This window comes from Engystomops pustulosus, unplaced genomic scaffold (assembly GCF_040894005.1).
Source record: "Engystomops pustulosus unplaced genomic scaffold, aEngPut4.maternal MAT_SCAFFOLD_127, whole genome shotgun sequence".
Taxonomy (NCBI): Eukaryota; Metazoa; Chordata; class Amphibia; order Anura; family Leptodactylidae; genus Engystomops; species Engystomops pustulosus.
Window position 1 is genome coordinate 203502 of NW_027285008.1, and position 127259 is coordinate 330760.

At 47.8% G+C, this 127259-nt stretch overlaps 2 protein-coding genes and 1 long non-coding RNA gene across 4 annotated transcripts in view; 2 read left to right on the forward strand and 1 right to left on the reverse strand.

Annotated features, from left to right (window-relative positions):
* LOC140108405 (uncharacterized) overlaps positions 1–13312 on the forward strand; it is a 22589-nt gene extending 9277 nt beyond the window's left edge. The window contains exons 1-7 of one of the 2 annotated variants that reach the window (XM_072131716.1): positions 5957–6127; positions 6291–6623; positions 6837–7118; positions 10657–10736; positions 10846–10987; positions 11944–11992; positions 12159–13312. In XM_072131716.1, the coding sequence (XP_071987817.1) occupies positions 6302–6623; positions 6837–7118; positions 10657–10736; positions 10846–10987; positions 11944–11992; positions 12159–12267 (984 nt within the window). In that variant the 5' untranslated portion in view covers positions 5957–6127; positions 6291–6301 and the 3' untranslated portion in view covers positions 12268–13312. Of the gene's footprint in view, positions 1–5956; positions 6128–6290; positions 6624–6836; positions 7119–10656; positions 10737–10845; positions 10988–11943; positions 11993–12158 lie in introns of those variants that run through there. The other variant, XM_072131715.1, reaches the window with a different exon arrangement.
* Positions 13313–54060: 40748 nt separating this feature from the next.
* Positions 54061–54637, reverse strand: LOC140108411 (uncharacterized). The gene is made up of 2 exons (XR_011851059.1): positions 54583–54637; positions 54061–54294 (listed from the first exon to the last, which is right to left on the reverse strand). It is a non-coding gene; the product is annotated as an uncharacterized lncRNA (long non-coding RNA).
* A 310-nt stretch (positions 54638–54947) lies between these two features.
* LOC140108409 (uncharacterized) lies at positions 54948–120561 on the forward strand. The gene is made up of 3 exons (XM_072131719.1): positions 54948–55096; positions 117701–118033; positions 120217–120561. Exons 1-3 carry the CDS (start codon positions 55081–55083, stop codon positions 120549–120551), a joined length of 684 nt encoding a protein of 227 aa, XP_071987820.1. The 5' UTR covers positions 54948–55080; the 3' UTR covers positions 120552–120561.
* The last annotated feature ends 6698 nt before the right edge of the window (positions 120562–127259 follow it).

Genomic DNA, 127259 nt, shown 5'->3' on the forward strand with positions numbered 1-127259 from the left:
TACGCCCTCAACTCCTCTCTGGATGCTGTCAATTGGGATTGGTAAATTCCTTTATAGTACTCATAAAATCTATTAGCTATGTCAATGTCTGAAGTCAGAGCAGTACCATCTCCACCTTTCAGTCCCGCTATGTGAGATGTACCCTGTTGGGACCGTATAATCGTTGCCAGTAAATGGCCTGCACTTTCCCCTTCCACAAAATATTTTTGTTTGGGAGAAAAAACGTTTATTTTCTGCCATCAGCCTGACATGCTCTGTATAATGCTCTTGAGCATCAATCCACCTTTTTTCATTATCTGTAGTCGGATCTGCTACATATGTTGACTAGTACTACTGCTAGTACTACTGCTCGAGATAGGGATTTAGTGAGAGCGGCACTAGCCGTCTTATGTGCGCATACCTTATGGAAGTAGTGGTCTCGCAACATCCCCTTTAAACATTCCCACACCGCTTCTTGCGATGCCGAAGTATTATTAAGACTTATAAACTCTTCTATAATTTTTGCCGTGCCCGCAGTTCCCTCCACTAGTTGTAACCAAAAGGGATTCAACCGCCATAGTAGATTGTGCCTTGTCTCCCTCTCTCCCATTTGTAGGCTCACCTTTAATGGACTATGGTCAGATACACTACGTGGGAGGTACTCCACCGTTCCCTGAACATTAAACAGATGATCAGATCCAACTGCCAAATCTATTCTTGACAACGATCTATAGGATCTCGAATAACACGAGTATTGCTTTGTTGAGGGATTGCGAATCCTCCAAATATCACTAAGACCACAATCTCGCTAACATTGTGGGAGGAGCATCTGACGGTATTGACCCTGTATGATGTTTATCCAAATAAGGATTTAAGTAATTATTAAAATCCCCCAGTATTAGAACCGGAAGATCAGGAGACGCTGCCATAAAAGATAGTACCCTCTTCAAGATAACACTAGAGAAAGGAGGAGGGATGTATATTGCAGTTAGGAACATCAGTGTCCCGTACAGCTTACACTTAAGACACACAAAGCGTCCTTCTGAGTCAATCAATTTATCCAAGCAAGTAAATGGAATGGAGCGATGTATCAATATACTGACCCCTCGAGAGTGCGTGGTATATGTAGAATGAAATTCGTGAGACATCCACGCTTTATGAACAGTGGACACATTGGGGCACATTTACTAAGGGTCCGCAGCCGCGAATCCGTCGGGTTTTTCCCGAATATTTCCGCTGTGCGCTGTATTTCACGGGATTGTGGCGCACGCGATCGATTTTTGGTGCAATCGCGCCGACAGAAATCGGGGGGCGTGGCCACCGGACAACCCGAAGGATTCGGAAAAACTGCGGAATTTAAAAAGCCATTTGTGTCGCAAGATCAAGCACTCACATACACCAGAAAAAAGCAGGTGAACTCCGGCGGACCTCGGCGCAGCAGCGACACCTGGTGAATATCGGCGCACGGACCTTAGTGAATCCCGGCAGAACCCGAATCAGCGTCGGAGAACCCGCTGCTGGATCACGACTGGACCGGGTAAGTAAATGTGCCCCATTATCCTTAACTAAATGGGTCTCAGCTAAACACCAAATTGCAGGTTGGTATCATTGCAGTGTGGAAAATACTGCACATCTCTTAGCAGCGTCTCCTAGTCCCTGTACATTCCAAAATAACACATTAAGTACATTCGTCATTTTCCCACATGTAAAGATAACATTGAAGCATCCCATTTTTTATCACAAGTAAACAGTTGATCCATAGGCATATAGATCTTGTACATACTTCTAGTCTCTCTGCCTGCCTTAAACATTGCCCCCCCTTTAACTAAACTTGTAATAAAAAACATAAAAAAAGAATTACACATACACATTCTAGACATTTCCCCCTGTAAGAGGGAATGGGGTATTGATTGTGCCCAGAAACCTGAAGCCGAATCTCAGCTCCGCAACCAAAATCGAGGGGTCTCCAATTGACACTTCCACAAGTAATTTCTTCTCCAGAACATATCGTAGCCCCCGGGTATTCAACAGCAGGTCCCGTAATGAACAAAGAACTGTAAGTCAACTTGTTCCAACATCCTCTTGATCTTTTCCTTTATTTTCTGTAGCAACGAGATAAAAGGAGGATTATATCCGTATTGTCCAGCAGGGGTCACCAAAGTCCTTACTCAGGATCTCTATGCCTCAATCTGTTCTCATTATTATCCAGCCAATTCAGCGCATCCTCTGGTGTAGTAAACACATGCGTTTCTCCCAAAGCCACAACCCTCAGACGTGCCGGGTATAACATAGCATAGGGTAGTTGTAACCCTCTCATCCGCTTCTTGATATCCAAATACTGTGCCCTCTTCTTCTGGACCTCCGCTGAGAAATCCGGAAATATTGACACACGACGCCCATCAATTTTTAGATCAGTATTATCTCTAGCTGCCCGCAAAATTATATCTCTATCCCGATAATGGAGGAGCCGGAGAATAAGCGGCCGCGGAGGGGCGCCAGCAGGAGGTGCACGGGTCGGGACCCTATGAGCTCTTTCAATGGCGAATAGAGGGGTCAGGGTATCTTTGCCAAACTGGGTAACAAATCACTCCTCTAAGAACTCAGCCGGCCGCTGCCCCTCCACTTTTTCAGGTATTCCAATCAGACGCAGATTATTTCTCCATAAACGATTTTTCAAATCATCTGCTTTGGACTGTAAATTAGCAAGCTTATTCACCACTCTGCTCATATCACGATGCATTGGCGGTATCTTATCCTCCAGGACTCCCACACGGTCCTCCACCTCACGCACTCTTTCATTAACTTTCCGTAAATCATGCCTAATATGGCCCACATCTTCAGATAGTCCACCAATCTGGGTGACCAAGGCACTTATAGCAGCCCCACTCTGTGTGACTACCTCAAATATGTCCTGCAATGAGGGACCCTCAGGCAAGATGGCGGCTGCTGCAGCTTCTCTCCCCTTCATACCTGCTCCTGCAGTGCTGGTTGTGGAGGATGTTCCTGCTCCTGCCGCTCTGGTGGTCATCTGCGGCTGAGCTCCAGCAGGGGGGTCCAAGGACGTGCTAAGTGTATTATGCACAGTCCTGGCATATTTTTCAAGGCGCGCTGCCACCGCGTGTAGCTGGTCCGCGGCGGCGCCATGTTTTTTAGCTGGTGTGGCCGGCGCGCTATCCCTCTCCTCACCTCCCTTATTCTTTTGCCGGCTCGGCATGATAGTGGACGCCTGCCTGCCGGTCCTAGGATGTTCCTCCGACTCTCCGGTACCTTCGGGGCTGCAGTAAATAACCAGGGCAGGATAATATTAGGATGGTGAGTCGGGAGCGTTCTTACATGCGGCCGCTCACATCACGCGTCAGGCCACGCCCCCCGACTGTATCACATTTATTACTGACTGCACCACATTTATTACTGACTGCTCCACATTTATTACTGACTGCATCACATTTATTACTGACTGCATCACATTTATTACTGACTGCATCACATTTATTACTGACTGCATCACATTTATTACTGACTGCTCCACATTTATTACTGACTACATCACATTTATTACTGACTACATCACATTTATTACTGACCGCTCCACATTTATTACTGACTGCACCACATTTATTACTGACTGTATCACATTTATTACTGACTGCTCCACATTTATTACTGACTGCTCCACATTTACTACTGACTGCATCATATTTATTACTGACTGTATCACATTTATTACTGACTGCATCACATTTATTACTGACTACTCCACATTTATTACTGACTGTATCACATTTATTACTGACTACATCACATTTATTACTGACTGCTCCACATTTATTACTGACTGCACCACATTTATTACTGACTGCTCCACATTTATTACTGACTGCATCACATTTATTACTGACTGCATCACATTTATTACTGACTACATCACATTTATTACTGACTGCATCACATTTATTACTGACTGCACCACATTTATTACTGACTGCTCCACATTTATTACTGACTGCTCCACATTTATTACTGACTGTATCACATTTATTACTGACTGTATCACATTTATTACTGACTACATCACATTTATTACTGACTGCATCACATTTATTACTGACTGCATCACATTTATTACTGACTACATCACATTTATTACTGACTGCTCCACATTTATTACTGACTGCATCACATTTATTACTGACTACATCATATTTATTACTGACTGCATCACATATATTACTGACTGCATAACATTTATTACTGACTGCTCCACATTTATTACTGACTGCACCACATTTATTACTGACTGCATCACATTTATCACTGACTGTATCACATTTATTACTGACTGTATCACATTTATTACTGACTGTATCACATTTATCACTGACTGTATCACATTTATTACTGACTGTATCACATTTATTACTGACTGCATCACATTTATTACTGACTGTATCACATTTATTACTGACTGCATCATATTTATTACTGACTGTATCACATTTATTACTGACTGCTCCACATTTATTACTGACTGCACCACATTTATTACTGACTGCATCACATTTATTACTGACTGCACCACATTTATTACTGACTGCTCCACATTTATTACTGACTGTATCACATTTATTACTGACTGCATCACATTTATTACTGACTGCTCCACATTTATTACTGACTGCTCCACATTTATTACTGACTGTATCACATTTATTACTGACTGTATCACATTTATTACTGACTGCATCATATTTATTACTGACTGTATCACATTTATTACTGACTGCTCCACATTTATTACTGACTGCATCACATTTATTACTGACTGCATCACATTTATTACTGACTGCTCCACATTTATTACTGACTGCATCACATTTATTACTGACTGCTCCACATTTATTACTGACTGCATCACATTTATTACTGACTGCTCCACATTTATTACTGACTGCTCCACATTTATTACTGACTGCATCACATTTATTACTGACTGTATCACATTTATTACTGACTGCTCCACATTTATTACTGACTGCTCCACATTTATTACTGACTGCTCCACATTTATTACTGACTGCATCACATTTATTACTGACTGCATCATATTTATTACTGACTGTATCACATTTATTACTGACTGTATCACATTTATTACTGACAGCTCCACATTTATTACTGACTGTATCACATTTATTACTGACTGTATCACATTTATTACTGACTACATCACATTTATTACTGACTACATCACATTTATTACTGACTACATCAGATTTATTACTGACTGTATCACATTTATTACTGACTACATCAGATTTATTACTGACTGCATCATATTTATTACTGACTGCTCCACATTTATTACTGACTGTATCACATTTATTACTGACTGTATCACATTTATTACTGACTATATCACATTTATTACTGACTGTATCACATTTATTACTGACTACATCAGATTTATTACTGACTGCATCACATTTATTACTGACTGCTCCACATTTATTACTGACTGTATCACATTTATTACTGACTGTATCACATTTATTACTGACTATATCACATTTATTACTGACTGTATCACATTTATTACTGACTGCATCATATTTATTACTGACTGCACCACATTTATTACTGACTGCATCACATTTATTACTGACTGTATCACATTTATTACTGACTGTATCACATTTATTACTGACTGCTCCACATTTATTACTGACTGCATCACATTTATTACTGACTGCTCCACATTTTATTACTGACTGTATCACATTTATTATATTCTCCTTGTTCCTGATGGGAGATGCCAGGTTAGTTATAGAGTCAATTATGTATAGATTAGGCAGAGCTTGGTGGATTCACTTGCAGGAATCTCAGTATTTGCTGAGTTACTTCTGAATTACTTCTCACTGCAGTAACTTTATGATTGAACATAAAGCATCATGGGAAGTGAGGGCATCTTATAACTGAATCAGCTTCAGGGTGATGACAGGAAGAGTTTATTCTCCGCCCACTTCACTGCTGCTGAGGAGGATTTCTGACAAGTAGCTTAGAACAGAAAATACCTTAACTCTGGAAAGAAGGACACAATACGGACATTATTCTTTTTGTTTGGAAAAGCCGAATTGCATTCAACATTTTGGTAAAAATCTTTATGAAATTGTAGTTGCACATATATATATATATGTTTTTTTTTTAAACAACAGATATTAGATGTTCAGTAATTCCCAAACTTCTTTAAGGCATGACCAACGTTGGACCAGACTTCAGTTTTCGGTTGACAGCTCTCTCCCCTCTCTCCACAGCTTTCCTCACCATGCTGGCTGGACTATCACTCTCATCAGGCAGAGACTATGTGCGGAGAGGATCAGACATCACTGACTGCAGCCTGAAGTGTCAGGACACGGATTTGGTCCTGGAGCTGTACAGAGAATGTGGAGATGATGAGAGTCGCCTCCTGGAGCTGTGGTGTGATAGTATGTGGCACAGTAGTTACACCTCCAGACTCCACCTGGACCCGAGCAGCGGGTGCTGGACCCTGACAGACGCCAGGACGGACGACTCCTGCGTGTATAATGTGGTGTATCATTATAGCACAGGAGGAAGTAGACGGAAAAGCTGGTCCATCCTTGTACTAGGTAAGATCTCCTGGATCACACAGAACCAGACATTTCTCTGACTCCTCTCCTCATGTAATCGAGGTAACACAGGGTCAGGGGGTGCAGGTCACATGACTAGTGGTCAGTATAGGGGGCAAGTACTGCAGAGCTAGCACTCTATAGCCAGGACCTAGACTAGAGAAGGTGATGTCACATGACTGATAGTGACCGACCTTCTCCTTATTCTTATAGATCCAGTCCTCATCTCCAACATAACCAGTAACTCCAGCAGAACCAGAACCTCCATCCTTCTGGGTCAGGACATTGCTGTGAGTGTCCAGTTCACTGGAGAGGAGGCGGCGGTGACCTGGGATGTGGTCGGGGGTCGTCTCCCGGACCGGTACCGGCTGATAGATGACAATAGGACAATGATTATCCCGAGCGCCCAGAGAGACGATACCGGGAGGAGACTCCGTGTCCGGATCACAAACCCAATCAGTGAGGAGACCCGGGAATACCGGCTGGAGATTACAGGTAAGAGGGGTATTACTGGGTATTATACCCCATGTACTGGAGATTACAGGTAAGAGGGGTATTACTGGGTATTATATACCCCATGTACTGGAGATTACAGGTAAGAGGGGTATTACTGGGTATTATACCCCATGTACTGGAGATTACAGGTAAGAGGGGTATTACTGGGTATTATATACCCCATGTACTGGAGATTACAGGTAAGAGGGGTATTACTGGGTATTATATACCCCATGTACTGGAGATTACAGGTAAGAGGGGTATTACTGGGTATTATACCCCATGTAGTGGAGATTACAGGTAAGAGGGGTATTACTGGGTATTATACCCCATGTAGTGGAGATTACAGGTAAGAGGGGTATTACTGGGTATTATACTGCATGTACTGGAGATTACAGGTAAGAGGGGTATTACTGGGTATTATACCCCATGTAGTGGAGATTACAGGTAAGAGGGGTATTACTGGGTATTATACCCCATGTACTGGAGATTACAGGTAAGAGGGGTATTACTGGGTGTTATACCCCATGTACTGGAGATTACAGGTAAGAGGGGTATTACTGGGTGTTATACCCCATGTACTGGAGATTACAGGTTAGAGGGGTATTACTGGGTGTTATACCCCATGTACTGGAGATTACAGGTAAGAGGGGTATTACTGGGTGTTATACCCCATGTACTGGAGATTACAGGTAAGAGGGGTATTACTGGGTATTATACACCATGTACTGGAGATTACAGGTAAGAGGGGTATTACTGGGTATTATACCCCATGTAGTGGAGATTATAGGTAAGAGGGGTATTACTGGGTATTATACCCCATGTACTGGAGATTACAGGTAAGAGGGGTATTACTGGGTGTTATACCCCATGTACTGGAGATTACAGGTAAGAGGGGTATTACTGGGTGTTATACCCCATGTACTGGAGATTACAGGTAAGAGGGGTATTACTGGGTGTTATACCCCATGTAGTGGAGATTACAGGTAAGAGGGGTATTACTGGGTATTATACTGCATGTACTGGAGATTACAGGTAAGAGGGGTATTACTGGGTATTATACCCCATGTAGTGGAGATTACAGGTAAGAGGGGTATTACTGGGTATTATACCCCATGTACTGGAGATTACAGGTAAGAGGGGTATTACTGGGTGTTATACCCCATGTACTGGAGATTACAGGTAAGAGGGGTATTACTGGGTGTTATACCCCATGTACTGGAGATTACAGGTTAGAGGGGTATTACTGGGTGTTCTACCCCATGTACTGGAGATTACAGGTAAGAGGGGTATTACTGGGTGTTATACCCCATGTAGTGGAGATTACAGGTAAGAGGGGTATTACTTGGTGTTATACCCCATGTAGTGGAGATTACAGGTAAGAGGGGTATTACTGGGTGTTATACCCCATGTAATGGAGATTACAGGTAAGAGGGGTATTACTGGGTATTATACCCCATGTACTGGAGATTACAGGTAAGAGGGGTATTACTGGGTATTATACCCCATGTAGTGGAGATTACAGGTAAGAGGGGTATTACTGGGTATTATACCCCATGTACTGGAGATTACAGGTAAGAGGGGTATTACTGGGTGTTATACCACATGTACTGGAGATTACAGGTAAGAGGGGTATTACTGGGTATTATACCCCATGTAGTGGAGATTACAGGTAAGAGGGGTATTACTGGGTGTTATACCCCATGTAGTGGAGATTACAGGTAAGAGGGGTATTACTGGGTGTTATACCCCATGTACTGGAGATTACAGGTAAGAGGGGTATTACTGGGTATTATACCCCATGTACTGGAGATTACAGGTAAGGGAGGTATTACTGGGTATTATACACCATGTAGAGGAGATTACAGGTAAGAGGGGTATTACTGGGTGTTATACCCCATGTACTGGAGATTACAGGTAAGAGGGGTATTACTGGGTGTTATACCCCATGTAGTGGAGATTACAGGTAAGAGGGGTATTACTGGGTATTATACCCCATGTACTGGAGATTACAGGTAAGAGGGGTATTACTGGGTGTTATACCCCATGTACTGGAGATTACAGGTAAGAGGGGTATTACTGGGTGTTATACCCCATGTAGTGGAGATTACAGGTAAGAGGGGTATTACTGGGTGTTATACCCCATGTAGTGGAGATTACAGGTAAGAGGGGTATTACTGGGTGTTATACCCCATGTACTGGAGATTACAGGTAAGAGGGATATTACTGGGTATTATACCCCATGTAGTGGTGATTACAGGTAAGAGGGGTATTACTGGGTATTATACCCCATGTACTGGAGATTACAGGTAAGAGGGGTATTACTGGGTATTATACCCCATGTACTGGTGATTACAGGTAAGAGGGTTATTACTGGGTGTTATACCCCATGTACTGGAGATTACAGGTAAGAGGGGTATTACTGGGTGTTATACCCCATGTAATGGAGATTACAGGTAAGAGGGGTATTACTGGGTGTTATACCCCATGTAATGGAGATTACAGGTAAGAGGGGTATTACTGGGTGTTATACCCCATGTAGTGGAGATTACAGGTAAGAGGGGTATTACTGGGTGTTATACCCCATGTAGTGGAGATTACAGGTAAGAGGGGTATTACTGGGTATTATACCCCATGTACTGGAGATTACAGGTAAGAGGGGTATTACTGGGTATTATACCCCATGTACTGGAGATTACAGGTAAGAGGGGTATTACTGGGTATTATACCCCATGTACTGGATATTACAGGTAAGAGGGGTATTACTGGGTGTTATACCCCATGAAGTGGAGATTACAGGTAAGAGGGGTATTACTGGGTATTATACCCCATGAAGTGGAGATTACAGGTAAGAGGGGTATTACTGGGTGTTATACCCCATGTACTGGAGATTACAGGTAAGAGGGGTATTACTGGGTGTTATACCCCATGTACTGGAGATTACAGGTAAGAGGGGTATTACTGGGTGTTATACCCCATGTACTGGAGATTACAGGTAAGAGGGGTATTACTGGGTATTATACCCCATGTAGTGGAGATTACAGGTAAGAGGGGTATTACTGGGTATTATACCCCATGTAGTGGAGATTACAGGTAAGAGGGGTATTACTGGGTATTATACCCCATGTACTGGAGATTACAGGTAAGAGGGGTATTACTGGGTGTTATACCCCATGTACTGGAGATTACAGGTAAGAGGGGTATTACTGGGTGTTATACCCCATGTACTGGAGATTACAGGTAAGAGGGGTATTACTGGGTGTTATACCCCATGTACTGGAGATTACAGGTAAGAGGGGTATTACTGGGTATTATACCCCATGTACTGGAGATTACAGGTAAGAGGGGTATTACTGGGTATTATATCCCATGTACTGGAGATTACAGGTAAGAGGGGTATTACTGGGTGTTATACCCCATGTAGTGGAGATTACAGGTAAGAGGGGTATTACTGGGTATTATACCCCATGTACTGGAGATTACAGGTAAGAGGGGTATTACTGAGTATTATATATCTCTGTCCTTTATCTCCTGACAGATCCGCACAGATCGTGGCTTCCTTTCGCAGCTTCTGTATCTGTGGCTGTATTTCTGGTTCTGGGTGTCGGGGTTTTGCTGGTGAGTTGGTTTTGGGAGAATTTTAATATTTTGTGTAGGAAATAATAAATGATAGAAAACTGCGAGGAGACGAGTCATCTACACGATCTGTCATCTGCTCTGTTATTAGAGGAGGAGAAAGAATAAGACACGGTCCTTAGATGAGGAGAAGAACAGTTATTATCACCACCCAGAATACAGTCATTCAGGAGAAGATGGCGACCCCCAGGAGCTTCTCCACGGCCGCCCACCCCCAGGAGCCGCTCCCTCAGGTGGGTTATATTCTTTATATGACACAGAGTTATTGTACAGTAGATCTTGGCTATGTGCAGACGGGCGGCAGTGGTCACGCGCAGGCAGGGGGCGGCAGTGGTCACGCGCGGGCAGGGGGGCGGCGGCAGTGGTCACGCGCGGGCAGGGGGGCGGCGGCAGTGGTCACGCGCGGGCAGAGGGGCGGCGGCGGCAGTGGTCACGCGCGGGCAGAGGGGCGGCGGCAGTGGTCACGCGCGGGCAGGGGGGCGGCGGCGGCGGCAGTGGTCACGCGCGGGCAGGGGGGCGGCGGCGGCAGTGGTCACGCGCGGGCAGGGGGGCGGCGGCGGCAGTGGTCACGCGCGGGCAGGGGGGCGGCGGCGGCGGCAGTGGTCACGCGCGGGCAGGGGGGCGGCGGCGGCGGCAGTGGTCACGCGCGGGCAGGGGGGCGGCGGCGGCGGCAGTGGTCACGCGCGGGCAGGGGGGCGGCGGCGGCAGTGGTCACGCACGGGCAGGGGGGCGGCGGCGGCAGTGGCAGTGGTCACGCGCGGGCAGGGGGGTGGCAGTTTGTACAGTCTGTATAAGTCACTTCTATGGGGATGAGCGAAGTTTCTCCATAGAAGTGAATGAAGCAGAGATAAACCTGCGATTGCTGAGGTCCCAGATTTCCAACACCTTATAATGCGATGTTTTCTGAACCAACCCCTTTAAATCAGGTAGAAAACAGGAACATATCGGGGCAGATCTGGATTTACATATTTCGATGGTGTTGGGGAAACACATTGGGAGATTTATGTCAATTTTCTTTTTTACGTGAAAAAAAGCAAAACTGTTTTTAGCTATAAAGGAGCACGGGGTCTCCACCCCCTGACTCCAGGGGTCCTCATAGACACATATAGTGGGGGCTCCATACTGTACATTGTGACGTCCTGTGATACTGTCTGACATCACACTGATGACATCACTCTGTCTCCTCTAGATCCTCCGGATGTGACCTCAGGACTGCTGGATCCCGGGAAACCTCCAGTGTGAGCGACCCCGCCCCCCCCCCTCCCCCCTCCGGGCCTCCGATGATGGATTTTCTGTATAGATTTATATATTTATATTGTGTGTATGAGAGAGAGCGAGATATTCTGCTGCCAGTAACAATTGGACTTTTTGAATTTTTATTTCAACTTAACTTTAATTTTATAGAATAATTCCGATTCCACAAATGTGTCACCTACATCCATCCCCTAAGCCAGGAGAACCAGGTGTGCACGAGGCCGGAGCAACATTCACCATCTCCCTGCATCATCTCTAACCATCCACAAGAGGGAGACACCATTACTCGATTTCAGAGGGCAGATTTTAGGTGCCGTGTGATATTTTCAAAGCCAACTTCACAGGCTGTTATACTGTCTTCCCCTGCTCCTTCAATACCTCCCCCTCCCTCTGCCTGATGTAATCTTACACATTAGGAGAAGGGAAAGTGTTCCTGCACAGTGTAACAGCCTGTGAAGCTGCAGCATGCAAGGGCTCTTGTAACACCCCCACTTTAGAAGGAACAATTTTTAGAGGGTAACACTGCGCTCCATGGGAGTGAGAAAGAAGGAGGTGGTAGTAGTAGAGAACGTGGTATAAGTTCTTCCGGGGTAGAAGTGAGTGGGGTTCCCAGAAGAAAGATGTATCTCAAGCTGCTGTGTCCTCTGGTTAACAGGAAAAAAGATATTTCCTGATAAAAGGAAATTGATGCGTAAACGGATGCTTTTTTTAACGATGTGAAAACGCACTACCTAAAAACGGCCCAAAAACGTCATGTGTGGCATCGCCCTCAGGCTACAATGATCAGCTGTAACAGTTATCACCGGCGTCTGTAATGAAGATTTAGGCCCCTTCCACACTAGCGAGTGTGATGCGATGAACTCGCATCACACTCGCAACGCAAGCTGCCGGGAACGCACGGCCCGAACGTTGCACCGCGGGAGTGAACTGACATGCTGAATTCACTCCCGCATCACACTTGCTAGTGTGGAAGGGGCCTTAGTGTTACTCCTGATTCCTATGACAACCCAACATTTTTAAAATCCAATTGTCACAGAGACAAAAAAAAAGTTCTGTCTGGATCTACAGTGATAAAATATACAGTTCCGACTTACATGCAAACTCAACTTAAGAACAAACCTACAGAATATATCTTGTACGTAACCCGGGGACGGTCTGTAATTGATTCTAAATAAAATCTCACTTTTGTGGAGCTTTAGTATAAAGTGTTAAGACCTCATTGTTATAAAAATTAACTGACCTTTGTATGCTTATGGAGTACGTATGACCCATCATTACATCACTACTGACAATAGATGGTGTCACAGCTTATCTCCTCCCCCTCCCTGTACAATGACCTCTATATAGATAACACTGACCCATCATTACATCACTACTGACAATAGATGGTGTCACAGCTTATCTCCTCCCCCTCCCTGTACAATGACCTCTATATAGATAACACTGACCCATCATTACATCACTACTGACAATAGATGATGTCACAGCTTATCTCCTCCCCCTCCCTGTACAATGACCTCTATATAGATAACACTGACCCATCATTACATCACTACTGACAATAGATGATGTCACAGCTTATCTCCTCCCCCTCCCTGTACAATGACCTCTATATAGATAACACTGACCCATCATTACATCACTACTGACAATAGATGATGTCACAGCTTATCTCCTCCTCCCTCCCTGTACAATGACCTCTATATAGATAACACTGACCCATCATTACATCACTACTGACAATAGATGGTGTCACAGCTTATCTCCTCCCCCTCCTGTACAATGACCTCTATATAGATAACACTGACCCATCATTACATCACTACTGACAATAGATGGTGTCACAGCTTATCTCCTCCTCCCTGTACAATGACCTCTATATAGATAACACTGACCCATCATTACATCACTACTGACAATAGATGATGTCACAGCTTATCTCCTCCCGCTCCCTGTACAATGACCTCTATATAGATAACACTGACCCATCATTACATCACTACTGACAATAGATGTCACAGCTTATCTCCTCCCCCTCCCTGTATAATGACCTCTATATAGATAACACTGACCCATCATTACATCACTACTGACAATAGATGATGTCACAGCTTATCTCCTCCTCCTCCCTGTACAATGACCTCTATATAGATAACACTAACCCATCATTACATCACTACTGACAATAGATGATGTCACAGCTTATCTCCTCCTCCCTCCCTGTACAATGACCTCTATATAGATAACACTGACCCATCATTACATCACTACTAACAATAGATGATGTCACAGCTTATCTCCTCCCGCTCCCTGTACAATGACCTCTATATAGATAACACTGACCCATCATTACATCACTACTGACAATAGATGATGTCACAGCTTATCTCCTCCTCCCTCCCTGTACAATGACCTCTATATAGATAACACTGACCCATCATTACATCACTACTGACAATAGATGATGTCACAGCTTATCTCCTCCCCCTCCCTGTACAATGACCTCTATATAGATAACACTGACCCATCATTACATCACTACTGACAATAGATGATGTCACAGCTTATCTCCTCCCCCTCCCTGTACAATGACCTCTATATAGATAACTGACCCATCATTACATCACTACTGACAATAGATGATGTCACAGCTTATCTCCTCCCGCTCCCTGTACAATGACCTCTATATAGATAACACTGACCCATCATTACATCACTACTGACAATAGATGATGTCACAGCTTATCTCCTCCTCCCTCCCTGTACAATGACCTCTATATAGATAACACTGACCCATCATTACATCACTACTGACAATAGATGATGTCACAGCTTATCTCCTCCCGCTCCCTGTACAATGACCTCTATATAGATAACACTGACCCATCATTACATCACTACTGACAATAGATGATGTCACAGCTTATCTCCTCCTCCCTCCCTGTACAATGACCTCTATATAGATAACACTGACCCATCATTACATCACTACTGACAATAGATGATGTCACAGCTTATCTCCTCCCCCTCCCTGTACAATGACCTCTATATAGATAACACTGACCCATCATTACATCACTACTGACAATAGATGATGTCACAGCTTATCTCCTCCCCCTCCCTGTACAATGACCTCTATATAGATAACACTGACCCATCATTACATCACTACTGACAATAGATGATGTCACAGCTTATCTCCTCCCCCTCCCTGTACAATGACCTCTATATAGATAACACTGACCCATCATTACATCACTACTGACAATAGATGATGTCACAGCTTATCTCCTCCCCCTCCCTGTACAATGACCTCTATATAGATAACACTGACCCATCATTACATCACTACTGACAATAGATGATGTCACAGCTTATCTCCTCCCCCTCCCTGTACAATGACCTCTATATAGATAACACTGACCCATCATTACATCACTACTGACAATAGATGATGTCACAGCTTATCTCCTCCCCCTCCCTGTACAATGAGTGTTCTATATAGATAACACTGACCCATCATTACATCACTACTGACAATAGATGATGTCACAGCTCATCTCCTCCCCCTCCCTGTACAATGACCTCTATATAGATAACACTGACCCATCATTACATCACTACTGACAATAGATGATGTCACAGCTTATCCCCTCCCCCTCCTGTACAATGACCTCTACATAGATAACACTGACCCATCATTACATCACTACTGACAATAGATGATGTCACAGCGTATCTCCTCCTCCTCCCTGTACAATGACCTCTACATAGATAACACTGACCCATCATTACATCACTACTGACAATAGATGATGTCACAGCTTATCTCCTCCTCCTCCCTGTACAATGACCTCTATATAGATAACACTGACCCATCATTACATCACTAATGACAATAGATGATGTCACAGCTTATCTCCTCCCCCACCCTGTACAATGTCCTCTATATAGATAACACTGACCCATCATTACATCACTACTAACAATAGATGATGTCACAGCTTATCTCCTCCCCCCTCCCTGTACAATGACCTCTATATAGATAACACTGACCCATCATTACATCACTACTGACAATAGATGATGTCACAGCTTATCTCCTCCTCCTCCCAGTACAATGACCTCTATATAGATAACACTGACCCATCATTACATCACTACTGACAATAGATGATGTCACAGCTTATCTCCTCCCCCTCCCTGTACAATGACCTCTATATAGATAGCACTGACCCATCATTACATCACTACTGACAATAGATGATGTCACAGCTTATCTCCTCCCCCTCCCTGTACAATGACCTCTATATAGATAACACTGACCCATCATTACATCACTACTGACAATAGATGATGTCACAGCTTATCTCCTCCCCCTCCCTGTACAATGACCTCTATATAGATAACACTGACCCATCATTACATCACTACTGACAATAGATGATGTCACAGCTTATCTCCTCCCCCTCCCTGTACAATGACCTCTATATAGATAACACTGACCCATCATTACATCACTACTGACAATAGATGATGTCACAGCTTATCTCCTCCCCCTCCCTGTACAATGACCTCTATATAGATAACACTGACCCATCATTACATCACTACTGACAATAGATGATGTCACAGCTTATCTCCTCCCCCTCCCTGTACAATGAGTGTTCTATATAGATAACACTGACCCATCATTACATCACTACTGACAATAGATGATGTCACAGCTCATCTCCTCCCCCTCCCTGTACAATGACCTCTATATAGATAACACTGACCCATCATTACATCACTACTGACAATAGATGATGTCACAGCTTATCTCCTCCCCCTCCTGTACAATGACCTCTATATAGATAACACTGACACATCATTACATCACTACTGACAATAGATGATGTCACAGCTTATCTCCTCCCCCTCCCTGTACAATGACCTCTATATAGATAACACTGACACATCATTACATCACTACTGACAATAGATGATGTCACAGCTTATCTCCTCCCCCTCACTGTACAATGACCTCTATATAGATAACACTGACCCATCATTACATCACTACTGACAATAGATGATGTCACAGCTTATCTCCTCCCCCTCACTGTACAATGACCTCTATATAGATAACACTGACCCATCATTACATCACTACTGACAATAGATGATGTCACAGCTTATCTCCTCCCCCCTCCCTGTACAATGATCTCTATATAGATAACACTGACCCATCATTACATCACTACTGACAATAGATGATGTCACAGCTTATCTCCTCCCCTCCCTGTACAATGACCTCTATATAGATAACACTGACCCATCATTACATCACTACTGACAATAGATGATGTCACAGCTTATCTCCTCCCCCTCCTGTACAATGACCTCTATATAGATAACACTGACCCATCATTACATCACTACTGACAATAGATGATGTCACAGCTTATCTCCTCCTCCTCCCTGTACAATGACCTCTATATAGATAACACTGACCCATCATTACATCACTATTGACAATAGATGATGTCACAGCTTATCTCCTCCTCCTCCCTGTACAATGACCTCTATATAGATAACACTGACCCATCATTACATCACTACTGACAATAGATGATGTCACAGATTATCTCCTCCCCCTCCCTGTACAATGACCTCTATATAGATAACACTGACCCATCATTACATCACTACTGACAATAGATGATGTCACAGCTTATCTCCTCCCTCTCCTGTACAATGACCTCTATATAGATAACACTGACCCATCATTACATCACTTCTGACAATAGATGATGTCACAGCTTATCTCCTCCTCCTCCCTGTACAATGACCTCTATATAGATAACACTGACCCATCATTACATCACTACTGACAATAGATGATGTCACAGATTATCTCCTCCCCCTCCCTGTACAATGACCTCTATATAGATAACACTGACCCATCATTACATCACTACTGACAATAGATGATGTCACAGCTTATCTCCTCCCCCTCCTGTACAATGACCTCTATATAGATAACACTGACCCATCATTACATCACTACTGACAATAGATGATGTCACAGCTTATCTCCTCCCCCTCCCTGTACAATGACCTCTATATAGATAACACTGACCCATCATTACATCACTACTGACAATAGATGATGTCACAGCTTATCTCCTCCCCTCCCTGTACAATGACCTCTATATAGATAACACTGACCCATCATTACATCAGTACTGACAATAGATGATGTCACAGCTTATCTCCTCCCCCTCCTGTACAATGACCTCTATATAGATAACACTGACCCATCATTACATCACTACTGACAATAGATGATGTCACAGCTTATCTCCTCCCCCTCCTGTACAATGACCTCTATATAGATAACACTGACCCATCATTACATCACTACTGACAATAGATGATGTCACAGATTATCTCCTCCCCCTCCCTGTACAATGACCTCTATATAGATAACACTGACCCATCATTACATCACTACTGACAATAGATGATGTCAATGCTTATCTCCTCCCCCTCCCTGTACAATGACCTCTATATAGATAACACTGACCCATCATTACATCACTACTCACAATAGATGATGTCACAGCTTATCCCCTCCCCCTCCCTGTACAATGACCCCTATATAGATAACACTGACCCATCATTACATCACTACTGACAATAGATGATGTCACAGCTTATCCCCTCCCCCTCCCTGTACAATGTCCTGTATATAGATAACACTGACCCATCATTACATCACTACTGACAATAGATGATGTCACAGCTTATCTCCTCCCCCACCCTGTACAATGTCCTCTATATAGATAACACTGACCCATCATTACATCACTACTGACAATAGATGATGTCACAGCTTATCTCCTCCCCCTCCCTGTACAATGACCTCTATATAGATAACACTGACCCATCATTACATCACTACTGACAATAGATGATGTCACAGCTTATCTTCTCCCCCTCCCTGTACAATGACCTCTATATAGATAACACTGACCCATCATTACATCACTACTGACAATAGATGATGTCACAGCTTATCTCCTCCCCCTCCCTGTACAATGACCTCTATATAGATAACACTGACCCATCATTACATCACTACTGACAATAGATGATGTCACAGCTTATCCCCTCCCCCTCCCTGTACAATGACCTCTATATAGATAACACTGACCCATCATTACATCACTACTGACAATAGATGATGTCACAGCTTATCTCCTCCCCCTCCTGTACAATGACCTCTATATAGATATCACTGACCCATCATTACATCAATACTGACAATACATGATGTCACAGCTTATCTCCTCCCCCACCCTGTACAATGTCCTCTATATAGATAACACTGACCCATCATTACATCACTACTGACAATAGATGATGTCACAGCTTATCTCCTCCCCCTCCTAACGAAGTGTGTCAAGATAATTCTCATAGACTTCAATGAGTTTGCTTTATTCTCCTGCAATCTTTGGTTAGTTGTGTTTTTAAATGCTGTTAGCAGTTCTAAGTAAAATCTCCAATAATACGCATAAAATTAAATTACTTGGTCAGAAAATAAATATACATTGAATTAAACACAAAATATGTTTTGTGATGTAGATTTAGAGGTTTATCCCCTTGTATTGTATTTAGGGCACATCCAGAAGATACATTATAAATACCCTATTGCATGTGGGGTCCCAGCTGTAGATGGAGACAGAGTAGAGAAACCCAGGTGGTCTAGGACGCAGGAATCTCCAATTTCCCTTGAAGTAACGCTACGAACAGTGTCCAACAAACTGACCACAAAAGGTCGATATATAAACTTTCTTTTCCTTTAGGCGTTCTCCATACACAGCTCCAGTATTAGTACAAATATAGTCACACTTTCTGTAGTAATATTCCCGTGGTATCGCTTGTAATTCTCTGGACCTTAGGCAGCGTATATTCTGTATACAAGAGTCCATTGATTCATGGCCAGTACAGGTGTAATACCCAGGTAGGGATCACTCACAAGTCTTGATATTAAGCAGAGACTCTTAGGCTACATTCAGACGAATGTATGGGGGTCATATATACGGCCGATATACATCCCCATCCATAGAAAGATGCGTCATATATTCCTATGGAGAGGGGTGGGGGTGAGCGGCGCTCAGTTCCCCCTCCTCCTCTCCCCGCGCGCCGCTGTTTGCCCGCCGTGCTACGGTACAGCAGGCAACGGGCGTCTGAATGTAGCCTTACTCCTTCAGCAGTGTGAACTACATGCTGTTGTGACGTTTTGGGGGACACGACCCCTTCATCAGACATGCCCTGCACACATTTGCACTATATCGGAAATATCCTACATACATAAAATGCTAAATATAAATCCAATATAGCAGCAGAATCCAGCGAGCTGCACACCATGCCATAGTCTCAGTACAGTTATAAGACAAACTTATATATCATTGATGTCTCTTATCGGTACATATTCACATTACACTTCTGATAAAGCTCTTGGTTTTGTACCGACTTATGACACCCAAAAATTGGATTTTACGTTAGATTTTTAACGATTTTGTAGAAATCTGAGGCAGAGTATGTTTTTTTTTAAGGATAAGAAATGTTCTAGTGAGGAGAAATCCTCTATACACTGTACCCATGAAAATTAGGGAATGTAGCACTTTTGACCCAGATGTATCCACCTCCAAGTTTGAGAGTTTCCAACAAATCGTCATACGTGAAGTTTGTGATAAATGGCAGCAGTGTGTCGAAAGTGAAGAAACCTAATCTGTATAAAGCAGTTAATAATCTTATAGGTGACGATGACATTGTTAGTAAAAGAGCGGACGTGGGGGGGGGGCTACAGTTATCTGGGACAATACAGTGCATATACATCTGAAGCTTTACATCAATTGGCAGACACTAATGTACCGTTTTCCTCGGACTACAAGGCGCACTGGATTATAAGGCGCACCATCAATAAAATGTCTAGGTTCATATATAAGGTGCACCGGATTATAAGGATGAGAGACCAGCAGGTGGCAGACCTGTGCACAGTACAAGGCAGCTGTTGTCTGTAAGTACGGTTCATATATAAGGCGCACTGGACTATACACTCACCGGCCACTTTATTAGGTACACCTGTCCAACTGCTCGTTAACACTTAAAGAGAACCCGTCATGCAAAATAACCCTCTAAACTAAATATATTTTCATAAACTGCCATTAGAGAGCATTGCCTCTATCCCTTCATTGTCCCTCTACATGGCTGTAATCCTAAGCAATGAGGTCCTAAAGCTGTATGCAAATGACCTGTGAAATGTCCAATGAAGCATTAGCATATTCAAGCTGTCCACTCTATTCATGAGTGGGAGGCACAGCCACACCCCCAGTGCATGACTGACAGCCTGTATAATGATGTGAGGCTGTATAATGATGTGCTTCCTGGTGCTGGCGCCCCCTGCAGCCTGTGTGTGTATAGGATAGATACAGCAGCTCCAGGCAGCCATGTTATAGCAGAACATGTCAGATTCATGTGTAGCTGATGTCTGTGTCTCTCACCTGTATATTAGGAGGATGCAGCATGTCAGCAGATGCAGCACACACACTAGCAATGCTTTACTATACACTACACACAGACATGAGCAGGGGGAGGAGAGGTGAGGGGTAACAGGGGTGACATCACTGCCTCTGACCATGTGACCAGCTTAATTTACATAATAAAGAAAAGATGATTTTATAATGATGAATGTATGAAATAACTAGATAAAGGCTGTGATGGGAACCTTGTGATCTGCTCCAACAGGTAGAGGTGACAGGACTAGTGACACAGACCTGATGACAGGTGTCCTTTAATTTCTAATCAGCCAATCACATGGCGGCAACTCAGTGCATTTAGGCATGTAGACATGGTCAAGACAATCTCCTGCAGTTCTCCCGAGCATCAGTATGGGGAAGAAAGGTGATTTGTGGCCTTTGAACGTGGCATGGTTGTTGGTGCCAGAAGGGCTGGTCTGAGTATTTCAGAAACTGCTGATCTACTGATAATTTCACGCATAACCATCTCTAGGGTTTACAGAGAATGGTCCGAAAAAGAAAAAACATCCAGTGAGCGGCAGTTCTGTGGGCGGAAATGCCTTGTTGATGCCAGAGGTCAGAGGAGAATGGGCAGACTGGTTCGAGCTGATAGAAAGGCAACAGTGACTCAAATCGCCACCCGTTACAACCAAGGTAGGCAGAAGAGCATCTCTGAACGCACAGTACGTCCAACTTTGAGGCAGATGGGCTACAGCAGCAGAAGACCACACCGGGTGCCACTCCTTTCAGCTAAGAACAAGAAACTGAGGCTACAATTTGCACAAGCTCATCGAAATTGGACAGTAGAAGATTGGAAAAACGTTGCCTGGTCTGATGAGTCTCAATTTCTGCTGCGACATTCGGATGGTAGGGTCAGAATTTGGCGTCATGGATCCATCCTGCCTTGTATCAGCGGCTCAGGCTGGTGGTGGTGGTGTCATGGATCCATCCTGCCTTGTATCAGCGGCTCAGGCTGGTGGTGGTGGTGTCATGGATCCATCCTGCCTTGTATCAGCGGCTCAGGCTGGTGCTGGTGGTGTCATGGATCCATCCTGCCTTGTATCAGCGGGTCAGGCTGGTGGTGGTGGCGTCATGGATCCATCCTGCCTTGTATCAGCGGCTCAGGCTGGTGGTGGTGGTGTCATGGATCCATCCTGCCTTGTATCAGCGGCTCAGGCTGGTGGTGGTGGTGTCATGGATCCATCCTGCCTTGTATCAGCGGGTCAGGCTGGTGGTGGGGGTGTCATGGATCCATCCTGCCTTGTATCAGCGGCTCAGGCTGGTGGTGCTGGTGTCATGGATCCATCCTGCCTTGTATCAGCGGGTCAGGCTGGTGGTGGTGGTGTCATGGATCCATCCTGCCTTGTATCAGCGGCTCAGGCTGGTGGTGGTGGCGTCATGGATCCATCCTGCCTTGTATCAGCGGCTCAGGCTGGTGGTGGTGGTGTCATGGATCCATCCTGCCTTGTATCAGCGGGTCAGGCTGGTGGTGGTGGTGTCATGGATCCATCCTGCCTTGTATCAGCGGGTCAGGCTGGTGGTGGTGGTGTCATGGATCCATCCTGCCTTGTATCAGCGGTTCAGGCTGGTGGTGGTGGTGTCATGGATCCATCCTGCCTTGTATCAGCGGCTCAGGCTGGTGGTGGTGGTGTCATGGATCCATCCTGCCTTGTATCAGCGGCTCAGGCTGGTGGTGGTGGTGTCATGGATCCATCCTGCCTTGTATCAGCGGGTCAGGCTGGTGGTGGTGGTGTCATGGATCCATCCTGCCTTGTATCAGCGGGTCAGGCTGGTGGTGGTGGTGTCATGGATCCATCCTGCCTTGTATCAGCGGGTCAGGCTGGTGGTGGTGGTGTCATGGATCCATCCTGCCTTGTATCAGCGGCTCAGGCTGGTGGTAGTGGTGTCATGGATCCATCCTGCCTTGTATCAGCGGGTCAGGCTGGTGGTGGTGGTGTCATGGATCCATCCTGCCTTGTATCAGCGGGTCAGGCTGGTGGTGGTGGTGTCATGGATCCATCCTGCCTTGTATCAGCGGGTCAGGCTGGTGGTGGTGGTGTCATGGATCCATCCTGCCTTGTATCAGCGGGTCAGGCTGGTGGTGGTGGTGTCATGGATCCATCCTGCCTTGTATCAGCGGGTCAGGCTGGTGGTGGTGGTGTCATGGATCCATCCTGCCTTGTATCAGCGGGTCAGGCTGGTGGTGGTGGTGTCATGGATCCATCCTGCCTTGTATCAGCGGCTCAGGCTGGTGGTGGTGGTGTCATGGATCCATCCTGCCTTGTATCAGCGGCTCAGGCTGGTGGTGGTGGTGTCATGGATCCATCCTGCCTTGTATCAGCGGGTCAGGCTGGTGGTGGTGTCATGGATCCATCCTGCCTTGTATCAGCGGGTCAGGCTGGTGGTGGTGTCATGGATCCCTCCTGCCTTGTATCAGCGGGTCAGGCTGGTGGTGGTGGTGTCATGGATCCATCCTGCCTTGTATCAGCGGGTCAGGCTGGTGGTGGTGTCATGGATCCATCCTGCCTTGTATCAGCGGGTCAGGCTGGTGGTGGTGGTGTCATGGATCCATCCTGCTTTGTATCAGCGGTCAGGCTGGTGGTGGTGGTGTCATGGATCCATCCTGCCTTGTATCAGTGGGTCAGGCTGGTGGTGGTGGCGTCATGGATCCATCCTGCCTTGTATCAGTGGGTCAGGCTGGTGGTGGTGGCGTCATGGATCCATCCTGCCTTGTATCAGCGGGTCAGGCTGGTGGTGGTGGCGTCATGGATCCATCCTGCCTTGTATCAGCGGCTCAGGCTGGTGGTGGTGGTGTCATGGATCCATCCTGCCTTGTATCAGCGGCTCAGGCTGGTGGTGGTGGTGTCATGGATCCATCCTGCCTTGTATCAGCGGCTCAGGCTGGTGGTGGTGGTGTCATGGATCCATCCTGCCTTGTATCAGCGGCTCAGGCTGGTGGTGGTGGTGTCATGGATCCATCCTGCCTTGTATCAGCGGGTCAGGCTGGTGGTGGTGGTGTCATGGATCCATCCTGCCTTGTATCAGCGGCTCAGGCTGGTGGTGATGGTGTCATGGATCCATCCTGCCTTGTATCAGCGGCTGAGGCTGGTGGTGGTGGTGTCATGGATCCATCCTGCCTTGTATCAGCGGCTCAGGCTGGTGGTGGTGGTGTCATGGATCCATCCTGCCTTGTATCAGTGGGTCAGGCTGGTGGTGGTGGCGTCATGGATCCATCCTGCCTTGTATCAGTGGGTCAGGCTGGTGGTGGTGGCGTCATGGATCCATCCTGCCTTGTATCAGCGGCTCAGGCTGGTGGTGGTGGTGTCATGGATCCATCCTGCCTTGTATCAGCGGCTCAGGCTGGTGGTGGTGGTGTCATGGATCCATCCTGCCTTGTATCAGCGGCTCAGGCTGGTGGTGGTGGTGTCATGGATCCATCCTGCCTTGTATCAGCGGCTCAGGCTGGTGGTGGTGGTGTCATGGATCCATCCTGCCTTGTATCAGCGGCTCAGGCTGGTGGTGGTGGTGTCATGGATCCATCCTGCCTTGTATCAGCGGGTCAGGCTGGTGGTGGTGGTGTCATGGATCCATCCTGCCTTGTATCAGCGGCTCAGGCTGGTGGTGATGGTGTCATGGATCCATCCTGCCTTGTATCAGCGGCTCAGGCTGGTGGTGGTGGTGTCATGGATCCATCCTGCCTTGTATCAGCGGCTCAGGCTGGTGGTGGTGGTGTCATGGATCCATCCTGCCTTGTATCAGCGGCTCAGGCTGGTGGTGGTGGTGTCATGGATCCATCCTGCCTTGTATCAGCGGCTCAGGCTGGTGGTGGTGGTGTCATGGATCCATCCTGCCTTGTATCAGCGGGTCAGGCTGGTGGTGATGGTGTCATGGATCCATCCTGCCTTGTATCAGCGGCTCAGGCTGGTGGTGCTGGTGTCATGGATCCATCCTGCCTTGTATCAGCGGCTCAGGCTGGTGGTGGTGGTGTCATGGATCCATCCTGCCTTGTATCAGCGGCTCAGGCTGGTGGTGCTGGTGTCATGGATCCATCCTGCCTTGTATCAGCGGGTCAGGCTGGTGGTGCTGGTGTCATGGATCCATCCTGCCTTGTATCAGCGGCTCAGGCTGGTGGTGCTGGTGTCATGGATCCATCCTGCCTTGTATCAGCGGGTCAGGCTGGTGGTGGTGGTGTCATGGATCCATCCTGCCTTGTATCAGCGGCTCAGGCTGGTGGTGGTGGTGTCATGGATCCATCCTGCCTTGTATCAGCGGCTCAGGCTGGTGGTGGTGGTGTCATGGATCCATCCTGCCTTGTATCAGCGGCTCAGGCTGGTGGTGGTGGTGTCATGGATCCATCCTGCCTTGTATCAGCGGGTCAGGCTGGTGCTGGTGGTGTCATGGATCCATCCTGCCTTGTATCACCGGCTCAGGCTGGTGGTGGTGGTGTCATGGATCCATCCTGCCTTGTATCAGCGGGTCAGGCTGGTGCTGGTGGTGTCATGGATCCATCCTGCCTTGTATCAGCGGCTCAGGCTGGTGGTGGTGGTGTCATGGATCCATCCTGCCTTGTATCAGCGGGTCAGGCTGGTGCTGGTGGTGTCATGGGTCCATCCTGCCTTGTATCAGCGGGTCAGGCTGGTGGTGGGGGTGTCATGGATCCATCCTGCCTTGTATCAGCGGGTCAGGCTGGTGGTGGTGGTGTCATGGATCCATCCTGCCTTGTATCAGCGGCTCAGGCTGGTGGTGGTGGTGTCATGGATCCATCCTGCCTTGTATCAGCGGGTCAGGCTGGTGGTGCTGGTGTCATGGATCCATCCTGCCTTGTATCAGCGGCTCAGGCTGGTGGTGGTGGTGTCATGGATCCATCCTGCCTTGTATCAGCGGGTCAGGCTGGTGGTGGTGTCATGGATCCATCCTGCCTTGTATCAGCGGCTCAGGCTGGTGGTGGTGGTGTCATGGATCCATCCTGCCTTGTATCAGCGGGTCAGGCTGGTGGTGGTGGTGTCATGGATCCATCCTGCCTTGTATCAGCGGCTCAGGCTGGTGGTGGTGGTGTCATGGATCCATCCTGCCTTGTATCAGCGGGTCAGGCTGGTGGTGGTGGTGTCATGGATCCATCCTGCCTTGTATCAGCGGCTCAGGCTGGTGGTGGTGGTGTCATGGATCCATCCTGCCTTGTATCAGCGGGTCAGGCTGGTGGTGCTGGTGTCATGGATCCATCCTGCCTTGTATCAGCGGGTCAGGCTGGTGGTGGTGGTGTCATGGATCCATCCTGCCTTGTATCAGCGGGTCAGGCTGGTGGTGGTGGTGTCATGGTGTCTTTGGGCCCCTTGGTACAACACCACAGCCCACCTGAGTATTGTTGCTGCCCATGTCCATCCCTGTATGAGCACAATGTACCCTGTAACATCTGATGGCTACTTTCAGCAGGATAATACGCCATGTCATAAAGCTGGAAGCATCTCAGACTGGTTTCTTGAACATGACAATGAGGTCACTGGACACAAATGGCTCCACAGTCACCAGATCTCAATCCAATAGAGCATCTTTGGGATGTGGTGGAACGGGAGATTCGCATCATGGATGTGCAGCCGACAAATCTGCGGCAACTGTGTGATGCCATCATGTCACTATGGAGCAAAATCTCTGAGGAGCTTCCAGCACCTTGTTGTATCTATGCCATGAAGAATTGAGGCAGTTCTGAAGGCAAAAGGGGGTCCAACCCGTTACTAGCATGGTGCACCTAATAAAGTGGCCGGTGAGTGTATATATATATGAGAAAATCAAAGGATTTTTTGTGCGCCTTATAGTCCGAAAAACTACGGTATATAGGAAATTGAGAGAGGATCCAACTAGGATATTTAACCAAGAAATCGATCTTTTACTGGATGGAGCCGTCCCTTTAAATGTTATCAATAAATATGTGCGAGGACGTTTGTCGGATAGACGCCAAGCGGTACCTATATATTATATTCACTTCCTAAAATACATAAATAAATGATAAACCCCTGGGATGTCCTATAGTCTCGGGGGTTGACTCCCTCTTATACTCCTTGGCTGTCTATGTCCATAGCTTCCTGCAACCTACAGTCCAGCGGCTACCTGGATGCCTTAAAGGGAACCTACCACCACGGATGTACCTATAAAGGTAGATCAGGTGGTAGGTGGTGCTGGAGAATATATAACAGCTCTAGCTTATGTTAGAGGACTTGGGTCATACACATAGCAGGTGGTGCTCTGTTAATGTGTTTTACTACTCTGCGTGTTAGATCTCTCTTGTATCCTCCATGTTAGGCATGTAATGGTTGCTGTGTATCTCCAGAAAAGATCACAATGAAGATACTTCCACAACTGTCTGTGTGCTGATGCTTCAACTCCAGATAGCTGCAATCTGCAACAGGTGGATCTATAGGACATGAGGATAGTAGGCCTTTTAAGTGCTAATCCTCACGTCCCCGCAGCTTTTTAATAACTTTTATTATCCAAATATGTAAATTTTATAAAGAAGCTTCTGGGGCGTGGAGTAGGCGGAGCTGAGGCTAAACGTCGTAGCTACTCCTCGCCCCAGTAGCCTCTTCGATCCTCCTCCTCGTAGCTGTGCGCCTTCATCCGACAAACCTGCCGTCCGCGCATGCACAGAACAGGAGGCCCGCGTCTGCGCGGCCACTGCTCCGTCTTGTCTAATGCTTTAATAGGCTTTATTGTATTACCATTGGAAATAGTTTTGAAGAAAAACTACTTCAGATTTGGGAAATAATTCTTCGTACAATTACAGGGGGCCTCTATGGGGTCTCCTCTAGCACCTAGCTTTGCTAACATTTTCATGTCAACTTTGGAAGACGGAGCACTGAATTCACACCCCCCCCAGCTAGGGGGGGAGGGGTAGCGAACCAGAGCTGGTAGAATGGACGAGTCATTTGTATGGTTGCCATCCACTCATTGAGTTCTCAGTAGAATATCATGAAATGTTCATTTTTTTAAAGTGTGGAAGTCATTATAAATGATGTATATTCCATATCGACGGACAAAAATAACCTTTTGAATATTTCTAGCTTCCATCACCCTCGTACCATTAGGGGGATCCCCAAAGGACAATTTTTATAAGCACGAAATCCGCGTGCGCCAAAATCCCGGCGGAATTTGGCGCTAATCGGAAATCGTCGGGATATGCGGACCCTTAGTAAATGAGCCCCATAGTCGTGAAGAGATCAGAAAAGTGAGCGAGGAGGCGGCATGTGCAGACTGGAAAGATTTACGAGAACCCTGTATCCCAAATTCTAAAAAAGACAGGAATCATCTTTTTATATCAACATTTGATTGCCGTTCTACAGCCATAAAGAATAACATCTTAAAACATTGGGATTTATTAAAAAATTTCCCACAGAATGGATCGTTGTTTAGGGATAAACCAAGAAGGGGAAATCCTTAGCAAATCGTCTTATTAGAGCAGACATGGTAAAAATAAAAAGGGAATAAATAAACAACAATTTTTGAAAGCACACCATAGTGGGACTGCATGTCTGTCCTGCCAAAATTCCAATTCCATCTGTAAAGCGGTTTTCCCATCTGAACATTTACATTTTAATTTAATTCATTTTCCACATGTAAACATTTCTTCAATTGGATGTTATTAAAAAAAATGTTCCTGTGTGGAGATAATTGCTCATGTTGTCCCTTAGAAACGAGATGGCTTCCTTGGATACGACCACCTCACATTTTGGCAGCAGTGGCCAGACATGCACTGTTGAGTCCTGCCTGACCTCTTGGACTAAGCTTTCATTACCACAGGACGGCTGTGACATGGAGTAACTCCCGGACATTTCATATACAAAAACCTTTTGTTTCTTTATGCACTTCCCTCCAGCAGAGGTGGTCGTATCCAAGGACACAGTCTTGTTTTTAACCCCTTAGCGCTCTGCGCCGTAGCTGTACTGCGCTGAGTCCCGCGATTAGCGCTCAGCGCAGTACAGCTACTGCGCAGAGCCGATGCCGGTTCAGCGCTGCATAGCAGCCGAACCAGCATCGTTAGCCGCGGGATTTCAGCGGTAATTTACCGCTGACATCCCCGGCTAACACCCGCGGTCGGAGTGGGCTCCGATCGCGGGTGTTTAACCCGTTAACATGCCTTCTTGGGGTCTTTACCCCACGATCGGCCCCCCCCGCACCGTTTTCGGGGGGGGGGGGGGGGCGATCGCTGTTTTGGCTCCTCTGGGGTCCGATCGGGACCCCAGAGAAGCCTGAAGGCATTGCCTTTAAGATGGCGTCTGTGACGTCATCTTAAAGGCAAAGTGTCAGCCTATGCATTTGCATAGGCTGCCACTGCTAATACCCTGCAATACATTAGTATTGCAGAGTATTATCAAGAACAAGCAATCAGATGATTGCTTGTTCATATCCCATGGTGGATCATGAAAAAAATGTACAAAATAATGTTTTTCAATAAAAAATTACTTTATAAATCACTAAAAATGCCCATAAGCCCCAAAACATATAAAGAGACTTTTAACGCTCAAAAAAGTCTAAATCATAACACAAACCCCACATATATAGTATCACCGCGACCGTAACAATCCATATAATAAAACTAAATAACTATTGAACCCATATGATGAACGCCGTAAAAAAAAAACCCGCCAAAAATTATGATTTTTACCTATTATATCCCACTAAAAATGCAATAAAAGGTGATCAACAAAACATATGTACTCCAGAATGATACTGCTGCAAAGTACAACATGTCCTGCAAAAAACAAGCCATCAACCAGCTCTGTAGCCAAAAACGTAACAATGTTCTGCCACTTGGAAAGCGGCGATGCAAAAATGATAGATTTTTCCCCACATTAGGGTTTTATTTGGCAAATTTAGTAAAATATAAGAAAAAATATTCAAGTCTGGTATCCCCGTAATCTTATCGACCCATAGAATAAAGATAACAGGATTATTAGGCTATACGGTGAACACCAAAAAAATAAAAGTAAAAAATCCAGTACAGAATTGATGCTTTTCTACTCATGACCTCAAAAAAAGTTCCTAAATTTTCAACAATAGGTGATACCAACCCCAAAATGGTAACAATGGAAAAAGCATCTCATCGCGCAAAAAAAATGCCGTCACATGGCCCCAATAACGGAAAAGCGAAAATTTTATAGCCTTCAAAAGGGGGCAATGAGGAAACTAAAATCCTGGCAGCTGCAGCGCCCTCCTTCCCTTCTGCGTCTCGCTGTGCCCCCATAACACAAGTAACGGCCACATGTGGGGGTCTCTGCACTCGGGAGAAATTGTAGAACAAATTTTATGGTGAGTTTTCTCTTTTTATCTTTTGGAAATGTGTAAATTTTAGGGCTAAATGAACGTATAACCGACAAAATTTGACCATTCTAAATTTCACCGCCATTTTGATTCAATTACTATGAAGATCTCAAGGGGTTAACAATCTTTGTAAATGCTGCTTCTGATAGTTTGAGGGGTGCAGATTTGTAAATGGGTTGGTTATATAGGGGGTTTTGATGCTAAATATGTAAAATTTGATTTCAAACTGTATTTATCCCCAAAATAGTCAATTCCGAAAATCCGGAAAAGCGATATTCTATTTGTAAGCCGCGTGACGTCAAATTAAATTATCCAAACATTTCAAAAATTATGAAAATGTAAAGTAGACGAATGGGAAATGTTATTCAGCAACTTATTTAGCTGGTAAATCTATCTGCCTGAAAACGCGGTGATTTTGAATTTTGAAAATGGCAAATTTTTTCATTTTTTTCTTTTTTTTGTAAATAAACGCAAAACTTATCAGCCAAAATTTACCACTAAAATGAAGTACAACATGCGGGGAAAAAACAATCTCAGAATCGTTTTGGTAAGTAACAGTGTTCAAAAGTTATAACCATATAAAGCGACGCAGGTCAGAATCCAAAAAATCGGGCTGAGCCTTAACCTGCAAAATGGCTGCGTCCTTAAGGGGTTAACCCCTTCCCGACATTTGACGTACTATTACTGCATGGCGGGAGGTGCGTTCCCGCAAAATGCGGTAATAGTATGTCATGCTTCTGGCGCCGGCTCCAGAACGGATTTCTCCGATCGCGGGTGTTAACCCCTGACACGCGGCGGTCGCGCTGACCGTGGCGTGCTAGGGGCATTTGAGAAGAATCGGACCCCCCTGCGGTGCTTACCGGGGGGTCCGCTGCTCCGATCGCAGCCCCGGGACTGCCGGTGCCCGGGGCTGCGCGATCCTCTTCTGTGAGCCGGGTCCGTGCCTTCTGGCAGGACCCGGCTGTAACACACTGAGCATGCGCAGCATGCTCAGTGTGTTACATTACACAGTGTAATACATCTGTATTACACTGTGTAATGTGAAGAAGAGCTTGAACAAGTGATCAGTGGATCACTTGTTCAAGCTAACCTGTAAAAGTTAATAAAAAATGTTAAAAACACTACATAATAAAAAATAATTAATTAAATAAAATTAAAGTCCCCTAAACACAAATATTCCCTATACACATGCAATAAAGTGAAAAAAAACACAAAATCGCCAAAAAAAACCACATATTTGGTATCGCCGCGTCCGTAACAATCCGTACAATAACTCAGAAACATTATTGGACCCGCTCGGTGAACGCCGTAAAAACAAAACCTGTAAAACACGCCAAAAATGTACATTTTTCATAAAATCTCTACACAAAAATGTTCTAAAAAGTGATCAAAAAAAGTTATGTGCGCCAAAATGGTACCACTGAAAAGAACAACTCAACTCATAAAAAATAAGCCCAAAACTAGCTCTGTCAACCAAAAAATATTAAAGTTACGTCTCCGAAAAGATGGCGATGCAAAAACAAATGAGATTTCCTCTATATTAGTTTTTATCCAGTAAAATTGTAAAAATAAATGAAAAACTGTATAAATGAGGTATCACCATAATTGTAATCACCTATAGAATAAAGATAATATAGTATTTTTAGTGTACGGTGTACGACCCCCAAAAAATACGAAAAAAAAACAAAATTGACAATTTTCTTTTCACCCATACATTCAAGAGTTAATAAAATCTCATCAATAAGCTAATGACCCACGAAAATGAAGTATTTGTAAAGTGCATCTCATGTCGCAAAAAATAAGCTCTTATATGTCCAAATCGCCAAAAAAATAAAGATTGTATAGCCAATAAAAAGTGACAATGCATAATCTGCTGTGAATGGCGCAGCTTCCCTTCGATGTCCTGGCGTGTGCCCATACAGCAGTCACCACCACATATGGGGGATTGTTATACGCGGGAGGGATTGGGGATCAAATTTTGTGGAGCTTTTTGGTATTTTATCCACTGAGAATTTGTAAATTTTTTGAAAAACACATTAATTTAGCCAAAAAAGTTTACTTTCAAAATTGTATCCGATTTTGTTTTAACCCCTGTAAAACAATTAAAGGGTTAATAAACTTCATAAAAGTTGTTTTACGTACGTTGAGGGGTGTAGTTTCTATAATGGAGTAATTTATGGGGTTTTACTTTTATTTAGGCCTCTCAAAGTGATTTGAAACCTGAGCAGGTCCCTCAATAGCAGATTTTGCGTTTTTTATGAAAATGTGAAAAATCGCACCCAACGTTCAAAGGCCCATAACATCCTACAAAAATAAGAGGATGCCTAAAAAACCATGTCCACATAAATTAGACATAAAGTGAATGTTAGTTATTACATTTTTTTGCGGTTATGACTATGTATGGAAAAAGTAGAACATTTTGAAGTTCGAAAATCAAGAATTTTTCCAAATTTTCACCAAACATCTGATTTTCTCATAAATAAATGCAAAACATACCACCCAAATTTTTCAGCTAACATGAAGTACAAAGCGTCACGAGAAAACAATTTTAAAATCACTTGTATATGTTAAAGCGTTCCGAAGTTATAACCACTTATAGTGACACAGGGCAGATTGGAAAAAATGGGCCGTGTCAGGAAGGGGAAAAGTGGCTTCAGCGTTAAGGGGTTAAGGTACCATAAATCTTCATACAGGTAAAAATTTTTAGTAACATCTAATTGGAGGCCCAGACCAGAATAACCCTTTAAGAGAGAAAAATTGTCTCACCCTCTGTATGGTACAGATATCTACATAAAGGGATGGCATTCGTGTAGAAATGTGATCTACATATTAAAATGTCCTTGTGGTAAGATCTGCGTGGGGCAGACATCAAGGCCAGTGAGAATACGTTTGAATGAACATAGATCGACAATATATGCGAGGAAAGAAGCGACAGCATAAGGAACGTATGAAAGATAAAACAGGGAAAGAGAATGAAAGGGATGGAGAGAGATATCAATGAGTGCAGACATCAGGTCTCAGACTTTAGGTGGATGGTAATCGAAGAAGTCTATTACGTTTATTACAGAGAGAGGAATATCGGATCTGTAGATTGGAGTCTAAGAGTCCGAAGGGTCTAAATGAAGACCGTAATTTTAATGTAACAATCCGTTTATTGACAACCACTAAGCCCATTGCCTAAAGGATAGAGGTTCTGTGTCTCTGTGGCAGGTGGAGTGTGGAGGTTCTGGGTTCAAATCCCAGGCTGCGCAAAAATGTAATTGAATTAAATAGAGACGATGGGGCGTATTTACAAAGAGCCGTGGATCTTTGTCGGACTGTTCTTGGTCTTTTGCGCGGCTGTGACAGATATTTAACAGGGGATTGTGTTGCACGCAATCGGATTTTGGGGCAGCTGCACTGCTTTCATTCTACAGAAGTGGGGTGGGGGACGGGCCGTCAGATGATCCAACTGATTCAGACTGAGCGCAGGATTTAAGTTCCAAATTGTGTCGCAAGACAATGCCCTTACATGCACCAGGAAGAAGAAGGTGAACTCCAGGGACCTGAGCGGGGAAGCGACACATGCAGGATATCGGGCGCAGGATCTTAGTGACTCCCCGCACAGCACATTATACACGGACAATGCACTTACATGCACCAGGAAGAAGAAGGTGAACTCCTGGGACCTGAGCGGGGAAGTGACACATGCAGGATATCGGGCGCAGGATCTTAGTGACTCCCCGCACAGCGCATTATACACGGACAATGCACTTACATGCACCAGGAAGAAGAAGGTGAACTCCGGGGACCTGAGCAGGGAAGCGACACATGCAGGATATCGGGTGCAGGATCTTAGTGACTCCCCGCACAGCGCATTATACACGGACAATGCACTTACATGCACCAGGAAGAAGAAGGTGAACTCCTGGGACCTGAGCGGGGAAGCGACACATGCAGGATATCAGGTGCAGGATCTTAGTGACTCCCCGCACAGCACATTATACACGGACAATGCACTTACATGCACCAGGAAGAAGAAGGTGAACTCCGGGGACCTGAGCAGGGAAGCGACACATGCAGGATATCGGGTGCAGGATCTTAGTGACTCCCCGCACAGCGCATTATACACGGACAATGCACTTACATGCACAAGGAAGAAGAAGGTGAACTCCGGGGACCTGAGCAGGGAAGCGACACATGCAGGATATCGGGTGCAGGATCTTAGTGACTCCCTGCACAGCGCATTATACACGGACAATGCACTTACATGCACCAGGAAGAAGAAGGTGAACTCCAGGGACCTGAGCGGGGAAGAGACACATGCAGGATATCGGGGGCAGGATCTTAGTGACTCCCCGCACAGCGCATTATACACGGACAATGCACTTAAATGCACCAGGAAGAAGAAGGTGAACTCCGGGGACCTGAGCGGGGAAGCGACACATGCAGGATATCGGGTGCAGGATCTTAGTGACTCCCCGCACAGCGCATTATACACGGACAATGCACTTACATGCACCAGGAAGAAGAAGGTGAACTCCAGGGACCTGAGCGGGGAAGAGACACATGCAGGATATCGGGGCAGGATCTTAGTGACTCCCCGCACAGCGCATTATACACGGACAATGCACTTACATGCACCAGAAAGAAGAAGGTGAACTCCAGGGACCTGAGCGGGGAAGTGACACCTGCAGGATATCGGGTGCACAATCTTAGTGACTCCCTGCACAGCGCATTATACACGGACAATGCACTTACATGCACCAGGAAGAAGAAGGTGAACTCCAAGGACCTGAGCGGGGAAGCGACACATGCAGGATATCAGGCGCAGGATCTTAGTGACTCCCCGCACAGCGTATTATACACGGACAATGCACTTACATGCACCAGGAAGAAGAAGGTGAACTCCGGGGACCTGAGCGGGGAAGCGACACATGCAGGATATCGGGCGCACGATCTTAGTGACTCCCCGCACAGCGCATTATACACGGACAATGCACTTACATGCACCAGGAAGAAGAAGGTGAACTCCGGGGACCTGAGCGGGGAAGCCACACATGCAGGATATCGGGCGCACAATCTTAGTGACTCCCCGCACAGCGCATTATACACAGACAATGCACTTACATGCACCAGGAAGAAGAAGGTGAACTCCGGGGACCTGAGCGGGGAAGCCACACATGCAGGATATCGGGCGCACGATCTTAGTGACTCCCCGCACAGCGCATTATACACAGACAATGCACTTACATGCACCAGGAAGAAGAAGGTGAACTCCGGGGACCTGAGCAGGGAAGCGACACATGCAGGATATCGGGCGCAGGATCTTAGTGACTCCCCGCACAGCACATTATACACGGACAATGCACTTACATGCACCAGGAAGAAGAAGGTGAACTCCGGGGACCTGAGCGGGGAAGCGACACATGCAGGATATCGGGCGCACGATCTTAGTGACTCTCCGCACAGCGCATTATACACGGACAATGCACTTACATGCACCAGGAAGAAGAAGGTGAACTCCGGGGACCTGATTGGGGAAGCGACACATGCTGGATATCGGGCGCACGTGTGGTGACCCGGGATTGTATTTGGGGTGCTGGGCCTTTAAGGTGTCACACGGTGGTAGTCTATATCCGAGGGAATATATGGGCCCCAATCCCAGGTGGCACTCACACTCCTTGTGTGTCCCGATTACCCGCCCCCACGTAGGTACCTGTAGCAATGAAGACTTCAGACGCCCAGTCTCGGGGGTAACCGTTGCTCTTTATTGGCAGGACACGAGAAATCCAGATCACAGTCGTTTTGGATGGTGTAGCTGATGGTAAGTGGTCTTCTGAAGCAGATGAGCGGAGTCTTTTCACAGAGGCTTGGACTAGCAATAACTATGCTTGCCTGAGCTGAGTAGAATACCTGCTCCCAATGACTTTACTTCCTATTAGACAGGGTACGTACTTAAATACGAACAAACTTTGGCGCTGCTGGCGGGATGACCCTCAAACTTCCAAGACAGCTTGCTATGGGCTCTGTATATATATTATGTATTGTCCCACAGACGGTTAAAGAGGATGCACGTAGTAATCCCTGCTAACTTGGGTAAACAGGTGATGAACAGGCTTGCAAAGGATATGGCCTATGGCTCTTTCTCCTCACAGACCTACTTGACCACACACTGAAGTGTGTCTGCACACTGCACACACCGAAGTGTGTCCCTCTAAAACTACAGGGTTACAGACCCTCTATCCAGAGGGCTGCTCCTGGGACTCCTCCTTCCAGAGCAATCAAAGCCTTGACTGGCCCTGGAGGTCAGGTGATTCAGAAGATCCACTCCCACAGCTTGACCAGGTGCAGATGATGTAATATTACAGTAATATTGCGTAATATAGAAGGGAGGGCACTAACATTAGTGTCAATGGCAGATGCAATTAGCAATATTTTACCACAATCTAAAATGGAGAATGAACTACTCCCACACTAGGCTTGGGCCTATACCTTCACATGTGCTTACAAAAGATGCATGAAAGACTAGGTAAGGGAGTACATATATGAGAAAACAGGGGTTTAAGCTATGCAGGTGACCAAACATATAGTGACAGACTGCCAGATGTATACTGGGCATGTCCAGGTCACTGCAAACACCCTCACTGAAAATAAGCCGTCCTCGGCGTCTATATGAGGAGGAAATGCACATGTTTAGGTGGGGTAGCACCTGAAATACAATGACAATGTAAAGTTAGAATGATCTGGAAAATATATCATAGAGCAATGCAATAACACATGAAAATAACAATGAAAATGCGCAAAACAATATGAACAGTAGATATAGTGCACTTTAGGTAGAGTCTCTTTTAGCAATTAGGCATTGTCCATGGGAAGGCTCTGGTAAAAGGCACTTTTGAGAACAGACACAGTCCTTAGTAGTCCATAGACTGTATTAATATGCAAGTTAACCAGAAACAATATGCATGGTAGTTAACCAGGTACTCGAGGCTTAAACCGTTGCAAACTAGCTAACTATCTAGTGAAATAAACAGTAATATATGTATACAAGCAAAACATTATATATACATGTCAAGGATATAGTTCTTTATTCTCTGTAACGGACAGGAGGAGTTCCTTTAGTACTTCGCTCTGAACGCCTCAGCACTTGACTTTCCTCAGAGTCTGGAGTTTGGTGATGAGGTAGTTCTTCTGATGCTGGTACAGGAACAGGAGAAGCAATTGAAGCAGGAACTTGAACTGGAACTTGTACAGGAGCTTGAAAAGGAACTGGTACCCATTGATAACAGCCTGGAATTATGAATGGAGAGTTATTGATTGATTCTTCCACAGTGGGCTGTCTTGGTGGTGTCTCAGTTACAGGAGTTGGTGTGTAGACCGGCATGACTGGTTGTGGAGGAGAAGACATAACCATAAGGTCTTCTTTAGTGCAGAGTCTCATGCGATTCCTGTGAACGGTTTGAGGAGCCATTCCCGGCTTCTTGACCTCGTAGACATCTGAATCAGGGTATGGGATACTTGTGACAGTGTAGGGTTCTTGTTCCCAGAGTGAGTCAAGTTTGTCTGAGCGATGGTATTTCCACAACCATACTTTATCTCCCACTTGTAGTGGTGTGGCATTGGCTCTTAGGTTATAACACTCTTCTTGCCTACGATGAGCTTCATGCATCCTGTGATCAACTATTTCTTTTGCTTCATGGATGCGACGTTGATGTTCATAGACCCAGTTGGTCCTAGGTAAGGGATTAATCACATCAGGTACTTGAATTCCTAAAGCTCGATCCTTAGGGAGTTGACCTTGGCGACCAAACATAAGGTAATATGGCGAGTAGCCTGTTGAACAATGAATGGTGTTATTGTAAATCTCCACTAGTTCATCTAGGAGTTGTGGCCATTCTGCTTGTTTGGTTACTGATGCAGTTCTCAGCATGTTGATGAACACTTGGTTTATTTTTTCACAGAGTCCATTCCCTTGTGGATGATAAGCTGTTGTACGTAGCTTCTTACACTCATGGAATTGGCAAAGCTCTTGGAAGAGTTGTGATTCGAAGGCAGGTCCACGATCTGTTAGGACTGCTTCAGGGCAACCATAATGTCTCACGTACTCACGATAAAAGACGGCAGCTGTAGTGCGAGCAGTAATATCTTTCACTGGAACAACTGCGACCCACTTAGAGTAGTGGTCCACCATAGTGAGAGCATAAGTATATCCTGAACGTGTAGGTGCCAGTTTCACATGATCCAGAGCAACTAGCTCATTTGGTCGGTGAGAGTTGATTGGATGCAATGGCGCTCTAGCCTCCTTCTTTCCGGCTTTAGTCAGGTTGCAAGCTGGGCATTCGCTGCACCAGTTTTCAATATCTGCTCGCATTCCAATCCAGTAGAAGCGCTGGCGTATGGTAGCTTCAGTTTTGTGTACGCCAAAATGTCCTGATTGGTCATGATAAGCGTCAAGCACAATTTTTGCATCTCTTCTGGGAATGAGAATTTGGTGTATTCTCTCTCCTGAGACAGGATCCAAGGTATTACGTATGATGAGGCCCTTTTGAATGAAGAGCCTTTTTCGCTGTCTCCATAGACGCTTGAGTTCGGTATCTGGATACTGTCTTCTGAGTCTGACAGGTGTACTTCCAGTAGTCAAGAAATCATAGATCTCACCTAAAACTCGAGATTCATTCTGGAGAGTTTGCCATCTAGATGGATCTTGAAGTGAATCATGTTTCTGTTGAGGACCTTTATCAGTCTGGGTAGCAGCAATAACATTCTGCATAGCAAACCTTTGATAGAAGGGAGGCATCTCAACGTCTTCCCACATGTCTTCTTCATCAGGAGGTTCTTCTCCTATGGGCAAACGGGATAATACATCTGCATTGATGTTGGTTTTACCACTGCGGTATTTGATATCAAAGCAATAATTTGCTAATCTGGAAGCCCATCTTTGTTCAAGTGCACCTAGCCGTGCAGTATTAAGGTGAGCGAGAGGGTTGTTGTCCGTGTAAACGGTGAATGGTGTGGCTGCGAGGTAATCTTTGAACTTCTCGGTAACGGCCCACACAAGAGCTAGTAGCTCTAACTTGAACGAACTGTAATTGTTATCGTTCTTCTCGGCACCTCTCAAGCTTCGGCTGGCATAAGCGATGACTCTCTCTTTGTCGTCTTGGACTTGTGACAATACAGCTCCTAAGCCTTGATAGCTGGCATCCGTGTAGAGACGGAAAGGATGGCTGTAGTCAGGGTACGCTAGAATTGGAGGAGAGGTCAGCAGGGCTTTCAAAGTCTGGAATGCAGTTTCTTGTCTCTCAGACCAATCAATAGGAAATCTTCGGTTATAATTTTCTCTAGGACAACCACGTAGAAGTTCGGTGAGTGGTTCTGCTACTTTGGCAAAGTTAGGTATAAAGCGGCGGTAGTAGCCCGCAAATCCTAGGAAACTTCTGACTTCCTTCACAGTTCTTGGGGTGTCCCAATTTTTCACAGCAGAAATCTTTTCTGGATCAGGCTGTATTCCTTCAGCACTGACGACATGACCCAAGTAACTGACCTTTGGTTTTAGAAGGTGACATTTAGATGGCTTGATCTTCAGACCATGTTCAATGAGCACTTGGAACACTTCGGCTAGATGATTTAAGTGATCTTCATATGTGCGAGAATAAACAATGACATCGTCAAGATACAGCAGGACGCTCTGGAAATTAATGTGGCCTAGACATCTTTCCATAAGTCTCTGGAATGTTGCTGGGGCGTTGCACAATCCGAATGGCATGCCATTGAACTCATAGAGTCCCATTGGAGTAGTGAAAGCTGTCTTCTCTCTATCCTCAGGAGCCATGGGTACTTGCCAGTAACCGCTGGTTAGGTCCAGAGTGGAGAAGTATGCAGCTGAGCCAAGAGCAGCGATGGATTCTTCAATCCTGGGAAGAGGATAGGCATCTTTGTGGGTGACATTATTCAGTTTTCTGTAGTCAACGCAGAATCTGATGTTGCCATCCTTCTTCTTCACTAAGACGATGGGTGCAGCCCAAGGACTTTGACTTTCTTGAATGACTTTGGTGTTTTTCATCTCCTTAATCAGTTTCTTTACTTGCTGGTAGTTGGCAGGAGGTATGGGACGGTGCCTTTCCTTGATAGGAGGATGATCACCTGTATTGATCTTGTGTTGAATCAAATTAGTCTTCCCAAAGTCCAGTGGATGCTTGCTGAAGGCTTCACTATGTCGCTTAGCGACTTTGATGACACCATTAATATCTTCAATAGGAGTGTTCGCATCTCCAACATTGAGTTCGTTCCACCAAAAGGTAGTTGGTGTGTGGTTACCTTTGGGGGTGGTTTTAATTGACTTTTGGTGTGCAAGATTTTCTTCATCCAGAATGTCTTCTGGATCCAGGTGATATAGTAGAGCAACTGAATTGAATTTGTACAAGTCTACAGGGGCATCGCCGAGGTTCACTAGCCGTACCGGTACTCTACCGTTTGAGACCGTGACGATACTTCTGGCAGCTTTTACCAGTGGCTGTCCTTCAATTTGGATGGGATCAAGAAGAGCTTCATAATCTGCATTATCTATCCCTGGACGAGCTCGACACCAGACTAGTGTTTCGCTGTTTGGAGTTAGGGTTACTGGTCTCACATCCTGGATACGGACACGGCAAATTTCACCTTTGCGATTGGCGAACTTCTGCTGGGCACAGAGCACTTTAATGGTCCGCTGAACTGCTTGTCTGTAATGGGAAGATGCAGAAGGGAGGGAAGCGTGCAAAGCAGCTAGCAATTCAGTAAAAACATGGCGCATCACATTCATGCCTAACACTACTGCTGTTGTATCTCCCTGAGCCTCAGTAACAATTACACCTTGACCTGGTAACTGACGATCACCAATACGAATGGTGGGTTCCCAGTAGCCTAGCTGGGAAATAGGTTGACCATTACTTGCTATTAAACGTAACTTGGCTTTACCCACAGGATTTAGAAAGTCAGAGTCCCAATACTTTTCAAATGTCTGTCGCTCGATGGTAGTGACTTGTGAACCAGTGTCCACTAAGGCTTCTAAGGGTACACCATCTATACAAACAGTTATGTACGGGCATTTCGAGATGAACTTTGAAATCCATTGCGATTGTCCCTCTGGGCCCTTGGATTCACTACCCGAGGGGCGGCCCTTGGCCTCGGGAGTGGCCCGTTTAACTGGTAACATTGGTATTTGTAATGCCCAGGACGTTCACAGTAAGTACAATAAGGAGGTTCATGTTGTGGAGACCTTTCAGGAGGGGGCCTATCAGGTCTCGGGTGATTAGGACGTGGTTCTGGAGACAATGTCCTGGCTAAAGATGACTCACGGGATGAGGGCTGAACCTTTATCTCCTTTAAGGCTTGACACAGAGAGTCAACAACTTGGGCAAGTACATCAGTGGTATTAGGTGTAGTAACAGGGGTTGACTGGACAGTCTGAGTGGCCTGCATAGGTAAAACAGGAGGTAGTAGGGATGCAGTAGAAATTCCACCAGCCAGGTCTGGAGAATTAGTGGCAGAAGTATAACTAGCACAGGGTGAGTCAGTTCCTACTACTCGTAAGGCTAAAGTCTTAAAGTCTAGAAAGGACATGGTTGGGTTCTGGGCTGCCAGCATGCGGAGTTGGCTCTGTATTAGCCTGGAATCAACGCCTTCTATAAATCTATCAGTGATCATGCTTTGAGCAGCAACAGGGTCAATGGTATCTACTTGGCACAAAGATCTGTATGCAGCCTGGAGGGCGAGGGCATATTCTCTGAGCGTTTCTCCAGGTTTCTGACGTCGGTCATAAAATTTAAGACGAACCTCAGTTGGTGATTGGACCTCAAATTCCTTCTTGAGAAGATTGAGAATCTGGTCAACACTGGTCTTTTCTGTAGATGGCCAGGAACGGACTTCCTCTGCAGCAGGACCATCAAGTTGTCCTATTAGAAGCTGTACCTGCTGATTGGGAGAAAGTGACACAAGTTCAATGGTACGCAATATCTTTTCCTTAAATGCATCAATGGTATGAGGATCCCCTCTGTAACTTGGGAGATTAGAGGTTCCTATGAAGAAAGGCATTCCTGTTGCTATAACAGGGGCTGGAACAGGTGCAGCAGCTGTAACCTGTGGTGTAGGAGCAGTAGCAGATGAAGATGCAGGGCTGCTAGGGCGAGCCTGATCATTTTGAGAAGATGTAGACATTTTTTTTTTTGCAAAAATTAATGTACTGTCTCTTTAAGGAAAATATGGCTGCTGTCGCTTTAAGAAAAATTGCACTTATCTGTATAGCTGTAATGACAGGTGCCGCGCTCACAGCAGCAATCACTAGAAAATGCAGGCACAAACAGGCTGAAGAAAACAACTGGAGCTGCAGACTGAATGATAGGAACACAGTAGAATGGAGCAATGCAGCAGTGGTGACAGAGCTGAGGGTCTGGTACTCTGTGCAAGATGGCAGTGCCTGGCAACTGTATGTGGTGCAGCTAAGAAATCCTTCCCCTTTAGTACAGGAACAACACAGAATAGTTCCACTTTGCAGGAATGAAGAGAGGAGGACCTGAACACGATGCAGGTGGGCGGAGCTACAATGCAGAGCTGCTGGGGGAGACAATTAACCTCTTGTATGCTCTTCTGGCAGCAGCACAATGAACAATGGCAGTAGATAGTCACACAGTAACACAGCAGCACAATCCTTTGCTTCACACAAATATAGGTAACTTTTGCGGTCCACAATAGAAGATGCACAGCGGCAGCAATAACTGTAATCCACAACAATGGCAACTGGAATCCACAATAGGGGATGCTTGCAATTCACACCACACAGATTTAAAGTGATGCAGTCTCAATCTCAAAGGGACGGCACCCTCACTTTTTCACAAGCACAGTAATGATTTTAGATGACTTGTAATGTCTCTTTAACAATTTTTCGTGACGCCACCGATTAATCGGAAGTCTTTATTGTGGCACTTAGGCGCACTGGGCTGATCCTGTTCGGGGACGCCAAAAAGAACATGTGGTGACCCGGGATTGTATTTGGGGTGCTGGGCCTTTAAGGTGTCACACGGTGGTAGTCTATATCCGAGGGAATATATGGGCCCCAATCCCAGGTGGCACTCACACTCCTTGTGTGTCCCGATTACCCGCCCCCACGTAGGTACCTGTAGCAATGAAGACTTCAGACGCCCAGTCTCGGGGGTAACCGTTGCTCTTTATTGGCAGGACACGAGAAATACAGATCACAGTCGTTTTGGATGGTGTAGCTGATGGTAAGTGGTCTTCTGAAGCAGATGAGCGGAGTCTTTTCACAGAGGCTTGGACTAGCCATAACTATGCTTGCCTGAGCTGAGTAGAATACCTGCTCCCAATGACTTTACTTCCTATTAGACAGGGTACGTACTTAAATACGAACAAACTTTGGCGCTGCTGGCGGGATGACCCTCAAACTTCCAAGACAGCTTGCTATGGGCTCTGTATATATATTATGTATTGTCCCACAGACGGTTAAAGAGGATGCACGTAGTAATCCCTGCTAACTTGGGTAAACAGGTGATGAACAGGCTTGCAAAGGATATGGCCTATGGCTCTTTCTCCTCACAGACCTACTTGACCACACACTGAAGTGTGTCTGCACACTGCACACACCGAAGTGTGTCCCTCTAAAACTACAGGGTTACAGACCCTCTATCCAGAGGGCTGCTCCTGGGACTCCTCCTTCCAGAGCAATCAAAGCCTTGACTGGCCCTGGAGGTCAGGTGATTCAGAAGATCCACTCCCACAGCTTGACCAGGTGCAGATGATGTAATATTACAGTAATATTGCGTAATATAGAAGGGAGGGCACTAACATTAGTGTCAATGGCAGATGCAATTAGCAATATTTTACCACAATCTAAAATGGAGAATGAACTACTCCCACACTAGGCTTGGGCCTATACCTTCACATGTGCTTACAAAAGATGCATGAAAGACTAGGTAAGGGAGTACATATATGAGAAAACAGGGGTTTAAGCTATGCAGGTGACCAAACATATAGTGACAGACTGCCAGATGTATACTGGGCATGTCCAGGTCACTGCACACGATCTTAGTGACTCCCCGCACAGCGCATTATACACGGACAATGCACTTACATGCACCAGGAAGAAGAAGGTGAACTCCGGGGACCTGATTGGGGAAGCGACACATGCAGGATATCGGGCGCTCGATCTTAGTGAATCGCGGCAGATGTGTATTATAGGCGCACACTCTATTTCTTCAACTCCGGTGGCCGGGTAAGTTAATGTGCCCCCATGTGTCTGGGGAAGCCCTGGGAGGTGTAGAGACCATATATGGAAAGATGGTGATGTCTGCCTGATGACGTGGTCCCTGCTCTCCGTTAACCCAACACATCTCTCAAAAGGATTCCCTGCCCGATGTCTGTAGAAGTAATTCAGTGCCGCAAGTTCTGGCTTTGGAAGTATACACTAGGTGGGATACAGAGCCAGGACAACCCCAGCCAGTGCGGGACCTGGAGAACATATCCGGGACAATCTCTCAGCTGGCCGCGACAGCGGGACAGAGGTGAAAAGTCAGAACTGCCCGCCAAATCTGGGATGGTTCGGAGCTATGAAGCCAGCCAACCTGCTTGTACCCCTTCAGTATACAGCCAGCCACCCCTGCCCAGCACATAAAAATAATAAACCATGTACACACCAGTCCCACGCTCCCCGCAGCTCTGCTACTTGATGCAGTCTGTCTGGTAGTGACAGATCCATGTGCGCCGGCGGCTCACAAACTATGATGTCAGCAGGTTTCCGACTGGGCCCCCCTTCAACCTGGATCGTTACATTCCTGGTGAGGAAATCTCTAGCCTTCCATAAGGGTTCATAGTCGTGTTTAGACCCCAGGACTATACCTTGAGTATAGATATTTGCCCTTTTACCTTCCACCAGCTGTAGCACTTCCCTGAGTGCCGTCACTGCACCTCCTGCGCTGACCTGTGTGGAGGGAGTGGTTCTGCTTGTACTACCTCATGTGCGCCACTGACCACTGTATATCCAGTGCAGAACCGTCTGTCTCCTCCTGCAGACCTGGAGCCATCTATGAGAAAAAACTCAACATCTGCGTTAATCACCCTTCTCTCCCCCCTCTCTGAATCCTGGAAGACTGGCGATAGAATGGCAGGATTCAGTGCTGTGCACCTTGTTACTGTGACGGCCGACTACATGTCTACTACTACAATGCTGTCTATGGAACCAGTCCCACAGACTCAGAGGGTTTCACAACGGATTTACTGACCCCCAAGAAACCAGACACCTGAAACTTTCACAGAGGACTCTATACCAAGTGCAGTCATTGTCCTTCAGACTCTGTTCTTACAGTCCCACGAGGCCGCTCAGACTCCTGAAGGTGTGGAACGCAACACCTGGCCAGTGCAGGTCTCCGCAAATCTCTGAATTCTATCTATGAGCAACCCTTAATGACCTCTGAGGAAGCCGCGGTTCGCGGCGATACGCGTGGGGCACCTTCTCGGCTCTGTTTTCCCCGCACTGTCCGGACCACATGGTAAATATTATGCTCACTCGTAGCAGGTTTATTGTTAGGAGTTTTTTCTACTCCCTCTGCTTGGGCACTTAGGGTGGTGCCACACGTGCCGTTTTGTCTGCGTTTGCACCCACCTTGGCGGCCCGTGGCCCGAACGCATCGGCATTTCTATGGAAACGCCTGCGATCGGGAAGGAGCCACCAGTGTTTTGCATTAAATTAATACAAAACACCGGCGGCTCGTTCACAATCGCAGGCATTTTCATAGAAACGCCGACGCCATGGGGCCGCGGCCCGTCCTGGTGGGTGCAAACGCAGACAAAACGGCAAGTCTGCCATGACCCTAAGCAGAGTTCATACTCCAGTATATTATAGGGGTGCACGTCTGTTCTGGGAGTCATTTATACAGGCCTAGACATTTATCCGTGCCTGCTGGTTTATGATCTATTATGCATTATTGGTTTTGCCTATTATGCCTAGATCAGTTGTTACTTACCTGCTATTTGATTGTGTGGAATTTTCACTATATTTGCATTTGCATGGGTCCTGGACAGTGCCCAGAGCAGGGTCGTTTTGGGGTGACAGGTTGTTGGCATTATCAGGTGCCACTGTATCCCCGCTGTCCGCATTTCTGTGTGGGGTACAGTTTGGCTGTATCTCCCTTTTGTTTTAAGTGATTTTATATATTTTTGTCCGATTAGTGTTTTCTCTTTTGTATTTATTCATTGGTTAATAAAGATTATCCTTATTTGCTACTTGACACATGTTTTTGTGTATTTTCTATGTGGTTGCTCTTCCATGTGTGTAGCACATTACATTGATTATCTTTGTGCCACGTTCCCACCCCTCAGTATACTTTGTGTTTTAGTATGACACGCACATGACAGCCGCCGCTCTTAGAATCGCTTCACTCTTCACTTCCATGTGCACTTACAGAGGCCAACGTCCCCGAATAAGCGAAGCGGGAATGCAGCCTGACAAGGTAACGTCTGTGCCAGCTCGAAAGGACTGAGCTGAGGGCCAAGATCCCACTATAACATCACAGAGTGCACTCTTCTTACACTGACATCAGATGATTCCATAGATTACTAGAGAACCTGTTCTGTTACACGCGGATACATGTAGAAACCCCCCAAAAGAGTGCAGAGGGTGCCGGCAGTAATTCTGCATTGATGTCACTGATCATTTTTCCCTTCTTTTCACGCATCAGTGTCCGCTTTCAATCGGTCAATAATCCATCAGTATTGCTAAAGCCAAAAACAAACAGGACTGGATCCAGAACAGAGATGACCAGTAAATGGGATACTTGCATGTCCTCTGTGTTCTGTATCCACTCCTGCTTTTGGTTATCAATCCTGAGGCTTTTCATTCCTTCTGACAGATGAAATGAGGGGGAAAACCAAACATAGTGGCAACGCCATAGAGCGATGGAGGGTGAAAACAGCATTATGGAAATCACAAGGTGTTCCAGGGAGACAGCGGTCAGTTGGCAGCAGCATGAGTAGGCCGCAGAGTGGCACAATGACAAATTATGGAGGTGGTGGCAGCAGCAGGAGCCCACAGAGTGGCATAATGATAAGAGTGTGGAGGTGGCGGCAGCAGCAGCAGGAGCCCACAGGTGGCAGCAACATGGAAAGCCACAGAGTGGCCCAATGACAGAATTGGAGGTGGAAGCGGCAGCAGCAGGAGGAGGCCACATTGTGGTACAATGACGAAGTTTGAAATGAATTCGAAGTTGAAATTTTCCATTTAAATTTTAAGATTAGAGATGCCACGTCCATAATACATTACAATTTTCCTGAAAATATCAGGTCTTTGCCAAAAAGGAACTGCAAAGGTGGCACCAGCAGCAGCAGCAACAGTATGAGGTCAGAGGTGTGGAGGTGTCGGCAACATGGTAGGCCACAGACAGTGGCGTAACTAGAAGCTGATGGGCTAGGCCCCCGACTATAATGTATGGTTTATAGTAATAATCTTTTCATATGGGAAAGTGACACCATAATGGCCCCCTAAACCTCTTGGGCCTGGGTGCGATCACAACCTCTGCACTCCCTCAAGTTACGCCCCTGGCCACAGAGTGTCATAATGATAGAGTGTGGAGGTGGCGGAGGTGGCAGCAGCAGCAGCAGCAGGAGGCCACAAAGTGGCACAATGATAAAGTGTGGAGGTGGTGGCAGTAGCAGCAGGAGCCCACAGAGTGGCACAATGATAAAGTGTGGAGGTGGTGGCAGCAGAAGCAGCAGCAGGAGCCCGCAGCAGAGGAGGCCACATTGTGGTACAATGACGAAGTTTGAAATGAATTCAATGTTGAAATTTTCCATTTAAATTTGAAGGTTAGAGACGCCACATTCATAATACATTACAGTTTTCCTGAAAATATCAGGTCTTTGCCAAAAAAGAACTCCAAAGGAAGCAGGAAGAGGAGGAGGTCAGAGGTGTGGAGGTGGCGGCAACATGGTAAGCCACAGAGTGGCACAATAATATAGTGTGGAGGAGGCATCAGCAGCAGGAGCCCACAGAGTGGCACAATGATATAGTGTGGAGGTGGCGTCAGCAGTAGGAGCCTGCAGAGTGGCACAATGATATAGTGTGGAGGTGATGGACAATTTCAGTCCCTGGTAAAGATGGTAGGAGGCAGATGGAGCAGCTAGCAGCAGATGTGTGGCATCAGGCGGGTGGCAGCATCAGAATAGTGGCTGAGGCAGGTAGTTATAACCCAGACTCATTTCTCAACGTTTGGAGGAGGCGTCATGGCTGATCTAATCTGATGCATTAGGCATTGGTGAGTTGAAATCCTGCCCGAACCAAGCCTGATTCATCTGGACAAAGGTCAGTCTCTTCACATTACGGGTGGACAAGCGGGTTCTCCTGGGGGTAACGATGGCCCCCGCCGCACTGAACACCCGCTCTGATGCCACACTACTGACCGGGCATGACAGCTTCTCTACCGCAAACTCCGCAAGTTGCGGCTACGCATCAAGTTTGGCTGCCCAGTAGTCCATGGGATCCTCTACCTGAGATGGTAAAGTGCTGTCTAAGTAGGCCACCACCTGCTGGTGCAGGGTTTGCTTCATGTCCTGCTGCTCCTCACTAGGCGGGTGAAGGAAGTTGCTCATTAAGGAATCCAGACTTAAGCGACTGCTGATGGAGCTGCTACTGCTCCCCCCCCCCAGCTCCCCACAGCAGCCGTAGTAGTAGTACGTGAGCAATGACTGCCAGGAATCCCCCTGTCAGACCTGACAGAGGATGGACAATGGTGCACATAGGCAGCGGCCAACTCTTTGAACAGTATTTCTCTATAGTATGCCAGTTGTTTCTCCCTCTCAGCAGCTGGAAAATAGTCACCCATTTTTGCCCGGTAGCGAGGGTCCAAGAGGGTGGAGAGCCAAAAAGTCATCCCTATGCCGGATGTTGACTATTCGGCTGTCACTAGTTAGGCAAAGCAGCATGCTGCGGGCCATCTGCGCAAGTGACTCTGAGGGACTCCCGGTCTCCATATCCACAGTATACTGCCATGGTCAGGAGCATCGCTAAGTCAAAAGACCCAGGGCCCGTGTCTGGGCAAATTCCTCAGCACTGTAGTGGAGAACAGACCCGCCAGCACTGATGAGCACTGTAGTTCCGTTCTCCACTACAGGGAGCAGGAGACGCGATCACACAGCATCTCCTGCTTCAAGCCGCTCACTACAGCTGCCGGGAGCAGGAGACGCCGGGTGATGACGTCACCGCGCCTCAGTGCTGCGAGAAGACAGATGGAAGAGAGAGAGAGAAGACTTGGGTGAGTAAGTTTGTGTTTTTAATGATACAGTGGAGGAGGAGAGGGCACATCGAGGAGACCTTGGCGACCATTACAGGGGGCTAAGAGGACCTGGGAAGAGGGGGATGTGGGGGACATTACTTGTGACTGGGGGCATTAAAGGGAGGCTATGAGGACATGGGGGACTTAGGAGGACATTACTTGTGGCTAAGGGGAACTTTTTAGAGGGGGCTGTGGGGAACATTACAGGGGGCTGCGGGGGACATTACAAAAGGCAGCGGGGGACATTGCAGGCGGCTGAGGGGACATTACAAGGGGCTGAGGGGACATTACAAGGGGCTGCAGGGGACATTACAAGGGTCTGCGGGGGACATTGCAGGGGGCTGCGGGGGACATTGCAGGGAGCTGAGGGGACATTACAAGGGGCTGCAGGGGACATTACAAGGGGTTGCAGGGGACATTACAAGGGGCTGCGGGGGACATTACAAGGGGCTGCGGGGGACATTGCAGGGAACTGCAGGGGACATTGCAGGGAACTTCAGGGGACATTACAAGGGGCTGCAGGGGACATTACAAGGGGCTGCGGGGGACATTACAAGGGGCTTCGAGGAACATTGCAGGTTTTTGCGGGGGACCTTACAGTAGTCTGCAAAGAACCTTACAGGGGGCTTTGGGGGACATTACACGGGGAATTACAGTGGGCTGTGGGGGACATTACAGTGGGCTATTAGGACATGGAAGCTGTGGGGAACCTCATTTGTGGCCGAGGGCTTTACTTCTGGCTGAGGGGAACAGTTTAGTTGGGGCTGTGGAGGACACTGGGGGGTCTGTGGGGAACCTTACAGGGGGCTGAGGGGGACATTACTGGTGGCAATAGCAATGTCCGGCAATGTCCCTAGCAACGCCGCTGGCCACGGTGCTTCTGGGTCATCTGCCTCGTCTTCTACCTCATCCTCCGGATGCTCCTGCTCCTCCTCTCCTGTCACCTGAGTGGAAAAAACACAAATTGCACCAGACTGCTTGTGCTCCAATGTCCTCCTCCTCCTCCAGTTCAGCCCCCACCGGACTCATGTGGCCATGAGATGTAGTCTCCACTTCTCCAGTGCCCTGACCAGACAGATTTTGCAGCATGAGTTCCAGGACATGAAGCAGTGGAATGACGTTATTCATCCCGCAGTCCTAGCAACTGAAAATAACGTGGCCTCTTCAAAGGGCCTGAGCAAACGGCAGGTGTCACGCATGAGCTGCCAGTGGCTGACATCAAAGTTACACAGGGGAGTACTACGGTCCACTTGCATCATCAAAAAATCATTAATGGCTTTTCTCTGTTCATACAGGCGACCTAACATATGGAGGCTGGAATTCCAACGGGTGGAAACATCGCATCTCAGACTATGTTGGGGGAGGCTGTTCTGTTGCTGTAACTCGAGGAGGGTGTGCTTGGCTTTGTAAGAATGGCTGAAGTGCGTGCACAGTGTCCTGGCCATTTTAAGAATGTCTTGCAGATGGGTGGAGGACTTCAGGAACTTGTTGACTACCAGATTGAACACGTGCAGGGCGCATGGACCATCCCTCCTCGGTGCAGTGCGGACACCATGTTCCTCCCATTGTCTGTCACCATGGTTCTGATTTTCAGTTGTCGTGGAGAAAGCCACACATTGATTTCTTCTTGCGTGACGCGGAGCAGTTCCTCCCCTGTGTGACTTTGTTCGCCCAGGCAAACCAGGTGTAGAACTGCGTGACATGTGGTATGATGGAGCAGCTCTTGTGGAGGCTGAGGTGGTGGTGGAGAAGGAGGCGGACACTGGCGCAGGAGCAGCAGTTTGACAACATGGAGAGAAAGCGCCGTCTCCTGTGGAAGTTGTTGGTGTGGCTGGGAGGGAAGCACATTCACCCAGTGGGCCATAAAGGACATGTACTGGTCCTGACCATAATTACAGCTCCACACGTCCGCGCTGCCGTGCACATTGGTAGAAACTGATAAGCTCAAAGACTGGCCAACCTTCTGTTGTACATATTGGTGAAGGGCTGGCACTGCCTTTTTGGAAAAAAAATTACGGCTTGGAACTCTCCACCTCGGTTCGGCACAAGCCATTAGTTCTCTGCACGGTGCAGAGTCCACGACTTAGAAAGGGAGGGACTGCAGTACCAACAACTTGGACAGGAGCACGATCAGCTTCTGCACCTTAGGATGGCTGGACGCATAGAGTTGTCTCTTTGTAATCGCCTCGCTCAACGACTGCTGGCGCCATGCGTAGCGAGGAGCAGAATCATCTGGACCGGGAGATGATGTCAAAGACAAACAGCTCCCTTCGGCAGAGGTGCTGGAGCCCTGACTGGCTGAAATGGCATATGTGCCACTAGGTGCTGCTGCTGCGCTGGCAAGATGGACCTCCACATCTGTTCCTCGTTTCTTCCAGGCCATTGGATGGTGACGCTGCATGTGTTGGCGCAGGGCCGTGGTGCCAAGGTTAGCTCCCTGGCCACGCTTCACTTTCTGCCCGCAGATACGACATATACCCACGCTCGGCTCCTCTGGTGTCTTAACAAAAAACTGCCACACCGCCGAGGTGGTAATTTTACCACCAACACTCTGCACTGAGAGACTACTACCGCCGCTGCCTCGCTGAGCCCCTGTGCCACTGCTTATTTGGACCTGGGAGTGGGGATTTGTACCCCGCAGACGTTTGGCTCTCGTCCTCGCACTGCTGCCACCCTGCTGACTCAAGGCCACAAAAGCAACTTGCTGCCTGCTCCGCAAGCTGACACTCTCTTCGCCCGACGATGATGAATCCCCTGCTACACCCGGCTCCCAAGTGCTATCGGGTACATCATCGTCAATTTGCGTTTCCCGGTCACAGCTACTCTCCTCACCGGTGTCAGTATGCACAGCCTGCCTACTGCAGGAAGCAGCGGATTTCTGCCCCACCTCTTCACTGCCAAGCAGCTGCTGATACTCCTCCAACACTTCGTCCTCGCTGAATAGTGGCGCGGAGCCCAGACCACCTAGTAGCTCTCTGGCTGCGGGAAAGGAACAGGACAGAGGCTGGTTGGGGACAGGTGAGGGCCACTGATCTGCTCCTGGGCCATGCCAACTAATTGTTGTATCTGAGGAACCCAGGGACTCTTGGCTGGGGTTGTCAGATGTTACATTTGAGGAATTGGATGACCTAGTCAACCATTCAACTACCTTTGTGTTGTTGATGAACACACTGCCACTAGATGACACCGGCAGTTCTGGCCTCACAGAGTCACCTCTGCTGCGACGTCCCCTTACTGTGCTGCCACCTCTGCCTGCTCCACCTGCCACCTTTCTGTCTGACATAATGGTGTATAAACTACGTGGATTTCACACTTATTTGTTGCTCTCATTTTTAGTAACAAAAGGGTAATGGAATTTGCGTTATACAGATCCCCCAAATTGGACACCCTGGGATAGGAGCAGAAATCAGTACAGAAAATATGTGGATTTCACCTGATTTCTTCCTATTCACTTCAGCAACAAAAAAGAATGGCTATTTGGGGTATACAGATCCCCAAGAGACAATCCCTTGGAGCACAAATCACTACAGTACAGTAGAAAAAAAACCCCTTTGTTTCCATGAATCAGCATAAACTTCGGATTTGTGACAAATCAAATTTTTCCTGAAATTCTAACTGAAGTTATAATCGATTCGCCCATCTCTGTCATGTATGGACATTTAAAGGCACATAATATCACACAAGGAGATGACCTTACCCCAGTCCTTTCAGCCAGTGACACAGAAGTGACAGTCAAGGCAGATAATAAAATAGACTTACCCCGAGCGCTCATTGTCAGTTCTGGTCACTGCCCGCCCGGACTCCTGCGGAGGTCACCTCCATGGTCAGATGTCCATTTAGTATGGCCAGCCAGGAGACGGAAACAACAAATTAGAGAAAGAATAAAAATATATATTTTTTTAATTTTTATTTTCTGACAAATCAGATGTTGGCGGTGACTCCTCCCACTTCTGCATCCACTAGCGGCAGATAGTAACTGATGGAAAGTGACAGCGCCCCCTGCAGCGTCTTCTCAGCAGCCGCAGCCATGACCCGGGGCTGGGACACGGTTCTGGGATCCGGTTCTGGGATCTGGTTCTGGGATCCGGTTCTGGGATCTGGTTCTGGGATCCGGTTCTGGGAGGGTGAAAACCTTCAGTGATAATAGAATAGACACAAAGTGATGATTTATAGATGTTTCTGCACCAGTAATAATGAGGGAGGATTTATCACCGCAGATTCTGGGGTAACAGACAAGTCCTGGGGTCATAGAGAAGCTGCGACCCCCGAATATACCAGAACCAGAACCGGGTGATAGAGGAAATGTACACAGACCGGACCCGGGGTCCTGCACACTGCACCGGCTTATACATCCCCCCAAATTATATGGGAATTTATTATAAGTGACAACATTGTCTATAAAACCTTCGGTAAATAAGGAGAAACATCGCAGCCCCGTGACCTCTGACCCCCAGGCACTGAGAGGTTAGAAGACACAGGACACACCCAGATGGGCGGGTCTACAAAACTGGAAGCACGTGATTTCGGGGAATCAGCAGTCTCTGCTCACACCTCCCAGGGGCGGAGCAAGTGACTGAGCTCACAGATACGTAACACAAGTTACACCCTGATGGGCGGGGCCTGCAGATGCTGTCTCCTCCTATAAGAACTGAGAAGTGACTACAGGGAGGTTACAGCAGATTCTCCTCAGCGCCTCCCAGGGGCGGAGCCATCTCCCAGGGCGGGGCCTGCAGGTGCTGTCTCCACCTATAAGCAGAAGTGACTACAGGGAGTTTCTCCTCAGCGCCTCCCAGGGGCGGAGCCAGTGACTGCACTCACCGATATATACAAAAAGTGCGCCGCTGACAGATACACACATGTGAATGCGCTGCCTGATATCTCCCGGCGCCGGTGTCTCCCGTCATGTTCCCGGCTCTCTGTAAGTATCTGCGGACTCTCCGTGTCCCAGTGTCCGTGTTACTCCCGTGTCCGGTGCCGAATCCTTGTCTTTTCAGGTGTGGTGCACTTTCACCTTCACTATTAGTTTGGTCACATTGTCACTTCTAATATGTTTATGTTTAATTTGTATATTTGAGTGTTGTTACTATGATTGAGCTGTTTCTATATATATATATCACTTCATAGCAATTATTCCTGTCTATATGTTTCCTGTAGTGCGGAGGGACTATACTTTTTATGTGGCGGCCGCCACGTTTATGACTGCCACGTTCCATCCTCTGACGCGTGGCATACGTCCTTTTGGTTTGTGGCGCAGGCTCGTTCCTATGTGCGCATGCGCCGCATGCTTTTCAATTAATTTCTGTTCTAATGCAGGATCTCATCTATTTCTGGCGCTTCTGCACTTCTTGGGTTTCCCCCTCGCTTTACTGACACGACCTCTGACGTTGGTAAATCTGGTATAATGATTGGCTGAGAGTTTGTTTAAATAAGAGGGGAATTTTAGGGACCAGACGCCCAACACCTAAGCCCCCCCCAATCCCCCCCGAGAGGAAGCACTAATGCAAAACACGTGTCGGGACCGGCTGATGTGGTGTCTAGTTTATTGGTATGATATGACCTATGGATTTCTTATAGTGTAACCATCACTACAAAAAACTTTTGATATGTTGTAGGGCAGGTAATTCTGAGATGGATAGGAGATAGATAGCTCTGGTCTCATTGGTCAGCAGCGCGCCCTTGTGATGAGGTCACAGGGGGCAGGTTTTGCCCCTCCTGGAAATGATTCCTAGGGACACCTGGAGCAGAATTACTTATTTTATTATTTTTTTTGCTCAGAATGACGGTTACACTTTAACTCAATATTTGATAGTTATGAGGAGGAAAATCCCCATATGTTGTAGTATGGCAGTATATGGTGGGATCGATCAGACACCCTAGGGTTAAAGTATCCTGGGGGCTCTGAAAAAATAGTTTAAGTAAAGCTTAAAAAAAAAATTATAATAAAAAAACCTAAAAATTCAAATCCCCCCCCTCCTTTTCCCTACAACTGTGAAAATCACTAACAGGTATCGCCGCGTCCAAAAAATACCCGATCTATGAAGATATGATAATGTTTTTTTCACTGTGTTTATCCCCGTAACTGAAAATGGCGCCCAAAGTCAAAAATGGCACTTTTGAAAAATATAAAAATATTGATCAAAAGGTGGTACAGTGCTAGATAGGGTAGCATTGAAAACGTCATCAGTCTCACAAAATGACACCACCCACAGCTCCGTTCACTGGGGGTCATTTATTAAGGGCCCGATTCGCGTTTTCCCGCCATGTTACCCGAATATTTCTGATTTGTGCCGAATTTTTTTTTTTTTTTTTTTTTCCTGTATTGGCCCGGGATTTTGGCACGCGCGATCGGATTGTGGCGCATCGGCGCCGGCATGCGCGCAACGGAAATCGGGGGGCGTGGCCAAACGAAATCCCGACGGATTCAGAAAAACCGCCGCATTTAAAAAAAAAAAAAAAAAGTGTTGCGGAGCTTGCACTTACCTTCACCAGGTATAGGCCGGTAAACTTGAGTGCGTTCCGATGGTCTTCAGCGCAGCAGCGCCACCCGGTGGACGTCATTGGAACTACCTTAATGAATCTCGGCCGGACCCGAATCCACCGCAGTAAAAACAGTCAAATGAAACAATAGGAGGGAGGTCCCTGCTTCTAAGAGCTTACAGTCTGAGGATGAGAGGGGGGGGGGGACACAAGAGCTTACAGTCTATGAGGATGAGGGAGGACACAAGAGCTTACAGTCTATGAGGATGAGGGGGTGACACAAGAGCTTACAGTCTATGAGGATGAGGGGGTGACACAAGAGCTTACAGTCTATGAGGATGAGGGGGTGACACAAGAGCTTACAGTCTATGAGGATGAGGGGGTGACACAAGAGCTTACAGTCTATGAGGATGAGGGGGTGACACAAGAGCTTACAGTCTATGAGGATGAGGGGGGACACAAGAGCTTACAGTCTATGAGGATGAGGGGGGGGGGCACAAGAGCTTACAGTCTATGAGGATGAGGGGGGGGGGCACAAGAGCTTACAGTCTATGACAGTGATGGCGAACCTTTTAGCTATCGAGTGCCCAAACTGCAAGCCAAAACCCACTTGTCTACCGCAAAGTGCCAACATGCTAATTTAGAGCAATATTACCTATATAAGGGCCAAATAATACTGCCACATGTATACCACCACTATTAGTATGCATAACACAGGCATATACAGTACACACGTATATACAGTATGCATAACACAGATATATACAGTGCACACATATATACAGTATGCATAACAAAGATATATACAGTGCACACATATATACAGTATTCATAACACAGATATATACAGTGCACACACACACACACATATACAGTATTCATAACACAGATATATACAGTGCACACACACACACATATACAGTATTCATAACACAGATATATACAGTGCACACACACATATATACAGTATTCATAACACAGATATATACAGTGCACACACACATATATACAGTATTCATAACACAGATATATACAGTGCACACACACACATATACAGTATGCATAACACAGACATATACAGTGCACACACACATATACAGTATGCATAACACAGACATATACAGTGCACACACACATATACAGTATGCATAACACAGACATATACAGTGCACACATATATACAGTATTCATAACACAGATATATACAGTGCACACATATATACAGTATGCATAACACAGATATATACAGTGCACACATATATACAGTATGCATAACACAGATATATACAGTGCACACATATATACAGTATGCATAACACAGATATATACAGTGCACACATATATACAGTATGCATAACACAGATATATACAGTGCACACATATACAGTATGCATAACACAGACATATACAGTGCACACATATATACAGTATGCATAACACAGACATATACAGTGCACACATATATACAGTATGCATAACACAGACATATACAGTGCACACATATATACAGTATGCATAACACAGATATATACAGTGCACACATATATACAGTATGCATAACACAGACATATACAGTGCACACATATATACAGTATGCATAACACAGACATATACAGTGCTCACATATATATACAGTATGCATAACACAGACATATACAGTGCTCACATATATACAGTGCACACACACATATATACAGTATGCATAACACAGACATATACAGTGCACACATATATACAGTATTCATAACACAGACATATACAGTGCACACATATATACAGTATTCATAACACAGATATATACAGTACACACATATATACAGTATGCATAACACAGACATATACAGTGCACACATATATACAGTATTCATAACACAGATATATACAGTACACACATATATACAGTATGCATAACACAGACATATACAGTGCACACATATATACAGTATGCATAACACAGACATATACAGTGCTCACATGTATACAGTATGCATAACACAGATATATACAGTATGCATAACACAGATATATACAGTGCACAGATATATACAGTATTCATAACACAGACATATACAGTATGCATAACACAGATATATACAATGCACACATATATACAGTATGCATAACACAGATATATACAGTATGCATAACACAGACATATACAGTGCACACACACATATATACAGTATTCATAACACAGACATATACAGTGCACACACACATATATACAGTATTCATAACACAGACATATACAGTACACACATATATACAGTATTCATAACACAGACATATACAGTGCACACACACATATATACAGTATTCATAACACAGACATATACAGTACACACATATATACAGTATTCATAACACAGACATATACAGTGCACACATATATACAGTATGCATAACACAGACATACAGTGCACACATATATACAGTATGCATGGCACATATATATACACATATACATACAAATATGCACAGCACAGATACACATATACTTATATACACATAACACAGACATATACAGTGCACACACATATATACAGTATGCATAACACAGACATATACAGTGCACACATATATACAGTATGCATAACACAGACATATACAGTGCACACATATATATACAGTATGCATAACACAGATATATACAGTACACACATATATACAGTATGCATAACACAGACATATACAGTGCACACACATATATACAGTATGCATAACACAGACATATACAGTGCACACATATATACAGTATGCATAACACAGACATATACAGTGCACACATATATATACATGATACATGTGGGCACAGTATGCATAACACAGTCATACAGTACACACATATATACAGTATGCATAACAGACATATATATACACATATACACACAAATATGCACAGCACAGATACAGACACACACATATACTTATATACACATAACACAGACATAAACACACACACACGTGCATAACAAAGACATATTATATATCTGTGTTATACATATGTGTGTAAATGTCACATATACACACACATATATGCATAGCACAGGTATATATGTATGTGAACTGTACAAACAAATTTGACACTGTACAACTTACAGTTATCTATGAGGAAGGCACACAGCAGCCTCTGGATGTTCCGGGTCACAGCTTCCCCCTCCCCCCCTCTCTCTGTCCCGGCTCCACTTCAGGTCTCCTAGTAGGAGGGGGAGGTACAAGCTCTCCATGCTGCTTCCTGCTCCCAGCGCTGCACTGGGATCTTCTATTAGAGCAGTGGCTCCTCTGACAGGAGCACAGACATTGTCCTGCACCCGGCCAAGTGCTGCATCGGAGGGGCCCGCAGGTCCTTAATTTAGAAGAACTGCATCTACCCCGTGCAGTGTGACCTGCCTGCTCTGTATCTGAGCGCAAGGGGCAGATGCTGTTCTTCTAAACTGAGGACCTGCGTGCCTCTCTCTCTCAAGGTCCCAATCTCCACCAGACGGTGGAGGATGATGGCGTGCGTGCCAGCAGAGAGGGCTCTGCGTGCCCTGTCTGGCACGCGTGCCATAGGTTCGCCACCACTGGTCTATGAGGATGAGGGGGGGGGGCACAAGAGCTTACAGTCTATGAGGATGAGGGAGGACACAAGAGCTTACAGTCTATGAGGATGAGGGGGGGGGGCACAAGAGCTTACAGTCTATGAGGATGAGGTGAAACTCCTCCCTCAATTGATCAAAGCTTTTGAGAGCACCCTCCAGATACAGCTGATGTATCCCGTGTATGCCCTTAATCTCCCAGCTCTGAAAGCCCTCTATTTGCATTATTTCTTGTAGCTCAGGGTTTTGCCACAGTGGTGAGAACCGCGTAAAACCATTCATTCTGAGTATACTCTTGGTTCTCTGCCATAGTTTACATATCAATGTCACAGTGTATATATGGTCATGTGGTCTACCCTGTGTTCCCAGTTCTAGCAGGTATAGCGGAGGTCTACCACCGCCATGATATCTCAGTAGTTTTTCAGAAGAGGATCTAGCATTTGTTAGACTCCATCCTTTCAGGTGTTGAAGTTGTGCCGCTAGGAAATATAACCACAGGTTTGGGACCGCCAACCCCCCCCCCCCCCTGGTCTTTAGCTCTTTGTAGGGTTTCTAAACGAATTCTGGACGATTTCTTACCCCAAATAAGTGTTCTGAATAATCTTTGTATTTTATGGAAGAAAAATAAGCTCAAGGAGAGAGTGAGTGCATAAACATTAAAATGTAACTTTTAATAATAAATGTATAAAAACCGTACTATTGAGTGTCACATACCTAGTCTTCTGAATGAGACACTATACGCAGAAGATATTAATACTCCAAGGAATAGTAATGGTGCACCGTCCAGTAAGGCCACTATAAAAAATAGTCAGTCGTCTTACCGTGATTCGGGCCGTAAGTTGCATCAGCGGGCTGAAGACAGGGATTCCCAAGAAGGGGGAGGGGGAAACTCAGCCTAGTGGACCCACAATACTCCCGCCCTAACAAGGGCAGTCCACAACTGTCCCTGTGAGACCGAGACGTGCCCCCTACAAACGCCAAAATGATCCAAACGTCCCTGACGCGTTTCGTGATGACTCCTCAGAGGGACTTAAAGTGTCTTAGTGCTGGATGCTGGCCCAATTATGTAAGCATCGGACCTGGTATCGGTTACTTGCACTAAGGGCATGTAGATAGAGATGGACGAAATGCTGTCAGCAGATGTCCCTAAATATAGCTGCAGGTCACAGTGGTGGACCTGGTGACCTCCTATGTGCAGACTGGCATAGTGAGATTCCAGTTGGAATCCACACGGGGGAGTTGTGGAGAGCATATAGAAATTGAGGCATAAGCACCATTTTACATAGGTTGGTCCGTCCTATTGCTGATAGGGGGAGGCGACACCACGTATCTACCTTGGATGTCGCTCTCACAAGCAGAGGGTCTATATTATTACATATTCTGACACCCTAGGCGAGATCCAGATGCCTAGGTATTTAAAAGTAACGACTGATTGCATTTGGTGCAAGTCTAGGTTGGGTGGGATGGGATCTAATGGCATCAGCACCGACTTGTGCCAATTTATTGTTAGCGGCCAAAATCGGTCAACAGAGCCATGATTGGGCCCAGAGAGCGTTCCACGTCTCCTACAAACAGCAGCATGTCATCTGTGTAAAGGGCGATGCGTTCCTCCAATGTTCCATAGCTAAATCCCTGTATGTCTGGAAAGGACCTAACAAGGCAGGCCAAAGGCTCTATGGCCAGAGCAAATAGGAATGGGGCTAATGGGCACCCCTGTCTAGTGCCCCTGTGAAGTGCAAAAGACTCAGACAAAAGCCCATTTGCCCTTATTTGTGCTCTGGGTGAGCCATATAGCATCTGTACCCATTTAATATATTTGGGTCCAAATCCTATTTTCCTCATGATCGCCCATAAGAAAGGCCATTCAACACTGTCAAATGCCTTGGCGGAATCCAGCGATAAGATTGCTCTACTTCCTTCTCCCTTTTGCTGTAATTGTAGGTTTAGAAATAGTCGCCTAAGATTAACCCCTTAACGCTCTGCGCCGTAGCTCTATGGCGCAGAGGTATAAGGAGTGTACGAAGAGGGTTCACGGGCCGAGTCCTCTTCATACAATGATGGGGGTTGTTGCATATTGCAGAAAACCCCCACCGCTAATAACCACGGTCGGTGCTTGCACCAATCGCAGCTATTAACCCCTCCGTTGTCGCTGGCAAAGTCGCCGGCGGCATTTAAAAGATGGCGGCGCGCGGGCGCCGCCATCTCTGTTACTATCGCCGTGCCCCCGAACGTCATCGGGGGGCGGTGATGGGTTGCCATGGTAGCCTCGGGTCTTCGTTTGACACAAGGATACATGGCTTCTGCAGATTCGTTACAATGAGCCAGTGGTTCATGCCATATATTGCAATACAGAAGTATTATACAGAAGTATTGCAGTATATGGTAGCAGCGATCTGACCATCTAGGGTTAATGTACCCTAGATGGTCTAAAAAATAGTGAAAAAAAAGTTTAAAAAATAAAAAAAATTTTATAAAATATTAAAAATTCAAATCCCCCCCCCTTTCCCTAGAACTGATATAAAACCTAATAAACAGTAAAAATCACAGACACATTAGGTATCGCCGCGTCCCAAAATGCCCGATCTATCAAAATATAAAAACGGTTACGGCCGGCGGTGACCTCCGAGGCGGGAAATGGCGCCCAAATGTCCGAAATGCGACTTTTACACCTTTTTACATGACATAAAAAATGGAATAAAAAATGATTAAAATGTTGCACAGTCCTCAAAATAGTAGCAATGAAAACGTCGCCTCATTTTGCAAAAAATGACTTCTCACACATCTCCGTGCACCAAAGTATGAAAAAGTTATTAGCGTCATGAAGAGGGCAAAAACATTTCTTTCTTTTTTGCACACATTCGTTTAATTTTTAAAAATGTATTAAAATACAATAAAACCTAGAAATGTGGTATCACCGCGATCGCACCGAAACAAAGAATAAAGCTGACGTGTTATTTTGAGTGCCGAAAAAACTGAGCCCCCAAGAACGTGACGCACGTGCAGTTTTTTTTTCAGTTTTTCCACATTTGGAATTTTTTGCAGCTTCGCAGTACACGGCTGTTAAAATGAATAACATTACGGGAAAGTAAAATTTGTTACGCACAAAATAAGCCTCACACAGGTCTGTACACGGAAACATGAAAAAGTTATGGATTTTTGAAGGTGGAGAGCGAGAAATGAGCGAAAAACCCTGCGTCCTTAAGGGGTTAATAGATGTTGACTTACCTGCCATAAAACCGGTCTGATCTCCGTGGATCAGCGCCAGTATTACCCTGACCAACCTGTTTGCCAGTACTTTGGCTATTAACCCCATCGCGTCTAAGCCATTATATAGCTTCAGGACCAAGCACAATTTTTAAAATCTGTTCTGTGTCACTATTTGCAGCTATAAATTTAGAACGGTTTATCATACCCAGGTAATTTTGAGATTGTGGTTTTTTTTTTTTTTTTTTGTGACAACTTCACGTTAGTGGTATATTTTGGTTTTTATGCTTTGCATTTATTTATGAAAAAGTAAGAAATTTGGTAAAAATTTTGAAAAAATGGCAATTTTTTTATTTCTAAATGTTATTCCCATTTTACAGTAAGTCTGACCACCCAAATTAGTAACTAATTAACTTTTACCATAAATCTACTTTATGTTGGCATCATTTTTTAAATGTTATAATATTTTATTTGGCCATTAGGTGACTTTCTAATAGAACAGCAATTTTTCAAATTTTCAAAAAAATGTAAGATTCAATGATTTTAGAGGTCATTTCATATTGTAAAGGGTTTTACAAGTTATATTTTGTGGAACTCCTCACAAATCATCCCAATTTTAAAACTGCACCCCTCAAACTGTTCAGAACAGCCATTGATACGTTTGTTAACCCTTTCAGTGTCTCATATGAATTGAAACAAGATGGAGGTTCCATTTGGAATTTTCTAATTTTTACAATTAAGTTAATATTTAGCCCTAAAATACATATGTCCACGCAGGATAAAAGGAAAAAACCTCACAAATTTTTGGTTGTGCAGTTTCTTTTTACTATGGCAATAATCTCCATGTGGATGTAAACCGCTTTATGAGGCCACAATAGGGTAAAGAATAGAGCGCCATTGAGCTTTTGGAGGGCAGATTAGGCGAAGGACACAGATCAGGTGCCAGGACACATTTCAAAAGTTCCTGAGGTTTCCAGAAGGGTGAAACCCCCAACAAATGACACCATTTTTGAAACTACACCCCTGAAAGAATGTATTTATGGTTATGATCAGCCTTTTGACGCTATGGTTTTTTTAGTTTTTTTGTTGAAATGTAGTATGAAAAAAAATTTTATGCTATTTTTCACAAATTCAGCATTTATAGGACAGATTTGTCAGATGCAGAGCATGAAAGTGAAGCAAATGGGCTTAATTTTTATAGTGCTGTTTCTCCTGAGTTCAGGAATACCCCCAAAGTGGCATAAATATGTTCACTGGACATATGGCAGGGCCTGGAAGTGATAGAACGCCACAAGGATTCTGAGGCCTTCATTTACTTGGTATTCATCTAGGGGTATAATGGGAATTATGGAGGTGGACGAGATTAGGGCTTCAGAGTATTCAAATAAAAAAAAAAAAAAGAAAACCGGTAAAAAAGAAATGTATAAGTCCAGGGATGTGTGGTAAATGCGGAAGCAGTTTTTAATACAGAGACCAGGGTGGGAGGGACATGTGTCGCACTGATATGTTGTGTCTTTGCGTTTGCCATTTTTGTAGCAGACAACACATCTTTTCTGGGGGTGACTTTTTTTTGCAGTGGGGGGCACTACTCCAGGAAAGTGCTGCCCAGGAACAATTCTGCAGACAGCAGTCGCAGAGGTAGAACTTTCTCCTCCCTCTGCCGCATTATCACCAAAGAGAAGACATTTAATTACCTTCTCCTGGTATTCCAGGTATGATCCCTGGTGACCAGTGCTCCTAAAGATGACATAGGAGTTGTACAATGCCGTTTGGATAAAATATACTGCCAGCTTTTTGTACCATATTTTACATTTCCGCATGGCATTGTACGGTTTGAGGATCTGATCAGACATGTCCACTCCCCCCATAAATTTATTGTAATGCTGAATGCATAGCGGTCTTGAGATAGGTTCCGCGGACAGGGACAAGGGAGCTGCTGGCATCATGAATGCTAGATAGCATAAAAACTTCTTTTTTGTCCCTAAATTTTAAAAAGAGGACCCCATCACTGTGAAGTGCTCTGCTCTCCCCAACCTGCAGGGTTTGGCTTATTAGGGTCTTGGGAAGGTGCCTCTGATTCCTGCGGATCGTCCCACATGCGAGTGTTTTTTTTTTTTTTTTTCTCAGCCAGGCACTGAAACAAGGGCACACTTGTGTACCAATTATCAAGGTACACGTGGTACCCCTTGTCAAACACTGAATGCAGGAGGTCCCAGGCAATCTTCCCAGTTATTGAGGGATGGAGGACAATCAGGGGGCTGAATTTGACTGTCCCTTCCCTCATAGATCCGAAATGTGTAAGTGTAGCCTGTTTCGGACTCGCACATTTTGTAAATCTTTATGCCATGTCTGGCACGTTTGTTAGGCAAATATTGCCTAAACTTTATTCTCCCCTTGAAGTGCACAAGGGACTCATCCACCGAAATCTCTCTTTTTGGGGTGTATAGGGAAGAGAATTTTTGGCTTAGAAATTTAATCAGGGGCCAAATCTTATACAGTCTGTCAAAACTGGGGTCATTTTGGGGGGGCATTGAATTGTCAGCAAAATGGAGAAATTTTTGGACGGCCTCAAAGCGAGCCCTGGGCATTGTTGATCCATACAAGGGGGTATGATGTAAGAGATCTTTAGACCAATAGTCCCTTACTGATGGTTTTTTGTAAGGCCCATATTTAGCACTAATGCCCAAATTTTTTTAATTTCTTCTCTAGTGGTTGGATACCATCTATATGGCCTGGCATAAAATGAATTGGGGTTAGTTTCTAAAAAATGCTGGGCATATAAGTTGGTTTGCTCAACAATCAAGTCCAGCAGGTCATCTGAAAAAAATAATTTGAAATGGCCAATTTCAGATAACCCTGCTGTTTGTACTTGGGCTCCTGGAACAGCGGTAAAGTCAAGTACTTGGGGGACATAGGAGGTTGTGGAAAACCAGTTACTTTCTGGAGGTGGAGGTAAAACTGGAGTTATGGCCCTCCTAACCCTGCGAGGAGGTTCTTCATTATCAGATGAGGAAGAAGAAGAGGACAGAATAAATTCTGAGCCTCCCTCACTCGCTGATTCTGTGTCTGAGGCTAACATAGCATACGCCTCCTCAGCACTGTATGTTCTTTGTGTCATTTTGTCTAATGCACTTTATTTGAAACTGTAACAATGTGTAATGTAATTTACTTGCAAATGTAACAATCGTTACAGTTACACTGACTGCTGCTGGTGGACACAGATGAACTGTCACCAGGGTCGGACTGGCCCACCGGAGGACCGGTGAATCCTCCGGTGGGCCCTCGACACCTCCGCTACGGCAGGGGCCTCCATCCCCATCTGAGGGCCCTGCCAGCGGGGTCGCACTGGCCCAGAGTAGGTCCCCGGTACCTCCGCAGGGGCCTCCATCCCGATCTGAGGCCCCTGCCAGTGAGTGACAGCACAGGTACTCGATGCGGCCACATCGAGTACTGTCGCGAATAATTGCGCTGCCATAAGTGCAAGCGACGCGGCCGTTTTATTTTCCGGCACGCGTCGCACTGTGTCCCCTGATGTGCGGCAGCGTGATGATGCACTCACGCTGCCGCGCGTCTTCTTGTCAGCTCCACTGTCGCCGGGAGAAGAAAAGCCGAGGACGCGGGAGCGCTGCTAAAGGTGAGTGAAATTTATTATTTTTAACTGGCAGACTATATATATTATAGAGGGGGCACAGTAGTAAGGGGCTACATGTAAGGGACCCCATTGCAGGATTAAATATAATTAATGGCAACTAGAAGTTATATACAGTATGATAAGGGGGCACTACATGTAACAAGAGTGGGGGGGGGGCATTGCACATATATACAGGATCAGAGAAGTAGTACTGTGCTCATATATACAGGATAGGAGTAGTAGTGCTGTGCTGTGCCCATATATATAGGGTAGGAGTAGTAGTACTGTGCTGTGCCCATATATACAGGATAGGAGTAGTAGTACTGTGCTGTGCCCATATATACAGGATAGGAGTAGTAGTACTGTGCTGTGCTCATATATATACAGGATAGGAGTAGTAGTACTGTGCTGTGCCCATATATACAGGATAGGAGTAGTAGTGTTGTGCTGTGCCCATATATATACAGGATAGGAGTAGTAGTACCGTGCTGTGCCCATATATACAGGATAGGAGTAGTAGTACTGTGCTACACCCATATATACAGAATAGGAGTAGTAGTACTGTGCTGTGCCCATATATACAGGATAGGAGTAGTAGTGCTGTGCTGTGCTCATATATATACAGGATAGGAGTAGTAGTGCTGTGCTGTGTCTGTATATACAGGATAGCAGTAGTAGTGCTGTGCTGTGCTCATATATACAGGATAGGAGTAGTAGTACTGTGCTGTGCCCATATATACAGGATAGGAGTAGTAGTACTGTGCTGTATCCATATATACAGTATAGGAGTAGTAGTGCTGTGCTGTGCTCATATATACAGGATAGGAGTAGTAGTACTGTGCTGTATCCATATATACAGTATAGGAGTAGTAGTGCTGTGCTGTGCTCATATATACAGGATAGAAGTAGTAGTACTGTGCTGTGCCCATATATACAGGATAGGAGTAGTAGTACTGTGCTGTATCCATATATACAGTATAGGAGTAGTAGTACTGTGCTGTATCCATATATACAGTATAGGAGTAGTAGTGCTGTTCTCATATATACAGGATAGAAGTAGTAGTACTGTGCTGTGCCCATATATACAGGATAGGAGTAGTAGTACTGTGCTGTATCCATATATACAGTATAGGAGTAGTAGTACTGTGCTGTATCCATATATACAGTATAGGAGTAGTAGTGCTGTGCTGTGCTCATATATACAGGATAGGAGTAGTAGTACTGTGCTGTATCCATATATACAGTATAGGAGTAGTAGTGCTGTGCTGTGCTGTGCTCATATATACAGGATAGAAGTAGTAGTACTGTGCTGTGCCCATATATACAGTATAGGAGTAGTAGTGCTGTGCTGTGCTGTGCTCATATATACAGGATAGAAGTAGTAGTACTGTGCTGTGCCCATATATACAGTATAGGAGTAGTAGTACTGTGCTGTGCTCATATATACAGGATAGGAGTAGTAGTACTGTGCTGTGCCCATATATACAGTATAGGAGTAGTAGTGCTGTGCTGTGCTGTGCTCATATATACAGGATAGGAGTAGTAGTACTGTGCTGTGCCCATATATACAGGATAGGAGTAGTGCTGTGCTGTGCTCATATATACAGGATAGGAGTAGTAGTAGTGTGCTGTGTCCATTTATACAGGATAGGAGTAGTGCTGTGCTGTGCTCATATATACAGGATAGGAGTAGTAGTAGTGTGCTGTGTCCATTTATACAGGATAGGAGTACTAGTACTGTGCTTATATATACAGGATAGGAGTAGTAGTACTGTGCTGTGCTCATATATACAGGATAGGAGTAGTAGTACTGTGCTGTGCCCATATATACAGGATAGGAGTAGTAGTACTGTGCTGTGCCCATATATACAGGATAGGAGTAGTAGTACTGTGCTGTACCCATATATACAGGATAGGAGTAGTAGTACTGTGCTGTGCTCATATATACAGGATAGGAGTAGTAGTACTGTGCTGTGCCCATATATACAGGATAGGAGTAGTAGTACTGTGCTGTATCCATATATACAGGATAGGAGTAGTAGTACTGTGCTGTGCCCATATATACAGGATAGGAGTAGTAGTACAGTGCTGTGCCCATATATACAGGATAGGAGTAGTAGTACTGTGCTGTGTCCATATATACAGGATAGGAGTAGTAGTACTGTGCTGTGCCCATATATACAGGATAGGAGTAGTAGTACTGTGCTGTGCCCATATATACAGGATAGGAGTAGTAGTACTGTGCTGTGTATGATGGGGAAATGATATATTATATAATTAAAGGGAATGATGTCCAATTTAATTTATTAGGTGTATCATATTTTTTACTCAGGGGTGTGCATGTAATATACTGAGGAGTCGCAATGTAATATTTCATTTATGGAGAGGGCACAATATGGCTTTTGTTATGGGGGTATATTTGATATTTGTGGTGGGCACAGTGTGGTCAGTTGCGAGTGGGACATTGTTATCCAGGTGATGTTATGCTGTAGCGACAGTGATATTTTTAGTTCCACAGTGTGGAGATGTGCCTCACAGAGATGAAGATATCTGGTGGAAAATTCTTCAGTTATAAGGAAAAAAGGCAGAAGTCGTCTTGCGTCTTGAGGTACTGAATCCCACTTTTGAGTCTAATAACTGTAATTACTAACTATCTAAACTATTCCTATAATGTCAGTGCCCTGTCTTCTTTTGTGCTGCAGAGAACATATGGAGAAGGTGAAGGGTTATAGGTAGTTATTCTTATTGGTAAGTAAGTGCTGAGCACAATACAGCCACTGTGAACTCCTATGAAATAACGAATATTTCTCGGAAGTGGTATGGTGGGCCCCCAGAATCAGTTTCTCTGGTGGGCCCCAGGCACCCCAGTCCGACCCAGTCTGAGTGAATAACGCTGTTGGACTCTCGCTGACTGGCTGTGGCGGACGCTGACTGACACTAATTGTATATAACACTAACATTGACTTTTTTTAAATTTTTTTTTATGTATAAGTTTTTTTGACAAAGAAACTGAACTCTGGCGGACGCTCACTGACTCTGGCGGACGCTCACTGACTCTGGCGGACGCTCACTGACTCTGGCGGACGCTCACTGACTCTGGCGGACGCTCACTGACTCTGGCGGACGCTCACTGACTCTGGCGGACGCTCACTGACTCTGGCGGACGCTGATACTAAACTGGGAAACTCCCTAATAGTGTGGGAGTTATGGGGGATGATCACAGAGGGGCAGCTGTGATCAAAGGGTTAAAATGGTGGATTTTGACTATGAGGGGACAGCAGAAGGACACAGGCTCCGTTCTCTTCACTTCACAACGCTGAATGAGGAGAATGGAGCTTGCAGCCCTCCTCTGTCCTCCTCTTGACGCGTGATCGCTGTTTGATTGGCCATTCTGTACAGATCGGCCAATCAGAGCGATCGCCGGAAAGGGACCGCTGTGATAGGTCCCTTGCTGGTTACTAGGATACCGGACCCGGCGGCCGGCGCCGAGATCGCAGGTCTGTGTCACGGTCACTCGTGACAGTGACACTTTAAAGTTGTGACGTGACTCTACGTCTAGGTGCGGGAAAGACACGCATCCTATGACGTAGAGTCACGTCAAGGGGCGCAAAGGGGTTAATTTCACATCATTGCACAACAGTGATATTGGTCTATATGCATCTGGTAACAGCAGGTCTTTGCCAGGTTTTGGTATAACCACAATGACGGCATCATTCATGGAGCTAGGCAATTCACCCATCCCTTCGGCAACTTTAATTACTTCTAGTAATTCTGGTTGTAGTAAGGAGCTATAGGTTTTAAAGACCTCACCCGGTAAGCCATCCGCCCCTGGAGCTTTTTCATTCGGGGCCTCTAACATTTGTCTCTGTTCTCTGGAGAGTGCGGGCATATTGATTGTGTCCAAGAAATTCTCAATATCTTCTGGTCTATCCCTTAGTCTGGAGGAGTAGGTGTACTCCTAGAATCCCCGGAACACCTCTAGAATATTCTGATCTGAAGTAACTATTTCCCCACTTGCAGAGGTCAGTGAACGCACCCTGTTACACTCTCTCTGTGCTCTTATTACCGAGGCTAATAGCTTGCCCGTACCTTCCCCTCCTTCAAAGTATTTCTGTTGGACGAAAAACTTCTTAGCCTCAGCTGTTGCCATCACATAGGACTTAAGCAGGTCCTGGGCTTCTATCCCGTCTGCTTTAACTACCTCCGTTCCAGGGTCTACAAAGCATCGCTCAGTGTCTTGTACCCTCGTTTGTAACACTTGTGTATATGCCTTCTGTTTGGAGCAATAATGCCTTTATTAAAGCAGTCTCTAATGAGTGATTTTAATGTGTCCCACACTATCAGTCTGGAGGCCCTTCAGCTGCATGGCCGAGCCGTCCGCCCCCCGGCACAGGTTCCCGCCTGCTCGCAATACCGCTTGCGCTCCCTCCTCCCCTGCCCGAGCAAGTAGCCGTCCTCCGCAAGCCCCCCCTCCCCCGGACAAGCAGCCGTCCTCCGCGAGCCCCCCCTCCCCCGGACAAGCAGCCGTCCTCTGCGAGCCCCCCCTCCCCCGGACAAGCAGCCGTCCTCTGCGAGCCCCCCCTCCCCCGGACAAGCAGCCGTCCTCTGCGAGCCCCCCCTCCCCCAGACAAGCAGCCGTCCTCCGCGAGCCCCCCCTCCCCCAGACAAGCAGCCGTCCTCCGCGAGCTCCCCCAGACAAGCAGCCGTCCTCCGCGAGCCCCCCCTCCCCCGGACAAGCAGCCGTCCTCCGCGAGCCCCCCTCCCCCAGACAAGCAGCCGTCCTCCGCGAGCCCCCCCCTCCCCCGGACAAGCAGCCGTCCTCCGCGAGCCCCCCCTCCCCCGGACAAGCAGCCGTCCTCCTCAAGCCCTCCCCCAGATAAGCAGCCATCCTCCGCTCCCAGCGCCTCCCCCCCCCCGTCCCAAACGAGCAGCCGTCCTCCGCTCATCCCAGCCCCCCCCCCCCCGCCGGAATGAGCAGCCGTCCTCCGATCCCCACCCGCCCGAACAAGTAGCCGTCCTCCGCTCCCAACGCTCCCCGCCCGAGCAAGCATCCGTCCTCTGCTGCGCCCCCCCCCCCCCCCCGAACGAGCAGCCGTCCTGACCCAACTCCCCCCCCCCCCCCCCCCCCTTTGGAACAAGCAACGGTCCTCCGCCCCTCCCCCTGTCCGTACACCCCCCCAACCCCTCCGAACAAGCAGCCAACTGACCCCCACACCGAACAGACACCCCACTGAACACGACGACTGGTCAACCGTAAAAAGGGTAAGTATACATTACATATGTATTTATCTGTGTGTGTATATATGTATATTCCGTGTATATATGTATATACTGTGTACATGTGTATATATGCATCTACTGTGTATATATTTATATACTGTGTACATGTGTATATATGCATCTACTGTGTATATATGTGTATATATGCATCTACTGTTTATATATTTATATACTGTGTACATGTGTATATATGCATCTACTGTCTATATATTTATATACTGTGTATATATGCATTTACTGTCTTTATATGTATATACTGTGTATAGATGAATATATTGTATTTATACATGCATATATATGTGCACATTTAAATATATGCATATATATACACATATGTGTATATGATGTATGTTTGTTTATATGCTGTGTATGTGGTATGTATGTATATGCTCTGTATACTGAATTTGTGTGTGTATTTCCCGTATGTGTGTAAAAATGCTGTATATACTGAATGTGTGTGTATATTCTGTATGTATATGCAGTATGTGTGTATATGGTATTTTTATACTGCACGTATGTGTATATATGGTCAGTGTATACTGTATGTGTATGTATATATATGTATTTTGTATATAATGTGTATGCCGTATGTGTGATGTATATATATTGTATGTGTGTATATACTTTATGAGTTTGTGTATACTCTGTGTATTACTGTATAAATGTATATGGGTACATAAATGTGTGAAGGTGGATATAAAAATGTGTTACTGGGGGTGAGGCGGCTGTATGTAACTGTGTTACTGGGCATGAGGCGGCTGTATGTAGCTGTGTTACTGGGGGCGAGGCGGCTGTATGTAGATGTGTTACTGAGGCCGAGGCGGCTGTATGTAGATGTGTTACTGGGGATGAGGCGTCTGTATGTAGCTGTGTTACTGGGCATGAGGCAGCTGTATGTAGCTGTGTTACTGGGGTGAGGCGGCTGTATGTAGCTGTGTTACTGGGGTGAGGCGGCTGTATGTAGCTGTGTTACTGGGGTGAGGCGGCTGTATGTAGCTGTGTTACTGGGTGTGAGGCGGCTGTATGTAGCTGTGTTACTGGGTGTGAGGCGGCTGTATGTAGCTGTGTTACTGGGGGTGAGGCGGCTGTATGTAGCTGTGTTACTGGGGGTGAGGCGGCTGTATGTAGCCGTGTTACTGGGGGTGAGGCGGCTGTCTGTAGCTGTGTTACTGGGGGTGAGGCGGCTGTGTGTATCTGTGTTACTGGGGATGAGGTGGCTGTATGTAGCTGTGCTACTGGGGGTGAGGCGGCTGTGTGTATCTGTGTTACTGGGGATGAGGCGGCTGTATGTAGCTGTGTTACTGGGGATGAGGCGGCTGTATGTAGCTGTGTTACTGGGGATGAGGCGGCTGTATGTAGCTGTGTTACTGGGAGTGAGGCGGCTGTATGTAGCTGTGTTACTGGGAGTGAGGCGGCTGTATGTAGCTGTGTTACTGGGGATGAGGCGGCTGTATGTAGCTGTGTTACTGGGGGTGAGGCGGCTGTGTGTAGCTGTGTTACTGGGGCGAGGCGGCTGTATGTAGCTGTGTTACTGGGGGAGAGGCGGCTGTATGTAGCTGTGTTACTGGGGGTGAGGCGGCTGTCTGTAGTTGTGTTACTGGGGATGAGGCGGCTGTATGTAGCTGTGTTACTGGGAGCGAGGCGGCTGTATGTAGCTGTGTTACTGGGAGCGAGGCGGCTGTATGTAGCTGTGTTACTGGGAGCGAGGCGGCTGTATGTATCTGTGTTACTGGGGATGAGGCGGCTGTATGTAGCTGTGTTACTGGGGATGAGACGGCTGTATGTAGCTGTGTTACTGGGGGGGAGGCGGCTGTATGTAGCTGTGTTACTGGGGATGAGGCGGCTGTATGTAGCTGTGTTACTGGGGATGAGGCGGCTGTATGTAGCTGTGTTACTGGGGATGAGGCGGCTGTATGTAGCTGTGTTACTGGGGGTGAGGCGGCTGTATGTAGCTGTGTTACTGGGGGTGAGGCGGCTGTATGTAGCTGTGTTACTGGGGGCCAGGCGGCTGTATGTAGCTGTGTTACTGGGGGCCAGGCGGCTGTATGTAGCTGTGTTACTGCGGGCCAGGCGGCTGTATGTAGCTGTGTTACTGGGGATGAGGCGGCTGTATGTAGCTGTGTTACTGGGGATGAGGCGGCTGTATGTAGCTGTGTTACTGGGGATGAGGCGGCTGTATGTAGCTGTGTTACTGGGGATGAGGCGGCTGTATGTAGCTGTGCTACTGGGGATGAGACGGCTGTATGTAGCTGTGTTACTGGGGATGAGGCGGCTGTATGTAGCTGTGTTACTGGGGGGGAGGCGGCTGTATGTAGCTGTGTTACTGGGGATGAGGCGGCTGTATGTAGCTGTGTTACTGGGGGTGAGGCGGCTGTATGTAGCTGTGTTACTGGGGATGAGGCGGCTGTATGTAGCTGTGTTACTGGGGGCCAGGTGGCTGTATGTAGCTGTGTTACTGCGGGCCAGGCGGCTGTATGTAGCTGTGTTACTGGGGATGAGGCGGCTGTATGTAGTTGTGTTACTGGGGATGAGGCGGCTGTATGTAGATGTGTTACTGGGGATGAAGCGGCTGTATGTAGCTGTGTTAATGGGGGGAAGGCGGCTGTATGTAGCTGTGTTACTGGGGATGAGGCGGCTGTATGTAGCTGTGTTAATGGGGGGAAGGCGGCTGTATGTAGCTGTGTTACTGGGGATGAGGCGGCTGTATGTAGCTGTGTTACTGGGGATGAGGCGGCTGTATGTAGCTGTGTTACTGGGGGGGAGGCGGCTGTATGTAGCTGTGTTACTGGGGATGAGGCGGCTGTATGTAGCTGTGTTAATGGGGGGAAGGCGGCTGTATGCAGCTGTGTTACTGGGGATGAGACGGCTGTATGTAGCTGTGTTACTGGGGATGAGGCGGCTGTATGTAGCTGTGTTACTGGGGGGGAGGCGGCTGTATGTAGCTGTGTTACTGGGGATGAGGCGGCTGTATGTAGCTGTGTTAATGGGGGGAAGGCGGCTGTATGTAGCTGTGTTACTGGGGGGTGAGGCGGCTGAATGTAGCGGTGTTACTGCTGGGATAGTTGAAAGTGAGCAGGAGGATGTGTATGCACGCTGCATTCAGTGGGGGCCTCCACCAGATTTTGCGCCCAGGGGCCCCCACCAACCTTAATCCGGCCCTGCCTCCATGTATTACCTGTGTGTAGTATATATTCACCTATAGCTGTGACCACCCCTCCCTTTACCCTGATACCCCCTCCATGTATTACCTGTGTGTAGTATATATACACCTATAGCTGTGACCACCCCTCCCCCTATACCCTGATACCCCCTCCATGTATTACCTGTGTGTAGTATATATACACCTATAGCTGTGACCACCCCTCCCTATACCCTGATACCCCCATGTATTACCTGTGTGTAGTATATATACACCTATAGCTGTGACCACCCCTCCCTATACCCTGATACCCCCATGTATTACCTGTGTGTAGTATATATACACCTATAGCTGTGACCACCCCTCCCCCTATACCCTGATACCCCCTCCATGTATTACCTGTGTGTAGTATATATACACCTATAGCTGTGACCACCCTTCCCCCTATACCCTGATACCCCCTCTATGTATTACCTGTGTGTAGTATATATTCACCTATAGCTGTGACCACCCCTCCCTATACCCTGATACCCCCATGTATTACCTGTGTGTAGTATATATACCTATAGCTGTGACCACCCCTCCCCCTATACCCTGATACCCCCTCCATGTATTACCTGTGTGTAGTATATATACACCTATAGCTGTGACCACCCCCATACCCTGATACCCCCTCCATGTATTACCTGTGTGTAGTATATATACACCTATAGCTGTGACCACCCCTCCCCCTATACCCTGATACCCCCTCCATGTATTACCTGTGTGTAGTATATATACACCTATAGCTGTGACCACCCCTCCCCCTATACCCTGATACCCCCTCCATGTATTTCCTGTGTGTAGTATATATACACCTATAGCTGTGACCACCCCTCCCCCTATACCCTGATACCCCCTCCATGTATTTCCTGTGTGTAGTATATATACACCTATAGCTGTGACCACCCCTCCCCCCTATACCCTGATACCCCCTCCATGTATTACCTGTGTGTAGTATATATACACCTATAGCTGTGACCACCCCTCCCCCTATACCCTGATACCCCCTCCATGTATTACCTGTGTGTAGTATATATACACCTATAGCTGTGACCACCCCTCCCCCTATACCCTGATACCCCTCCATGTATTACCTGTGTGTAGTATATATACACCTATAGCTGTGACCACCCCTCCCCCTATACCCTGATACCCCCATGTATTACCTGTGTGTAGTATATATACACCTATAGCTGTGACCACCCCTCCCTATACCCTGATACCCCCTCCATGTATTACCTGTGTGTAGTATATATACACCTATAGCTGTGACCACCCCTCCCCCTATACCCTGATACCCCCTCCATGTATTACCTGTGTGTAGTATATATACACCTATAGCTGTGACCACCCCTCCCTATACCCTGATACCCCCTCCATGTATTACCTGTGTGTAGTATATATACACCTATAGCTGTGACCACCCCTCCCTATACCCTGATACCCCCTCCATGTATTACCTGTGTGTAGTATATATACACCTATAGCTGTGACCACCCCTCCCCCTATACCCTGATGCCCCCTCCATGTATTACCTGTGTGTAGCATATATACACCTATAGCTGTGACCACCCCCCCTATACCCTGATACCCCCTCCATGTATTACCTGTGTGTAGTATATATACACCTATAGCTGTGACCACCCCTCCCTATACCCTGATACCCCCTCCATGTATTACCTGTGTGTAGTATATATACACCTATAGCTGTGACCACCCCTCCCTATACCCTGATACCCCCTCCATGTATTACCTGTGTGTAGTATATATACACCTATAGCTGTGACCACCCCTCCCCCTATACCCTGATGCCCCCTCCATGTATTACCTGTGTGTAGCATATATACACCTATAGCTGTGACCACCCCCCCTATACCCTGATACCCCCTCCATGTATTACCTGTGTGTAGTATATATACACCTATAGCTGTGACCACCCCTCCCTATACCCTGATACCCCCATGTATTACCTGTGTGTAGTATATATACATCTATAGCTGTGACCACCCCTCCCCCTATACCCTGATACCCCCTCCATGTTTTTTTTGTGTGTAGTATATATACACCTATAGCTGTGACCACCCCTCCCTATACCCTGATACCCCCATGTATTACCTGTGTGTAGTATATATACACCTATAGCTGTGACCACCCCTCCCCCTATACCCTGATACCCCCTCCATGTTTTTTTTGTGTGTAGTATATATACACCTATAGCTGTGACCACCCCTCCCTATACCCTGATACCCCCTCCATGTATTACCTGTGTGTAGTATATATACCTATAGCTGTGACCACCCCTCCCTATACCCTGATACCCCCTCCATGTATTACCTGTGTGTAGTATATATACACCTATAGCTGTGACCACCCCTCCCTATACCCTGATACCCCCTCCATGTATTACCTGTGTGTAGTATATATACACCTATAGCTGTGACCACCCCTCCCCCTATACCCTGATGCCCCCTCCATGTATTACCTGTGTGTAGTATATATACACCTATAGCTGTGACCACCCCCCCTATACCCTGATACCCCCTCCATGTATTACCTGTGTGTAGTATATATACACCTATAGCTGTGACCACCCCTCCCTATACCCTGATACCCCCATGTATTACCTGTGTGTAGTATATATACACCTATAGCTGTGACCACCCCTCCCTATACCCTGATACCCCCTCCATGTATTACCTGTGTGTAGTATATATACACCTATAGCTGTGACCACCCCTCCCTATACCCTGATACCCCCTCCATGTATTACCTGTGTGTAGTATATATACCTATAGCTGTGACCACCCCTCCCCCTATACCCTGATACCCCCTCCATGTATTACCTGTGTGTAGTATATATACACCCAGGGCCGGATTATAGGCGGGCTCCCGGGGCTCGAGCCCCGGGGCCCCCACCATCTTGCCCCCCCAGGGGGCCCCCAACAGATCGCGCCCCCCCGGGCCCTGACTCCTCAGCCGCCACCTTCCTGAGCCGTCCGCCAGAAACCGGCACAGGTGACCGCCTCCCCGAAGACCCCCCTGCATGGCCGGCCCGCCCGTCCGCCCCCCGGCACAAGTTACCGCCTTCCCGCCCTTCAGCTGCATGGCCGAGCCGTCCGCCCCCCGGCACAGGTTCCCGCCTGCTCGCAATACCGCTTGCGCTCCCTCCTCCCCTGCCCGAGCAAGTAGCCGTCCTCCGCAAGCCCCCCCCTCCCCCGGACAAGCAGCCGTCCTCCGCGAGCCCCCCCTCCCCCGGACAAGCAGCCGTCCTCTGCGAGCCCCCCCTCCCCCGGACAAGCAGCCGTCCTCTGCGAGCCCCCCCTCCCCCGGACAAGCAGCCGTCCTCTGCGAGCCCCCCCTCCCCCGGACAAGCAGCCGTCCTCTGCGAGCCCCCCCTCCCCCGGACAAGCAGCCGTCCTCTGCGAGCCCCCCCTCCCCCGGACAAGCAGCCGTCCTCTGCGAGCCCCCCCTCCCCCGGACAAGCAGCCGTCCTCTGCGAGCCCCCCCTCCCCCGGACAAGCAGCCGTCCTCTGCGAGCCCCCCCTCCCCCGGACAAGCAGCCGTCCTCTGCGAGCCCCCCCTCCCCCGGACAAGCAGCCGTCCTCTGCGAGCCCCCCTCCCCCGGACAAGCAGCCGTCCTCTGCGAGCCCCCCCTCCCCCCGGACAAGCAGCCGTCCTCTGCGAGCCCCCCCTCCCCCGGACAAGCAGCCGTCCTCTGCGAGCCCCCCCTCCCCCGGACAAGCAGCCGTCCTCTGCGAGCCCCCCCTCCCCCGGACAAGCAGCCGTCCTCTGCGAGCCCCCCCTCCCCCGGACAAGCAGCCGTCCTCTGCGAGCCCCCCTCCCCCGGACAAGCAGCCGTCCTCTGCGAGCCCCCCCTCCCCCGGACAAGCAGCCGTCCTCTGCGAGCCCCCCCTCCCCCAGACAAGCAGCCGTCCTCTGCGAGCCCCCCCTCCCCCGGACAAGCAGCCGTCCTCCGCGAGCCCCCCTCCCCCAGACAAGCAGCCGTCCTCTGCGAGCCCCCCCTCCCCCGGACAAGCAGCCGTCCTCCGCGAGCCCCCCTCCCCCAGACAAGCAGCCGTCCTCCTCAAGCCCTCCCCCGGATAAGCAGCCATCCTCCGCTCCCAGCGCCTCCCCCCCCCTCCCAAACAAGCAGCCGTCCTCCGCTCATCCCAGCCCCCTTCCCCCCCCCCCCCCCCCGCCGGAATGAGCAGCCGTCCTCCGATCCCCACCCGCCCGAACAAGTAGCCGTCCTCCGCTCCCCGCCCGAGCAAGCATCCGTCCTCTGCTGCGCCCCCCCCCCCCCGAACGAGCAGCCGTCCTGACCCAACTCCCCCCCCCTGTCCGTACGGTCCTCCGCCCCTCCCCCTGTCCGTACACCCCCCCAACCCCTCCGAACAAGCAGCCAACTGACCCCCACACCGAACAGACACCCCACTGAACACGACGGCTGGTCAACCGTAAAAAGGGTAAGTATACATTACATATGTATTTATCTGTGTGTATATATGTATATACTGTGTACATGTGTATATATGCATCTACTGTGTATATATTTATATACTGTGTACATGTGTATATATGCATCTACTGTGTATATATGTATATACTGTGTATATGTGTATATATGCATCTACTGTTTATATATTTATATACTGTGTACATGTGTATATATGCATCTACTGTGCATATACGTATATACTGTGTATATATGCATCTACTGTTTATATATTTATATACTGTGTACATGTGTATATATGCATCTACTGTCTATATATTTATATACTGTGTATATATGCATTTACTGTCTTTATATGTATATACTGTGTATAGATGAATATATTGTATTTATACATGCATATATATGTGCACATTTAAATATATGCATATATATACACATATGTGTATATGATGTATGTTTATGTTTATATGCTGTGTATGTGGTATGTATGTATATGCTCTGTATACTGAATTTGTGTGTGTATTTCCCGTATGTGTGTAAAAATGCTGTATATACTGAATGTGTGTGTATATTCTGTATGTATATGCAGTATGTGTGTATATGGTATTTTTATACTGCACGTATGTGTATATATGGTCAGTGTATACTGTATGTATATATATGTATTTTGTATATAATGTGTATGCCGTATGTGTGATGTATATATTGTATGTGTGTATATACTTTATGAGTTTGTGTATACTCTGTGTATTACTGTATAAATGTATATGGGTACATAAATGTGTGAAGGTGGATATAAAAATGTGTTATTGGGGACGAGGCGGCTGTATGTAACTGTGTTACTGGGCATGAGGCGGCTGTATGTAGCTGTGTTACTGGGGGTGAGGCAGCTGTATGTAGCTGTGTTACTGGGGTGAGGCAGGTTTATGTAGCTGTGTTACTGGGTGTGAGGCGGCTGTATGTAGCTGTGTTACTGGGGATGAGGCGGTTGTATGTAGCTGTGTTACTGGAGGTGAGGCGGCTGTATGTAGCTGTGTTACTGGGAGTGAGGCGGCTGTATGTAGCCGTGTTACTGGGGGTGAGGCGGCTGTATGTATCTGTGTTACTGTGGGCGAGGCGGCTGTATGCAGCTGTGTTACTGTGGGCGAGGCGGCTGTATGCAGCTGTGTTACTGTGGGCGAGGCGGCTGTATGCAGCTGTGTTACTGTGGGCGAGGCGGCTGTATGCAGCTGTGTTACTGGGGATGAGGCGGCTGTATGCAGCTGTGTTACTGGGGATGAGGCAGCTGTATGCAGCTGTGTTACTGGGGATGAGGCGGCTGTATGTAGCTGTGTTACTGGGGATGAGGCGGCTGTATGTAGCTGTGTTACTGGGAGTGAGGCGGCTGTATGTAGCTGTGTTACTGGGGATGAGGCGGCTGTATGTAGCTGTGTTACTGGGGATGAGGCGGCTGTATGTAGCTGTGTTACTGGGGGTGAGGCGGCTGTGTGTAGCTGTGTTACTGGGGATGAGGCGGCTGTATGTAGCTGTGTTACTGGGGATGAGGCGGCTGTATGTAGCTGCATTACTGGGGGTGAGGCGGCTGTATGTAGCTGTGTTACTGGGAGCGAGGCGGCTGTATGTATCTGTGTTACTGGGGGTGAGGCGGCTGTATGTAGCTGTGTTACTGGGGGCGAGGTGGCTGAATGTAGCGGTGTTAATGGGGGGAAGGCGGCTGTGTGTAGCTGTGTTACTGGGGATGAGGCGGCTGTATGTAGCTGTGTTACTGGGGATGAGGCGGCTGTATGTAGCTGCATTACTGGGGGTGAGGCGGCTGTATGTAGCTGTGTTACTGGGAGCGAGGCGGCTGTATGTATCTGTGTTACTGGGGGTGAGGCGGCTGTATGTAGCTGTGTTACTGGGGGCGAGGTGGCTGAATGTAGCGGTGTTAATGGGGGGAAGGCGGCTGTATGTAGCTGTGCTACTGGGGATGAGACGGCTGTATGTAGCTGTGTTACTGGGGGGGGAGGCGGCTGTATGTAGCTGTGTTACTGGGGGGGAGGCGGCTGTATGTAGCTGTGTTACAGGGGATGAGGCGGCTGTATGTAGCTGTGTTACTGGGGATGAGGCGGCTGTATGTATCTGTGTTACTGGGGATGAGGCGGCTGTATGTAGCTGTGTTACTGGGGGCGAGGTGGCTGTATGTAGCTGTGTTACTGGGGGCCAGGTGGCTGTATGTAGCTGTGTTACTGGGGGCCAGGTGGCTGTATGTAGCTGTGTTACTGGGGGCCAGGTGGCTGTATGTAGCTGTGTTACTGGGGATGAGGCGGCTGTATGTAGTTGTGTTACTGGGGATGAGGCGGCTGTATGTAGCTGTGTTACTGGGGATGAGGCGGCTGTATGTAGCTGTGTTACTGGGGATGAGGCGGCTGTATGTAGCTGTGTTACTGGGGATGAGGCGGCTGTATGTAGCTGTGTTACTGGGGATGAGGCGGCTGTATGTAGCTGTGTTACTGGGGATGAGGCGGCTGTATGTAGCTGTGTTAATGGGGGGAAGGCGGCTGTATGTAGCTGTGTTACTGGGGATGAGGCGGCTGTATGTAGCTGTGTTAATGGGGGGAAGGCGGCTGTATGTAGCTGTGTTACTGGGGATGAGGCGGCTGAATGTAGCGGTGTTACTGCTGGGATAGTTGAAAGTGAGCAGGAGGATGTGTATGCACGCTGCATTCAGTGGGGGCCTCCACCAGATTTTGCGCCCAGGGGCCCCCACCAACCTTAATCCGGCCCTGACACTGGGGAGTGGTCAGACACACCTCTAGGAGCGTATTCCACCCCTGCAACCATGTTCAGCATTCTATCGTTCCCAATTGCCAGATAAATGCGGGACAAGGAGTTGTTGGAGCTCGAGTAACACGAATATCTTCGTGTCGTGGGGAATTTATGCCTCCAAATATCCGTCAGTCCCACCTCAACCAGAACTTTAGCCAAGGAAGTGTCAGGACTATTAGCAGGGATGTTGCCTCTATGATGTCTGTCATAATATGGGTTAATGTAATTATTGAAATCCCCTACCAAAAGTATGGGGATATCCGGGAATTCCATAGCCACTGATAGAATTTTATTCATTAGGGAGTAGGGTGGGGGTATATATACTGCTACCAGTAATATCTCCCTTGCATGTAGAATACATCTGAGAGCAATAAAGCGCCCATCCGGGTCAATACTACAGCTTAAATACTGGAAAGGTATCGCTCTGTGTACCAATATGCTCACTCCTCTAGCATGCGAAGAGTATGTAGAGTGATACGCGGTTCCCATCCAGGATCGTCCAGAGCTAGTTATGTTAGTGTCTGCGGGCTGATACTGCTTTAGGGCTGTTACTACTGCGTACCTTTTAACGGAATCGCCCAAGCCCTGACATTCCAGGCTACTATATTTACTTTAGCCGCCATTATATGAAAAGGCTAAAGATAAAATTGCTATGTACCTGATAATACTCTGCAAATACCCGGTTAGGAACCAACATATAACAAACAAACACAAAACCACGCGCCGTAGGCGCAACCTTGGGGAAAAAAAAGTAACTGCGGCCTGCAGTTTGCCTGCTCGCAACATAATGCAGTGAGAAAATCATTACAGTGGAAGGTAGTCACTGGTAGAGCATGACCCGCTATTAAACTTTAACTCTATGGACAGTTTCCACCCTGCAATCACTTTTCAGAACTCAAACATGCATATACTTGCAGTTCCTGGGTCAGCGCCCAGTTTGGCAGACGGCCTATTCACGTTGAGGGCTACGCCGTCGCAGTTTGTTGTCATGAGCATTCAGCCAGGATGAAGCTTCTTCCGGTGAAGTGAAGAAATGTGTAGCTTGCAGCGCCACCACTCTCAGCTTTGCCGGGTAAAACATAGCATATTTATTGTTCCCCCCGCCGGCCATGAAGTATCGCGGGGCTCTCTGGACTTGAGTCCTTCGCTTCCGGTCGGTTTATTTAGCAGGGTGCCGGATAATATAAGGATGTGCAGCGGGAGCTCTGCCAGCGTGCGACCGCTCACATCCTCGGCCAAGCCACTCCCCCGTCTATGAGGATGAGGGGGTGACACAAGAGCTTACAGTCTATGAGGATGAGGGGGTGACACAAGAGCTTACAGTCTATGAGGATGAGGGGGTGACACAAGAGCTTACAGTCTATGAGGATGAGGGGGTGACACAAGAGCTTACAGTCTATGAGGATGAGGGGGTGACACAAGAGCTTACAGTCTATGAGGATGAGGGGGTGACACAAGAGCTTACAGTCTATGAGGATGAGGGGGTGACACAAGAGCTTACAGTCTATGAGGATGAGGGGGTGACACAAGAGCTTACAGTCTATGAGGATGAGGGGGTGACACAAGAGCTTACAGTCTATGAGGATGAGGGGGTGACACAAGAGCTTACAGTCTATGAGGATGAGGGGGTGACACAAGAGCTTACAGTCTATGAGGATGAGGGGGTGACACAAGAGCTTACAGTCTATGAGGATGAGGGGGTGACACAAGAGCTTACAGTCTATGAGGATGAGGGGGTGACACAAGAGCTTACAGTCTATGAGGATGAGGGGGTGACACAAGAGCTTACAGTCTATGAGGATGAGGGGGTGACACAAGAGCTTACAGTCTATGAGGATGAGGGGGTGACACAAGAGCTTACAGTCTATGAGGATGAGGGGGTGACACAAGAGCTTGTATAATGATCCAGCCATTTTATAAAGGAATGGAATAAAAAAAATTCTGCTTAATCCAGCCATCAAGCATTTTCCGGATAACAGACAGGAGGAGTACCCAGAACTGGTTAATAAAGAGTTAAAGTTGCATGCAGTTTAGTGTGATAGGCCTGCCTAAATAAATTAGTTTTAAGGGCACATTTGAAGCATTGGGGGTTGGGTATTAGTCTGATAGACCGGAGAAGGGAATTCCAGAGAATTGGTGCAGCTCGGGAGAAGTCCTGGAGACGTGCATGGGAAGTTCCAATTAAGGTAGAGATTAGTCTAATATCACTGGCAGATCGAAGAGCACGGGAAGGGCGATAGACTGAGATGAGAGAAGAGAGATGGGGAGGTGCAGAGCTTTGTGGATTAGGGTTATTATTTTAAAATTAATATAGAAGGAGATGGGCAGCCATTGCAGTGATTGGTACAAACTGAAGGATCCGAGTAGCATTTGGTCTGAAAGACGAGCCCCGGTGTAATAGTGGGTAACTTCTGCCCCGGGGTAATAGTGATCCCTCAGACCAACTGTACCAGATGTGAGGGGGGTCACTGATGCAGGTAGTGGGGCGAGGGGATGGGGTCACTGATGCAGGTAGTGGGGCGAGGGGATGGGGTGACGGATGCAGGTAGTGGGGCGAGGGGATGGGGTGACGGATGCAGGTAGTGGGGCGAGGGGATGGGGTGACGGATGCAGGTAATGGGGCGAGGGGATGGGGTGACGGATGCAGGTAATGGAGCAAAGGGATGGGGTCACGGATGCAGGTAGTGGGGCGAGGGGATGGGGTCACGGATGCAGGTAGTGGGGCGAGGGGATGGGGGTCACTGATGCAGGTAGTGGGGCAAGGGGATGGGGTCACGGATGCAGGTAGTGGGGCGAGGGGGATGAGGTCACGGATGCAGGTAGTAGGGGGATGGGGTCACGGATGCAGGTAGTGGGGCGAGGGGGATGGGGTCACGGATGCAGGTAGTGGGGCGAGCAGAGGAGAGGAGCCTGGACACTTCCTCTGTGATTGGCTCAAAGGAAGAGACGTACAGGGTAGCATACCGGAGAGAAGGGGATTGAGAAATTATTTCCTGAAAAATTAAATCAATTTTAACGTATAAAGTAGATGCTCGGATCCTCAGCCCCGAGGTCTGTGACCGGTGGCTGCACCTTTGGTGTTAGTAGGGAGTGAAGAGCACGGAAGAGCCTTTTGGGGTTGTTCGAGAGAGAGGATATTAGATTAGTGAAATAGACCTCTTATATACAAAGTCTGTGGGGCTGCAGAGAAGCGTTTTCAACATAACAGACAGGGGGAGTACCCAGAATTGGTTAATAAAGAGTTAATGTTGCATGCAGTTAGAGAGTGTGATTGGCCTGCCTAAATGAGTTTTAAGAGCATGTTTGATGCTTTGGGGGTTGGGAATTAATGTTATAGTCCAGGGAATTGCCTTCTATAGAATTGGTGCAGCTCGGGAGAAGTCCTGGAGACATGCATGAGAGGTTTGAATTAAAGTAGAGATTAATCTAATTTCACTGGCAGATGGAAGAGCACGGGAAGGGCGATAACATATTGGGGCACATTTACTTACCTAGCCTCTGGAGTTCACAGAAAGTGCATTGTCCGTGTATAATGCGCTGTGCAGGGAGTCACTGAGATCCTGCGTCCGATATCCTGCATGTGTCGCTTCCCCGCTCAGGTCCCTGGAGTTCACCTTCTTCTTCCTGGTGCATGTAAGTGCATTGTCCGTGTATAATGTGCTGTGCGGGGAGTCACTGAGATCCTGCGTCCGATATCCTGCATGTGTCGCTTCCCCGCTCAGGTCCCTGGAGTTCACCTTCTTCTTCCTGGTGCATGTAAGTGTATTGTCCGTGTATAATGCGCTGTGCGGGGAGTCACTAAGATCCTGCCCCGATATCCTGCATGTGTCGCTTCCCCGCTCAGGTCCCTGGAGTTCACCTTCTTCTTCCTGGTGCATGTAAGTGCATTGTCCGTGTATAATGCGCTTTGCGGGGAGTCACTAAGATCCTGCGCCCAATATCCTGCATGTGTCGCTTCCCCGCTCAGGTCCCTGGAGTTCACCTTCCTGGTGCATGTAAGTGCATTGTCCATGTATAATGCGCTGTGCGGGGAGTCACTAAGATCCTGCACCCGATATCCTGCATATGTCGCTTTCCCGCTCAGGTCCTCGGAGTTCACCACCTTCTTCCTGGTGCATGTAAGTGCATTGTCCGTGTATAATGCGCTGTGCGGGGAGTCACTAAGATCCTGCACCCGATATCCTGCATGTGTCGCTTCCCCGCTCAGGTCCCTGGAGTTCACCTTCTTCTTCCTGGTGCATGTAAGTGCATTGTCCGTGTATAATGCGCTGTGCGGGGAGTCACTAAGATCCTGCACCCGATATCCTGCATGTGTCGCTTCCCCGCTCAGGTCCCTGGAGTTCACCTTCTTCTTCCTGGTGCATGTAAGTGCATTGTCCGTGTATAATGCGCTGTGCGGGGAGTCACTAAGATCCTGCGCCCAATATCCTGCATGTGTTGCTTCCCCGCTCAGGTCCCCAGAGTTCACCTTCTTCCTGGTGCATGTAAGTGCATTGTCCGTGTATAATGCGCTTTGCGGGGAGTCACTAAGATCCTGCGCCCAATATCCTGCATGTGTTGCTTCCCCGCTCAGGTCCCCAGAGTTCACCTTCTTCCTGGTGCATGTAAGTGCTTAATCTTGCGACACAATTTGAAAGTTAAATCCCGCGCTCAGTCCAAATCAGTCAGATCGTTCGACAGCTCCGCACCTCGAATTCTGTCGCATGAAAGCGCAGCTGCGACACAATCCCAGCGCATCAAATATACACAGTGACTGGGCTGAATCCTAGTCTTCGTAAGAACCTGCACAGAATCCTAAAGGACTGTACTTCTATTTTCTTTTTAATTGATTAAAGGGGAATTCCGGGAATAAGGAAATGGGACCTCAGAATAGAAGCTAATAAGTAATAAGTTGATATTTAAAACGTTGTGGACATTCACTATGATGGAGAATTAACTCCTCTCTACTCGCCCACTGACTTTAGACGTTTTCCCAAGCAAGCACCGACCGCGGGTGTTTGCGATGGGTCTTTGCTGTAATATGCAGCAGAGCCCATCTTTGTATGAAGAAGACGCCACTGGTGTCCCCGCGATCCGTGTTGCGGATCGCCGGTGCACCCGTGCTCTGCTGCCGCTGCGCCGTTCCCCTCGGGTCAGTACTTACTTGTCCTGGTTCCTGTTGGTCCATCCCGGTCCCGTCCAGGCTGCAGGTCTGTCTCCTGTGTAGGCCGCGCGCCCCCGCTGCTAGGGCACGCGCGCCTTCTCTCTAAGAATTTAAAGGGCCTCCTTATTGGTGCTGGCATACTTGGCTCTGCTATATAGCCTGGCTACTCCCAGCATCCCCTGCCGGATCTTCAGGTCATTCTACTGGAGAGAAAGACTTCCTGAGCGTTTCCAGATGCCTCTGTGTGTTTCCGTGTTCCTTCGGCGACTCCCGTGTTCCGCGTTGTTCCCGTGTTCCTGGTGTCCTGTGGCGGTCCTAGTGTCCTGTGGCGGTCTTGGTATCCTGCCAGCCTTCCGAGGTCCTGCCTGCCATCCGTGGTCCTGCCTGCTGTCCGTGGTCCCCGTGTCCATACTTTGGCTGCCGCAGCAAGACCGTCCCACTTTGCGGCGGGCTCGGGCGATGACCAGGAGTTCACTTAGACTCCGCTCCCGGGTGCGGCTAAGGTTGTTATCTCCCGTGGTGGTCCAGGGAGTCCAATTACTTATTCCTAAGGGACTAATTCCCATAGACTGTGACAGTAAGATCCAGCCATGCACTCCGCCAAGGTCTTATATCCTGCAAAAGCCATGGACTGTGTCAAGGATCCGTACCTGTTACTGGGTGACCTCCCTAGCACCATCTCCCGGTAGTCCCAAGAGATTGCTGCCCAAAAGGAACTCTTGGACAAACTCGCTGCCACTCTTCGGATGATTGCCTCCCAGTAGCAGGCTCCCACGACTCCTCCTGTTGCTTCAGTCACCCCGCATTGTTGGACCCGAAAATTGGCCTTCATCTACTGTTTGCTCTCTGGAGAGGCCCTGGCCTGGGCTACCCCTCTTTTGGATTGCGGTGACCCGGACATGGTCTCCCACACTAAGTTCCTGGCAAAAATCCAGCCCAGGTTTGAACCACCTCAAGTTCGGCTACTTCGCCCCTTCTGCCTGGTCCCAGTGTCCCCATCGACTCCACAGCTTCCCAGAGCTGCTCCCATGACTCCGCAGCTTCCCAGAGGTGCTCCAGCGGCGGCCAAGCCTCCGCAGCTGCTCCAGCGGCGGCCAAGCCTCCGCAGCTGCTCCAGCGGCGGCCAAGCCTCCGCAGCTGCTCCAGCGGCGCCCAAGCCTCCGCAGCTGCTCCAGCGGCGCCCAAGCCTCCGCAGCTGCTCCAGCGGCGCCCAAGCCTCCGCAGCTGCTCCAGCGGCGCCCAAGCCTCCGCAGCTGCTCCAGCGGCGCCCAAGCCTCCGCAGCTGCTCCAGCGTCTCCGCAGCTTCCCTCATCTGCTCCAGCGTCTCCGCAGCTTCCCGCAGCTGCTCCAGCGTCTCCGCAGCTTCCCTCATCTGCTCCAGCGTCTCCGCAGCTTCCCGCAGCTGCTCCAGCGTCTCCGCAGCTTCCCGCAGCTGCTCCAGCGGTACCCAATCCTTTGCAGCTTCCCACAGCTGCTCCAGTGGCTCCGCAGCTTCCGGCATCTGCTCCAGCGGCTCCGCAGCTGCTCCAGCGGCGCCCAAGCCTCCGCAGCTGCTCCAGCGGCGCCCAGACCTCCGCAGCTGCTCCAGCGGCGCCCAGGCCTCCGCAGCTGCTCCAGCGGCGCCCAGGCCTCCGCAGCTGCTCCAGCGGCGCCCAAGCCTCCGCAGCTGCTCCAGCGGCGCCCAAGCCTCCGCAGCTTCCCTCATCTGCTCCAGTGGCGCCCAAGAGTCCGCAGCTGCTCCAGCGTCTCCGCAGCTGCTCCAGCGTCTCCGCAGCTGCTCCAGCGTCTCCGCAGCTGCTCCAGCGGTACCCAATCCTTCGCAGCTTCCCAGAGCTGCTCCAGCGGCTCCGCAGCTTCCGGCATCTGCTCCAGCGGTTCCGCAGCTGCTCCAGCGGCGCCCAAGCCTCCGCAGCTGCTCCAGCGGCGCCCAAACCTCCGCAGCTGCTCCAGCGGCGACCAAGCCTCCGCAGCTTCCTCCAGCGGCGCCCAAGCCTCCGCAGCTTCCTGCAGCTGCTCCAGCGGCGCCCAAGCCTCCGCAGCTGCTCCAGCGGCGCCCAAGCCTCCGCAGCGGCGCCCAAGCCTCCGCAGCGGCGCCCAAGCCTCCGCAGCTGCTCCAGCGGCGCCCAAGCCTCCGCAGCTTCCCGCAGCTGCTCCAGCGGCGCCCAAGAGTCCGCAGCTGCTCCAGCGGCTCCGCAGCTTCCCTGCCGTTGCTCCGCAGCTCCCCGCAGCTGCTCCAGTGTCTCTGCAGCGATCCATGTCTCGGGGCACCCATGTCCCGGTCTGCTGCGCCGCTCCCGGTCCTGTTTCGTCACGGGTATCCCTGCGATCCATGGTCCGGATCGTGGGTGCACCCGTGCTCTGCTGCCACTGCCCTGTTCCCCTCGAGTCAGTACTTGCCTGTCCCGGCTCCTGTTGGCTCCATCGCGGTCCCGTCCAGGCTGCAGGTCTGTCTCCTGTGTAGGCCGCGCGCTCCCGCGCCTACTCTCTAAGAATTTAAAGGGCCAGCGTCCTCCTTATTGGTGCTGGCATACCTGGACTGTGGGCAGGAAACATCATCAAACATTTATAAAACGAAGGCACTTTAAGATATACAAATCTCATATTATTGCATGAATAACCAAACCTTTAAGGCAGACTTTGCCCGAATAAAAGGGAGAAAGACAACATGTTGGGTGATAAAGGCCAAATCTTTACAGCCGTGAATAAAACAACATAAAGACACATTTAACGTAGTCCTTCTGCCTGAAGTGGACTGCCCGGATGGACTCCCACCCGACACTGCGAACTTCCAGGCGATGATCTCCCCTTAAACCGCCACTAGGAGCACAGTGTACCCCTAAACTGAGCTCCGGCCTCCACCCAACAAGAATAACGCTTGTTCCACACCATCCTGAATTCCTGAAAGAAAAATGTACAGTCCTATGTCATCCAAATGTGCCCTGTCTTGCCACAAGAGGGACCTGTTGTTACCTTCTAATTCCCTATGCCTAACAACCACACCCCCTTTTGATCTGATATATCGGGCCATGTGGGAATTAATGGTCTTCCTGACCCTGTCCATTGCACCTGCGTCTCTGGCGCCTTGCCAAACTAACCTTGGTACCATTTCCGACCAAACAAGGGTCAGACGAGGAAAAAAGGAGGCAAATCGATCAACGTCTGACCGCATCATTGTTAGAAGCTCAGCCACCCTTAAGAAACCGAGGTCATTACCACCCGCGTGGACTACTAACATGGCCGGGCGATAATCTGCTGATATCCACTATCTCCGGAAGCACCTGCTGCCACTGTAACCCCATAATGCTCCTCCAAAAGAAATCCGCCCCGAAAAAAAACAGGTTCTTTCCACCGGGCCGAGACTCGGCCCTCTACTCAGCCCGTAAAACATAAGAGTGGCCAAGTATCCACACCGAAGGGCGAGTACTAGAGGGCATCCCCGCACCTAGAAATGAAACAAAGACATGAGACAATTACTGCAGCAAATCCGGACGAATATACTTAGAAAAACAAGAGGAACGCCAACGCCCTATACGCATTACGTCAGAGTCCGGGAGACTGGCCCTGGCGGCCTCTGTCGCTGCGCCTATGCGAAAGGAGTAAGTTCCATAGCGTCACCAAACATTTCTTAAAAACCGAACAAAACTGAAAACGTGTGAGAGGAGACCCATCCTCGTGGACCAAAAAATTGATCACCCGGTAATGAAGATGAGACCGGGCACATTGAGCAAGAAACTGCTGACAAACGAACCCACACCCCTTTACCATACGGGTCAGTCTTAGAGCGACGTATCTTAATGCGAACAGAATCACCTCCAACTGTAACATCCCCTTTAAGAATACCCACAGACCGCGAAGCGGACAAGGGGAGGAGCTCACCTATACGGAATGCTCCAAAGAACGCCAAGCTAAAGGCCAACGAAAATAACAGACTCGTGAGGAGAGAAACAGACCACCGAGCGCGCACCACCTAGTGATTGAAGAAGGGAGAAAGAAATAGGACGGCGAGAATCCGGGGGTGCAGCCTCCCTCCTCCAACCCTTGAGAATCTGACTAATCACAAAATTCTTCGTGACGTCATGCAATCCCAAGAGACGGAAGTGAAAAGCCACACCCGAGAGCCGCTTCTGTGCAACAGACCCAGACACATCAGAAGACCTAAGAGAAGATAAATAAGAATAGGTGACCGCCAATCTATCCGAAGCACAAGACTGCACAGGCTTTCCTGCTGACATTGAACACCAAGCTTCCCCCTGCCTTACCATACTGTCTCCAGGTGGCAGGAGCCACAGAAGATCTAACCAAAGCCATTAGCCGCTGGTCAGGTTCCACAGCGGCACTCCCGACCCTCCAGGGCCGCTGCAGGGTGTAGATCCCGAAACTCCTGCCAACGGAAGCGAGACAAAGCATCCGCCATTAAATTGCAAGAACCCGGAACATGCTGAGCCCTTACCGAAATGTTGTGCTCCAAACATCTAAAAACGAAATGCCGAAGTAGAGACAATACTGGTAAAGAAGTAGTATTATTAATACAATAAACCACCGCCATATTATCACAAAAGAAACAAATGCAACGGTTAGACAGCTCAGCCTCCCATAAGCCTCTCAGGCACACCATGATGGGAAACCGCTCCAAAAATGTAATGTTACCAATCAAAGAAGAGCCTGCCCAGGCAGCAGGCCAAGCGGACGCACACCACTCAGACCCAAAAATTGCCCCAAAACCACAACTACCCGCAGCATCCGAGAAAAGGGACAACTCAGAATTACTGACTTCAGCTGACAACCAACAAGTACGGCCATTATACTGACTAAGAAACTGCTGCCACACACGCAAATCGCACAAAACCACGACCCATGGGCATGGTCCTGCAAGCAAACATCAGTAAACCAAGAAGAGACTGCATTTGACGCAATGTTACCTTCTTGGCAGAGATAAATCCGACCAACATCGACCTTAGTTTGTCCAACTTATCCAGAGGCAGATGAAAAACCATCTCCACAGAATCCAATTCTACACCTAAAAAAGTAATAGTCGTCTGAGGACCCTCCGTCTTTTCCACTGACAATGGAACCCCAAACTTTTGCATAAGAAACTGAAAAGTTTTTAACCAGAAAGAACAGAATGGACTGGAAGTCCAATAAACAAAAAATCATCTAATTCCCTATGCCTAACCACCACACCCCCTTTTGATCTGATAAATCGGGCCATGCGGGAATTAATGAACAACCTGTCTCATAACGCGTTGACCATTCCAAGAAAGAACTAAACATTTCAAAGTACCTACAAGAAATGGAACACCCCATCGGAAGACAAGTGTCATAATAAAACAAACCATCAACACAACAACCCAGAAGGTGATAACAGTCCGGGTGAACAGGGAACGCAGATTCCCTGGCCCACCTTGCGAAGCAATACAACTGCTCTGTCAAATGATACATACGACACTGACGATTCCTCATGGGAGATGCCATCATTCACAGAATAACCTTTTGGAAAAGAAAGATGGTGAATGAGCCTATATTTACCTTGTTCCTTCTTGGGAACAACAATGAATGGGGAAACCCTTAAGATACTAAAAGGAGGGGAACGAAAAGGACCTACTATCCTACCCAAAGAAACTTCCTTACCAATCTTCTCCCTTAACACTTCGGGGAGCTCCCTGGCAGAACACAAATTTTCTGGGGTCTAAAGGATTGCATCAGCGGTGACTCGGTCGTGACACTCCTAACCCAGTGGGTGTAAGGTACTTTGTTCAGGTCTATGCCTTTAATGTTGCTGTACAATGTCTAAATGCCTTATTCTGTCATGCAGGTGCGGCTTTTACAACAAAATTCTGTATAAGGTCAGGATTTGTCTTCTTGTAGTACATGTTATGGTTTAAATTTATCTAAATGCATGATGCTCTGTTTAGATTGAAGGCATGGAATCCCTGATTATGGATGTAACACTACCAGAGCCCCCGCCTATAACTCCTGTGAGTGGTTTTGGGGGGACGGGGATTATCCTCCTTTACCGAGAGTTTCTGTAAGTTACTGATCTCCATCTCTTTAGCAGGATCCTAAGGAGAAGGAAAGAACTAAAGAGGTGGAGAGGAAGAAAGCATCCTCTAAAAGATGCAATATGTGTTACAATAAACTACCAAATCTGCAAAAAATGTATTGATGGGTTCATGCAGAAGAAAGAACGTCATTTATGGATGAAATTAGGGGATTCTTAAAGAGTGAAATTCAGACGTCAGTGTCTTCATCCATTTCCACAATAATCCCACAATTACAGCCACCATGCAAAAGACCCAGAGTGGTAGAATCCCCATCAGAATCTGAGGCTGAACAGGCGTCCACATCAAATATGGAGCTATTTGAAATGGAACCACCTCCCTCTTCCTCAGCATCTAAAATGGAGTCAAAATATATGTTTATATCTGAAGATTTGGATATTCTCCTAAAAGCCGTGCGCGATACACTTAAAATCGAGGACGTTGAAGAATCCAAGTCGGTACAGGATGAACTTTTTTGCATTCTAAAAGCAAAAAGAAGGAGAGTATTTCCAGTTTACGAAACCCTAAAACAATTAATCTTTGAATCCTGTTCTCTGGTTCCCTCCATTCTTCTAAAACAGGTTAATATTTAATGAGCAGGATTCTCGTCTATGGGATAGCCCTCCTAAGGTAGACATACAGGTAACTAAAATTGCAAAGAAGACGGATCTCCCGTTTGAAGATTCGATACAATTGAAGGATCCGTTGGATAGAAAAGCTGATAGCTTATTGAAGAAAGCCTGGGAGTCTAGTATGTTGAACCTTAAAGCCAATATAGCAACAACATTAGTAGCTCGTACAATGTTCTTCTGGTTGTCGGAGTTGGAAAACCATATTAGAAGTGGAACCCCCGAGAGATGTCCTCTTAGTTACAATACCAACTTTAAAATCTGCAGCAGCGTTTATAGCCGATGCATCAGCAGAAGGAGTAAGGTTTAGCATGAAAGAAGGCGCCCTCTCAAATTCAACCAGACGTACGTTGTGGCTGAGACAATGGAGTGGAGACTTTCCAAGGGAGGAAAAGGAAGAGGTTTTCTCCTCGGCTCCAGCAATACGACTCAACCGTTCAGAAAGCAATGACGCCAGAGTGGGGGGGAAGACTCCTAGGATTCTACCAACAGTGGGCACAAATAACATCGAATGCCTGGGTTCTGAATCTGTTGGAGAATGGCTACAAATTGGAGTTAACAGCTCTTCCTCCCAAGAAATTTGTAGTGACGAATCTACAAAATCCGTCCCTTTCTCTTCAATTATGGCAGGAAGTCCTAAAACTACAAGAGATGGGCGTTGTAATGCCGGTACCAAGAAATACAACATTGACCGGACATTACTGCCCTTTATTTCTGATAAAAAACCCAATGGCTCTTTCTGACTTATCTTCAATCTAAAGTCACTAAACAGGTTCGTCCTCTACAGGAAATTCAAGTTGGAAAAGATGAGTTTAGCCACCAATCTCATCCCTTGTCATGCATTCCTATGTACCATAGATCTGAAAGATGCCTATTACCATGTACCCATTTGTCTGCAGTCCCAAAAGTACCTCAGGTTTGCGATTCCCTCTCCAACAAACGAAATATTCAGGTTCCAATACAGGGCTTTACCGTTCGGGGTCTCATCAGCCCCAAGGACCTTCTCAAAAATTGTAATAGAAATAATAGCCCATTTGAGAACGAAGAACGCCAAGATCATTCCATATCTGGACGACCTGCTAATAATTGGGACTACAGAAGAAGAATTGATCTTACACAGGAATCTGACTATTTCAACCCTACAACAACTGGGATGGATCTTCAACTGGGAGAAATCCAATCTTACCCTCAGCAAAGTAACTGTCTTTCTAGGTACACAACTGAATTTGAGTCTCCTGCAATGTCAGTATTGCACAATAAGAGAGGCAATGATAGTGTTGGGGCATCTAACTGCCTGCATAGGAGCGGTCCAGTGGTGCCAGAGTCATACGAGGACCTTTCAAAATTGGATTCTGTCATCCTGGGACAAGGATCCCTTACACCTGGATCGAAAGATCCAGCTACCTCCATCCATAAAGTCATCCCTAGTATGGTGGACAGAGGAAGAACATCTGAAAAAAGGAGTTCACTGGTTTCCTTGGCCAGTGAAGGTCTTTCAGATGGATGCAAGTCTGTCGGGATGGGGAGCATATCTGGAAGTAAGATACCTTCAAGGGCAATGGCCTTTGACGACTCAGAAACGATCCTCAAACTATCGGGAATTGAAGGCGGTCTGGGAAGTACTGAAGGGGGCTTCCCAATATCTGGAAAACTCCCATATCACAATCTACTCAGACAATGTGACGACGGTAGCTTATCTCCGCCATCAAGGGGGCACCAGGAGTCAAGATCTATTACATCTATCATGAAAAAATTTCACCTGGGCAGAGAACAATATCTTATCCCTAACAGCGATACATTTAAAAGGGAGTCAGAATGAAATAGCAGAGTTCCTGAGTCGGAGGTTGATAGACCATCACGAATGGTCTCTAAACCAAGAAGTTTATGGCCAGATAACACAAAGTTGGGGATTTCCAGTGTTTAGACCTCTTTGCTACCAGAGAGAACACCAAAACAGGTCTTTTCTTCTCGCTACAAAGGGATGTTTTGATCTGTCAGAAGGATGCGTTCAATCACAAATGGGACGCACCCTTAATGTATGCTTTTCCTCCAATGCCGTTGATCCCCAAGAATAGTCCCCTTCTGGCCCAAGAAGAATTGGATTGCAACACTAAAAGATCTAGCAATAGCAGAACCAATGTTACTTCCATGTCGGAAGGACCTTCTTCATCAGGGACCAATATACCATCCAGACCCGCAGAGCTTGAGACTTTTGGCTTGGATCCTGAATGGGGATTGTTGAGGTCAAGAGGCTTGTCAGACAGTGTGATCTCTACAAGTTGTAAACCGATAACGTTTGCAATTTATTCCAAAATATGTAAAAGATTTGTATCTTTTTGTGGAACAGTAACCCCTAATCAATTATCTCCCAATATTTCTCAGGTCCTGGATTTTCTACAGGCAGGATTTGAAAAGGGGCTAAAAACCAATACACTGAAGGTACAGATATCAGCCTTAGGTGCATTTTTCGATATACCTCTCGCAGAACATAGATGGATTAAGAGATTCATTAAGGCCACCTCCAGGTTGAGACCACAACTCAAACAAAGAGTTCCTACCTGGGATCTCTCCTTAGTCCTAAACTACCTAACCAGGCCCCCGTTTGAACCTCTAGAATCTGCTAGCATTTTAGTGGCTATAACCTCAGCTAGACGATTGTGAGAAATACAAGCCCTCTCCATTAGAGAGCCTTATTTAAAAGTGTCCAATGACAGAATAACATTAACTCTAGACAAAACTTTTATCCCAAAGGTCTCGACTGACTTTCATCAAAATCAAGAAATCATCTTGCCTTCTTTCTGCCAGGATCCAAAGAATCCAAAAGAGATGGCCTGGCACTCCTTGGATGTTAAAAGAACTTTATTACAATACCTCAAACAGACTGAATCTTGGCGTCAGGATTACAAGATCCTTCTTCAATATGGGGGTAGAAATAAAGGCAAGAAAGCCTCCAAAGCATTGATTGCAAGATGGATCCAATCAGGCATCAGAGCAGCGAACACAACTCAGCAATTAGAAACTCCAGGGAAGGTTAAGGCACACTCAACTCGGGCCATGGCAACGTCCTGGGCAGAGAAGAGAGGAGCATCGATAGAAGAAATTTGTAGAGCTGCTACTTGGTCCAACCATATGACTTTTGCAAAACATTTCTGACTAGACTTAGAGTTCTAGAGAGTTAGCCTTTGGTAGAAAGGTTTTACAGGCTGTTGTCCCCCCCCTAAGAAATGGTTATTTGTTATGTCTCCATGTGGGGCCGTCATAGGGGACGCTAGGGGAAAAGTTGAATTATTCTTACCGTTAATTCCTTTTCCATTAGTCCACCATGACGGCCCATGTATAATCCCACCCTATTACCCTATATATTATTATTTGATATTTCCAGAGGACCTGGAACACCGCACTGAGGGGTGAGAGCCCCCACATGACGAGCATTCATGTTTATATTTACAGAGGCTGAAGAATCTACAATGCCCTTCCTTAAACAACCAACACGCCCTGAGGCGCTTGATGGCTACCATCCCCGAGGCTCTGGCCGCAGACTGAAAGGAAGGCTTTTGTGCTACCATCAGCCTAAGCCATACATCAGTGGCTTTCACCCCCCAACCCATATCCGAATTCAGAGATAACCTCCTATGGAAATCCTCATCATGGGGGGAAAGGCGCAGGCACTGGAGACGGTGCCGCTGAATCAGGGAATTTATTCAACAATTGCTTCAATGACAATAAAATCTCAGACCCCACATTATTCCCTTGCTCTCCAGCAACCCAAGCATTGGTAAACGTAAACTCACCAGCCGCTGCACCAGGAGGAACCGCTGGCGACGCATTCACTGCTGGAACCACCGGAGCTGAAACCAGGCCGCCGCCCCTGGAAGACCTACTGCGGTCCCGCTTTTGCCGTACACGGCCACGTTTACCAGGCACCGCCGATGAACCGTCCGAGGATGAGGGGGAGCGCCATCTAGACGACCTGGACCTTCTTGACCGGCACGAGGACCTTGAACCCCTGCTCTCATGTCCATGGCAATACACCGCAGAGCCGCAGCACGTCCACCTGCGGGCATCCCGGGCGGGCGAGGATGATGACCTGTTGCCCCTCCTGCGGCTGGCAATACTGATACTGGCTGACATTCCAGGGGCATAGGAAATGAAGGAACCGGAGGAAATGGTATTTTAAGTCTTCCCAATCCCACCTGGGGGAGGGGAAGTAGCCCATATTACTGAGGTCAAGGGGGGAACCGCCACCTGCCCAGCATTAGCCTGTGGTAGTGACTCCTCTGGTAGTGCTACAGCCTGCAAAGGGGCAGATGGGGGCATATCCTGTGACACAGAGGAAGTATCCTCTGAAGAAGGAGAGCTATAATGACCACCCATGACCAGCTAACCCAGCAGCTGTAGCTGGTGAGTTCACCCCAGGGGGAGAAAAAAGCTCCGCTAACCATCAGGTACCCTCCTGTTGTATGCGGGCTCTAAGAGCCTCTAACAGTTGGTTGCCCATCACAAATACCTGGCATGGACCCAGGACACAAACACCCTTACTCGCTCACCTATCACTGCTTCAGGCACAGGAAGAGGCCTAAGGAAAGGGGGGAGGAGTTATAAAGGAGAAGGGGAGGAGCAAGAGCGGAGGAGTGCAAGCACCCCCCACTTAAAGTGCAACCGCACATTTCAAGGTACCCTGTTACCAATACCGCCCCCAGTCAGAGGGTACCCTCGCTAATCAGTCGGAGGTCCCTTACAGCTCTGCTATATAGCCTGGCTACTCCCAGCATCCCCTGCCGGATCTTCAGATCATTCTACTGGAGAGAAAGCCTTCCTGAGTTTAGTACTATAGGGCTACATTATTACCTATACTTACATCTACACTCAGACTTGGAGTCTCTTTCCTGCACTGTCAGTTTTGGTGGATTCTTTTGTTGCAGAATAAAAATAGAAATTTTAGTCTTGCTGTTAAAATGATATACATATAAGCAGTGGCGTAACAAGACCCTGGTGGGCCCCGCTGGGAACTTAGAAACGGGGCCCCCATACACCTAAACCCTCAATGCCGGCTCCATACCGAGTGTAATTCTTCAGAATTCTTTAGCCCCAAATCGCATAGAGAAGGGGCTGGGGACTGTAGGGGATTTCTGGTGATGGTGCAGAAGGCGGCTAAAAAGGCGATTGGCCCCTTCTTTAGGTGGTCCCAAAAAGGGGCTGGATTGGGCGGGCTAATTGGGGCCCGCCCTGTGGTTTTAAAAGCATTGGGGGCACGTGGCGGGGCCTCTTTCTTTCTGCCCTCAGGTTAATTTTTGTTTACAGTTTTTTTTTTGTTTGTTTTTTTCCGGTTTCCGGCTGTTTTTTCCGTCTTCCTTTCAGATGTCACAGCATTGGTGGATTTTCACATGCCCGAAGGCGAGATGAAGGGGCCCACATGACGGCTGACGCCATTCGGGTGAAAGGTTTTTGCCCAACTATTTTGCATTTTTTCTATTTATTATTTAATTAATTGTTTCTCTAAAAATAAATGCTGGTCCCCCCCCCCCCCCCCCCCACATACCCACAACAAGAAACATGGTGTGGTGTCCATTGATGGCTGGTTTAATTTTGCGAGGATTTAAAATTTTCGGGGCAAGACCCTGAATATTTTGGGCTTAGTTTACAAGTCCCTGCAGTCACACATATTTCATATATACACTCCACAGACATAACCACATATACACCACATATGCATAACACACAGGGACATAACCAGCTTAGGCAGAGCCCCATAACAGACCTTTGAATGAAGCCCTTTATACAATCACATTCATTTGTACACTCCTACACATGTCTACACATTCATACGTTTATACACACATACAGTATATACACATACAATTGACAATATGTATACACACACAGATATACGCAGCATACACACACATACATATACGCAGCATACACATATACATTTACTATTAAATATAATTACCCACTCCCAGGGCGGCCCGCTGGTGAAGTGGGCGGAGCGGGCTGGGCCTGGCCGCATGTCCGGGGGGGCGTGGAAGCATGTTGGGTGGGCGGGCAGTAGTAGCTATCACCGCCCCCTTTCCCCGGCAGCTATTGAAGTGTAGCTTTTACAGGAGGGCCCGGGCTGCGAATGTGAGTGCTGCGGCTCGGGCCTATCCCTGAACCTCCAAAACACCCCGCCCCCCCCGGTCCAATGGGCCTGGTCACACTTGCAACAGCTGCAACCGAGATCGGTACGCCACTGCATATAAGCATGGCTAAACGGGTGTATTCTGGGGATTAGGCCTGTGCCTACATGTGTCCAGATACAGAAACTGCAAGAGATGAAGAACGCTTTCTAATGTCCTCCTCTGGTGACAGTGATGAGACTTCACAAAGCAGTCAAGTGACCCAGCATTCCAGTATTCCGTTTCAACCCAGGAATAAATATTAATACAGATGGGTAGAAGGAACTTGATTAAAAAAAATTAAAAATGTACAGAGAAATTTGCAGACCTAATGGTTACACAGACAAATCTGTCTGCAGAACAGTTTCTGTCCGGGACCCCGTATCATATTATGCAGAAGCCAGAGTGGACGCCCCACTAACGCACAGAAGAAAGAAAAAAAAAATGTTTAAAAGCCGAGCATCCGGTCATATTGGTCAAGTGACGTATTGGACCATGCCCCGCCAGCACAGCGCCCGCACCACTCGCCTGTCCCTGTTCCGGCTCCCGCGGCTGTGTGCACTTCTCGTCTCTCGTGAAAATTTAAAGGGCAAACGCACCGCTTATTGGTATAAGGAACAGTAGAATGGCACTCACCCAAAACTTCTTTTTTCAATCCGGTTTATTGAGATATACTCACACAAGAATGGACATATCAAAAAACATGACGAAGGGAGGGATGGACGTAGGGACTCGCGATACAACAAGGTGCATGCTTGTTGTATCGTGAGTCCCTACGTCCATCCAGGGTCGGACTGGGGTGCCTGGGGCCCACCAGAGAAATTTATTCTGGGGGCCCACCATACCGCTGCCTAGAAATATTCGTCATTTGACAGGAGTTCACAGTGGCTGTATTGTGCTTAGCACTAACTTACGAATAAGAATAACTACCTATAGCCCTTCACCTTCTCCATATGTTCTCTGCACCGCATAAAAATAGTCAGTAATTACAGTTACCAGACTCACACGTCTTCTCCTTTGGGTACTGAATTGCAGGACAACTTCTCCCATTTTTTTCTTATCAATGGAGAATCTTCCACCAGATATCCTCATCTCTGTGAGGCACATCTCCACACTGTGGAACTAAAAATTACACCGTCACTACAGCACAATGTCACCTGGATAACACTGTCCAACACTGTGCTCCTAAATAATATTTACCACTCACAACACAACTGACCACACTGTGCCCCCCATAACAAAAGCCATACTGTGCCCTCTCCATAAATCAAATATTACATTGCGACTCCTCAGTACTGTATATTACATGCACACCCCTGAGTAAATAATATGATACACCTAATAAATTAAATTGAACTAAAAATTGAAATATTTTATAAAAAAGTCCTAATAAAAACTCCTATTCGGCATATATTGGCACAGTACTACTACTCCTATCCTGTATATATGGGCACAGCACAGTACTACTACTCCTATCCTGTATATATGGGCACAGTACTACTACTCCTATCCTGTATATATGGGCACAGCACAGTACTACTACTCCTATCCTGTATATATGGGCACAGCACAGTACTACTACTCCTATCCTGTATATATGGGCACAGCACAGTACTACTACTCCTATCCTGTATATATGGGCACAGCACAGTACTACTACTCCTATCCTGTATATAGGGGCAGGGCACAGTACTACTACTCCTATCCTGTATATATGGGCACAGCACAGTACTACTACTCCTATCCTGTATATATGGGCACAGCACAGTACTACTACTCCTATCCTGTATATAGGGGCAGGGCACAGTACTACTACTCCTATCCTGTATATATGGGCACAGCACAGTACTACTACTCCTATCCTGTATATATGGGCACAGCACAGTACTACTACTCCTATCCTGTATATATGGGCACAGCACAGTACTACTACTCCTATCCTGTATATATGGATACAGCACAGTACTACTACTCCTATCCTGTATATATAGGCACAGCACAGTACTACTACTCCTATCCTGTATATATGGCCACAGCACAGTACTACTACTCCTATCCTGTATATATGGGCACAGCACAGTACTACTACTCCTATCCTGTATATATGAGTACAGCATAGTACTACTACTCCTATCCTGTATATATGGGCACAGCACAGTACTACTACTCCTATCCTGTATATATGGGCACAGCACAGTACTATTACTCCTATCCTTTATATATGTGCAATGACAACACCCCCCCCCCCCTTATTATATATTGTGCCCCCTTACTATACTGTATATTTCCTCTAGTGGCCATTAATTATATATTCTGGCAACCAGTTCCATTTTAGCAAATAGTCTTCTAGTGGCCCCTTGGAGTCCCTTATTATATGTTTTCCCTTGCTACTCTGGCCCCCTATGATATATTTGGTCTAGTAGAGGAAAATAATAAAATTCACTTACCTGTCGCAGCGCTCCCGCGTCCTCCGCGCCTCTTCTCCCTGCAGCAGAGGAACTGTGAAGAACAAGACGCGCGGCAGCTTGATTGCATCATCACGCTGCCGCGCATCAGAGGTCATAGTGCGACGCGGGCCAGGTAAAGGAAGAGGCCGCGTCGCACACGCACAGCAATGGCCACGCAATTACTTCAAAGGTGGTACTCGAGTGGCCGCTTATGGCCGCATCGAGTACCACTGCTGTTACTCACTGGCAGGGGCCTCAGCAGGGGATGGAGGCCCCTGCCGCAGCGGAGATATCAGGGGCATACTGTGGGCCAGCGCGACCTTGCTGGCAGGGCCCCCCGATGGGGATGGCGGCCCCTGCCGCAGCAGAGGTATCAAGGGCCCACCGGAGGATCCTCCGGTCCTCCGGTGGGCCAGTCCGACCCTGCGTCCATCCCTCCCTTCGTCATGTTTTTTGATATGTCCATTCTTGTGTGAGTATATCTCAATAAACCGGATTGAAAAAAGAAGTTTTGGGTGAGTGCCATTCTACTGTTCCTTATATCGATCCTATGTATTGTCCTAGAATCAGAGCACCACCATCCCGGACTACCCTGTCCGTTGTACCTTCCTCATAGAAGTCTGACCATCAGAGACTGATAATTTGAGAACGCGAAGTGGTGCCCCCTGTATTTTCTCTTTTTGCCACAGTTGCACCGCTTATTGGTGCTAGCCATTTCCATGAAGTTGTTAAAAGTCCCAGGTCCCAGGTCTGAGCTTACGTCATCACCTGCGGCGATCCAGTGGGTCCACCACACCTGGAGCCTGACAACAGGGCTGTAATAACAAGACCACGTTTTGAGGCACTGTTAATGTTTCTGCATTACAGCGATAATAGTCAGTGTCCTGGTGACCGCGCCCAAGACCGATTATATAACATTAGGCCAGTAGTTACTCATTTTAATGAGAAATTTATGGAGGCTTACACCCCCCAAAACCATCAACGAGTCACTTGTACTCTTTAAAGAGAGCCTTAAATTTCGGCAATATTTGCCAAGCAAAAGAGCTTAATATTTACAAGCTACAAATTCCGTATCTGAGGGAAAGGACTCCCAGAACTGTCTACCAAAATGCCCCCCTGTCCTAACCACAAGCGGTAAAATTGTGTGGGATCTTTTATTCCCCCTGTTGGGTAAAGACTATCACCTTTACATAGGTAATTTCTATACACGTGTCCCTCTCTTTCGGTGGCCCGTGGAACAGAAAGGAGGAATCAAAGAGGCCGTCAGCAAACTTGACCCAGCAATAATTGGACTTCCTATTTAAAGGGAACCTACCACCCGATTCTACCTATAAAGGTAGAATGGGTGGTAGGTGGATGGATGGGACGTGAGGATAGCCCTTTTTTTGGGCTAATCCTCACGTCCCGGGTGTCTTTTAGAAAACTTTATTGCAGTAATATGTAAATTTTTTTTATGCGGCTACTGGGGCGTGGAGTAGCCGGACATGAGACTACTAGTCGCGGCTACTCCACGCCCCAGTAGCCACGTTACTCCGCCTACCATTTACTCCTCGTCCGAGTGCCCCAGCATCTGCGGCCTTCTGCGCATGCGCAGTAACTCCGGAGCCGCAGCCGAAGGCCTGCGTTCTGCGCATGTGCAGAACGCAGGGGACGAGGGCGCGCAGCTACCAGGAGCTGCACAACGAAGATTAAATGGTAGGCGGAGTAACGTGGCTACTGGGGCGTGGAGTAGCCGCGACTAGCAGCCTCATGTACGGCTATTCCACGCCCCAGTAGCCGCATAAATAAATTTACATATGGCTGCAATAAAGTTTTGTAAAAGACACCCGGGACGTGAGGATTAGCCCAAAAAAGGTCTATCCTCACGCCCCATCCATCCACCTACCACCCCTTCTACCTTTATAGGTAGAATCGGGGTGGTAGGTTCCCTTTAAACCCAGCCTTGCTTGCACTTAGTGCTTCCAGCCTGTAGTGTAGCTTGTCTCCTGCGTCTGACTGCTCTATCAGGCACATCCCATACTAGTCACGCCAGAACATTTCCCATATCAGACCCCCCCCGCCCCCCCCCCCCCCCCCAGAAAAGAACAGATGCCATAAAATAAATACCGTGTGTGCTACAAAAAGGGAACAGGCAGAGATCTGCATTATCAATGCGACACTTGCCCCGATAAGCCAGGCTTGTGCATCAGACTGCCTCCACGCTTCCCATACTTCCCTGGAATATTCGTTTTATTTTGTCATTTTTGTTTTTTTTTTTCTTTATATGATCCTGAACAAACATACACAAAAATTTCATTGCAATGTGGGCCATTTACAAATTCATATTATACCTAAAATGAATGTAAAACCACATTTCATTATCCCCCCCCCCCCCCCCCCAGATGAATACAGAAGGAAAAAGTGTTCTTCACAACATATGCAAATAGATTTTGCCTGGATTTGGTTTTGCTAGCCCCAAAAGCTTTCATTATCCCCCTGGATGAACAATTTCTGCTTTCTGGGGGTTGGTTTCAATAAGGTTCACTAATGGGGGTTACATTATTCTGTTAGCTCAAATCTACCATAATTGTGGAACGCGCCCTGTTATATGCCCCAAAGGCAGTTTACACCCACGTGTGGGGTATTTCCGTGCTCAGGAGGAATTGTGCAATAAATTGGGGGGTGAGTTTTTTCCTACAACCCATTGTAAATTTAAAAAATTTTAGAAAAACCATATTTTTCTAAATTTTACTTCTATTTTGCTTTAACCCTTTCGGTGTTTCACAGGAATTAACAAACTTTCTAAAAGTGGTTTTGAAAAGCTGGATGTGGACATTTCTGAGAATGGAGTCATTTGTGATGGTTTCTTATTGCAAGATCTTTTAAAAGCCCTTTCTTAGTTGCAATAGTCCATGAACACGGTTTTCAAAACTTTTGTGGAAAATTGCTGTTACTATCGTTAGTCTGCTAATATCCTAGAATAATTTAATGTTTACAAAGGTATCACAATATAATGCAGAGCTATGGTACATTTTATTTATTAAGTCATTTGGACGGTAAGATTGTTGGTCTAAAAAAAAAAAATTTTAAGTAGAAAAAGTGCAGAATTTTTTTGTTTGCTACATTTCACCTTAAAAAAAATAAATCATCTCAACTAACACTTGACACTGACATAAAGCACAATGGGGCACATTTACTTACCCGTCTGGAAGAGGTCACAGTGCATTGTCCGTGTATAATGCGCTGTGCGGGGAGTCACTAAGATCGTGCACCCGATATCCTGCATGTGTCGCTTCCCCGCTCAGGTCCCTGGAGGTCGCCTTCTTCCTGGTGCATGTAAGTGCATTGTCCGTGTATAATGCGCTGTGCGGGGAGTCACTAAGATCCTGCCCCCGATATCCTGCATGTGTCACTTCCCCGCTCAGGTCCCCGGAGTTCACCTTCTTCTTCCTGGTGCATGTAAGTGCATTGTCCGTGTATAATGCGCTGTGCTGGGAGTCACTAAGATCGTGCGCCCGATATCCTGCATGTGTCGCTTCCCCGCTCAGGTCCCCGGAGTTCACCTTCTTCTTCCTGGTGCATGTAAGTGCATTGTCCGTGTATAATGCGCTGTGCGGGGAGTCACTAAGATCCTGCGCCTGATATCCTGCATGTGTCACTTCCCCGCTCAGGTCCCTGGAGTTCACCTTCTTCTTCCTGGTGCATGTAAGTGCATTGTCCGTGTATAATGCGCTGTGCGGGGAGTCACTAAGATCGTGCATCTGATATCCTGCATGTGTCGCTTCCCCGCTCAGGTCCCTGGAGTTCGCCTTCTTCCTGGTGCATGTAAGTGCATTGTCCGTGTATAATGCGCTGTGCGGGGAGTCACTAAGATCCTGCACCCGATATCCTGCATGTGTCGCTTCCCTGCTCAGGTCCCCGGAGTTCACCTTCTTCTTCCTGGTGCATGTAAGTGCATTGTCCGTGTATAATGCGCTGTGCGGGGAGTCACTAAGATCGTGCGCCCGATATCCTGCATGTGTCGCTTCCCCGCTCAGGTCCCCGGAGTTCACCTTCTTCTTCCTGGTGCATGTAAGTGCATTGTCCGTGTATAATGTGCTGTGCGGGGAGTCACTAAGATCCTGCACCCGATATCCTGCATGTGTCGCTTCCCCGCTCAGGTCCCCGGAGTTCACCTTCTTCTTCCTGGTGCATGTAAGTGCATTTTCCGTGTATAATGCGCTGTGCGGGGAGTCACTAAGATCCTGTGCCCGATATCCTGCATGTGTCACTTCCCCGCTCAGGTCCCTGGAGTTCTCCTTCTTCTTCCTGGTGCATGTAAGTGCATTGTCCATGTATAATGCGCTGTGCGGGGAGTCACTAAGATCGTGCGCCCGATATCCTGCATGTGTCGCTTCCCCGCTCAGGTCCCCGGAGTTCACCTTCTTCTTCCTGGTGCATGTAAGTGCATTTTCCGTGTATAATGCGCTGTGCGGGGAGTCACTAAGATCCTGTGCCCGATATCCTGCATGTGTCACTTCCCCGCTCAGGTCCCTGGAGTTCTCCTTCTTCTTCCTGGTGCATGTAAGTGCATTGTCCATGTATAATGCGCTGTGCGGGGAGTCACTAAGATCCTACCCCGATATCCTGCATGTGTCGCTTCCCCGCTCAGGTCCCCGCAGTTCACCTTCTTCTTCCTGGTGCATGTAAGTGCATTGTCCATGTATAATGCGCTGTGCGGGGAGTCACTAAGATCGTGCACCCGATATCCTGCATGTGTCGCTTCCCCGCTCAGGTCCCCGCAGTTCACCTTCTTCTTCCTGGTGCATGTAAGTGCATTGTCCATGTATAATGCGCTGTGCGAGGAGTCACTAAGATCCTGCACCCGATATCCTGCATGTGTCGCTTCCCCGCTCAGGTCCCTGGAGTTCACCTTCTTCTTCCTGGTGCATGTAAGTGCATTGTCCGTGTATAATGTGCTGTGCGGCGAGTCACTAAGATCGTGCGCCCGATATCCTGCATGTGTCACTTCCCCGCTCAGGTCCCTGGAGTTCACCATCTTCTTCCTGGTGCATGTAAGTGCATTGTCCGTGTATAATGCGCTGTGCGGGGAGTCACTAAGATCCTACCCCGATATCCTGCATGTGTCGCTTCCCCGCTCAGGTCCCCGGAGTTCACCTTCTTCTTCCTGGTGCATGTAAGTGCATTGTCCGTGTATAATGCGCTGTGCGGGGAGTCACTAAGATCCTGCGCCCTATATCCTGCATGTGTCGCTTCCCCACTCAGGTCCCCGGAGTTCACCTTCTTCTTCCTGGTGCATGTAAGTGCATTGTCCGTGTATAATGCGCTGTGCGGGGAGTCACTAAGATCCTGCACCCGATATCCTGCATGTGTCGCTTCCCCGCTCAGGTCCCCGGAGTTCTCCTTCTTCTTCCTGGTGCATGTAAGTGCATTGTCCGTGTATATTGCACTGTGCGTGGAGTCACTAAGATCCTGCACCCGATATCCTGCATGTGTCGCTTCCCCGCTCAGGTCCCAGGAGTTCACTTTCTTCTTCATGGTGCATGTAAGTGCTTGATCTTGCGACGCAAAATAGGCTGTGCCCTGAAGGCCATTTTACACTGTCCTTATGGTGTAAAATCACTTAGAAGCAACAATATTCTGTAATATATATTGGCCTTTACCATGTGTTATTTAAGGAGGAGCTCCTAAGTAATATCTACTGTGATGGTCTCATACTGTAAGGTAACAGGGAGCGTCAATCTGTATAAGGCCTGGACTGTGAGGTAACGGAGGACGTCCATCAGTATAGGACCTGGACTGTGAGGTAACGGAGGAGTGTCCATCAGTATAGGGCCTGGACTGTGAGGTAACGGAGGAGCGTCCATCAGTATAAGGCCTGGACTGTAAGGTAACGGAGGAGCGTCCATCAGTATAAGGCCTGGACTGTGAGGTAACGGGGGACGTCCATCAGTATAAGGCCTGGATTGTGAGGTAACGGAGGAGCGTCCATCATTATAGGTCCTGGACTGTGAGGTAACGGAGGAGCGTCCATCAGTATAGGGCCTGGACTGTGAGGTAACGGAGGAGCGTCCATCAGTATAGGGCTTGGACTGTGAGGTAACGGAGGAGCGTCCATCAGTATAAGGCCTGGACTGTGAGGTAACGGAGGAGCGTCCATCAGTATAGGGCCTGGACTGTGAGGTAACGGGGGAGCGTCCATCAGTATAGGGCCTGGACTGTGAGGTAATGGAGGAGTGTCCATCAGTATAAGGCCTGGACTGTGAGGTAACGGAGGAGCGTCCATCAGTATAGGGCCTGGACTGTGAGGTAACGGGGGAGCGTCCATCAGTATAGGGCCTGGACTGTGAGGTAACGGGGGGACGTCCATCAGTATAGGGCGTGGACTGTGAGGTAATGGAGGAGCGTCCATCAGTATAGGGCGTGGACTGTGAGGTAACAGAGGAGCGTCCATCAGTATAGGGCCTGGACTGTGAGGTTACAGAGGAGTGTCCATCAGTATAGGGCTTGGACTGTGAGATAACGGAGGACGTCCATCAGTATAGGGCCTGGACTGTGAGGTAACGGAGGAGCGTCCATCAGTATAGGGCCTGGACTGTGAGGTTACAGAGGAGTGTCCATCAGTATAGGGCCTGGACTGTGAGATAACGGAGGACTTCCTTCAGTATAGGGCCTGGACTGTGAGGTAACGGAGGAGCGTCCATCAGTATAGGGCTTGGACCGTGAGATAACGGAGGACTTCCTTCAGTATAGGGCCTGGACTGTGAGGTAACAGGGGAGCGTCCATCAGTATAAGGCCTGGACTGTGAGGTAACGGAGGAGCGTCCATCAGTATAAGGCCTGGACTGTGAGGTAACGGAGGAGCGTCCATCAGTATAGGGCTTGGACTGTGAGATAACGGAGGACTTCCTTCAGTATAGGGCCTGGACTGTGAGGTAACGGAGGACGTCCATCAGTATAGGGCTTGGACTGTGAGATAACGGAGGAGCATCCATCAGTATAGAGCTTGGACTGTGAGATAACGGAGGACTTCCATCAGTATAGGGCCTGGACTGTGAGGTAACGGAGGAGTGTCCATCAGTATAGGGCCTGGACTGTGAGGTAATGGAGGACCGTCCATCAGTATAGGGCCTGGACTGTGAGGTAATGGAGGACCGTCCATCAGTATAGGGCTTGGACTGTGAGGTTACAGAGGAGTGTCCATCAGTATAGGGCTTGGACTGTGAGATAACGGAGGACTTCCATCAGTATAGGGCCTGGACTGTGAGGTAACGGAGGAGCGTCCATCAGTATAAGGCCTGGACTGTGAGGTAACGGGGGAGCGTCCATCAGTATAGGGCCTGGACTGTGAGGTAACGGGGGAGTGTCCATCAGTATAGGGCCTGGACTGTGAGGTAACGGGGGAGCGTCCATCAGTATAGGGCCTGGACTGTGAGGTAACGGGGGAGTGTCCATCAGTATAAGGCCTGGACTGTGAGGTAACGGGGGAGTGTCCATCAGTATAAGGCCTGGACTGTGAGGTAACGGAGGAGCGTCCATCAGTATAGGGTCTGGACTGTGAGGTGACGGAGGAGTGTCCATCAGTATAGGGCCTGGACTGTGAGATAACGAAGGACTTCCATCAGTATAAGGCCTGGACTGTGAGGTAACGGGGGAGCGTCCATCAGTATAGGGTCTGGACTGTGAGGTAACGGAGGAGCGTCCATCAGTATAGGGTCTGGACTGTGAGGTGACGGAGGAGTGTCCATCAGTATAGGGCCTGGACTGTGAGATAACGAAGGACTTCCATCAGTATAAGGCCTGGACTGTGAGGTAACGGGGGAGCGTCCATCAGTATAGGGTCATGACTGTGAGGTGACGGAGGAGTGTCCATCAGTATAGGGTCTGGACTGTGAGGTGACGGAGGAGTGTCCATCAGTATAGGGCCTGGACTGTGAGGTTACAGAGGAGCGTCCATCAGTATAGGGCCTGGACTGTGAGGTAACGGGGGAGCGTCCATCAGTATAGGGCCTGGACTGTGAGGTTACAGAGGAGCGTCCATCAGTATAGGGCCTGGACTGTGAGGTAACGGGGGAGCGTCCATCAGTATAGGGCCTGGACTGTGAGGTAACGGGGGAGCGTCCATCAGTATAGGGCCTGGACTGTGAGGTAACGGAGGACGTCCATCAGTATAGGACCTGGACTGTGATGTAACGGGGGGCGTCCATCAGTATAGGGCCTGGACTGTGAAGTAATGGGGGAGCGTCCATCAGTATAGGGCCTGGACTGTGAGGTTACAGAAGAGTGTCCATCAGTATAGGGCCTGGACTGTGAGGTAACGGGGGAGCTTCCATCAGTATAAGGCCTGGACTGTGAGGTAACGGGGGAGCGTCCATCAGTATAAGGCCTGGACTGTGAGGTAACGGGGGGCGTCCATCAGTATAGGGCCTGGACTGTGAGGTAACGGGGGAGCTTCCATCAGTATAAGGCCTGGACTGTGAGGTAACGGGGGAGCTTCCATCAGTATAAGGCCTGGACTGTGAGGTAACGGGGGAGCGTCCATCAGTATAAGGCCTGGACTGTGAGGTAACGGAGGACTTCCATCAGTATAGGACCTGGACTGTGAGGTAACGGAGGACTTCAATCAGTATAGGGCCTGGACTGTGAGGTAACAGGGAGCGTCCATCAGTATAGGGCCTGGACTGTGAGGTAACGGAGGAGCATCCATCAGTATAGGGCAGTGATGGCGAACCTTTTAGAGACCGAGTGCCCAAACTACAACCAAGACCCGCTTATTTATCGCAAAGTGCAAACACAGAAATGTAATTTGTGATTTATACTCCCTTCTCTGTCACAGTTTTCATTGATACCAGCACCTGAGGACACCAATAAAGCAGAAAATAGTCCCAGGTTGAGCTGTCACTTTAAAATAGCTCTGTGCACAGCAAGTCCTGGGCTGTCTGGGACTGCAGGAAGATACCTGGAGTCATCTCTGGTGATGGCCTGAGTGCCCACAGAAAGGGCTCCGAGTGCCACCTCTGGCACCCGTGCCATAGGTTAGCCATCACTGGTATAGGGCCTGGACTGTGAGGTAATGGAGGAGCGTCCATCAGTATAGGGCCTGGACTGTGAGGTAACGGAGGACTTCCATCAGTATAGGACCTGGACTGTGAGGTAACAGGGAGCGTCCATCAGTATAGGGCCTGGACTGTGAGGTAACGGGGGGCGTCCATCAGTATAGGGCCTGGACTGTGAGGTAACAGTGAGTGTCCATCAGTATAGGGCCTGGACTGTGAGGTAACGGAGGACGTCCATCAGTATAGGTCCTGGACTGTGAGGTAACGGGGGAGCGTCCATCAGTATAGGGCCTGGACTGTGTGGTAACTGGGGACATCCATCAGTATAAGGCCTGGACTGTGAGGTAACGGGGGAGCGTCCATCAGTATAGGACCTGGACTGTGAGGTAACGGAGGACGTCCATCAGTATAAGGCCTGGACTGTGAGGTAACGGGGGAGCGTCCATCAGTATAAGGCCTGGACTGTGAGGTAACTGGGGAGCGTCCATCAGTATAGGGCCTGGACTGTGTGGTAACTGGGGACATCCATCAGTATAAGGCCTGGACTGTGAGGTAACTGGGGAGCGTCCATCAGTATAGGGCCTGGACTGTGAGGTAATGGAGGAGCGTCCATCAGTATAATTCCTGGACTGTGAGGTAACGGGGGAGCGTCCATCAGTATAGGGCCTGGACTGTGAGGTAACTGGGGAGCGTCCATCAGTATAGGGCCTGGACTGTGAGGTAACGGAGGAGCATCCATCAGTATAGGACCTGGACTGTGAGGTAACAGGGAGCGTCCATCAGTATAGGGCCTGGACTGTGAGGTAACGGGGGAGCGTCCATCAGTATAGGGCCTGGACTGTGAGGTAACAGGGAGCGTCCATCAGTATAGGGCCTGGACTGTGAGGTAACGGAGGAGCGTCCATCAGTATAAGGCCTGGACTGTGAGGTAACAGGGGGCGTCCATCAGTATAGGGCCTGGACTGTGAGGTAACAGGGAGCGTCCATCAGTATAGGGCCTGGACTGTGAGGTAACGGAGGAGCATCCATCAGTATAGGACCTGGACTGTGAGGTAACAGGGAGCGTCCATCAGTATAGGGCCTGGACTGTGAGGTAACGGGGGAGCGTCCATCAGTATAAGGCCTGGACTGTGAGGTAACAGGGAGCGTCCATCAGTATAGGGCCTGGACTGTGAGGTAACAGGGAGCGTCCATCAGTATAGGGCCTGGACTGTGAGGTAACGGGGGAGCATCCATCAGTATACGGCCTGGACTGTGAGGTAACGGGGGAGCGTCCATCAGTATAGGGCCTGGACTGTGAGGTAACAGGGAGCGTCCATCAGTATAGGGCCTGGACTGTGAGGTAACGGGGGAGCATCCATCAGTATACGGCCTGGACTGTGAGGTAACAGGGAGCGTCCATCAGTATAGGGTCTGGACTGTGAGGTAACGGGGGAGCGTCCATCAGTATAGGGCCTGGACTGTGAGGTAACAGGGGGCGTCCATCAGTATAGGGCCTGGACTGTGAGGTAACGGAGGAGCGTCCATCAGTATAGGGCCTGGACTGTGAGGTAACGGAGGAGCGTCCATCAGTATAAGGCCTGGACTGTGAGGTAACAGGGGGCGTCCATCAGTATAGGGCCTGGACTGTGAGGTAACGGAGGAGCATCCATCAGTATAGGGCAGTGATGGCGAACCTTTTAGAGACCGAGTGCCCAAACTACAACCAAGACCCGCTTATTTATCGCAAAGTGCCAACACAGAAATGTAATTTGTGATTTATACTCCCTTCTCTGTCACAGTTTTCATTGATACCAGAACCTGAGGACACCAATAAAGCAGAAAATAGTCCCAGGTTGAGCTGTCACTTTAAAATAGCTCTGTGCACAGCAAGTCCTGGGCTGTCTGGGACTGCAGGAAGATACCTGGAGTCATCTCTGGTGATGGCTTGAGTGCCCACAGAAAGGGCTCCGAGTGCCACCTCTGGCACCCGTGCCATAGGTTAGCCATCACTGGTATAGGGCCTGGACTGTGAGGTAATGGAGGAGCGTCCATCAGTATAGGGCCTGGACTGTGAGGTAACGGAGGACTTCCATCAGTATAGGACCTGGACTGTGAGGTAACAGGGAGCGTCCATCAGTATAGGGCCTGGACTGTGAGGTAACGGGGGGCGTCCATCAGTATAGGGCCTGGACTGTGAGGTAACAGTGAGTGTCCATCAGTATAGGGCCTGGACTGTGAGGTAACGGAGGAGTGTCCATCAGTATAGGGCCTGGACTGTGAGGTAACGGAGGAGCGTCCATCAATATAGGGCCTGGACTGTGAGGTAACGGGGGAGCGTCCATCAGTATAGGGCCTGGACTGTGTGGTAACTGGGGACATCCATCAGTATAAGGCCTGGACTGTGAGGTAACGGGGGAGCGTCCATCAGTATAGGACCTGGACTGTGAGGTAACGGAGGACGTCCATCAGTATAAGGCCTGGACTGTGAGGTAACGGGGGAGCGTCCATCAGTATAAGGCCTGGACTGTGAGGTAACTGGGGAGCGTCCATCAGTATAGGGCCTGGACTGTGTGGTAACTGGGGACATCCATCAGTATAAGGCCTGGACTGTGAGGTAACTGGGGAGCGTCCATCAGTATAGGGCCTGGACTGTGAGGTAATGGAGGAGCGTCCATCAGTATAATTCCTGGACTGTGAGGTAACGGGGGAGCGTCCATCAGTATAGGGCCTGGACTGTGAGGTAACTGGGGAGCGTCCATCAGTATAGGGCCTGGACTGTGAGGTAACGGAGGAGCATCCATCAGTATAGGACCTGGACTGTGAGGTAACAGGGAGCGTCCATCAGTATAGGGCCTGGACTGTGAGGTAACAGGGAGCGTCCATCAGTATAGGGCCTGGACTGTGAGGTAACGGAGGAGCGTCCATCAGTATAAGGCCTGGACTGTGAGGTAACAGGGGGCGTCCATCAGTATAGGGCCTGGACTGTGAGGTAACAGGGAGCGTCCATCAGTATAGGGCCTGGACTGTGAGGTAACGGAGGAGCATCCATCAGTATAGGACCTGGACTGTGAGGTAACAGGGAGCGTCCATCAGTATAGTGCCTGGACTGTGAGGTAACGGGGGAGCGTCCATCAGTATAAGGCCTGGACTGTGAGGTAACAGGGAGCGTCCATCAGTATAGGGCCTGGACTGTGAGGTAACAGGGAGCGTCCATCAGTATAGGGCCTGGACTGTGAGGTAACGGGGGAGCGTCCATCAGTATACGGCCTGGACTGTGAGGTAACGGGGGAGCGTCCATCAGTATAGGGCCTGGACTGTGAGGTAACAGGGAGCGTCCATCAGTATAGGGCCTGGACTGTGAGGTAACGGGGGAGCATCCATCAGTATAGGGCCTGGACTGTGAGGTAACAGGGAGCGTCCATCAGTATAGGGCCTGGACTGTGAGGTAACGGGGGAGCGTCCATCAGTATAGGGCCTGGACTGTGAGGTAACAGGGGGCGTCCATCAGTATAGGGCCTGGGCTGTGAGGTAACGGAGGAGCGTCCATCAGTATAGGGCCTGGACTGTGAGGTAACGGAGGAGCGTCCATCAGTATAAGGCCTGGACTGTGAGGTAACAGGGGGCGTCCATCAGTATAGGGCCTGGACTGTGAGGTAACGGAGGAGCGTCCATCAGTATAGGGCCTGGACTGTGAGGTAACAGGGGACGTCCATCAGTATAGGGCCTGGACTGTGAGGTAACGGGGGAGCGTCCATCAGTATAGGGCCTGGACTGTGAGGTAACAGGGAGCGTCCATCAGTATAGGGCCTGGACTGTGAGGTAACGGGGGAGCATCCATCAGTATAGGGCCTGGACTGTGAGGTAACAGGGAGCGTCCATCAGTATAGGGCCTGGACTGTGAGGTAACGGGGGAGCGTCCATCAGTATAGGGCCTGGACTGTGAGGTAACAGGGGGCGTCCATCAGTATAGGGCCTGGACTGTGAGGTAACGGAGGAGCGTCCATCAGTATAGGGCCTGGACTGTGAGGTAACAGGGGACGTCCATCAGTATAGGGCCTGGACTGTGAGGTAACGGGGGAGCGTCCATCAGTATAGGGCCTGGACTGTGAGGTAACAGGGAGCGTCCATCAGTATAGGGCCTGGACTGTGAGGTAACGGGGGAGCATCCATCAGTATAGGGCCTGGACTGTGAGGTAACAGGGAGCGTCCATCAGTATAGGGCCTGGACTGTGAGGTAACGGGGGAGCGTCCATCAGTATAGGGCCTGGACTGTGAGGTAACAGGGGGCGTCCATCAGTATAGGGCCTGGACTGTGAGGTAACGGAGGAGCGTCCATCAGTATAGGGCCTGGACTGTGAGGTAACGGAGGAGCGTCCATCAGTATAGGGCCTGGACTGTGAGGTAACGGAGGAGCGTCCATCAGTATAGGGCCTGGACTGTGAGGTAACGGAGGAGCGTCCATCAGTATAGGGCCTGGACTGTGAGGTAACGGAGGAGCGTCCATCAGTATAAAGCCTGGACTGTGAGGTAACGGGGGAGCGTCCATCAGTATAGGGCCTGGACTGTGAGGTAACGGAGGAGCGTCCATCAGTATAGGGCCTGGACTGTGAGGTAACAGGGGACGTCCATCAGTATAGGGCCTGGACTGTGAGGTAACGGAGGAGCGTCCATCAGTATAGTGCCTGGACTGTGAGGTAATGGAGGAGCGTCCATCAGTATAGGGCCTGGACTGTGAGATAACGGAGGACGTCCATCAGTATAGAGCCTGGACTGTGAGGTAACGGAGGAGCGTCCATCAGTATAGGGCCTGGACTGTGAGGTAATGGAGGAGCGTCCATCAGTATAGGGCCTGGACTGTGAGGTAACAGGGGAGCGTCCATCAGTATAGGGCCTGGACTGTGAGGTAATGGAGGAGCGTCCATCAGTATAGGGCCTGGACTGTGAGGTAATGGAGGAGCGTCCATCAGTATAGGGCCTGGACTGTGAGGTAACGGAGGAGCGTCCATCAGTATAGGGCCTGGACTGTGAGATAACGGAGGACGTCCATCAGTATAGTGCCTGGACTGTGAGGTAATGGAGGAGCGTCCATCAGTATAGGGCCTGGACTGTGAGGTAAGGCCCTGAGGTGTGAGGCTCTGTGTGTGATATGGTTGCTGCCACTCTTGTGTCACACTGTGGAGCAGTATGATGGTGATATGGCGGTGTTATGTGCAGGGGTAAATACTAACAGAAATGCCCTATGAAGTCTATGGACGCTTGGTGAGGACAAAGCTCCTATAACTGAGCATACTACAAGCCTGCGCCCCAGGATCACTCCAGCTATACAGTGACCTATACATCCTTACTGTATGGACAGATGCATAAGAGATACCAGCAGGGGGGCTCATAATATGTTTTTATGGGAGGAATCAAACCAGGTAAACATTCATGTTATAATCCCTTAAATCCGCATCTTTTCTACTGTCTACACAGTTATCATCATCATCATCCTGCCCGGACTATCACTCTCATCAGGCAGAGTCTATGTGCGGAGAGGATCAGACATCACTGACTGCAGCCTGAAGTGTCCGGACACGGATCTGGTCCTGGAGCTGTACAGAGAATGTGGAGATGATGAGAGTCGCCTTCTGGAGCTGTGGTGTGATAGTATGTGGCACAGTAATTACAACTCCAGACTCCACCTGGACCCGAGCAGCGGGTGCTGGACCCTGACAGACGCCAGGACGGACGACTCCTGCGTGTATAATGTGGTGTCTTATGGCAATGGAGGAAGGTTCCTGACAGTGTTCCACATCACTGTACTGGGTAAGGGCGAGGAAGGTGGATACAGATTGTTTTACTGGCACAATATAAAATTGAAAGGCCCAGAATGAATCTTCATTATCCCTTTAAGGAGACTCGGATGTTACAGCACAAGGTGATCAGTTCTTACAAATTGCAACCCATAAAATGAATAGTTTTTACCCGGCACAGTCTCCCCCGACATGCCTCCTCAGTCTCTATAAGGCCCCGTGTACACAGCAATGTTTCATGTCCCTCCCTGGTTTATGGCGGTTTGGAAATGCATTGCAGACTGATTCGTTATAGTCGGTGACATCCATTAGACGAGTTTTCTCTTCACATTCACTGAGACTGCTGTGGCTGCAGCACATCGCGTCCATATCATGAGTGATGAACGCTCCATCACCTGCAGTCAGGATGGTGAGCAGCGCAGAAATTCTATTGTCAGGCTCCAGGGGTAGTGAACCCCCTGGACCACCGCGGATGATGATGTGAGCCGGCACCTGGGACCGGAATCTAAGTGGGAACTGGCTTTCACCAGACCCTGCCGCAAAGTGGGGTGGACTTACTGTGGCGCGGTACCACCAGGCCATTCCACAGGTGAGATTTTGCCCTGTGGTGGCAGCCAAGGCGAGGAACACAGACATTAGGCAGAATCGTAGTCGGGGACAGGCAGGAGCTCAGGACGGGCAGCACAAAATCTGAGTCGGGGACGTAGCGATAAGTCAAGGCAGGTAGAACAGGATGGAAGTGAAACACAGAACCGGGATCACAACGGGGAATCAACAAACAGGCACAAGGCACGGGTACAAGATTTTTCTACGGTATAGAGCACGAAGATCCGGCAGGGAATGCTGGGAGAGGCCGGCTTTTAACTATATCCTGTAATGGCCATAGGAGTCGGGGACGCGCGCACACAGCCGCCGGAAGAGGATCGGGAACAAGTGAGTGGCACAGGCGCTGGTGGGGCATTAGGGGCACGGGTCGTGGGAGCACCCGTGACACTGATGAATAACCGATGGCCGTGCAAGTTGTTGTGTTACAGGTAGTTCCACAGAGCGAATCCTAAATAATTGTCTAACTGTCCTTTTAATCCAGTCTGTAGCTCCTACACACAACACGGTTTTGCTGTGGCTTGTAGTTCTCTGCACGTGCTGACTGTATCCATAGATAGATGCTATTATGTCTTCCATGAGAGAAGTTCAGCTTTTTGTATTCCCACCTACAACCTCTCTCCTTCATTTTTCGTAAATCAGAACCAGGGATGGGCCAGAACTAAATCCCCCAATCGTTATACCTCCGTGTCCTCCTGGAGCTCTGGGGACTCCATTGTCTCTATATGGTAACTTTCAGCTACTTACCCCCCTTTCCCGTTGTAAATATATAAGGATCATGAAAGTGAACTAAAACTTGATGGTGTAAGAAATTACTTGAAATTACTTGGTTACAATTGGTAAAGAATTGGTGACTTTTCCTTATAAATAATATCGCTAGAAGACCTGAAAATGTCCACTGGGGAATATAATGTGAGCTATAAAGATGTGCACAGCAAGGGGTGAGTGTCGTCCCCATGGCAGTGCCTCATATGTGTTGGTAAAAGTCGACCTTATACCAAGTTTTTATGGTGTGTTTAAGAATAAATGTAGTACCTTCCCCTGTAACATTATCGGGTCTCCCTGTAAGAGAAGTTCTTTGTGATGTTTCTATTATAGAATAAAGTATAATATTATCATGTATATATCCATATTGACTTTCCGTCCACTAGAAGGGCAGTTTTGGCTAAATTTGGATGATTCTCAGTTATGTGCTCCCCCGTCTTCTCTCTATGCCCCTATGTTTGTGTTTCTACCATAATATCAGAACCCCCCCCCATTACACACTATGCTCAATCTGTTACTCCCTACTTATCTCTATACATCCCATCTTTCTATGTTGCCTTTTATCTTTGTAAAGGGAACCCAGCGCCTTCCAGAAGTAACACTGATTGTGCCTTTGTGATAATAATCTCAGTCCTTCACCTAGGAGCAAATCGGTCAAATTAATTGATTTCACTGTGAGCAGTCACAGCTACAACCTGTAGTGGGGTGCGGATAAGTAATAGGGTCTACAGGGAGGGGAAATATTCTCCTGTATACCCTGCACCTAGACTCCTGTCTATACTGATGTCACATGACTGATAGTGACCGACCTCCTCCTTATTCTTATAGATCCAGTCCTCATCTCCAACATAACCAGTAACTCCAGCAGAACCAGAACCTCCATCCTTCTGGGTCAGAACATTGCTGTGAGTGTCCAGTTCACTGGAGAGGAGGCGGCGGTGACCTGGGATGTGGTCGGGGGTCGTCTCCCGGACCGGTACCGGCTGATAGATGACAATAGGACAATGATTATCCCGAGCGCCCAGAGAGACGATGCCGGGAGGAGACTCCGTGTCCGGATCACAAACCCAATCAGTGAGGAGACCCGGGAATACCGGCTGGAGATTACAGGTAAGAGGGGTATTACTGGGTATTATACCCCATGTACTGGAGATTACAGGTAAGAGGGGTATTACTGGGTGTTATACCCCATGTACTGGAGATTACAGGTAAGAGGGGTATTACTGGGTATTATACCCCATGTAGTGGAGATTACAGGTAAGAGGGGTATTACTGGGTATTATACCCCATGTAGTGGAGATTACAGGTAAGAGGGGTATTACTGGGTATTATACCCCATGTAGTGGAGATTACAGGTAAGAGGGGTATTACTGGGTATTATACCCCATGTACTGGAGATTACAGGTAAGAGGGGTATTACTGGGTGTTATACCCCATGTAGTGATATTACAGGTAAGAGGGGTATTACTGGGTGTTATACCCCATGTAGTGGAGATTACAGGAAAGAGGGGTATTACTGGGTATTATACCCCATGTAGTGGAGATTACAGGTAAGAGGGGTATTACTGGGTATTATACCCCATGTACTGGAGATTACAGGTAAGAGGGGTATTACTGGTTATTATACCCCATGTACTGGAGATTACAGGTAAGAGGGGTATTACTGGGTGTTATACACCATGTACTGGAGATTACAGGTAAGAGGGGTATTACTGGGTATTATACCCCATGTACTGGAGATTACAGGTAAGAGGGGTATTACTGGGTGTTATACCCCATGTAGTGATATTACAGGTAAGAGGGGTATTACTGGGTATTATACCCCATGTAGTGGAGATTACAGGTAAGAGGGGTATTACTGGGTGTTATACCCCATGTAGTGGAGATTACAGGTAAGAGGGGTATTACTGGGTATTATACCCCATGTACTGGAGATTACAGGTAAGAGGGGTATTACTGGGTGTTATACCCCATGTACTGTAGATTACAGGTAAGAGGGGTATTACTGGGTATTATACACCATGTACTGGAGATTACAGGTAAGAGGGGTATTACTGGGTGTTATACCCCATGTAGTGATATTACAGGTAAGAGGGGTATTACTGGGTATTATACCCCATGTAGTGGAGATTACAGGTAAGAGGGGTATTACTGGGTATTATACCCCATGTACTGGAGATTACAGGTAAGAGGGGTATTACTGGGTATTATACCCCATGTACTGGAGATTACAGGTAAGAGGGGTATTACTGGGTGTTATACCCAATGTACTGGATATTACAGGTAAGAGGGGTATTACTTGGTATTATACCCCATGTACTGGAGATTACAGGTAAGAGGGGTATTACTGGGTGTTATACCCCATGTAGTGGAGATTACAGGTAAGAGGGGTATTACTGGGTATTATACCCCATGTAGTGGAGATTACAGGTAAGAGGGGTATTACTGGGTATTATACCCCATGTAGTGGAGATTACAGGTAAGAGGGGTATTACTGGGTGTTATACCCAATGTACTGGAGATTACAGGTAAGAGGGGTATTACTGGGTATTATACCCCATGTAGTGGAGATTACAGGTAAGAGGGGTATTACTGGGTGTTATACCCAATGTACTGGAGATTACAGGTAAGAGGGGTATTACTGGGTGATATACCCCATGTACTGGAGATTACAGGTAAGAGGGGTATTACTGGGTGTTATACCCCATGTACTGGAGATTACAGGTAAGAGGGGTATTACTGGGTGTTATAACCCATGTAGTGGAGATTACAGGTAAGAGGGGTATTACTGGGTATTATACCCCATGTACTGGAGATTACAGGTAAGAGGGGTATTACTGGGTATTATACCCCATGTAGTGGAGATTACAGGTAAGAGGGGTATTACTGGGTATTATACCCCATGTACTGGAGATTACAGGTAAGAGGGGTATTACTGGGTGTTATACCCCATGTAGTGGAGATTACAGGTAATAGGGGTATTACTGGGTGTTATACCCAATGTACTGGAGATTACAGGTAAGAGGAGTATTACTGGGTGTTATACCCCATGTACTGGAGATTACAGGTAAGAGGGGTATTACTGGGTATTATACTCCATGTACTGGAGATTACAGGTAAGAGGGGTATTACTGGGTATTATACCCCATGTAGTGGAGATTACAGGTATGAGGGGTATTACTGGGTGTTATACCCCATGTAGTGGAGATTACAGGTAAGAGGGGTATTACTGCGTGTTATACCCCATGTAGTGGAGATTACAGGTAAGAGGGGTATTACTGGGTATTATACCCCATGTACTGGAGATTACAGGTAAGAGGGGTATTACTGGGTATTATACCCCATGTACTGCAGATTACAGGTAAGAGGGGTATTACTGGGTATTATACCCCATGTAGTGGAGATTACAGGTAAGAGGGGTATTACTGGGTGTTATACCCCATGTAGTGATATTACAGGTAAGAGGGGTATTACTGGGTATTATATACCCCATGTAGTGGAGATTACAGGTAAGAGGGGTATTACTGGGTATTATACCCCATGTACTGGAGATTACAGGTAAGAGGGGTATTACTGGGTATTATACCCCATGTACTGGAGATTACAGGTAAGAGGGGTATTACTGGGTATTATACCCCATGTACTGGAGATTACAGGTAAGAGGGGTATTACTGGGTATTATACCCCATGTACTGGAGATTACAGGTAAGAGGGGTATTACTGGGTGTTATACCCCATGTACTGGAGATTACAGGTAAGAGGGGTATTACTGGGTATTATACCCCATGTACTGGAGATTACAGGTAAGAGGGGTATTACTGGGTATTATACCCCATGTAGTGGAGATTACAGGTAAGAGGGGTATTACTGGGTATTATACCCCATGTAGTGGAGATTACAGGTAAGAGGGGTATTACTGGGTATTATACCCCATGTACTGGAGATTACAGGTAAGAGGGGTATTACTGGGTGTTATACCCCATGTAGTGATATTACAGGTAAGAGGGGTATTACTGGGTGTTATACCCCATGTAGTGGAGATTACAGGAAAGAGGGGTATTACTGGGTATTATACCCCATGTAGTGGAGATTACAGGTAAGAGGGGTATTACTGGGTATTATACCCCATGTACTGGAGATTACAGGTAAGAGGGGTATTACTGGTTATTATACCCCATGTACTGGAGATTACAGGTAAGAGGGGTATTACTGGGTGTTATACACCATGTACTGGAGATTACAGGTAAGAGGGGTATTACTGGGTATTATACCCCATGTACTGGAGATTACAGGTAAGAGGGGTATTACTGGGTGTTATACCCCATGTAGTGATATTACAGGTAAGAGGGGTATTACTGGGTATTATACCCCATGTAGTGGAGATTACAGGTAAGAGGGGTATTACTGGGTGTTATACCCCATGTAGTGGAGATTACAGGTAAGAGGGGTATTACTGGGTATTATACCCCATGTACTGGAGATTACAGGTAAGAGGGGTATTACTGGGTGTTATACCCCATGTACTGTAGATTACAGGTAAGAGGGGTATTACTGGGTATTATACACCATGTACTGGAGATTACAGGTAAGAGGGGTATTACTGGGTGTTATACCCCATGTAGTGATATTACAGGTAAGAGGGGTATTACTGGGTATTATACCCCATGTACTGGAGATTACAGGTAAGAGGGGTATTACTGGGTATTATACCCCATGTAGTGGAGATTACAGGTAAGAGGGGTATTACTGGGTATTATACCCCATGTACTGGAGATTACAGGTAAGAGGGGTATTACTGGGTATTATACCCCATGTACTGGAGATTACAGGTAAGAGGGGTATTACTGGGTGTTATACCCAATGTACTGGATATTACAGGTAAGAGGGGTATTACTTGGTATTATACCCCATGTACTGGAGATTACAGGTAAGAGGGGTATTACTGGGTGTTATACCCCATGTAGTGGAGATTACAGGTAAGAGGGGTATTACTGGGTATTATACCCCATGTAGTGGAGATTACAGGTAAGAGGGGTATTACTGGGTATTATACCCCATGTAGTGGAGATTACAGGTAAGAGGGGTATTACTGGGTGTTATACCCAATGTACTGGAGATTACAGGTAAGAGGGGTATTACTGGGTATTATACCCCATGTAGTGGAGATTACAGGTAAGAGGGGTATTACTGGGTGTTATACCCAATGTACTGGAGATTACAGGTAAGAGGGGTATTACTGGGTGATATACCCCATGTACTGGAGATTACAGGTAAGAGGGGTATTACTGGGTGTTATACCCCATGTACTGGAGATTACAGGTAAGAGGGGTATTACTGGGTGTTATAACCCATGTAGTGGAGATTACAGGTAAGAGGGGTATTACTGGGTATTATACCCCATGTACTGGAGATTACAGGTAAGAGGGGTATTACTGGGTATTATACCCCATGTAGTGGAGATTACAGGTAAGAGGGGTATTACTGGGTATTATACCCCATGTACTGGAGATTACAGGTAAGAGGGGTATTACTGGGTGTTATACCCCATGTAGTGGAGATTACAGGTAATAGGGGTATTACTGGGTGTTATACCCAATGTACTGGAGATTACAGGTAAGAGGAGTATTACTGGGTGTTATACCCCATGTACTGGAGATTACAGGTAAGAGGGGTATTACTGGGTATTATACTCCATGTACTGGAGATTACAGGTAAGAGGGGTATTACTGGGTATTATACCCCATGTAGTGGAGATTACAGGTATGAGGGGTATTACTGGGTGTTATACCCCATGTAGTGGAGATTACAGGTAAGAGGGGTATTACTGCGTGTTATACCCCATGTAGTGGAGATTACAGGTAAGAGGGGTATTACTGGGTATTATACCCCATGTACTGGAGATTACAGGTAAGAGGGGTATTACTGGGTATTATACCCCATGTACTGCAGATTACAGGTAAGAGGGGTATTACTGGGTATTATACCCCATGTAGTGGAGATTACAGGTAAGAGGGGTATTACTGGGTGTTATACCCCATGTAGTGATATTACAGGTAAGAGGGGTATTACTGGGTATTATATACCCCATGTAGTGGAGATTACAGGTAAGAGGGGTATTACTGGGTATTATACCCCATGTACTGGAGATTACAGGTAAGAGGGGTATTACTGGGTATTATACCCCATGTACTGGAGATTACAGGTAAGAGGGGTATTACTGGGTATTATACCCCATGTACTGGAGATTACAGGTAAGAGGGGTATTACTGGGTATTATACCCCATGTAGTGGAGATTACAGGTAAGAGGGGTATTACTGGGTGTTATACCCCATGTACTGGAGATTACAGGTAAGAGGGGTATTACTGGGTATTATACCCCATGTACTGGAGATTACAGGTAAGAGGGGTATTACTGGGTATTATACCCCATGTACTGGAGATTACAGGTAAGAGGGGTATTACTGGGTGTTATACCCCATGTACTGGAGATTACAGGTAAGAGGGGTATTACTGGGTATTATACCCCATGTATTGGAGATTACAGGTAAGAGGGGTATTACTGGGTATTATACCCCATGTAGTGGAGATTACAGGTAAGAGGGGTATTACTGGGTGTTATACCCCATGTACTGGAGATTACAGGTAAGAGGGGTATTACTGGGTGTTATACCACATGTACTGGAGATTACAGGTAAGAGGGGTATTACTGGGTGTTATACCCCATGTACTGGAGATTACAGGTAAGAGGGGTATTACTGGGTGTTATACCCCATGTACTGGGTATTACAGGTAAGAGGGGTATTACTGGGTGTTATACCCCATGTACTGGAGATTACAGGTAAGAGGGGTATTACTGGGTGTTATACCCCATGTACTGGGTATTACTGGTGTATTTCCCCCTGTGCTGCGGCTGCAGGTATATTCGTGTCGCTGTGTAGATGTGTCCGTCCTTCTGTCTGTGGATGATGTGGGGGATCAGTAATACTGGGGGGATGTTATAGAGCACACAGAGCAGTTCTGTGTATTGTAGTGTTCCCTGCAGTACAGGACTGATCCCCTGTATATTATCACATAATTCTATGTACTGATGTCTCCGGGGGGCGCTCTCTCCCTCTCTCTCTCCTCTCCTGTCTCTCCTCTCTCTCTCTCCCCCTCTACTCTCCCCTCTTACCCTCTCTCTCTCTCTCTCTCTCCTCTCTCTTCCTCTCCTCTTCCCTCTCTACTCTCTTTCTCTTCCTCTCTACTCTCTTTCTCTTCCCTCTCTACTCTCTCTCTCTTCCCTCTCTACTCTCTCTCTCTTCCTCTCTCTCTCTCTCTTCCTCTCCCTCTCTCTCCCCTCTCTCTCCTCTTCTCTCTCTCTACTCTCTCTCTCTCTCTCTCTCTCTCTCTACTCTCTCTCTCTCTCTCCCTCTCTACTCTCTCTCTCTCTCTCCCTCTCTACTCTCTCTCTCTCTCTCTTCCCTCTCTCTCTCTCTCTCTCTTCTCTTCCCTCTCTCTCTCTCTCTCTCTCTCTCTCTCTCTCTCTTTCCCTCTCTCTCTCTCTCTCTCTCTCTCCCTCTCTCCCTCTCTCTCTCTCTCTCTCTCTCTCCTCTCTATCTCTCTCTCCCCTCTCTATCTCTCTCCTCCCCTCTCTATCTCTCTCTCTCTTCTCTCTCTCCTCTCTCTCACCTCTCTATCCTCTCTACTCTCTCTCACCTCTCTACTCTCTACTCTCTCTCACCTCTCTACTCTCTCTCACCTCTCTACTCTCTCTCACCTCTCTACTCTCTCTCACCTCTCTACTCTCTCTCACCTCTCTACTCTCTCTCTCTCACCTCTCTACTCTCTCTCACCTCTCTACTCTCTCTCTCACCTCTCTTCTCTCTCTCAC

Bases quoted from the DNA above. Each gene is read 5' to 3' on its own strand.
- LOC140108409 (XM_072131719.1), top strand. The intron at 118,034-120,216 runs GTAAGGGCGAGG...TTATTCTTATAG, and splicing joins GTTCCACATCACTGTACTGG to ATCCAGTCCTCATCTCCAAC.